We start from the raw sequence: 137,076 nt of genomic DNA, 5'->3' as shown, positions 1-137,076 counted from the left end.
ACATTTCAAAAGGTTGAAACAATTTTTTTTTTTTTTTTCGGTACGCGGGCCTCTCGCCGCCATGGCCTCTCCCGTTGCGGAACACAGGCTCCGGACGCGCAAGCCCAGCGGCCATGGCTCACGGGCCCAGCCGCTCCGCAGCACGTGGGATCCTCCCGGACCGGGGCACGAACCCGCGTCCCCTGCATTGGCAGGTGGACGCGCAACCACTGCGCCACCAGGGAAGCCCGGTTGAAACAATTTTTACTTCCACTAGCAAATCTGTGAAAGTATCTCTTTTCCTCACACCCTCATTAGGACTATTTGTTAACTATTTATTTATTTATTTATTTATTTAGGTACGCGGGCCTCTCACTGTTGTGGCCTCTCCTGTTGCGGAGCACAGGCTCCGGACGCGCAGGCTCAGCGGCCATGGCTCACGGGCCCAGCCGCTCTGCGGCATGTGGGATCCTCCCGGACCGGGGCACGAACCCGCGTCCCCTGCATCGGCAGGCGGACTCTCAACCACTGCGCCACCAGGGAAGCCCTATTTATTTATTTAAAATATTTATTTATTTATTTGGTTGCACCAGGTCTTAGTTGCAGCAGGTGGGCTCCTTAGTTGTGGCATGCGAACTCTTAGCTGCTGCATGCATGTGGGATCTAGCTCCCTGACCAGGGATTGAACCCAGGCTCCCGGCACTGGGAGCACAGAGTCCTATCCACTGCATCACCAGGGAAGTCCCTGGTAACTGTTTAGTTTTTAAGAATTTGATATGTGTTTAAATAGTATCTGTATCAGGACAGACTATGCTATGTGCAGAAACAACTGGAAAGCTTAAAACAGAAACACATATTACCTGCTCACACCACATAATCATCTCTAGAAAGTTGACAGTGGAGCTCTGCTCATGATAGCTACTCAGAAACCCAGGCTGATGAGCTGCCCTGCCAAAAGGAGAGAACACTAGAGGGTCTCACGTTGGCAATTACAGTGACTCAGGACACTTTAATTTTCAACTCATTGGCTTGAATGAGTCATAAGGCCCTACCCAAACACAAGGGGGCCAGGAAGAACAGTCACGTCTCATCTCTGGAAGGAGGGAGAAGCAGATGTATTTGATGAATCAGCACTATTGACTACCACAGACTCTCATTATTGCTTTAATTTGTTCAGCTATATTTACACTAACTGCATCTAACTTCATTTAAAAAGTGTAAACCAGAACGTCCTTCCTTTTTTTTTTTTGGCTGTGCCGCATGCATGTGGGATCTTAGTTCCCCAGCTAGGGATGGAACCCGTGTCCCCAGCATTGGAAGCCTGGAGTGTTAACCACTGGACCACCAGTGAAGTCCCCAGAACCTGCTCTGTAAGACTGGAAAAAGGGCCTGAGCATCCAGGATCATCAGAGTTTTTAAAATCCTCTCCTGGTAACCACACTTTCGCCTATGCTCAAATCACCTGCCCACCAGTTTCCTGGGACCAGGCTAAGTGCCTATTTCTAATTGTTAAGACACCAGGAATTGAGGTACAGAGAAGTAAATGTCTCCTCTAGATATTTGAAATTCAGAATATTCCAGACTCACCTCATGATCGTATTATTTTCTAACCTGAGCTAGAAATTTTAGACATATTACTCCTTATAAAACACACACACACACACACACACACGATATCTATTGAGTGTTTACTTCATACCAGGCACTGTTCTAAGCACTTTACGGTCATTAATTTAATCCTCACAATAATCCTATGAGGTAGGAACTATTATTATTGTCTCCTTTTTTAAATTAAAATTTTAAAACTGAGGTATAATTGACTTACAACATTATGTTAGTTCCAGGTGTATCAAATAATTTTTTTGATATTTGTGTATATTGCAAAATGATCACCACAATAATTCTAGTTAACATGCTACCATACATAATTTTTTCTTGTGGTGAGGAATTTTACGTTTTTTTTTCTTAGCAACTTTCAAATATGCAATACAGTATTATTAACTATAGTAGCCATGCTGTATATTACATCACCATGACTATTTTATAACTAGAAGTTTGTACCTTTCAACTCCCTTCACCCATTTCACCTAACCAACCCCCCACCCCCCGCCATCTCTGGAAACCATCAATTTGTTCTCTGTATAAATTGGTTTTTGGTGGTCTTTTTTTTTTTTTTTTAAGATTCCACATATAAATGAGACTATACAGTATTTGTCTTTCTCTGTCTGAATTACTTCACTTAGCATTATGCCCTCAGGTCCATTCATACTGTCTCAAATGGCAAGATTTCATCCATTTTTATGGGAGAATAACATTCCATTGTATATATTATTGTCTCTTTTTTTATGGATGAGAAAACTGAGGCACAGAATTAAATAAATTTCCCAAAGCCACAAAGTTAAAAAGTGTCAGAGCATGGCAGTTTGGCCTTACAGCTTGTGGTTTTAAACCTTTATACAATACAGCTTGTTTATCCTAGCTTATGAATGCTTTTTATATCTTTTCCCTCCTTTCTTTTCCTATTCTACTGCCTTTATTTTGTTCTTCTTTCTTTCTATTTTTTTTGGGCCACACCATGTAGCATGTGGGATCTTAGTTCCCCAACCAGGGATTGAACCCACTCCCCTGCATTGGAAGCCTAGAGTTTTAACCACTGGACCACCAGGGAAGTCCCCTAGATCTTATTTCTTGCCAGGACAAAATAGTCTCCTAATTGATAGGCCTTATTGTAGATCAGTTCTATCAGTAGCTCTGATCATGTCACTCCCCTGCTTTAAAACTGTGTTCTTTATGTTTAAACTTTACAGTATAAAATTTGAGGCTTCATAATTTGGCCCCAATTTACCTCTCTGGCCGTGTTTCCCATTTCTCCTTTCACACTCCTGATTATATGCTATTTACCCAACAAGTTTATGCATTTCACTTTTTTTTTGTTTGTTTTTTGGGTTTTTTTTTTTTGCGGTACGCGGGCCTCTCACCGCTGTGGCCTCTCCCGTTGCGGAGCACAGGCTCCGGACGTGCAGGCCCAGTGGCCATGGCTCACGGGCCCAGCCTCTCTGCGGCATGTGGGATCCTCCCTGACCAGGGCACGAACCCGTGTCCCCTGCATCGGCAGGTGGACTCTCAACCACTGCGCCACCAGGGAAGCCCCTGCATTTAACTTTTATATCTTCATACTTCTGTTTACCGTGATCTATCTCCTGGAATGACCCTTCCCTTTCTGTTGGTGAAATATTAATTCTCTAAGGCCCAACTCAAATGTCTTCTCTGTGAAGTTTTCATAGACCAGCAGTTGTCAAACTTTAGTATGTATCAGAATCACCTGGAGGGCTTGTTAAACCACAGATTGCTGTCCCCACACCACACTTGGAATAGGTCTGGGTGGAGCCTGAGAATTTGCATGTCTAAAATTTTCCCACTTGATGCCCATGCCATTGGTACTGGGACCAGAGTTTAAGAATCATTGTTCTAGGCACTTCCCTGGTGGCACAGTGGTTAAGAATCTGCCTGCCAATGCAGGAGACACGGGTTCAATCCATGGTCCGGGAAGATCCCACATGCCGCAGAGCAACTAAGCCCGTGCTCCACAACTACTGAGCCTGCGCTCTAGAGCCCGCATGCCACAACTACTGAGCCTGCGAGCCACAACTACTGAAGCCTGCACGCCTGGAGTCTGTACTCCGCAACAAAAGAAGCCACCACAATGAGAAGCGTGCGCACCACAAGGAAGAGTAGGCCCTGATCACTGCAATTAGAGAAAGCCTATGCGCAGCAACAAGGCCCCAACACAGCCAAAAAAAAAAGAATCATTGTTCTAGACCATCGTTTACCCACTGCAGAATTAACTCTTGCCTCTGTTCTTCTGTTACCTTAGTTCCTTTCCACTTGTCTGTTATCTGTGTATGTGTGTTTCCTCTGCTGGTTTGAGGTCATCTCAAGGCTGAGTTCCTATCTTAATCATCTTTGTTTCCCCTAGCAACTGACATATTGCCCCGTACATGCGGTGCTCTGTAATGTGTGATGATTAAAGGGAAATCTTTGCTCTGCCCTGATTATGTTTCTATTAGTTAGATTGGTTCAGCTTTCTGATGTGTGTGTGGGTGGGCTGGGGGTGGAAATGAGGAATGGGGATGTTGAAGAGAAACAGGAGCTATTTGGAGCATCACATTCCAGTCTGATTTCTTCATTGCCCTGAGGAGGTGAAGTGATCAGTTCAGTAGATCAGCAGTGGGACTCAGGGAAGTGTCTTCTAAGGACTTGTTGCTAAACATGCAATCAGGGAGCCTGCTAGAGAACCTAAATCTCTGGCCCCACTCCGGATGCACTGAATCAGAATCTGAATTTTAATGAGACCTCCAAGTAATTTGTTTGCTCACTAAAATTTGAGAAGCACTATAGGAAAGGCAGGTTTGAGCTGTATAATCCTTTCCAGGGCAGTATTTAGGGAGCCAAGCTCTGGCTTCGTTTTTTTTAAGTATTGAAGACTAACTCTTGTCAGAGATGATGAGGCCCTGATATAAATGACTCACATTATTAAAATTTACAAATTATTGAAGTAGACAGCTTATTGTCAGCTTAATAATATGAAGTAATAAATAACTGATACATCAATTGGAATGCTCATGTTGGTGTGCTCAGCATATTCACTCCTGTAATCTATTGTGATACGTTGAAAAATCACAACCATATGCTACTTAGTACTTGATCATGAGAAATCATAGTATGGGGTCCAGAACCTTGGAATGCCAAATGATCCTTTCCCTGGAGACAGACTTGGGGGAAATTAGATCATAATCTGAAGGTTACTGGTGATCTCAGAATCAAAACAAAAGAACATAGGGATTAAAAACTCAGAGGGTTTCAGGCATCAGGAAAGTATTGTAAAGGAGCAAAATGGGGTGAGTGAGGACTGTGGTCACCTGGGAAATACGTGTCTCACCTACAGGGAGCAGTTGATGATATTTAGGTCTAGCTAATTTTTGTCCTGTGTGACACACACAATGCTGCCAGATCTCCAATTTTTCAAGGGAACTTAAAAACCCATATTTTTTTATGAAAGCTTCTGAGTTTTGAATATTGACAACTAATTCAAAAAATTTGTAAATTCTGCAATACTCTGAATCAGCAATTCAAATTCTAGGAATTAAAACACATACCTTTGAAATGACATACAGTGCTAAATTATCTTCTACAACATTGTTTGAAATAACAAAATATTTAAAAGCAAAATAAATTTTCATCAGCAAGGGTTGGTTAAACAAACTATGGCACACCGACAGGGGCATACTTTTCAGCTGTGTTTTTTAAAAAAGGCTAAGGAATCTCTTTGTGTATTAATATGAAGTGATCTTCAAGATACTTTATTAAATGAGAAAAACAAGTGCAGAACATGGTATACACCATGCCATTAGTTGTTAAATAATAGTAAAAATATACATTTTTATACATATACATAAAATATCACTGGACGGATACCTAAGAAATGAACACTGGTTGTCTCTGAAGAGGGCAAATGGAAGGGTGGGGGACAAGAGTGAGAGTAAGAGTTTTTACAGTACACCATTTTATACCTTTTGAATTTTGAAACATGAAAATAGTTTATTCAAAAATATTACTTTAAAAATAAAAGGAAAAGAAGAATGTCTGGAAAGATACACATATATGCAAAAACAAACTACCTTAATTGCAGTTACCTCTAGAAAGAAGGATTGGGAAACAAAGCAATGTCTAGGAACTTTCTGCATTTTTATCCTTAGGTAATGATTGAAAAAAAAATTTTTTTATCATGTGCATTTGTTACTTTTACAATAATAATTTTAAAATGTCAACTCAAAAAGCAAATATAAAACCCAACACACAACCACACACGCTTTGTAGATTACACTGGAGGGGGTCTGGCCCAATAAAACTTCTTTGCAGACCCACTGGATTTCTAAGCCGCCAGTCTAAGGTAAGTGAAAGGAATGTTTAAGGACACCAGATTAACAGAGATAATGTGGGCAATAAAACCAGACAGACCCAAGGTCTGTGGGCTGCAGCTCCCTGAATCTCCACACCAAGGACTATCTGGCTACTAAGCCTAGAAATAATCAGCTGTCCAGTGGCTAATTGCCTTTTTTCCTGAACAGCATTCACACTGGTCCTGTGTGACTTTGCCTTGGGTTGCTCCTCTTTCTCTGCTTCCACATATGATCCATTTCTTCTGACTGATGCACTTTTTTTTTCCTTGGATAGGTTACTGGAGAAAGTAGGATAACAGTCAAACCTGTCACTCTCTAGTGACTATATATGGATGCTCCCATTAACCATGTGTTTGTCTTGCATTTTATTTTAGAAGGTGGAGAAAAGGTTAATTTCTGAGCTTCTGGAGGGGAACACATGTAACCCTCAAGTACTACTTCAATCTTAATCTGCTTTCATTTTACCCTGACCTGCACCTTGCCCTGAATTTCTTTTCATCCAATAAGGGTACAATCATCTCTTTCTCTCTTTCTCCAGTTTAACCAATACAGCACCATCTGTTCTGGTGAAGGCAAAGTCTAGTATCTCCAGTGGAAGATTCCAGTTTCCCTGCCTCCATTTTCAAATAATCCTGAGCATTTACTCAGGCCAAGCAGGGGGGCAGTCCTGCTTGCAGGAATCAGGAACACAGACAATTATCAAGTCTCTGCTAACAGTGCATAACTAGAATTATGTCTCCATACCATTTCGTATTGCTGCTAAAGCCTGGTCCAGCATGGTCCCAAGGATACAAGTCTCCTCTGAAGTGACTGCATGCTGGTACAAGTCCCTACACAAGCCCAAGTGATGCCCCACACTTAGATTCCAAGGTTACGACTCTCTTAGTTCACATTCCCGTGCGAGGTCACTGTTGCCTAGAACATTTGGCCAGCCTGTCTGGACTTGAGAGCTTTAGTCTCTATTATTTACTGTGCTAGAACCAATTCTCTTCAGCCAAACCTGTGTTGAGCCTTAGTCAGTGGCCTAGATGCCTCCTTTCCTTCTAATGAATTCTCTTACAGACTTTCCTGCCGGTTAGCCCTAGTTCACTCTACCAAATTTCCGTTAACTTCAGACTTTGGAGAGTAGGCATTATGATTTCCTTCTCTTTTCTCTTAAAAGGTCCCTGGGATGCTGATTGTGACACTCATCATCATCATCATCATGTATTATATATTAACTTCCTGTGACTGCCATAACAAATTATCACAAACTAGGTGGCTTAAAACAATAGAATTTTGTCTCAGAGTTCTGGAGCCTAGAAGTCCAAAATCAAGGTGTTGGCAGGGCTGCACTCCCTGCAAAGGCTCTGGGGAGAATACTTCCTTGCCTCTTCCAGCTTCTGATGGCTCCCAGCAAGGATTCTTTAGCTGTGATTGCAGAACTCCAACCTCTGCTCTCATATTCAGATGACCTTTTCATCTCTCTCTCTCTGTGTCTTCTCCTCTGTCTTTTATAAAGACACTACTTGTCATTGGATTTGGGGCTCACCCCACTAATCCAGGTTGAGTTCATCTTGAGGTCCTTAACTTTCCATTTTCAAAGACCCTTTATCCAAATAAGGTCACATTCATAGATTTCAGGGGTAGGGACATGGACATATCATTTTGAGGACCTCTTTTCAACCCACTAGACGTTATTTTATAAATGAGTAAATGAGGAAACGTAGGCTGAGGGAGATTAAGGGGCTAACCCAAGGCAAATTTGTTCCCCTCTACCACAGAGCTCTGCCTGCTTGAGAAGGGCATCAGCTTTTTTTTTTCTTTTTTTGGCTGCGTTGGGTCTTCGTTGCTGCGCACGGTCTTTCTCTAGTTGTGGCGAGCGGAGGCTACTCTCCATTGTGGTGCGCGGGCTTCTCATTGTGGTGGCTTCTCTTGTTGAGGAGCTTGGGCTCTAGGCGCATGGGCTTCAGTAGTTGTGGCATGCGGGTTCAGTAGTTGTGGCTTGCGGGCTCTAGAGTGCAAGCTCAGTAGTTGTGGCGCATGGCTTAGTTGCTCCCCGGCATGTGGGATCTTACCGGACCAGGGCTTGAACCCGCGTCCTCTGCACTGGCAGGCAGATTCTCAACCACTGTGCCACCAGGGAAGCCCCGGGGCATCACCTTTTATAAAACCTCACACACTAAAAAGGTCCTGTAAGACTCTTATCTTATAAGGTTCCTGCTGCCCTTATATTTGCATAACTGAAGGTACTTCCTAGGGCCACCTCTAGGAGGGCTTCCAGTTTTAGATGCACCTTACCAAGCATCATGATATTATATTACATTACCCCATAAAATTATGGCCAACTTTCTTATCTTAAGAATATTAGATACTGGAGGATTGAAACCCATGGCCTTATTTTTTTTTATTTTTATTTTTTTTTCTTTTTGCGGTATGCGGGCCTCTCACTGTTGTGGCCTCTCCAGTTGCGGAGCACAGGCTCCGGACGCGCAGGCCCAGCGGCCATGGCTCACGGGCCCAGCCGCTCCGCGGCATATGGGATCCTCCCAGATCGGGGCACGAACCCGTATCCCCTGCATCGGCAGGCGGACTCTCAACCACTGCGCCACCAGGGAGGCCCCCGGAGGCCCCCCATGGCCTTATTTTAATCAATAAGTTCAACCTGTCTCTGTCCCACTTTGGTAACTATTTCCCTGAATAGGAACAACACAGACTGGCTTGTGTTTCATCCTTGTTATTATTCTCAACTTAACCTCATGTGCCTATTGTGGAATGCAAGAGTGAGAAGGCTGAGAAATAGGGAGGTGAAATAATAAAAAGTCTGTTTCATAAATGTCTGTATAAAAGATTTCAAATCTCCTGTGAAGGGAGGTCTACCAGGCTTTTTCATAGTTCAGCTCAGAGATGGTTCTGTGGTTGTGGAGCTGGCCTCATAGGGATTCTTCACCAACTTGGCACACCGAAAAATCATCACCATTAGGAACAAAAAAAGAAGAAGAACAAAGGCAATGGCAAAGCCTTTGTCTACATCAACACTGCTGGACAGGCTTGAATCATCCATGAGAACACACACCTCTTTACCCTTGTCCAGCTGTAGCTACTTCCTCAGGAATGTCTTCAGATTTGTCATATTCCTAGACAAAAAAGGATAAAACAAGTTTACTGGTTTGTATATGTATATATGTATTTTCTAAATAATGTTATGTTGAAACCAGAGGGTTTTCAAAAAAGAAATTAGCAAGATTTATTTGAGGCACTTGTGAAACTGATAACATTAGCATAGGTGACCTTCAAGAAATACACATATGCAAAAGTGGAAAAAATACTCCAAGGCAAAACATGAGCAATTATGTGTATCTCAGAAATCAACTGGGGCTTCCTTGCTCTGTTAAATCCAGGTAAAATTGTCTTGAACACCCCAATTCTATGTTAAGTCCAAATCGTTCTCTAATATTTATTCAAATTCTGAGTACTTACTCTAAGTAATTTCTTGTAGAGTCTTAACTTAGTAGGTATGAACATAAAATTGTTTTATTTTTTCTAATCACTATGTGCTGTCATTCCCATGTCTTAATTAAAAATCAGGTATGTTGCAGAAGTGATCAGTTTCAGTTATTAAAACTTAATCGGACTTCCCTGGTGGTCCAGTGGTTAAGAACCTGAGCTTCCAATGCACGTGGTGCGGGTTCGATCCCTGGTCAGGGAACTAAGATCCTACGTGCCGTGTGGTGCAGCAAAAAAACCCCAAAAAACAAAAAACAAAAGACAGCTTAATCCACAAAACAATACTGAAAAGAACAAAGTCAGAGGACTCCCTCTTCTCAATTTCAAAACTCACCATAAAGCTACAGTTATTGAGATAGTGTCGTATTGGCATAAGGATAGACATATAGATCAATGGAATAGAATTGAGAGTACAGAAATAAACTCATATATGTATTGTCAACTGATTTTTGAGAAGGGAACCAATACCATTCAACGAGGAAAGAAAACAAACGGTGCTTGGATAACTGAATAGCCATATGCAAAAGAATGAAGTTGGACCCTTTTTTCACACCATGTATAAATATTAACTCAAAATAGATCAAAGACCCAAATATAAGAACTAAAACTATAAAACTCAGAAGAAAACAAAGGGGTAAATTTTCATAACTTTGGATTTGGCAAAGGATTTTTAGATATGACATCAAAATCACAGGCAACAAAAGAAAAAAAATAGATAAATTGGACTTCTTCAAAATTTAAAACTTTTGAGCTTCAAAAGACACTATCAAGAAAGTGAAAAAATCCACACAATGGAAGAAAATGTTAGCAAATCTTATATCTGATAAGGGATTTGTATCTAGAATATCTAAAGTATTCTTACAACTAAATAATAAGACAACCCAATTAAAAAGTGGGCGAAGGATGTGAATAAATATTTCTCTAAGGAAGATATACAAATGGCCAATAAGTACATGAAAAAATGCTCAACATCATTAGTCATGGGAAATTACACTAATCAACAGGCATAAAGTTTCAGTGAAGCAAGATGGATAAGCTCTAGAGATCTGCTGTATGACATTGTACATGTAGTTAACGATAATGTATCATACACTTAAAAATTTGTTAAGAAGGTATACCTCATGTTAAGTGTTCTTACCATAGTAAAACAAAATTTGAAAAAAGAAAGAAAGAAAAGAGGTTGGCTGAAGCAGCCTGTGGCAGTAGAGAAGAAGGCAGTGTTGAGATTGAATTGATCAAGGGGGATTTTTTTTTTTCTTGAGGACCAGATATGGACCACAGATAGAGACCAGCCTGGGGGTCACATAAAAGAGGATCTAGCCCAACAGAGCTTCTTGCTAAGATGACGGTTACCTTAATAGAAAATGGCTGGAGGTGAACTCGGATTCAGCATTGTAAAGACCAGTCAGAGGAGAAACATTGACCTGGAGGGATCTGCAGTTAGATAACCCTAGTAAGGGAATTTCTGGGGAGCTCACGAAAAGCACATCATGAGCGAAAGAGTCCTGAACATCATCTAAGCCTAGAGAGAAAAAATGCCAATAGATTTGTTGTGAAAAATGGTTTAATGGGTCTTTTGGTGACACATAGAGAAAGCTAAAATATTGTTTTATAAAAGATTAATTGGGATGGTGAGGAGATAAATTGCTCTGTGAAACAATATCAAGAATTGCATTCATAATGGGCAGAGTTGTACCTTGGCAGAGAATTGTAAGGAAGTGTTCCTAAACTGAAGATGAGAGAAAAACTAGTCTGGTAGCTGGAAAATGGGGGAAGATTGGTAGATATTTGTACTGTCTTTAATATATGTATCTCATTTATGTATGTATTACATTCTTTATGTGGCTTATCCTTTCTACAGTGCAGAGTCATGTGTATTTTTGCGTTCCACATTTCAGTGGCTTATCACTCTCTACCTCTGTTAATATCCTTTTGGGCCTACTTCCCAAATATGTCTCAGATCAATTCCCTTTTCTTTATCCCTATGGCCACCCCTGTGCTCTAGGCCATCAAATGCCAGACACCGGCAAATACTCTCTGATCTCCTGAAAACACTCTTTTTTTTTTTTTTTTTTTTTTTTTTTTTTTGCGGTATGTGGGCCTCTCGCTGTTGTGTCCTCTCCCGCTGCGGAGCACAGGCTCCAGACGCGCAGGCTCAGCGGTCACGGGCCCAGCCGCTCCGCGGCATGTGGCATCTTCCCGGACTGGGGCACGAACCCGGCTCCCCTGCATCGGCAGGCGGACTCTCAACCACTGTGCCACCAGGGAAGCCCTGAAAACACTCTTATTCTCCTCCAAACCACAAAGCAGTCTTTAACAAATGTAAATCAATCAGTCTGATGATTAAAATCCTTCAGCAGCTTCCCACTGTCTTCAAACTTCTTGATGGGGTTTCAAGGCTGTCTATGATTTGGTCTCATCTTGTTTCCTGCCACTCTCTTCTTTGTACTTTTTTACCCAGCAATGCTGGGCTTCTTACAGTTCCATGAGTTTTGCATGATCCTCCTTTGCCTCCATCCCTTTTCTATTAACATTATCTTTGCATTACTCCCATCCTTCTATATTCAACTTTTAGGCCTTAGCTTAAATGTTAACTTCCTAGGGAGATATTCTAGTAACGTTCACTATAGTTTATTATAGTTAGTTTCTGTCTTCTCTGATAAAATAGTAATCCTACATGAGATTAAGGACCCTATATAATTTGTTTTTTTATCTAAAAGTCTGGCATACATTAGATGTTCAGTAAGTATCTGTTCAGTGAATAACAGTAGCGCTACACTTTGCAAAAGTGAGCATGTAAAGATGCTCATTGAATGAATGAATGACTTTGAGAATGTGGCACTGAATTAAGAAAGGAGAAGACTGTTGCTGATGTAAAAGGATAGTGTTAGCAGAGTGGTAAAGAAGGAATCCAGACTTTAGTGGATTAAGCAGGAAAGGGCAGTCAGGAAATGAAGACACCAAGATTTTAAATCGTTTATGAGGAGTTCAACTAGGAAAGAAAGAATAGCAGCTAAAAGTCTATTGCAGAATCAAATGAGGGATTCCTTTTCAAAGGCAGAATGGAAAGGTATCAGGTAGGATGTGTTTGGTTGCAAGAGACAGAAAAGTACACTTGAGTGAGATTAAATAATACTTGAAATTTATTTACTTATAAGACTGAAGTCCAGAGTAAGGATAACTTTAGGTATGGTTGGATCCAGAGATTCAAGGCGTTATCAGGGTTCTGCCTTTATATGTCTACCTTTCTTCTATGTTGATTTTATACCCAGCTGGCTTCCCTGTTATAACAAAAATGGCTCCAGAAAATCCAGACCTCACATATTCCCCTTTCATATTATCTCCTCTTCATCAATTCCAGAGGAAGAAAGAACACTTTTATATCAGTCAGGATTCTTGTTTGCAAGCGATAGAAACAGGGTTTCCTTTACTTGAGCAAAAAAGGGTATTTAATATAAAGAGATCAGGTGGCTTCCAGAATCAAGCAGAAGGAGAACTGGTCCTATAAAACAAGCAGAAACCAAGAGAGGCCAGGCATTGGGAACCACAGCCAAGGTCAGCACAGGAAAAGTCTGGTTAGGGCACTGTCGGCACTGGACACTACCACAATTGGACACGGCTGTTGCTGAGCACTGCTGCTACCGTCATTGGATACTGCTGCCTCTGCCATGCCTGAATTATAAATTGTGTCATCTTTGTGTCATTCAATATTCCAGACTGTGGCTGGAGCATCCAACTGGTCAAGGCTGAGTCATGCCCCAGCACTTAGCCACCACAGGGTGGAAGAGGGAATATTTGGTATCTCTAGGCACTGTAGTGAAAATGATGTTCTGCCTCTCACAGACTCACATAAAGGAAGATTTCCCTCAAGTAAGAAGAGGTTTGGGATGTTGAGCAGACAAAAAATGACAAACATCTATTTTTCGGTCTTGGCCCCAATCCAACTATATGCTGTTTATAAGAGACTCACCTAAAATTTAAAGGCATAAAAACATTGAAAGTAAAATGTATGCTAAGTAAATACTCTCCAAAAGAAAACTGAGGTGCTATATTAATGTCAGACAAAATAGACCTTAAGGCCAGAAGCATTATTAGGGATACAGAGGAATAACATTATGATGAAGGGCAAAATTCAGTAGGAAGATGTAACAGTTCTCAACTGTATGCACCTAATAAAATAGTCTCAAGAGAAATAAGAAAGCAATAGGACTATAGGGAGAAATTGATAAAAATTGTAGTGGATAATAAACACATTCTTCTCAATCATTGATAGGTCAACTAGACAGAAATCAGTGAAGATATAGAATATCTAATTAATACAATTAACAAGCTTGATTTATAGAACCATGCATTCAACACTGAGCAAACTCATACTTTTCCATATATTGTTTAATCACATTTGAGTTGGCTTTGGGGGGTTTTTTGGTAATGTGAAACTAAAAACATCCTAATTCCATGTATTAAATCCCTTTCTGCTTAGAATAGCTAGAATGGTTTCTGTTCTCTGCAAGTAAGCCTTGATGGATATAGATACCAAGCTGAGTTTATCCCAGAAGTAGAAGTGTAGCATGTATATATATATATAAACCATATGAATACCTCAGTTGTTGCAGAAGAAGCATTTGATACATTTCAATACTAATATAGAACACCCATATTAATATTCTTAGCAAAATAGGGGTAGAAGGGAACACCTTTAACCCAATAAAGGTACCAACAACAACAAAAAATGTATAGCAAACATCCTACTTAATAGTCAAAAGTTGAAAGATTTTCCTTTTAAAATCAGAAACAAGACAAAGATGTTCACTAGCTTCACTTTATTCAACATCATTCTGGAGGTTCTAGCCAGTGCAGTAAAATAAGATAAAGAAAGGGGCTTTCCTGGTGGCGCAGTGGTTGAGAGTCTGCCTGCCGATGCAGGGGACACGGGTTTGTGCCCCGGTCCGGGAAGATCCCACATGCCAAGCAGTGGCTGGGCCGGTGAGCCATGGCCGCTGAGCCTGCGCGTCCGGAGCCTGTGCTCCGCAACTGGAGGGGCCGCAGCTGTGAGAGGCCCGCGTAGCGCAAAAAAAGGGAAAAAAAGATAAAGAAAGAAAAAACAAAGATTTAAAAGGAAAAAACAAAAATGTTCATTATTCACAGATGTCATTTCCTTCAGAATAGTCTACAGAAAATATGAGAAATAGGCAATTTAGCAAGGTGTCTGGATGAGATACATAAGTCAATTGCGTTTCTAAATGCCAGTAACAAACAATAAGCACAAGGAAGAAGAGGGAGGAGGAGGAGGCAGGTGGCGGTGCCATGGCGGAGGAGGGGGAGGGGAATGGAGAGGAGAAGGCTCCTGGGTGGTGTGGCGCTCCTGCTCCCCCAGGCACTGCCCAGCCCCCTGTCAGCCAGGGCTGAAGCCCCGCAGATCTTAGCTCTCCTCTCATTTTCGGCCTCACGAATATTAGTTTGTTCTCACACACGCTCAGCCTGCAGAAACCGTTAGATGTTCTCAGGTCGCCACGAGGAAAGCTGACGGTCCTGGACCTTACCAGAGCTGTGTCTGGAGGAGAGCCCTCTCTTCCAGGTCCAGGATGCCCCTCATCTGTGGGTGCTGGGCACAAGCTGGCTACTCTGTGGGTGCTGTGGTTGTTGGACTGACGTTTGAGGGACCATCAGGACCAGGTGGAGCAATGACCAGTTTGCTAGATTCTTAGAAGTGGAACTGGGGACTGTGGGATTATAGGCTCTCCAGGGCCTAGGCTGGGTGTCCCCATCCAGTGTCTGGCTGACCATGCCCACCTTCAAGATTCCTTGATTGTGAAATGAGAAACTCGGGGGCCTTCAACCCTAGTCTCCTTTAGCCTCCACTGGCCAGATGACAGGCACTTCACCAGGATAAGGAAACCTGCGTGGGTACCAACAATCAAAGCTCCATCTGTGACATAGGACACTGCTATGGACAGTCTCAGGGCTGCAGCTACTACTATGAACTCTGGTGGTTCTGGCTCGTGTGGACCATCATCATCATCCTGAGCTGCTGCTGCGTGTGCCACCACCGCCGAGCCAAGCACCGCCTTCAGGCCCAACAGCGGCAACATGAAATCAACCTGATCGCCTCCCGGGAAGCCCACAATTACTCAGCGCTGCCATTTTATTTCAGGTTTTTGCCGAACTCTTTACTACCTCCTTATGAGGAAGTGGAACCGACCTCCGACTCCTCCCCCACCATACAGTGCCTTCCAGCTCCAGCAGCAGCTGCCTGCACAGTGTGGCCCTACTGGCGGCAGCCCCCTGGGCGCCGACCCCACCAGGGGCTCCCAGGGGGCTCAGAGCAGCCCCCCGTCCGGGCCCAGCAGAAGCAGCACGCGACCCCCGAGCATCGCTGACCCTGAGCCCTCCGACGTGCCAGCAGACCCAGCAGCCACCAAAGCCCCCGAGATGGAGCCCAGTGGCTCTGTGGCCAGGTGGAGGTGGACCCTGGAGCCTTCCTGGACAAGGATTCCGAATGTAAGGAGGAGCTGCTGAAAGAGTACAGCTCCGAGCAGGGCGGCGCCCTCCCTGACAGCAAAGACAAGACGCCCGGCAGACGTCGCTGCTTCACAGGTGACTCGGGCATCAAGGTGTGTGTGTGTGCAACCGGGGCCACCATGATGACGACCTCAAAGAGTTCAACGCGCTCATCGACGGTGCTCTGGACGGGGCCCCTGGACTTCTGCGACAGCTGCCACGTGCCGCCCCCTGGCGACGAGGAGGAAGGGCTCTGCCAGCCCTCCGAGGAGCAGGCCCGGGAGCCCGGGCACCCTCACCTGCCGCGCCTGCCTGCCTCCTGCTGAACACCATCAACGAGCAGGACTCCCCAAACTCCCAGAGCAGCAGCTCCCCCAGCTAGACAGGCCCTGCCTGTGCCCGAGAACTTGGCGACGCAACCAGGGCAGGGGAGAACCGTGAGAGAAGCATTAAGTGACTGTTCCTTTTTTTTTTTTTTCTTTCCCCTCTGCTCCTGGGTTTTCCTGCATCTCCAGGTACAGTTTGGGGTGTGGGTGCCTCGCCCCCCATAGATACAGTGTCACGGAGGGCCGAGAAGTTGTCCTGTGACTCATTCCTCATACCCCACCCCGTCCCCCTTACCTCTTTTCAAGTCACGTGTCACTACCTGCTTGGGTCAGAGAGATGGGCGTTTCAGAAGCCCCCAAGGAGGGGATGAGACTGTGCCCTGAGGTGACTGTTGGTGATGGAGTGGATTCATGTTCTGGTGTGAGTTGATGAGAACCTCGCCGCGTCTCAGTCTGAGAGGTGGCAGGTCTCAGCCCTGGGTGAAGCCTCAGTGGTCCGGGGATTGTCGCCCCTCGCTGCCAGTGTCTCTGGAGCCGGAATTGGGCTCCTCCTGTGGGAGGATGAGAGCTGACTGGCGATTGCGTGGCGGGTTGGTAAAGGGCTTGTGCTCTCAAATTCCAGGTGACGAGATCGAGGTGGCACGATGCATCCTGGAGGGGCCCCTTCCCAGCAGGTCCTGGCTGGCCGCAGACTGGTTCAAGTGTAGAAGATTACACCTGCCTTCTCTTTGGTTTTTTTCTTTTAAAAAAAACCAACAACAGAAGGGAGCTGAAAATAAGAACTTCACCAGTGGGCAGGCAAGAATTCTGTTTTGGAAAAGGAAAATTTGTGGCTTTTTCCCAACTTGACCTTCAAAGAGTCCTGGCTACAGTTGAGCCAGAAGGAGATGTTTTGTGTGCAGGCTTGGCTGGGGGCTATCTCTGGAACTTCTGCGGGTGAGCAGGAGGCCCTGCGCTGTGGCAGTGGATGGAGGTGCAGCTTTCCGCATCTCTCTCCTTTTCATCTGTGCCCACAGGTGATCACTACCCTCCCCCATCCCAAACACACGTCTGCCGGCCTTCACGTCTCACTGTTCTCTATGAACAAATGAGGAGTCTGTGGGACCTGAGAAAGGGCGGTCCCGCAGCCTGACTCTCACACAGTATTTTCTCTTGATTCTGATTAAGTTGTTTTGTTTATTTGTTTGTTTTTTCAAACTGACCATTTGGAAAAAATGCCTTGGTTATCTGTGGTTTTCATGCCCTTTCCCTGCTCCGCCCTGCCTTGAGTGGGGTAACTAATTTTTGTAGGCTGTGTCGAGTGTCTAAGTGGCCCAGGTAGGAGGGTGAAGGCAGCCATCCTGAAGGACCACAGGATCCTTATTACTGTAGTTTGGCTTCAAAAACCAGTTGAGCTCTGACAGGAATAATCTGAATGGAGAAAGCAAACTGCTGAAACTAACATTCCCTGTCCAGCCCTGTTCATATGAAGAGTTTGGTTCTTCCCCCACTGTTGAACGATGACGTTCAGACTAGGCATTGATGTTATGGTAAGAAAGGAAGGTATATATGAATACACATGTATATATGTGTATGTGTGTATATATGTATACACACACACACACACACACACACAAAATAGACAAATCCAAGGCTGTGAGGTGAACGAGTGTCTGAGATTGGAGTCCACAAAACCAAAATCCATGTTGAACAAAGTGCAGTCCGTATACAGTGACTTTTTGGATAAACTGTATGTGTCTGTCCGTTGTGTGTAAGCCCCCAGCCCTGTTTTCCTGTGACTACACTTTGAACGGCAGCCACTCTGCTCACGTTACCCACACGTTTGGAGCAGGCGGAGCCCTCTCAAGGTAATTTATTTTACGCATTTACTGTTTACTGAGCAAATGTCTGTGCACTTGGATGTACTCAGCAGAGCTGTCGGCAGCAGTCCCCACGTTTGCCAGATATACTGTGCTCCAAGTAGAGGTTTTACTCTACCCATCACTGCAATTTGCACATTGCTCCGTGGACACTCAGAGGCCTGTGTTCTGCTCCCTGTAAACGGAAACGTGCTCTGAGCCTGTCTGCCTCCCTCGGCTGCTCCTGGCCCTCGGCCTCAGCCCCCGGGGGTGTCCACAACCGCTCGGGACAGAAGCCCAGGGTGGAACCTCAGACAGAAGCTGGACTGGATCTTCACTGTCAAGCTCGGACTGGCTGTGGCCCAGACGTCAGCCCTGCCCAGAATTGCCAGAAGGGTTTGGCAGCCACCACAGTGCCATAGGGCTTACCTCCGTCTGCTGAGGTCCAGCGCGTGGCCGATGTGTGGCGAAAGTGGGCAGAAGTGTGCCACAGCCCTCAGATGCCTTTCCTGCCACCTTTTGTTTTTTGTTTTTGTCTCAACTCACTGAAGTGTCACAAAGGAGATCAAGTTTTACCAAAATGAACCCTGCTTGAGTTAACTGGTCGAAGGGATGGATTCTGGCCCTCTCAGGATTCCTTTTCCAGTCAGAGTGGGGAACTGGTCCACGTGTTTACTGCTGGGTTCACTGCAGCATCCAACCCAAAAGGCACGAGAAGAAGAAAACGCAACGGGTGGAGCTGGGCTTGAGTACAGCGTCACAGTCTGGCCCCTGCTACACGAAGCTGCCCTGCATGACGAAAGGCGGAAGTAGGGAGCTGAAGGACTCGTGAGGGGGCTGGGGAGATTTGAGGGAGTCTGGTGTTCCAGGTGAACAAGAAGAAAGGGGTTGGTCGAGGGTTTGGTGCTACAGTCGGAAGATTTGCAAATGCTAACACATTCCCCTGTGAGGCACATCACCTTTTGTCAGTTATTGTGAATATGTGTATTTTAAGCAATAATATTCAGCTGGTCAGACTTTTCTGGACAGTCTCGGTGACGCATTTCCTGTGCTATGATTGTTCTGAGGACGGAGTGGCTCTAACCACTGTGAGAAGCCCAAATAAAATTGATCCCCGAAAAAAAACCCAAAAAAACAATAAGCAAATGTAATTTTAAAAAGACACCACTGGGAATTCCCTGGCGGTCCAGTGGTTAGGACTTAGCGCTTTCCCTGCCGTGGCCCAGGTTCAATTCCTGGTTGGGGAACTAAGATCTTGAAAGCCATGTGGCGTGGTCAAAAAAAAAAAAAAAAAACAACCCCACATTATTTACAATAGCATAAGAATATATAAGGTATTTAAAAATAAATCTAAGAAAAGTTGAGCAGGACCTGTTTGGAAGAAATTATCAAACTTTACTGAAAGTCATTAAAAACACCTAAGTAAATAGAGAGATATGCCATATTTATGGATTCAACATGGTAGAGCTTTAATTCCAACTCTCCCCAAATTAACCTTTAGAGGCAGTGTAACTCCACCAAAATCCCATCAGGGTTTTTTGAGAAAACTGACAAACTGATTTTCTTAATTGTACATGGGAGCTCACAGGCCCAAGAATTAAAAAGACATTCTAAAGAAAAAGAATAGGGTGGGGAGATTTCCCATATCGGTTATTAAGGTTTATTACAGAGCTATAGTATTTTTGACATGGGGTATATGTGCATGTGTAGATAACAGACCATTTGAGCAGACTAGAAAGCCCAGAAGCAAATTGCACATTTAGGGAAACTTGAGTTATAACAGAATGGGCATTTTTTTTTTTTTTTTTTTTTTTTTTTTTTGCGGTATGCGGGCCTCTCACTGTTGTGGCCTCCCCCGTTGTGGAGCACAGGCTCCGGACGCGCAGGCTCAGCGGCCATGGCTCACGGGCCCAGCCGCTCCGCGGCATATGGGATCCTCCCAGACCGGGGCACGAACCCGTATCCCCTGCATCGGCAGGCGGACTCTCAACCACTTGCGCCACCAGGGAGGCCCAGAATGGGCATTTTTGACTGCAGAAAAAGAATGGACTATTTAATAAGTGATACTGGAAAACAGGATATCCATTTAAAAAAACACATCTATGGTCAAGAGCAAACTTTAAAACGTTTAGAAGAAAATACAGAATGTTTTTATGACCTCAGGATAGGAAAAGATCTCTTAAACCAGACACAAATGGTACAACATATATTTTAAAAGATGGATAAGTTTAACTTCAGAGTTAAGAACTCCTGATCACCACAGACACGATAAAGTAAGTAAAAACACAAATCAAAAATTCGGAGAAACATATTTCTAACAAAGGATTAGTATCCAAAGTTAGAAAAATAACTCCTCCAACTGAATAAGTAAAGGACAAATAATAGGAAAATTAGCAAAAGACATGAACTGGCATTAAAAAAAAAGAAACATGAAAGGTACAAAAATATATGAAAAGGTGTTCAAGTTCACTAGTAATCATTGAAATACAGATATTAATTTTTTATCCACTAGATTGGTAGACATTAAGAAGTCTGATAATACAAAGTGTTGGCAAGGATGCAACTCATCCAAAGTTCTTATACACTGCCGATCAGTGGTATCGAAGTACAAACTGATAAAAATCTCCTGTAGAAAACCATTTAGCATTACCTCGTAAAGTTGAATATACATATTCTCCACAAACCAACAATTCCACTCCCGTGTATATACCAGGAGAAATATAAAAGAATGCTATTGTGGCATTGTACATACAAGCAAAAACCAAACAACTCAAATGACCACAGCCTGGAGAATTATCACAAAAATTATGGCATAGTCACAATCGAATATTATAAAGCAGTGCAAAGAATGAGTGAACGAACTAGAGTTGCATCCAATAATATGGGTGACTCTTAGAAACATATTAGTGAGTGAAAGAAGCAAATTACAGAAGATTGCATACATTATTATATTATTTTTATAAATCTCAAAATAAAACACTATTTACAATAACAATACACTATTTAGGGATGCATACTTATGTGATAAATCTATTTTTGAAAAAGCAAAGGAGGGAATTCTCTGGCAGTCCAGTGGTTGAGACTTGGTGCTTTCACTGCTGTGGCCTGGGTGTGCAACCAAAAAAAAAAAAGAAAAAGCAAAGGAGTGATATAGAAAATTCAGGATAATTATCACTTCTGGGAGGGAGGCAGGAAGATGATTTAAAGGAAAGAACACACAGGTAGATACACTGAAATGGTAATGTTAAATGTTTTAAACCGGGTAATGGGTTCATAACAGTTCATGTATTACTATGTTTCATAACTAATATGTTACATATCTTCTTTTGAACGTATCAAGGACTCCCTGGTGGTCCAGTGGGTAAAACTCCCCGCTCCCAAAATCAAATCATGGGTTTGATTCCTGGTCGGGGAACTAGATCCTGCATGCTGCAACTAAGAAGTCCACATGCCACAACTAAGGATCCTGCATGCCACAACGAAGATCCTGTGTGCAGCAACTAAGACCTGGCGCAGCCAAAATAAATAAATAAATATTTTAAAAAGTATTAGGCTTGATGAAGGCAGGGAAAAGAACAATTTTCCTGCACTGCAAGTATATTATCAGAAATCCAAAGTTCTTTGGCATACAGAACTCATTGGCTCCAGAGATCACTATGTGTTTGTGGGGGTGTCCTCTGAAGAGCCAAAGAAGGAACAGCTTAGAGAGAGCTCATTGGAAACTCTTGCTTGTCCGTGCAATTCTTGGTTTTGGAGGGGCAAAGGGCTTTCCTTCCAGATAAGTCAACCTCCAATGATAACAATTCAATGGCAGTCATGAAATATAACATGGTAGTGGAGAACATGAATTCTGTAGTCAGTCCCTCTGGATTTGGATCCTGGTTTTAATAAAGCTTGGTGATCCTGAGCAAGTTGCTTAACTTTTTAGAGGCTTGGTTTCCTCATCTGTAAAATGGGGATAATAATACAATAATCCTATGACGCATATGTTGAAATTAAATAAATAAGTGTATGTAGAACACAGCATAGTGCCTGGCACTTAACAACTGCTATATAAGTGTTTGCTATTATTATCCTCCCTGGGTTTACTATGTTCCTCATTTCTTGCACCTTTTCTCTTGCTATGGAGTGTCTGGAAGTCAATGCTGTTTTACTTTTTCATTCAAGTGGAGTTCTAGAGCAAACTCTTCCCATATCACAGTTATGCAGTATTGATAGTGTGTAACAGCAGCAGAGAGGGGAGGCTAAGAAGTTCCACAGTTCAAAGTGCTGACAACTACTCTGGGTTACATACAGTTCATTTGGTGCTAGACATGTAATAGATATTCAATATATGATATGACTTGAAGAAAGGATTCCAGTTTAAGCTTAGCCTGTGTGTGTCCCAGAATTTAAGGGTCAAAACAAGTCTTGGGACTTCCCCGGTGGTGCAGCGGATAAGAATCTGCCTGCCAATGCGAGGAACGCGGCTTTGAGCCCTGTTCTGGGAAGATCCCACATTGCCGCGGAGCAACTAAGCCTGTGCACCACAACTACTGAGCCTGCGCTCTACTGCCCGCGAGCCACAACTACTGAGCCCACGTGCCACAGCTACTGAAGCCCGTGCACCTAGAGCCCATGCTCCGTAACAAGGGAAGCCACCACAAGGAGAAGCCCACGCATGGCAATGAAGAGTAGCCCCTGCTCGCCACAAACTAGAGAAAGCCCGGCGTAGCAACGAAGACCCAACATAGCCAAAAATAAATAAAATTAAATCTTTAAAACAAACAAAAAAAACAAGTCTTTATGATGGTTGGGAATTGGTCTTCCAGATATCTGGTTTATTTCTAACTAGAAATTTCCCTGGTGAAAAATTCATCCTAAGGGAAGAGATAGTCTAGGTTGTGGGTTTAGCTAGAGTCAGAGCAGAGGTAATATTCTGACAATACAGTCTCTATGAGGCAAAGTGTTTTTTGACTCACTTCCCCTGAGTTCACTCAAACCTCAGTCCTAGGGTATGGGAGAGTCAAGAAATTCTCCTTTATCGTTGCTCTTGTCACTTTATTTTACCTACAGACTTGCGTGGTTTGGGAACTAGAGATTGCAAACAGATCTGTCTCTATTACTATATGAACTCTATCAACTTTCAATTTACTTTCAATGCACCATTTACCATTTAATAAGTAAAGCACAAAAACTAGGTTCTGTGGGCATAAATAGATATATAACAAGGCCTGATTTCTGTCTTTAGGAAACTTACAGTCTGGTATGGGAGGTGACATATCCATACAACTATGACACTGGTATTAAAATGATAAATGCCAGAACAGAAGTTAGTGGGCCTCTATGAAATGGTGTCGCCCACACTTCCCCTCCTGTCCATCCATAAGGCTATTGTGAGAGCTGCCGTGTTCTGACATGGCTCCACCATGCTGGCTGCCACAGTTCAACAGTCTGGGGTAGACATCCAAGCTGGGCCAAAGCTCTTCTCTTGAATTTTTGTAACTGGAATGGGAAATGCATCCTGGCACTTACTAGGTATTCAATATGTACTTGCTGATAATTGAGTTGTAGTGAGAAAAGCATTTTCATTGCAGTTTTAATACCATGCCTGTGTCTTTATCCATTTGTATATACCTCAGATGTTACTTTCTAGATATATTTCTTTAATATCTCATTACATTTTCAGGCATGTACCTTCTCTTTATTCATCATTACAGTCCCTCAAAAAGGCCATATTATTTTACCCTGGTACTTACATATCTCACTAGACCCTTTACAGTCTGGATAGTTCATTAATTTTCCAAGTTCTCTCCATTATTGCATTTCAAGAGACTTGTGTTTCTATCATTTATTCTCCTTACTACAGGTTTCTAGCTGTGATTTTATATACTATGTAAACCATCTCCATTTTATAAAGTTAAAGAGAAAAATAAACAAAAATATATCCCTCCTGAATGAAAATAAATAATTCCAAAGCAATCACTGATAAAAGTGTGAAAGGAACCCAAAGGGAAGAATCAGGAAGGTTTCACTGAAGAGGCAAATACCTGAATTGAATTGAGCCCTGAGAATGAGTAGGAGCTTACCAAGCTGATAAAAGTGGGAAAGGGGAGAAGCAGGAGAGAAGATATTTCAAGTACAAACATGAAAGTTTAAGGGAGGACAGCATAGTATGTTTGAGAAACAGTAAGTGTTCAGTAAGTATTTGAGATGTATTCTCCCACCGAATGGGCAGAAGCAGTATCCTAGGGGCCTTATATGTCACTTTAAAGACTCTGGACTCAACTTTGTAATCAGTGGGGAGCCATTAAAAGCTTTCAAGAATGGAAATTATACCATTAGATGGTGGTTTTAGAAATATTAGACTGGCAGGAATGTGGAGGGTGCATGAGACAACAACCTGAAATTCTTCCATTAATATGAGATTCTAGAGGGCAAAAATCTCAGAGTTTTGGGTTTTATTTTTTTTATGACTTCTCGCAACATAGATTAACACAGTGCCCACACCTAGTAGGAAATGTTTGTTGATGTAGAGACTCCAGTGTCAGAAGGAACACTGCTTCTCTTGGGTGATGAGAATGGACAGGATGACCCTTGTCTGATTAACAAACTCAGCTGGGGTAGGATTAGTCATAGAAGTCTTTCTACAGGTGATGGTCAAGCTCAATCTGGAGTAAGGAAAATACACTCCAAATGAAGGAACAGTGATAGAGACAAGGAAGCATGGGAACTTTTGGGGAAATACTGCTTAATTCAGTATGTTGGAGCTGACAATACATGAAAATGAAAGGTATAAAATCATAGAATCTCAGAGTTGGAAGGAACCTTTAAAAGTAATCTTGTCGGGGCCTCCCTGGTGGCGCAGTGGTTGAGAGTCCGCCTGCCGATGCAGGGGATACGGGTTCGTGCCCCGGTCTGGGAGGATCCCATATGCCGCGGAGCGGCTGGGCCCGTGAGCCATGGCCGCTGAGCCTGCGCAGCCGGAGCCTGTGCTCCGCAACGGGAGAGGCCACAACAGTGAGAGGCCCGCGTACCACAAAAAAAAAAAAAAAAAAAAAAGTAATCTTGTCGCATCAGCCTTCTAGTCATTCTTGCAAAGCCCCTGGGGGTAGGGTGAATTTAAAGGTACTGGTGTGGCATATGCTCAGGCGGCAAAAACATGGGACTGAAGTTTAGGCGTAAAGAAGAGCGAGATCTTTAGAGCTGATAGTCACCCAAGGACAGGATAGTTGAATCACAGGAGTAGATGAGATGGTCAAAGGAGAATTAGAAACAAGGGAATGTCTGAACTTATGGTGGAGGAAAGAGGTTAAGGAACCACATGGAATAGTTACAAGTAGGAAAACTAGAAGAGATGAGAGAATTTCATGGAGGGGGCGGTTTGCAAACAGCCTTGTATGCTACAGAGGGACGGACAACCTTCAATGTCTGGAAATTTGAAAACATCAAGTTATCTTTGATTCTTCTTCTCCTCTAATTGAATCTGAATTCCTGAACTTTGAATCAAAGGTCTCTAGTTTACTTATTCAAACTTCTCACTCATAGCTGCCAAATTTCAACAAACTAATTTTGCCCCTGTTAGGCTATCTTTCCTCTCTCTCCCTTAAAAAGTAAAACACATTCTTATTGAGAAGAGAAAAGAAAAAGGATGATGTTGTTTTGGTTTCAAGTATGACATGTATGTTCTTGGCTCTTATTTTCAAATGTAAGGATCTGATCCAGATTTTATAGGGTCTGAAGTTTATACAAGTTGGAGGTCTCTCTTTAAGAAAAAAACAAGATTTTTAATACAAAATTAGGTTTAAAGTTTTTAGAATGGGAAAAGATCACAATAAATTATTGGAGACTTGGATATTCAGTTTCCATTCTTCTGAAAACTCTTAGATAAAATAGCTTTTCTTGACAGATACAAATGACAGATAAAGTGGTAAATTCAAGATCTGTTTTCCAAAGAGAAGAACTGCCCTAGAATTTTTTAAAGTAGCACTTAAGTTCCTGTTTTGTTTGGGTTGAATAGCAGCACTGCTCGGGACTAGCATAGGGAAAAAGAGGTAGGGCCTGAATCTATTGGTTTATGTAAAATTTGGTCTTGCTAAAGTAAGAAACAGAATAACCATACTTACTTACAAATCTATAGCAATGTCAGTCCCTCTTTCACTTAACACTTTCCAGAAAGATCAATCACCTTCTCCTTTCCTTGTGTTTTCTTTCCAAGTCACTTAATTTTTCCCGTCTGTAGTGCCCTATATTTCTTTTTTTTTTTTAACATTTTTATTGGAGTATAATTGCTTTACAATGGTGTGTTAGTTTCTGCTTTATAACAAAGTGAATCAGTTACACATATACATATGTTCCCATATCTCTTCCCTCTTGCTATATTTCTTTAAAAAAAAACCCAAAACCCAAAAAACCCAAAACTTAAAAAGACCTAGATTCTTTCATGGCCATAAGTTTAGTCTGAAGGGAGAGGTGACGGTGAAGAAATACAATAATGAAGCTTTCTTAACGATAATCCCTAAAATCAAAGACTTCCTCTAGCTAATAGGACTAACAGAAGTTCCCCCTAATTTGCCTCAAACACGACTGTGCCCAAGACATCCCCTCTCAAATGAAAATTTCGCTTTTCAAAAAATCTCTAAGGAAAAAATCTCTTTACTTCCCTCAGTCATTTCCCTAGTATTCCCCAAGCTTGTAGAAAGGTGTTATTAAATTCAGAAGAATTGTTGGAATTATTCCCATAAAAACGTTACCAGGAAGGCAATACAGGTAGTTACTTACCTTTTGAGAGACTGATATCCAAGGCTGGCTGTTGGTAGGGCAGTCTCCTCCTACTCAAGCACATCTCTTGGCAGCCTCTCCTCTTTTCATCAACCCCTTCTTACAAAGGGAGAGTGGTTGGTGACTCTCTCTCTTCCCCACTCCCACACTGAACTCAGAAGCATCATGAATAGTTCAACTAAAACAGGATCAAGTTTCAGACACTCCCATAGTGAGTGAGAAAATGATCCCACTAGATTAAATTGGAGCCTAGATCAGTAGAAGTATATTTCCACAACTCTGCTAGGGCTGGGGCAGCCAAGGTTAATGGCTCAAGTAATACCTTTTAAGTAGGATCACATGGGTGGTAGAAGTTGGGTCAGTAGCCAGCTTTTTTGGTCTCTGCGATGATTCTCTGCACTAGTAGCATCACCTGAGAAATTGTTAGAAATGTGAATTCTTGAACCCCCATTCCAGCTTTAATGAATCAGGAACTTTGGAGGTGTCGACACCTGTGTTTTAACCAGCCCTTCTGGTTACCTGCAATGTATGCTCAAGTTTGAGAATTACTTGCCAACAAGATCAGTGAAGCTCTAAAATCTCCCCTTTTCCTCAAAAAGAATTTACTTAGGACATTTGGATCAGAAAAGTCAAAACTATTTCACTTAGCATTAGTTATTATACATGTACATATACTTCAAATGCAAAATTTACTACTATTTCCTCTTAGGTTTTATTTGGTTCATTAAAAAAACTTCCATAGGATGTGTGTGCATGTGTGTGTGTGTGTGTGTGTGTTGGTGTATGTGTATGCTTATAAGTATACAGAATCTTTCTGGAGAGACGCACTCCAGTGTTTCAAGGTGAGAATTGGGTGGCTTATATTGTACCATGGGCATATTATCTAGTCAAAATTAATTTGTTTCAATTAGACAAAATTTTAAACTATCATCATACCTTAAAAAAGTAACTCTCCTGAAAGATGTGCTATATTTAGTAAATATTTACTGAATGCCTACTGTGTGTCAATCACTGTGCTGGATCCTGAGGACAGAATGGAGAATGAAGTGTAGTCCCAGCCCTCAAACTTTTATTTTCCCAGGTAACACTAATTATAGCAATTTAAAAATATTTTCAGTTTCCAAATTTCTCTTGCCCTTGCCCGTACCATTTCAAATTGTTTGAAGGAACTGAGGGAAGGTAAGGGTATTATCTCTTTCTTTCCAGGAAAAACTAAAGCCTGAAACAAAACCACTCACTATAATAGGTACCATCTATTTAGTGATGGACCTTAAAACAAAATTGTTATATCTTTCTGTTTTGCATGATTATAAATGTAATGTAAAGTCATAGTACATTCAAACATTACAGACATACACACCAAAAGATAGAAATCTCCTATTAATCCCACTCTCTAGAGATATACTGTTAACAGTTTGGTGGATTTCTCCAGCTTCAATTTCTATATTTACCATAATTTATTATTATTTACAAAATAATACTTATTTTATGCTTTTTCATTTAACAGTATATCTTGGACATCTTTCCATTTTAATACATATAAATCCATTTCATTCTTTTTAATGGCTGCTGAGCATGCAGGTACTCCATTACATAGATATCCCATGGTCCATTTTCTCTATAAATAGGCATTTGGGCTGTCTCAAAATTTTTTTTTAATTAATTTATTTATTTGTTTTTGGCTGCATTGGGTCTTCGTTGCTGCGCACAGACTTTCTCTAGTTGTGGTGACCGGGGCTACTCTTTGTTGCTGTGTGTGGGCTTCTCATTGCGGTGGCTTCTCTTGTTGCGGAGCACGGGCTCTAGGCGCGTGGGCTTTAGTACTTGTGGAATGCAGGCTTCAGTACTTGTGGCTCACAGGCTCTAGAGCGCAGGCTCAGTAATTGTGATGCGCAGGCTTAGTTGCTCCGTGGCATCTTGCTCTGAGGGATCTTCCCGGACCAGGGCTTGAACCCGTGTCCCCTGCATTGGCAGGTGGATTCTTAACTGCTGCGCCACCAGGGAAGTCCCTCGAATTTCTTATTATTATTCCAACATTGCAATGGATATCCTGTACATATATCTCTGGGTACTTGTGGAAATATTTTGTGGCATACATTCCTCAATATATTAGAAATATAAATGCTGGGTTACAGGATATGAACATCCAGAATTTTAATAGGTATTGCCAAATTACACACTAAAAATGTTATAGCAATTTATGCTTCATTCTTGTTTTTTTAACAGTGTCACCAATATAGATTACTTTCAATCTCTGAAATACTTGTCCATCTAACAGGCAAAAATAATACCTTAGTTTCTTAGAAACTTGCATTTCCCTAAAGACTATGGTATTTGAAGTTCTATTGTTTGAACATCTTTTGTAGATTTCCTGTTACCTATCCTTTCCCTTCTTTTAACTGGGCTATTCACCTTTCACTTACTGATTTGAAGAATATATGTATTCTTATATATTCTTTTTTTTTTTTTTTTTTTTTTGTGGTATGCGGGCCTCTCACTGTTGTGGCCTCCCCCGTTGCGGAGCACAGGCTCCGGATGCGCAGGCTCCGGATGCGCAGGCCCAGCGGCCATGGCTCACGGGCCCAGCCGCTCCGCGGCATATGGGATCCTCCCAGACCGGGGCACGAACCCGTATCCCCTGCATCGGCAGGCGGACTCTCAACCACTGCGCCACCAGGGAGGCCCTATATTCTTATATATATGCATACACATATAATTAAAATATATTTTTACTTATAACTTTTTTTGATTTGTGCTTTTCCTAGTTCCTATCCTCTACCACTCCCAATCCCTCATATTTTTTTGTTATAAATTTATTTATTTATTTGTTTTTGGGTCTTCATTGCTGCGCGCGGGCTTTCTCTAGTTGCGATGAGCGCTTCGTTGCAGTGCTCGGGCTTCTCATTGCAGTGGCTTCTCGTTGTGGAGCACAGCTCTAGGTGCACGGGCTTCAGTAGTTGTGGCTTGTGGGCTCAGTAGTTATGGCACACGGGCTTAGCTGCTCCGCGGCATGTGGGATCCTCCCGGACCAGGGCTCAAACCCATGTCCCCTGCATTAGCAGGTGTATTCTTAACCACTGCGCCACCAGGGAATCCCAATTTCTCATTTTTGAATCTGCTCTTTATCAATATCAGCTTCCAGAATTCAACCTCTTTTCTCAGCCCAATAACCTCTTTCTGGCTTCTCTTGTTTCCCTGAGCAGTCTCACTCCCTTCCACACACTTGTAAACTGTACTTCTTCTGCAGCTCTAGAATCTTCCATTCCCAAGATACTGATCTAATTTGTCAGTCATTTCTCCAATTCTGGGTAAATTGCTCTGTTTCCTTTCTTTCCTCAGGCTTCTGAGTATTGGCAGAGAAAGTAATAACAATGCTCCATAGTTTCACGAAAATATATGCCTTCTCACTTTGGGCCCTCAGAGCATTTGACAATCTTTGTATTCATACTTTTTTATCCATACACTTCCTAACCAATTGCCTACAGCTGTACAGCTACAACCAACACCAATTCTACCTCTTATTCTCAGTGGAAGTTTCAGCTATTATTTCTCTTTGAGAATTGAAGCCATTGCATATGAGTTGTCAATTTCTCTTTCTTCTAGTTCAAAATGTTTATATATTTTCAGTAAAAGGGTGCCTTGGTTTTTCTGCACGCAGCCCAACCTATCTCCTGGTCCCTACTAAGATCAGTCTTACTTGTTTTCTTGAGCACATATATTTTATTGCATTTTTTAATTGTATTTTTCATTTGCCCCTTTCCACAAGCTTAGTCTATAGACATAGTTTTATATCTCTACCCCTACCCTATGCCTCACCCCAAACTGTTTGAGTATATTCTCTTAATTGCCATATTTCTTGAGAAATTGGTGTATGTTAACAACCTGCCTGTATTTACTCACTTTCTAATCACGTCTCACTCATCTGAAATATGGGTTTCACTCCTTCTACTTCCCTTAGGTTTGTTCATCCTCATCTCTGAACATATGATGCTGTTGCTCAAACTCTTTTATCTTGAAATTCCTTTGGCTTCCATTGCCCTGTTCTTTCCAGGTTGCCTCTTCCTTCTTCCATAACCTGAAACAGGCATTTCTTTTTTTTTTAAATTGAAGTACAGTTGATTTACAATGTTGTATTAGTTTCTGATGTACAGCAAAGTGATTCTGCTATACATACATATATATATATTCTTTCTCATATTCTTTTCCAATATGGTTTATTACAGGATATTGAATAGAGTTCCCTGTGCTATACAGTGGGACCTTGTTGTTTATCTATTTTATATATAATAGTTTGTATCTGCTACTCTCAAACTCCTAATTTATCTCTCCTCCCTTTCCCCTTTGGTAATCATAAGTTTGTTTTCTATGTCTGTGAGTCTGTTTTGTAAATAAGTTCACTTGTATCACATCTTAGATTCCACGTATATGTGTTATCATATGATATTTGTCTTTCTCTTTCTGAATTACCTCAGTATGATAACCACTAGGTTCATTCGTGTTGCTGCAAATGGTATTATTTCATTCTTTTTTTATGACCGAGTAGTATTCCATTGTATATATGTACCACATGTTCTTTGTTCATTCATCTGTTGATGGACATTTAGGTTGCTTCCATGTCTTGGCTATTGTAAATAGTGCTGCTATGAACATTGGGATGCATGTATCTTCTCGAATTATAGCTTTGTCTGGTTATATGCCCAGGAGTGGGATTACTGGATCATATGGTAACTCTATTTTTAGCTTTTTAAGGAACCCCCGTACTGTTTTCCATATGGCTGTACCAATTTACATTCCCAACAACAATGTAGGAGGGTTTCCTTTTCTCCACACCCTCTCCAGCATTTATTATTTGTAGACTTTTTAATGATGGCCATTCTGACTGGTGTGATGTGATACCTCATTGTAGGTTTGATTTGCATTTCTCTAATAATTACCGAAGTTGAGGATATTTTCATGTGTCTGTTGGCCATCTGCATGTCTTCTTTGGAGAAATGTGAATTTAGGTCTTCTGCCCATTTTTTTTTAATTTTTTTGCGGTATGCAGGCCTCTCACTGTTGTGGCCTCTCCCGTTGCGGAGCACAGGCTCCGGACGCGCAGGCTCAGCGGCCATGGCTCACGGGCCCAGCTGCTCTGCGGCATGTGGGATCTTCCCGGACCAGGGCACGAACCTGCGTCCCCTGCTTCGGCAGGCAGACTCTCAACACTGCGCCACCAGGGAAGCCCTTCTGCCCATTTTTGGTTGGGTTCTTTTTTGTTATTGAGTTGTATGAGCTGTTCGTATATTTTGGAAATTAAGCCCTTGTTGGTCTCATTGTTTGCAAATATTTGCTACCATTCCATAGGTTGTTGTTTCATTTTGTTTATGGTTTCCTTTTCTGTGCAAAAGCTTATAAGTTTGATTAGGTCCCATTTGTTTATTTTTGCTTGTATTTCTATTGCCTTGGGAGACTGACATAAGAAAATGTTGCTACAATTTACATCAGAGAATGTTTTGCCTATGTTCTCTTCTAGGAGTTTTATGGTGTCATGTCTTATTAAATATATTTAAGTCTTTAAGCCATTTTAAGTTTATTTTTGTGTAGGGTGTGAAGGAGTGTTCTAACGTCATTGATTTATTTTTGACTGTAACAGGCATTTCTTGAGGTGTTCTTTGTGTCCTTTTTCTTACCTGTTTTAGTTTTTGTGCTGTCATTCCTGCAACCACAAGTCTCTTGTTGCTGATGCACAAATTTAGGTCTAGGTCCTATCCTCTCTTTTGCACAGATGTTGTGTAATTCCATATGCTTAATAAGCATTTTTACCTGGTTTTCCCACCAAGCAATCCAACAATTGAACTTCAACTGAACAAATCTGAACTTCCAGTTAGCATCTGTCTCTGTCATTGATATCACCCAAAAGACTTCTTTGACATCACAGCTTCCATTCATTCCATCTACAATTACATGGTAGGCCTTGTTGATTATTCGGTCACAACAGTATTTGTGGCAATCATTTTCTTTTCAGTTCCATTGACCTATGTCAAGTCCTTGTAATTTCTCCCCTGGATTTCTGCAAAAGTAGAATCCATCTAAGTGTATTTCCTGCTTCTAGTCTCTCCCCTCCCCAAAATAACCTGGATCAGTGTTCTTTAAAATTTTAACTTTGAGAAGTAGTATTTCCAGATAAAAGATGAATATTTTTAATTATAAATATGTCACATGCAATATTTAGAACACACTGATACTAAAAAATTATTTGTTGTTTATCTGAAATTCAAACTGACTGGCCAGCTTATATTTTTATTAGCTAAATCTAGCAACTCTATTTGGAAAGACTAAGTAAAACTGATGTATCTGCAGACCACCATTTTAAGTAATTAAAAAAACTGGCTTACCATGAACTTACCAAAAAACTTGTGATAGTTAAAAATTTAATAGTAGTAATGGTAACTGTTTAATATTGGCAAGCTGAATACACGTGCAATAGGGCAGGTTTCACAATAGACTTCTTAATTTTTATTTCTACTAAAATTAGAAAATCTAAATGCACAATGAGCTTGTCAGATATTGCAATGAGTGTTTGGTGGCTACTAGATAATTCTGAACAGTTGAATCTAGCATGGATCTAGCGTCATGGGGAGTTTCTAATTGAAGACACTTTTTAGTAGTGTTAGATCCTAAGTAGAAGAGCATATGGCAACCTAAAAAATTAAAGATTTCAAGTTGGGAAAGAGTAGGAGTTGTATTCAATTGCATGGATTGCATTCAGCTCTGAAAAGCATTTTTTCCGTACAGTTGCAACATTTGGATGTGGTTGAAAATATGTTGAATAATGTGTCATCCATTTTTTTCTCTTAATAAGAAAGAAAATTATCATGTATTGGGAAATAATAAACTCCTGGCAGTAAAGGCATTTGCATAAAAGTCTGGTTTTCTTACAAAATCCTGATACTTTGTTCTTTTTTAAAAAAAATTAATTAATTTATTTTTGGCTGCGTCAGGTCTCTGTTGCTGCGCACAGGCTTTCTCCAGTTGCAGAGAGGGTGTGGTACTCTTCCTTGCAGTGCATGGGCTTCTCATTGCGGTGGCTTCTCTTGTTGCAGAGCACAGGCTCTAGGCGTGTGGGTTTCAGTAGTTGTGGCTCGGGGCTCTAGAGCGCAGGCTCAGTAGTTGTGGCACACAGGCTTAGTTGCTCCACAGCATGTGGGATCTTCCTGCACTAGAGCTTGAACCCATGTCCCCTGCATTGGCAGGCGGATTCTTAACCACTGCACCACCAGGAAAGTCCCGAAAAATCTTGATACTTTGTTCTTAACATTAAAAATCATGGCATTTAGAATTTGAAGTAATAATTCAGGTTAATAAAAATAATGAAAATGTTGCTCAGATAAGCCATTTGAACAAGCCTACTTGGAAAAATTAAAATAGTTTTTGTTAGCATTATCTGTATAGTAAAGAAGGGATTTTTACTCCAGCCCTTATTTAGAAACTTGTGAGAGCACCTTCCCCATTACTGGCCTCCATACTTTATTGTGGAAAAACCAGTGTTCTAACATTTGCCTGTTTCTTCTCAATGATTATGCTTACTGGCTGCTATTACTATATACATAGAAATACGTTTACAGTTTACACTACTTTGTTATATGTTAAATAAGAATCAGGAGAAATATTGTTTGACTACCAATGTTCTCTGAATAAAACACGAAGTGGACTGACATTTCACTTATTGTAGGAATAATATCCTTTGTACACCCAAAGCTACAACCCCATCAGTTTTGTTTTTGTTTTTTTTTTGGCGGGGGGTAAGCGGGCCTCTCACCGCTGCGGCCTCTCCCGTTGCGGAGCACAGGCTCCGGACGCGCAGGCTCCGGACGCGCAGGCTCCGGACGCGCTGGCTCAGCGGCCATGGCTCACGGGCCCAGCCGCTCCGCGGCATGTGGGATCTTCCCAGACCGGGGCACGAACCCGTGTCCCCTGCATCGGCAGGCGGACTCTCAACCACTGCGCCACCAGGGAAGCCCAACCCCATCAGTTTTGATCATAAGCTACCTTTTTCAGGTTTTCTCATACCTCACAAAATAATTTTTTAAGTGAAAATTTTTCTAAATGAAAATGTCTTCTTCTATAACCTGAATTTTTAATGATAAACCAAACAGGAAATTTCTGGGCATCTTTCCTTGTGTACCACATATACACTGTGAAATGATTCATATTGTGTGCATCAGTGCATCCACTCATAAGATAAACGTCTGTTTAGCAAGTACAGGGTGATACTGCCCTTTCATGTTGTATACCATGATTTTGTATGATATTGATATTTGATTAGGGATTTTTGCCAATAGCTTGTTATACTTTCTCCAAGCAAAATATTTATTATTAACTGTGTAGCTAGTTGCACAAGTTATCTCTGAAACAAAGTGACCTTTACCATTTTCTTTAAAAATGAGGGATGTAACTTGATCTTTTTTTATCCACAAGTTCATCTATTTCATTCTGGAAAACATTGCTTTTATTCCAGAAAAATACATTTCTTGGCGATGAGGTTATTGTATTTGGGTCAAAACTGACTTGAAGGCTTTGATGGCTTTCCAAGTCATTGACAATATTTCCTAACAGTCGAGGTGTAGTGGGCAAGGGACAAATGGATGTTAGCCCAATAAAATCCAATTTTTAGATCTTCATAGTTGTACTTCCTATTTACTGTTTACTTGTTTATTTTTTCTTGCTTGGATCAACTTACCACATTTAAAGCCACATAATAATTCATATTCTATATCTGCACTGCAGTCTTGTTTAATAGCTAGCTACCTTTAATACATAATTTGAATTGAAGTACTTGTTACCTTTTTTCACCACTACTTCTAATGCTTCAATGTACTTCATTTGAGTGAATGATTTTTCTCTTTTTGGTGAACTGGAAATATAACACAACAAAATGGTAACAAAGAAAATTTTAATTTTAACAAATGTAAACAATAATATATGAATTATATTAAAATACCTTGGCTGAGATAAACTATACTGATAACTAAATGAGAGAAATGGATCTGTGTAATCTTTGTAGTACATATACAACCTACAAGAATTCAAAGATGCTCAATAGCATAATGGGATTTCTGTTAAAATTAGAATAAATTTATGTTAGACAATTTGTGAAAGATGTGTGAAAAGGTAGTACACTGTAGTGCTAAAACAGGAGGATGGGTGGAATATATTCCCAGAGTCAGCCTTCTTCAGTTTGCCTCCTGCAACACTACTTACCAGCTGGGTGTCCCTTGCTTAACCTCTTTGCTTCTGTTTCCTTATCTGCAAAATGTAAATAATAGAATCTACCTCACAGTGTTGTTATGAGGATTAAATAAGTACTTATAAAGCAGTGTGGACAGTGCCTGGCTCGAAGTGTTCAATGCTTCCTATTATTAGAAAATAAATCTGTGCAATCATCTTGCCACTTCTCTACTAAAAACCTGTCACTATGACCCTATCGTTGATCAAAGGAAGTCATCCCACTCTTAATCAAAATACATTGCCTCCTGTTTTGGCTGTCGGTATCTCCCCTACCAGACATAAGCGCCCAGATCCTCTTACACTACCAGTTCTATAGCAGGCATTCAAAACTTGCTGAACTTTTTCCCACCAGGGACAAAGGTCCTTAAAAGAGGAAAAAACTAGAAAGGATTACAAATCACTAAGTGAAGTTTAAGCAGTAGGTCACCTAAAGAAGATTTACAAAACAAATCATCTGCAGAGTCGCCAACCAGGCGAATCCACCACCCAGCGAAGCTTTTTAGTAAAATTATTTTTCACTGACGTCACTCGATCGCTGACCTCTAAGGTAGAAGAGGCGGAATTAGAGAGACAGCTGGACTTCTTCCTCGCCCTCCCTCCTCCACTGGACTGGCTGGGGGCTCCGTGGCCAGCCCCGCTTCTGGTCGCTTTGCGATTCTATTGGTCAGTTTTCCCGAGGAGGCTGGCCTTGGTGATGACCCCGCCCCCTCTAGGGGCGGGTCTCTCCGTCGTAGGGGCTGGGGACGGTGGGGCGGGGGGCGGTTGCTGCAGCCGCCATCTTGGATTCCGCGGTAGCATTGGCGGCAGTACGGCGCCGCGTCTGGGGAGTGGCTCTCCCCTCCCCCTCCCCCCGGTTCCTTGGCGGTGGCTCCTCCCACTGGGGGGGGGTGCGGCGGCGGTGGCATCTACAGCTATGGCGGCGACTACTGCTAACCCCGGTGAGGAGACGGAGGACTGGGGTGCCTCTCAAGGAGGAGGGGCTGAAGGGTTTGGCAACAGGGTAGACCCATCGCTGAGGGGCCGTAGTTGGGGCTGAGGGCGCTGGGAAGCGCGGGGGTGGCTGCGGGGCGGTGGGGGAGGGAGTAACCTGGGGGAGGGGCCCGCCCCTGGGGAACAGGGGAGACCCGAGGTGGAGGGAGGGAGCAGGCGGGTGGGAGTTGGGGATTCCTTGCCCCGAGTTCTGTTCGAGCAGCTGTCCGTGCGGGGCTGGCCCGCCTCCACTCTTGTGGCGGCTTTCTGGTGTGCGATGTGGTCCTCTTTCAGCCTTCTGCCCACTGTGGACCTGCTTGATGCCAAATAACTGTGGGCAGTGTGGCTCGTTTTACTTTAAAGGTAGTTGGGACTCATAGGACCACGTTGCTGTTTAGCTGAGGTGTTACTTCCAAACGTTTAGATTTTAAATTAAAAAAATTTAATTCATACTCAGTTTCTTAAAAAAAAGAAGCTGTACCTCCTCCCCCCCATCCGAGGGCTATCCTTTGAAACTTGCGTTTATGTATTAAGAGGTGCCTCTAGTGTCATTAGCTGCCGAAGGCAGAGGTTTGTGTAATGTTTGAGTTACAGGATAGATCTTGCCAACAGCAAGCATCCAGGACCCAGATTTAAATCTTGTTAGGTGGGACAAGGCAGTTCCCATTCTTTAAGAAAAGTTCAGTTCATGCTATTTCTCAATGAACATCTCTTCTAACGTGGGAGATTGAACGTTAAAAATCTAGTCAGTCATGTCTAAAAGATGGAATGGGGTGTAGTGCAGCAGCAGGTCTAGACAGATCAGGTCTTCAAATTCCTAGTCCCAGTCCTTTTTCCAGTACATTACAGTTATTTCTCCCTAGGAAGTATTTCATTGAAGGGATCCTAGTTTACTTTGCTGACCTTGGCTATTTCCCAGAAATCCTTATCTTTGATAGCCTTAAAAAAGAAGCGAGAGGTGGGGGTGAATAACTTGAAAATATGGTAGTGGGAAGGATTCACTGCTGTTCCCTTGTTAAAACTTAAATTGGATTTTTTTCGTGTCTCTGAAAGGCAGTAGTATTTTACAGTACTCAGGTTTTGCTATTACAATTGAATCACTGAAATTTACTGTCTTTCCTACCGTGTTTCGGGGAACAGACCTATTTAAAGAAGTTAGTTTGTCACATGTCAATATCATATTTTAAATCTTTTAAATTTTTTAAGAGGAAAAGGAGATAAAGTTAATAGCTAAAATTGCATTGCAGGAAGTGCTGAGTGATGGAATAAAATCGGAAAGATGCTATTATTATGGCAGACCTGACCTTGAAGTAAAATAACCTGTTAACTACGGAGTAAATAAACAAGATTTTAAACTGATAACACGTTGCAAAATACTTATATAACCCTAGTCAAGTTGCAAAGCATTTCTCTTATTAAGAGGTGGCCTGGGTAAACAAGTTTAGTGCATATGTCAGAAGCTTTTTTCCCAGCAGTGTGGGTGGGGTTGCTTTATTTTGTTTTGTTTTTTAAACAACAGTAACCAGAATGACAATCTCTTGACCCATTTTCATTAGCTGATCAATATCAACTTAAAACTGTAAGCAGAAAATAACATTCGTTTGTGCAGAATCCTTGCTTATGATGAAACAGTTACTTTGTTTATTGCCCTTTGGCAACCTGCTTCTGCAGTTTTTAGGGTTCTTTTTTTTTTTTTTTTTTTTTCGGTACGCGGGCCTCTCACTGTTGTAGCCTCTCCCGGTTGTAGCCTCTCCCGTTGCGGAGCTCCGGACGCACAGACTCAGCAGCCATGGCTCACGGGCCTAGCCGCTCCGTGGCATGTGGGATCTTCCCGGACCGGGACACGAACCCGTGTCCCCTGCATCGGCAGGCGGACTCTCAACCACTGCGCCACCAGGGAAGCCCTAGGGTTCTTTTTTGATGTTGGATAATTCTCCCATCTCTCCCAAGTTATTGATCCCAAGTTTAACACATGATAATTAAATTAGAAAGTGCATTTTCTTCCTTCAGTTCTCTTTTTGCCCCTTTGTATCAAAAGGCAGAGATCATAGCTGCATTGTGGAGTTTTTGATAGCCTGTTCCATTTTGGGAAATGAGGACCATAAATATAGGGACACAGGGTGGAAATGAACTGTGCTCAGCGAAAATAAAGTAAATGGTTTTCAGGTCAGAATTCTTTGTTGCACGGTCAAACCTTTTCTCCTTAGAGTCATTTTAGGGACTAGGGACATCAGACTGATTTCTTTGAGTTTTTTCTGCTTTGTCATTTTGCTAGTTAAGTTTCCCTATGGTTCTTGTTTGTTCTGTCCTCACATATGTCTGCAAAGAATTTTGGTAATAATTATTTAACTCTTCTAAGCTTCATTTAAGTTAATCCTTAGTGTTAATAACAATACTTGATGATCATTTTAGTTGTATTTAGAGTTTGATTTAGAGACTGTTGGTGTCCCTTCAGGGTCTTGCAGGGGACCTGGTTCCTTTTTCTCTATGTCTTAACATGGTGCTGGATCAAAAGAAGAGTAAGATATAGTTTATACTCCACAATCTAAGAGTTATGTTGAAGTAATAATTCTAATGTGGTGGTGGCTTTTTTCTGCATAATTGATAATTCTTCACATTCTATTATTTTTTCACTAATTCTACTTACCAGTGGCAAGTAGAAGCGAGTGGGTAGGTGGTCCTTGAAGTCTTAGGCTATATCTTTCTTGTCTACGGAATACTTTTTGAGAAACATTTAAAAAATTGCATGTGTGATTTGTAATGTAAATGTAATGTAATGTAAATGTAAAATAGCATCGGCTAAGGCACTGTTTGGGAACAGATTAGCTATTTGATTTATAATTCAGTATTCAAACCAGAGATGTGAATGAATTTTTAGGAGTGCAGTTTTCTCCTCCCTTAATTCTGGTGTTCTCTTTCCCAGGGACCTCTTTGTGTGGTATTAGATACCATTTATTGTGGGTAGAGAATGGGTAGAAGGCAAAGGAAGGAACACTTGTTTGGGTTTGTAAGGCTGACACTTAGGAAAACTTTTTTTTTTCACATAATTTTTACCTCCATAAATTATAGTTTTTAAAGCATCAATTAGCAGAATTCTTACCCATTACCTTTACTTAACCTTTTTCAGATACGGGAAAATAGGAATTTATGCAGTATAAAATTACGATGCCAAGATACTTTAAAAATTATATTCTATTGCAAAAACCTCTTTCAAAATTGTTTAAACATAGTTTACTAATTCAGCAATTGAAATACAATTAACATTTTTGAAAAAGAACCTTAATCCATATACTTTTTATGCTGTTCGAATTGTGCCACCAAACTGAATCTTTTCTGTTTTTTTAGAAATTAAGAAGTAGATACTTCTGCATTCTTGGAACTCTAGTTTTCTTGTTGTTTTGAAATAGTGGTCTCTCACTTTAGTTTTCTGCATTCCAGCCCTACTCCTCTACTCAAACAATCCACTAACAGATGAGAATATGTTGTTTCATGGATGTTTTGTGAAAGTCTTTTGTGGTTGTCTGCTATGGATGACTTTCTTCTAAGGCAGTAACAATAGGGATTTCCACAGTACCAAGTGGTGGTTGATCTTCAAAAAACTAAATTGCAACACTCAAGGAAACTAAACACTTTTTCCTTGATTTTACTTAGGTTATGACATTTTGGGCATATTTAATTTCAAAACTAGTAAAATTTGAATCCTTAATTGTAGAAACTGTCTTTGGAACCATCTTTTTTTTTTTTCCCTTCAGGCTATTTACAATATTCATTTTAAATGTTAATTCCCTGGTGGTATAGTCCTGTATAGAGGTGCAAGGGTGACATTTCTGTCAGTGCTATCCAGTGTCTCTGTGGTTGTATAGCTGATCTTATTTAGATGTAACAGTAAAGGAATACATTTAAAGCTCTTGTGAAATGCGAGGCCTGAGCTCAGTGGAGTCTATTTGGGCCCATGATCCACACCCAATGATAGGCCCTGCCTGTACAGCCATCTGTTTTTAAGAATGCTGCCTAATATGCCGTGATGATTTCAATAAGTAGACATCAACGAATATTGGAGTTGGATTCAAGATAACTCCTATCATTTTACATGTAAGAAAACAAACCTAGAGAGAGGAACTGGTACATTTATTAAACATCTATTAAGTTCTTACTATATGCCAGGCTACACTTTCCTGTTTTGTTGGCTATTCTGTATGTTAGAAACCATCTCTTAGTTTCCAAATAAATTCTCTAAATTTGCATCTCTTTTCATCATTTCTTCGTTTTGTATTCTTCCCTTCACATTTTCTCTAGTTGAGTAGACAAACGAAGTTTATGACTTTAACAACTTAATTAGAATTTAAGTTCCATGAGAGTAGGACCTTTAACTCCCTTGTTCACCACAGCACCCTACTGCTCTCAGGGGTGCCTAGTATGTAGGACTACAGTTCAGTAAATGTTTGTTGAATAAATGAATGTTGTAAAACGTGGCATTGGAGGTTCATATCTTTATGCACTGTTAATATGAAAATACCTTTGAAAGGATAACACTAATTAAGCTATTAACATCATGAATTAATTTATAATAGCTAACAATAATTATATGCCAGATATTGTTCTAAATATATTACCTCACTTAATATTCATATATTTATCTCATTTAATCTTTTCCTTTAAAAAATTATTTATTTATTTAATTTTAGCTGCATCTGGTCTTAGTTGTGGTGCACAGACTCCAGAGCACACGGGCTCAATAGTTGTGGCATGTAGACTCTCTAGTTGTGGTATGGAGGCTCAGTAGTTGTGGTGTGCGGACTTAGTTGCCCTAAGGCATGTGGGATCTTAGTTGCCTGACCAGGGGTCGAACCTGGGTCCCCTGCATTGGAAGGCGGATTCTTAATCGTTGGACCACCAGGGAAGTCTCTTTTAATCTTTACAAGACTCCTATGTGGTATATATTAATATTCTTGTTTTCAGATGAGGAAACTAAGGCACAGAGTGAATAATTAGTTTGTCTGAAATCACATAGCTAGTAGGGGGTAGAGACAGTTTTTTTGGGGGGGTGTGTAGAGACATTTTGATTGCTGGCAGTCCATCTACACAGTCAAAATTTTTTTATAGGAGTTTTTTTTTCTTTTTTTAAATTAAAATATAGTTGATGTACAATATTATATGTTTCAGGTGTACAACATAGTGACTCACAATTTTAAAGGTTATATTCCATTTATAGTTATTATTAAATATTGGCTGTATGCCCTTTGTTGTATTATAGATCCTTGTAGCTTATTTATTTTATATATAGTAGTTTGTAGCTCTTAATCCCCTACACTTATCTTGTCCCTCCCCTCTTCCTTCTCCCTACTAGTAACCACTAGTTTGTTTTCTATATCTGTGAGTCTGTTTCTTGTTTCTTACATTCAGGAGTATGTTTTATTTTTTAGATTCCACATGTAAGTGATATACCCTGTTTGTCTTTCTCTGTTTGACTTATTTCACTTAACATAATACCCTCCAAGTCCATCCATGTTTTTGCAAATGGCAAAATTTCATTCTTTTTTATGGCTGAGTAGTATTCCTTTGTTTATATGTACTACATCTTCTTTATCCATTTGTCTGTTGATGGACACGTAGGTTGCTTCCATATCTTGGCAATTGTAAATAATGCTGCCGTGAACATTGGAGTACAAGTATCTTTTCAAATTAGTGTTTTCTTTTTTTTTTTTGGATAAATTTCCCCGAGTGGGATTGCTGGGTCATATGGTACTTTAATTTTTAGTCTTTTTTGGGAAACCTCCATACAGTTTTGCATAGTGGCTACGCCATTTTACATTTCCACTAACAGTGTCTGAGGGTTCCTATTTTTCCACATCCTCACCAGCATTTATTATTTGTGGTTTTCAGACAGTCAGTATTCTTAATTACTAAGTTATAAGACTTTCTCCATTGTGACTTAAAGTCACTTCCTACAGAGATGTGGCACAATGGATACTTTTTGAGGAGGAGGAGGATGGGGTATTGTCTTTTTTAGTAGATGAAGAAGGTGAAATACTGCATTCGACAGTCAGGATGGCACAGTTGCTTGGATGGAGAAGTGAGTGCAAGGTGCTGAAAAAGTTGCTGGAAGAGTGTTGCAGTTCCTAAGATCTTTTCTATAACTTCTTGTATTCTTTCTTCATAGTTGTTTTTCACCTCTTTAAATAACTTTTACTGGAATCCTTAACTCTTACTGGAATCCTTCTCCTAGTTCTTCATACCCCATAATTGTCCCTTTTTGATGAACTTATTGAATTTGGCTTCAGAGTCACTGCATTGCTTGTTCTTTCTCACTGACTCTTCCTTCTTTGTTCCTTAGGCCTGCTCATTTTCTTTTTATGCTCATTATGCTTCTCCTTTTCTAGTCTCACTCCTGGGACTGGAACTCTTAATTGATTAATTAATTAGTAAGCCAGTCAACTTCCTTCATTTCTATTTGCCCACCTACCTGCCTCAATTAAACATTTATTTGGTAACTACTGTATCTCCTTCCCTCATTTATCTTTTATATATTGAAGACTCTCTAAAATTTTTATTCCTGTCTTCTCACATAAGCTTCTTTTCCTGTATTTTCATCTATTTAAAAAAAAATCTATTTGAATAACTGTAACATGTTTTATTTATATATATATATATATATATATATATATATATATATATATATGGTCACCAGTATTTCCTTCAGATCTGCTGACCTTCCTAACTTTTCTGTATCTTTTGTGACTATTGCAGTTTTTCCAGTTCCCCAGGTTAAGCAATTAGATGTGTTTGGATTCTTTTATGTATTTATCTGATTTGTTATCACGTCTTGTTTTTTTTTGCATTAAAAAAAAGCATTTTTGGGCTTCCCTGGTGGCACAGTGGTTGAGAGTCCACCTGCCGGTGCAGAGGACACGGGTTTGTGCCCCTGTTCGGGAAGATCCCACGTGCCGCGGAGCAGCTGGGCCCGTGAGCCATGGCTGCTGAGCCTGCGCATCCGGAGCCTGTGCTCTGCAGTGGGAGAGGCCACAGCAGTGAGAGGCCCGCATACCACACACACACACAAAAAGCATTTTTAAACATACAAGGATATTAAAACATATGAAACATTTTAACCATATAAAATATATACCCAAAATAGATGTATTTATTAATTTTTTAAAATTGATTTTTATTGGATTATAGTTGATTTACAATGTTGTGTTAGTTTCTGCTGTACAGCAAAGTGTATCAGTTATACATATATGTATATCTACTCATTTTTAGATTCTTTTCCCATATAAGTCATTACAGAGTATTGAGTATAGTTCCCTGTGCTATACAGTAGGTTCTTAATTAGTTATCTGTTTTATATATAGTAGTGTGTATATGTCAATCCCAATCTCCCAAATTATCCCTCTCCCCCTTTCCCCCTTGGTAACCATAAGTTTGTTTTCTATATCTGTGACTCTTAAAACAGATTTATTTAAACATATATATGTAAAAAATTATTTTAATAAAAATTACCCATGCATATATTTAATGACTTAGTGTTGCATGATTTGTTATAAAAACAGCAGTCCTCTACCCCCTTCTCTCAGCTCCTTCTCCCCAACGACATCCATTTTTATTTCTTTTAACCAAACTTTTAACTTTCGATTAAATAAAATGTCCCAGAAGTAAAAGGCAAGAGTTTTCGAATTGAAGGAGCCAGAACAATGAATGAAAAACTCACCCACTCAAGGCACATTATTATGAAATTTCAGCATCAGATACAGAGTACCCTATAAGCTCCAGAGAGAAGAAAATTGGTCAGTTAAAAATAAGAAGGAATCAGATTAGTTTTGCTTCTCAGTAGTGACGCTGGAAGATAGATGACAATGGAGCAATGCCTTCAAAATTCTGAGCGAAAGTAATCTCCAACTTAGAATTCCATACCTAGGCAAACTATCAATTAGTGAAGTGGAAGAAAGATATTTTCACATACCCAAGGTCTCCCTTACACTCTTTCTCAGAAACTTACTAGGGGATGAACTTTACCAATAGGTGAGAGTAAACCAAGAAAGAGGAAACATGGAATACAGGAAAGAAGCAGTACAAAAGGACATGTCCATTTTGCATACATTGCTGTTAGTTTCCCTGTTTTCAGTATTGTAACCTCACTTTCAAATTTGCCTGGTGTTCCCCAGTCCAGAGGACCTCTGGTTTACACTCTCCAGAGAATAAATCAGTTTTTTGACTGGGTGGTGGAGGGGCATTTTCCCTGCTGGAAGGGACAGGGAGAGGATCTGGGAATCCACCTGCTGCTTAAACAGATATCAAACTAATCCTTTTTATTTTAGCTTTCATTTGCCCTGCCTTCTACACCCCCACCTCATTTTTGATTAGTCTAGTTTCCTTGCTTCTATTCAAATTTTAAATCTGTCAAATTAATCTTTTAATTTATATTTTCTTCTTGTCACTCTCACTTAACAATATATTTTGTCTTTCAGTTGCTTATTGAATCAGATTTAAGATTTCATCTTGGCATTCAAGGCCTTCTTACAGCTGGCTAGAATTTGACATCTTATATTTTCTCCTGAATACAGACTCTATGCTCTTTTTAGGCCTGTTTCCCTACACCTCCTCACAGCTATGTTCATACCTCCCTTTATGATTTGCTCATGTTCTTTTGTCTATGTGTGCCTTTTCCCTCTTCTTTAGTTTTTCTGAGGTCCAGCTTGACCTACTTTTCTGAAACTTCCTGGCTGGCTGGCTGGCTGGCTGGTAGCTTTATTTCCTTTAGTTTTTCCTTCCTGTTGAGTACCTTCTCTGTGCTAGGGAGTGTGTCAGACCTTAATTTAAACCATCTCAATTATCTTTTTTTCTCTAAATTTCTCTAACCTTTAGATCCCATAAAAACCTATTATTGAAAGTATGGAATTTATTTTTTATGGGAAAATTTTGTTTTTTCTTAGGAAAGTTACATATATTAGCTATTTAAAATTTAACTAGAAAAAGTTAATAGTAATAACATATAAGGTAAACTCAGTTTTACTAATGATAGAGAAATCCACATCAAACCAACAATGATAATCATTTTATACCTGGAAAATTAGTAAAAATTTGAAGATTGCTAAGGTCCAGTGCTGTTGGAGGTATGGATAATTTGATTCCATTGGTGAGGTTCTTAACTGGTATGACCTTCTTGGAGGGTAATGGGCAGTTTTAAATATGCTCCTTTAGATCCAGCGAGTCATTTTTAGAAATTTTTTAGTTGTAGGTAATACTGGCATCTTTGCTTAAAGATATACAGGATATTCATTGAAACATTATTTATGATAGTGATAGTTTGAATGTCATAAATGTGTACATTTGTACGATGAAATACTGTATAACTTAAAAAGAATGAGCTAACAGTATTTATGGACATGATATACCTTCCAAGATACATTGTTAATTGGAAAAAAATAAAAGTTTCAGAATAAATATAATATGGTCCCTCTCCTTTGTTATATAAAAATTGCTAAAACCCTGTAATATATGGTGTATAGAAAAAGGTCTAGAAGGATTCATATCAAAATGTTAACAGCATTTTCCCATGGGGGAAGTTGGGGTATATGTGTGGAGGATTTTACTTTTGACTGTTTGCTTCTGTATTGTTTGAGTATTTTTAGAGACATCTATATCTGATTTTCTGTATATCCATATTTTAATATATTACTTTTGTAATGTAAAAACTAGTAATGGCAAAACCAGTTAAAAAATTGGTGTTTGATATATTTTTACAAAGCTACTGTTTAAGGCGTACTTTACAATGTGTCAGGCACTATTCACATGCATTATCTAATTTAATCTTCCCCAAAGGTAGGTACTGTTATTAGCTACATTTTACAGATAAACCCTGAGAGATTAAATAATTTGCCCAAGGTCATACGTAGTAAGTGGTAACCCTAGGATTGGAATCTAGATTTATCTCACTTTAGAGTTTGAGCTGTGTTCTCTCAGATTTTCAACGCATGCCACACACATAGACACATGCACATAAATTTTCTTTTTAAAAAATTGGGATCACGCATTTTCTGATTGTAAAAGTAATATATGTTTAATGTAAAAGAGAAAATGAAATGGATATGTAGAAAATCAAATATAGGAGTCTCTAAATGCCATCCCATAGATAACCACTGTTAATAGTTTATTGTGTAACATTTGCTCACTCCATTCTAGCCATGATGTCATCCACACCATTTCTAGAACTTAGGCATGCTCTCACCTCTGGGTCTTTGCACTCTGCCTGGAATGCATTTCTCCCAGATACCTGCATGGTTTGTTCCTTTACCTCCTTCTGACCTTTCCTTAAATGTTAACCTTTTCAGCGAGGTCTTCCCTCAGTATCTAAAATTGCTGGAACCTTTATGTATTTCTGCGTTGACTCCCCTAGTTTATTTTTCTCCACATTTATCACTATATAACATATTGTTAGGTCAAATCAAATGAAATGACTATCCATTTTTACCTATAAAATGTCAGTTTCATATTATCAACCCATTTTATATTTTAATCATTTCTCAATTTATCTTTCTCTTCTACTAACATGTAAAAAAAAGTTAGGATTTTTGTCTCTTTTATTTATTGTTCTATCTCTAGGGCCTGCAACAATGCCTGGCATATAATAGGCATGCACTAAATAGAAATGAATTCTTCCAGGCTTTTGTTATGCATATTAACTTTATAAAGGATTATATTATATATAATTTTCTGTAGCTTATTTTTCCATAATCATATATGGTGAATAACTTTCCATTTCAATGATACAGATCCACCTCAAAAATTTTTTTATATATTGAAATTTTTTTATTGTGGCAAAATACACATAAAATTTGCCTTTTTAACTTTTTAAAAATTTATTTATTTATTAACAATTTAAAAACAATTTTTATTTTCTTTCTTTCTTTTTGGCTGTGTTGGGTCTTCATTGCTGCACACGGGCTTTCTCTAGTTGCAGCAAGCGGGGGCCACTCTTTGTTGTGGTGCGCGGGCCATCCATCACGGTGACCTCTCCTGTTGTGGAGCCCGGGCTCTAGGCACACGGGCTCAGTAGTTGCGGCTCATGGGCTCTCAAGCGCAGGCTCAGTAGTTGTGGCGCACGGGCTTAGTTGCTCTGCGGCGTGTGGGATCCTCCTGGACCAGGGAACAAACCCTTGTCTCCTGCATTGTCAGGCAGACTCCTATCCACTGCGCCACCAGGGAAGCCCCTAAAATTTATTTTTAATTGAAGTATAGCTGAATTACAATGTTGTGTTAATTACTGATGTATAGCAAAATGACTCAGTTATACCTATATATGTACATTCTTTTTCATATTCTTTTTAAGTGTACAGGTCAGTGGCATTAGTATAGTCACATTGTTATGCAGCCGTCACCACCATCCACTTCCAGAACTTTTTCATCTTGCAAAATTAAAACTCTGTACCTATTAAACAATTACTTCCTGTTCCCCAGTCCCTCCAGCCCACGCCGCCATTCTACACTCTATGAATCTGACTATTCTAGGTACCTTATATAAGTGGAATCCTGTAGTATTTGTCTTTTTGTGACTGGATTATTTCACTTAGCATAATATTTTCAAGGTTCATCCATGTTGTAGCATATTGCAGAATTTCCTTCTTTTTAAAGGCTGAATAGTATTCCATTGTATGTATATGCTACGTATTTAAAAATCCATTCATCTTGATCAACACTGGGTTGCTTCTTCCTCTTGGCTATTGTGACTAATGCTGCTTTGAACATGGGTGTTGTACAAGTGTCTCTTCAAGACCCTGCTTTCAAATTTCAATTCTTTTTTTTTTTTTTTTTTGCGGTACGCGGGCCTCTCACTGTTGTGGCCTCTCCCGTTGCGGAGCACAGGCTCCAGACGCGCAGGCTCAGCGGCCATGGCTCACGGGCCCAACCGCTCCGCGGCATGTGGGATCTTCCCGGTCCGGGGCATGAACCCATGTCCCCTGCATCGGCAGGCGGACTCTCAACCACTGCGCCACCAGGGAAGCCCCTCAATTCTTTTTAGTATATGCCCAGAAGTGGAATTGCTGGATTATATATTCATTCTAGTTTTAATTTTTTGAGGAATTTTCATACTATTCTCAATAGTGACTGCAGCTTTTACATTCCTACCAAAAGTGTACAAGAGTTTCAATTTCCTCACATCCTTGTTAACACATATTATTATTATTTTTCTTTTTCATGGTGTCCATCCTAATGGGTGTGAGGTGATATCTCAGTGTAGTTTTGATTTGCGTTTCTCTAATGATTAGTGATGTTAGGCATCTTTCCATGTGCTTTTTGGCTATTTTTATATTTTCTTTGGAGAAACATATGTTCAAGTCATTTGTCCATTTTTTAATTAGGTTGTCTTTTTTTGTTGTTGTTGAGTCATAGGAGTTCTTTATGTATTCTGGATTTTAATCTCATCACATATATGGATCACAACTGTTTTCTCCCATTCTGTGGGTTGCCTTTTTACTCTGTTGATACAGTGTTCTTTGATGCACAAAGTTTCTAATTTCGATGAAGTCCAATTTATCTATTTTTTACTTTTGTTGCTTGTGCTTTTGATATATCCAAGAAATTGCCACATCCAGTGCCATGAAGCTTTTTCCCTGTTTTCTTCTATGAGTTGCATAGTTTTCGCTCTCACATTTAGATCTTTGATCCACTTTGAGTTAATTTTTGTATATGAGGTAATGTAAGGAAGGATACAACTTCATTTTTTTTAACATGCAGGTATCCAGTTTTCCCAGCACGATTTGTTGAAAAGATTATCCTTTCCCCATTGAACGGTTGTGACACTTTTGTTGAAAATCATTTGACCGTATATGTGAGGGTTTATTTCTGGGCTCTGTATTCTATTCTGTTGGTCTATGTGTCTGTCTTTATGCCAGTGTCACACTATTTTGATTACTGTAGCTTTGTGATGCATCAACATTTTAATGGTGAGTATTTGAGTACTCTCTTTATCCAGTATTAAAGGCAGTTATAATGCTTGGGCATGTAACAAAAGACATGCATAAAAGAGGTTTTGTATTTTGAGTTTAGATGCAGTTTATTATAAATATAATTTGGAGGTAGGTTTTAGGAATAATAAGTAAAATACTAAAAAACACAGCCAGGGGCTTCCCTGGTGGCGCGGTGGTTGAGAGTCTGCCTGCCGATGTAGGGGACACGGGTTCGTGCCCCGGTCCGGGAAGATCCCACATGCCGTGGAGTGGCTGGGCCCGTGAGCCATGGCCGCTGAGCCTGCGCATCCGGAGCCTGTGCTCCACAACGGGAGAGGCCACAACGGTGAGAGGCCCGCATACCGCAAAAAAAAACCCACAAAAAAACACATCCAGGACTTCCCTGGTGGCACAGTGATTGGGAGTCTGCCTGCCGGTGCAGGGTACATGGGTTCGATCCCTGGGCCGGGAGGATCCCACATGCTGCGGAGCAGCTGGGCCTGTGTGCCACGACTGCTGAGCCTGCGCTCTAGAGCCTGAGAGCCACAACTACTGAGCCCCTGCACCTAGAGCCGGTGCTCTGCAGCGGGATAGGCCACAGCAATGAGAGGCCCGTGCACCACAGCGAAGAGTGGTCTCTGCTCCCCACAACTGGAGAGGGCCCGCGTGTAGCAGCAAAGACACAACGCAGCCAGAAATAAAAATGAGTAAATAAATAGGTTTATGAAAAAAAGAAAACACATCCAAAGTGGTTTATATTTTATACAAGGTAGGAATATGATGAATTATTGTTACCAACATTTCTTTTTGAACATTTCATTATCTATTCAACTTCTAATGCTTCCTTTATCATTTCTGTTTTCCTCATTCGTGTTTTATATGACTTAGTTTTATATTATTTCTCCTATTTCAGGAAAGGAAGTCACATTCAGAAGTAGCTTTTTTAAATTTTATTTATTTATTTATTTGGCTGTGCTGCGTCTTAGTTGCAGCACGCGGGATCTTCGTTGCCGTGTGCAGGATCTTTTTTGCAGCATGCAGGATCTTTAGGTGCGGCATGCGGGATCTAGTTCCCTGACCAGGGATCAAACCTGGGCCCCCTGCCTTAGGAGTGCGGAGTCTTAACCACTGGACCATGAGGGAAGTCCCGAGAAGTAGCTTTTCTATAAATTTGGGAGACTGTGCTGACTGACTAAAATATTTACTATTTTTCTGTAATTTCTGTCAAGTTATGATTTTAATAGAAGGTGCTTGAGTTCAGTACACTAAGAATACTCCTTAACTGTGCTACACTTAACATCACACTAAGTTCCTCTTCCATTTAAAAGGAGCTAATCTTAGTAAGTTAAATCCAGAGTATGTTAAAAGAATCATACATCATTATTATATTAGGTCCTCAGGCCTGTAGTGACAAATTACTGCAAACTAGAGGGCTTAAAACAACAGAAATTTATTCTCTTGCAGCTCTGGAGACTCAGTGTCCGAAATGAAGACATTGGCTGGTTAGGTTCCCTCTTTTCTAGCTTGTAGACACATCACTCCATTCTCTGTATCCAAATGTCTGTCTCATTACTTTTATAAAAACAGCGGTCATTGGATTTAGAGCCCATCCTAATTCAATATGATCTCCGTCTTCACTAATTATATCTTCAGAGACCCTATTTCCAAGTAAGATCACATTCTGAGTTTCTGTGGACATGCATTTTTACAATCTTCAGCCCACTACAATTTATTGAGCAAGATTTATTCCAGGAACTCAAGGATCGGTCACCCTGAGAAAACCTATATACTTGTGTCATTAACAAACTAAAGGGGGAAAAATGACTGTATCAATAAATGCTTTATAAAAACATTCGTTTCTAATTTTTAAAAATCCATTCCTGATTTTAAAAAAAAAGACTATTAAATCAGAATATGGGAATTCCTGGGTGCTCCAGTGGTTAAGACTTGGTGCTTTGCTGTCACTGCCGTGGGCCTGGGTTCAGTCCCTGGTCAGGGAACTAAGATCCCACAAGCTGCATGGCGTGGCCAAAAAAAAAAAAGTGAATAAATAAAGAGATTCTTAACCTTTTGTATCACGTGGACCCCTATGACTGGTGACATCTGTTGAACCCTTCTTCAACCTCATTGGGTCATTGTGGGAATAAATGAGAGGCACACAAATTGCCCAGCACAGTGCCTGGCACACAGTGAGGGCTTAGAAAAAAATTAGTTATTATTATCACTGATTATCCATGCACTCACTGTAAAGCCAAGGAGTAACACTTTTGCTTCAAGGCTTCAAAAGTTCTTATCACACTTTTTGTGTTGCATCCACTCCTAAATAAAAACCTCCTCTTGTCTGGGCCAAGTTGGAGACCCTGGTGAGGGGCAGAAAGACTTGCACATGGGAGGAAACTCTGGTGAGCTGGTGGGGCAGGTCCCTAGGCCCCCAGATCACCCTGGCGTGCAGCTTGCTCTCCCTGTTGAACCCACAGAATGTTGTTCAGAGTGTAAATAACACTACATAGTATTTTGAAAAATCAATTCTATTAAAAATATAGTTATCAAAATATAAAAAATTACAAATTTATAATACAAAAATTAATGTTTCTTCTTTATTAACAATAAATAAGATGTAGTGACACGTCTAATAATTGCCATATTCTCAAAGTAGTATTGAATGTAACAGTAATTCTAGATATCCGTAATAACTGTCATGTGATACCTGATTTTATTGATGACAAAATCACAGATACTGCTAAAACTACGGTGTTTTACTGTACTTTAATGATTGAAGGAAATGCTAAATTTCAGCTAGAGATTAATGAAAGTAAAGGAAGAAAATTGTTCTTCATCCAAGTTTACCAGTGGATTTTATCCACTGACCCACAGATTAAGAACCCTTGCAATAATGCAGTAAAGGAAGGAAACTAAATACTAGTGTAAATATTGAGTAAAGAAAGGTAAAATAATCATTCCTTGCAGATAATGTGATTGTATATTAAGAAAGTCCAATAGGGACTTCCCTGGTGGCACAGTGGTGAAGAATCCACCTGCCAGTACAGGGGACACGGGTTCGAGCCCTGGTCTGGGAAGATCCCACATGCCGCGGAGCAACTAAGCCTGTGCACCACAACTACTGAGCCTGTGCTTGAGAGCCTGCGAGCCACAACTACTGAGCCCATGTGCTACAACTACTGAAGCCCGCACGCCTAGAGCCTGTGCTCTGCAACAAGAGAAGCCACCGCAATGAGAAGCCCACACACCGCAATGAAGAGTAGCTCCTGCTCGACACAACTAGAGAAAGCCCGTGTGCAACGAAGACCCAATGCAGCCAAAAAAAAAAATAATTAATTAATTAATTTAAAAGTCAAATAAACTAAATGCTTTTAGATAAGGTAATTTAGTGAAGTTATTTGAGTACAATATAAACACACTGAAGTCAATAGCTTTCTCTTATTCTAGCAATAACCAGTTAGAAGTTGAAATGGAAAAGATTTCATTTACAATCATATTAAGAGCTATAAAATACCTAAAAATAATATAACAAGAAAGATGTAAGACTTATGTGAAGAAAACTGTAAAATTTTATTAAAGAGCATTAGAAAATGTCTGAATAATATTCCTTGATGATGAAATGCAATATCATGCTACTGGTCCCTCAAAATTATTATATAAATTTAATGTAATTGAATTAACCTCAAGCGTTTTTTTGTTGTTAGAACTTTATATAGATTTTAAATTCAAAAGGAGGATGAAGTATATGACACTAAAAGGTTTTTAAAACTTTTAAATTAGGGCCTCCCTGGTGGCGCAAGTGGTTGAGAGTCCGCCTGCCGATGCAGGGGATACGGGTTCGTGCCCCGGTCTGGGAGGATCCCATATGCCGCGGAGCGGCTGGGCCCGTGAGCCATGGCCGCTGAGCCTGCGCGTCCGGAGCCTGTGCTCCGCAACGGGGGAGGCCACAACAGTGAGAGGCCCGCATACCGCAAAAAAAAAAAAAAACTTTTAAATTAAACTTTTTCTTTTGTGATGATTTTATATTCATATTCAGTTATGAGAAATAATACAGAGATCCCCTACCCTTAGCCCAGTTTCCCCCAGTGGTTGTACCTTGCAAAACTATAGTGTAATATCATGACCAGGATATTGACATTGGTACAGTCAAGATACAGAATATTTCTATCATCGCAAGGGTCCCTTGTGGTGCCCTTTTAAAGCAACACCCACTTTCCTCATACTTACACCCTCTCCTTAATCCCCAGCAGCTACTAACCTGTTGTCTATTTCTATAATTTTGTTATTTCAAGAATGTTCTATAAATGGAGTTGTACAGTGTGTAGCCTTTTGCAGTCAGCTTTTTTCATTCGCCGTTATACTCTGGAGATTCATCCAGGTTGTTGTGTGTATCAGTAGTTCACTTCTTTTTGTTGCTGAGTAGGGATATATATATCAGTTTAACCATTTACTTGAAGGACATCTGGATTTTTTCTCCAGTTTTTGGCTATTACAGATAAAAGCACTCTAAATATTTGTGTACCAGTTTTTGTGTAAATGTTAAGTCTTCATTTTTCTGGGATATATACCCACAAGTGCAGTGCTGGATTGTATGTTAATTGCATGTTTAGTTTTTAAAGAAACCCCCCGTACTGTTTCCCGAAGTGACTGCACTATATTATATTCTCACCAACAATGTGTAAGTGATCGTTTTCTGTATCCTTCCCAGCATTTGGTATTTATTATTATTATTTTTTAGCCATTATGATAGGTATGTAGTGCATCTTATTGTGGCTTTAATTTGCATTTCCCTCTTGGCTAATGCCGTTGAACATCTTTTCATATGCTTATTTACCATTTGTGTATCTTCTTTGGAAAAATGTCTGTTCAAGACTGTTTGCTTTTTTACTGTTGAGTTTTGAGAGTTCTTTTTATATTCTAGATACAAGTCCTTTGTCCTTTGTTGCAATGTTTTTCCCCACTCTGTAACTTGTCTTTTGATCCTCTCACAGTCTTTTACAGAGCAAAAGTTTTTCATTTCAGTGATGTCCAATTTACCAGTTTTTCCTTTCATGGATCATGCTTATGGTACCAAGTCTGAGAACTCTTTGACTAGCCCCTAGATCCTGCAGATTTTCTCCTATTTTTTAAAAAATTTATTTTTACTTATTTATTTTTGGCTGTGTTGGGTCTTCATTGCTGCGCGTGGGCTTTCTCTAGTTCCGGCAAGTGGGGGCTACTCTTCATTGCCGTGCGGGGGCTTCTTATTCGGTGGCTTCTCTTGTTGCAGAGCACAGGCTCTAGGTGCACAGGCTTCAGTAGTTGTGGCACGTGGACTCAGTAGTTGTGGCTCACGGGCTCTAGAGCGCAGGTTCAGTAGTTGTGGCACACGGGCTTAATTGCTCTGCAGCATGTGGGATCTTCCCAGACCAGGGCTCGAACCCGTGTCCCCTGCACTGGCAGGTGGATTCTTAACCACTGCGCCACCAGGGAAGTCCATCTCCTGTGTTTTTTTCCTAAAAGTTACATAGTTTTACACTTTACATATAAGTCCATGATCCATTTTGATTAATTTTTGTATAAGGGGTCAAGGTTCATTTTTTTGCCTATGGATGTCTAGTTGCTCTAGCACCACTTGTTGAAAAGGCTATCTTTCTTCCATTGAATTGCTTTTGCACTTTTGTCAAAATCATTTGGGCTTATTTCTGGGTTCCATCGATCTAAGTGTCTGTCCCTTTGCCAGGGCCACACAGTCTTAATTGCTGTAGCTATATTAGAAGTCTTTCAGGTAGACACTTTTCTCCCACTTTTTCTTTGTTTTAGCTATTATAGTTTCCTTACCTTCCTGTATAAATTTTAGAATGCTCATGTTTAATTTTTTAAAAAAAAATTTTTAGTTAAAAACATTTTTTTAATACAGTTAGTTTTTATTTATTTTTATTTTTGTCTGCGTTGGGTCTTCGTTGCTGTGTGCGGGCTTTCTCTAGTTGCGGCGAACAGGGGCTACTCTTCATTGCAGTGCGCAGGCTTCTCATTGCGGTGGTTTCTCTTGTTGTGGAGCACGGGTTCTAGGCATGCGGGCTTCAGTAGTTGAGGCACGTGGGCTCAGTAGTTGTGGCTTGCAGGCTTAGTTGCTCTGCACCATGTGGGATCTTCCCAGTCCAGGGATCGAACCTGTGTCCCCTGCATTGGCAGGCAGACTCTTAACCACTGTGTCACCAGGGAAGTCTCTAGAATTGTCATGTTTATATCTTCAAAAACATCTGGGTAGAATTTTGATAGGAATTGCATTAAACCTGTTTATCAGTTTGAAGAGAATTGACATCTTTTGTTGAGTCTTCCAATCCATGAACATGGTATGTCTCTCCATTTATTTAGGTCTTTGATTCTTTCAGCATACAAATCTTGTGCCTGTTTGATAGATTTACACTTAAATATTTTTTCTTTTTTGAAGTGGTTATGACTGGTTTTATATTTTAAATTTTGATGCCCTTGTGTTAATTGCTAGTATATAGAAACACAATTGATTTTTGTATATTTATTTTGTATACTGCAACTTTGTTGAATTCACTTATTTGTTCTAGGATGGTTTTTTTGTTGTTTTGGTAGATTCCTTAGGATTTTCTGCAAAGACAATCATGTAATCTGCAAATGGGGACAGTTTTATTTTTTCCTTTCTGATCTGTATGCCTTCTATTTCCTTTTCCTGCACTTTTGCACAGGCTAGAACTTCCCACACTATGTTTAAATAAGTGATGAGAGTGAACATTTTTTCCTAGTTCCCAAATCTTAGGGAGAAAACATTGTCTTTCACCATTAAGTATAATATTAGCAGTAGTTTTTTTTTCTTTCTTTTTGTAGATACTTTTATCAAGGTAAGGACGTTTCACTTTATTTTATTTTTTCTATGTTTTTATCAGAATGGGTATTGAATTTTAGCAAACACTTTTTATGCATAGGCTGATATGATCATGTTATTTTTCTTCTTAGCCAATTAATACGTTGATTGATTTTAAGTATTGAACCAGTTTACTTCCCTTGAATAAAACACATATGGTCACGTTGTATAGTTCTTTTGCTATTGCTAAATTCTGTTTGCTAAAATTGCTAAATTTTATTTACTAATATTTTGTTAAGGGTTTTTGCATCTATATTCATGAGGAACATTGATCTCTAGTTTTTGTTTTGTTTTTCTACTGTCTTTGTCTGGTTTTTGTATCAGGGTAATACTAGCTTCAAAAGATGAATTGGTAAGTGTCCCCTTCCTCAAATAGTTTCTGGAGGAGATTGTGTAGCATTGCTGTTAGTTCTTTAAATGTTTGGTAGCATTCTCCAGTGAAATCAGCTAGACCTAGAATTTTTTTTGTTGTTGAGAGTGCTTAAATTATGAATTCAGTTTTCTAATAGGTATGAGGCCATTCATATCAACTATTTTGTGTTTGGACAGTTGTTTTAGTTTGTATTTTTTAAGGAATTGATCCTTTTGGTCTAAGTTGTCAAATTTATGTGTGTAAGTTTTAGTATTCCTAATTATCTCTTAGATTTCTTCAGGGTCTCTAGTGATATCCCTGTTTTTTTTTTTTCCTGGTTTTGGTAGTTTGTGTGTTGTTTGTCTTGCTAGAGGTTTGTCAATTTTATTGATCTATTTAAAGAATTCTTTGTTTTATTTTTAAATTGTTTTTCTGTTTTAAAATTTTATTATTTTGTGTTTTCCATTATTTCCTTCCTTTTGCTTGCTTTGGGTTTGTTTGTTTGTTTATTTATTTATTTATTTATCCTAGGTTCTTGAGGTGGACGTTTAGATGATTTATTTGACTTTTCCTCTTTTCTAATATAGCATTTTAATGACTGTAGCTTTTGGGGTGTCCCACAAATTTTACCATCTTGTAATTTCATTAAAAATTTTTTTTAAATAAATTTATTTATTTATTTATTTTTGGCTGTGTTGGGTCTTCATTGCTGTGCATGGGCTTTCTCTAGTTGCAGCGAGTGGGGGCTGCTCTTCGTTGTAGTGCATGAGCTTTTCATTGCAGTGGCTTCTCGTGTTGTGGAGCATGGGCTCTAGGCACACGGGCTTCACTAGTTGTGGCACGTGGGTGGGCTCAGTAGTTGTGGCTTGCGGGCTGTAGAGCGCAGGCTCAGTAGTTGTGGTGCACAGGCTTAGTTGCTCCGCAACATGTGGGATCTTCCCGGACCAGGGCTTGAACCTGTGTCCCCTGCATTGGCAGGCGGATTCTTAACCACTGCGCCACCAGGGAAGTCCCTCATTTTAATTTTAGTTCACTGTACTTTTTTTTTTTTTTTTTTGCTGTACGCGGGCCTCTCACTGCTGTGGCCTCTCCCGTTGCGGAGCACAGGCTCCGGACACACAGGCTCCGCGGCCATGGCTCGCGGGCCCAGCCGCTCCGCGGCATGTGGGATCTTCCGGGATCGGGGCACGAACCCGTGTCCCCTGCATCGGCAGGCGGACTCTCAACCACTGCGCCACCAGGGAAGCCCTTCACTGTACTTTTTATTCCCTTTGAGACTTCCTCTTTGACTGATTATTTAGAAATGTGTTATTTAATGTCCGAGTGAATGGAGATTTTCCTGTTATCTTTCTGTTACTGATTTCTAAATAGTTTGATTCCACTGTGGTTGGAGAATCCAATCTATGATTATTTTATTTATTTATTTGTTTTTTAAATTTTTGGCTGCACTGGGTCTTCCTTGCAGTGTGTGGGCTCTTCATTGTGGGCTTCTCTCTAGTTGCGGGCTCAAGAGCATGCGGGCTCAGTAGTTGTGGCACGCAGGCTTCTCTCCAGTTGTGGCTCGCAGTTTTGGTTGCCCCGTGGCATGTGGGATCTTAGTTCCCCAACCAGGGATCGAACCCGCATTCCCCTGCATTGGAAGGCGGATTTTTAACCACTGGACCACCAGGGAATTCCAGCAGTTCTTTTATATGTGTTGAGGTTTGTTTAAAGGCCCAGGATATGGTCTATCTTGGTATATGTTCTGGGGACACTTGAAAAGAATGTATATCTGCTGTTGTTGGGTGTAGTGTTTTTATAAATGTTAATTGGACCCTGTTGATTGAGGTATCATTGAGAACTTCTATATCTTTGCTAATTTTCTTTTTTTTCTTTTAAGTTTTTTTTAATACTTATTTATTTTATTTTTGGCTGTGTTGAGTCTTAGTTGAGGTATGTGGGATCTTTGTTGGCGGCATGCAGGATCCTCCCCTGCGGTGCGGACTCCTCGTTGTGGTGTGCAAGCTTCTCTGTAGTTGTGGCACGTGTGTTGCAGAGCATGTGGGCTCTGTAGTTGTGGCGTGCGGGCTCCAGAGCGCGTGGGCTCTGTAGTTTGCAGCACACGGGCTCTCTAGTTGTGGCCTGCATGCTTAGAAGTTGCAGCGTGCAGGCTTAGTTGCCCCGCAGTGTGTGGGATCTTAGTTCCCTGACCAGGGATCGAACCCGTGTCCTCTGCATTGGAAGGTGGATTCTTTTTTTTTTTTTTTTGACAGTTTTGCTTTATTTATTTATTTATTTATGGCTGTGTTGGGTCTTCGTTTCTGTGCGAGGGCTTTCTCTAGTTGTGGTAAGCGGGGGCCACTCTTCATCGTGGTGTGCGGGCCTCTCACTGTTGCGGCCTGTCTTGTTGCGGAGCACAGGCTCCAGACGCACAGGCTCAGTAGCCGTGGCTCACGGGCCCAGTTGCTCTGCGGCATGTGGGATCTTCCCGGACCAGGACTCAAACCCGTGTCCCCTGCATTGGCAGGCAGACTCTCAACCACTGCGCCACCAGGGAAGCCCGGAAGGTGGATTCTTAACCCCTGGACCACCAGGGAAGTCCCTGTTTAGCTATTCTTTTAGGGTAGTTCTGCTCATGACAAATCCTCCTTAGTTTTCCATCATCAGAGAATGTGTTGATTTCCCACTCATCTCTTAAACTTTTTTTTAATTAAAAAATTTTTTTTTAATTTTATTTATTTATTTTTGGCTGAAGCAGAAGTAGTATATGACATTTAATAAGAATATTTTGTAAAGTAAATTAATGGAGAATGGAGGACTTTCCTATTAGATAATTCAAATGTACTATAAAGCTGTCGTTATCAAACGTGTTCAGTATTGACACAGGAGCTGGAAAATATATTAATACAGAATAAAAGTATAGAAAGAGATCAATTATTTGTAGACAACTAAAAGTAAAGTAAAGTAGTAAAGTAAAAGTAAAGTAGTAAAGGAGTCATTTCCAATAAGTGAGGAAAGGATGGATTATCCCATAAATGATATTAGAATAATTATCTAACCATGTTTAAGAAAATAATCAGAGTCCTGCCTTATGCCAGGTAAGCATAAGTAGTAAATTCCAGATGGATTAAAAATCTAAATGTGAAACACAAAAGTATTATAAGAAAATATAGAAATAATCTCGAGGGTGGGGAGCTTTCCTAAGTAAGACAGAAATCCCGGAATTATTTAGGAAAACACTGATAAATTTTACAGCATAAAATTGTGAAATGTTATATATTTAAAGGCTAAGGTAAGTGATGAAAAAATATTTGTAATACATAACAGGCATATATTAATATCCTTTAATATCCTTTATATACTGATAGATCTTACAAATTCATTAGAAAAAAATATTCAGTATAAAAGTATTAAAGATATGAAGAGTCAACTCATTGATTTCAGATGACGAATGTAAAAAGGTACAAGAATTAAAACAAATACTGTACCATTTTTACCTGTCAGGTTTGGTGAAATTAAAAAGTATAATATCCAGTCCTGGTGAGGGAAGTAGGTACTCTCATATCCTGTTAGTGGGAGCAAAAATTGTAGCAGGCTTTCTGGAACATAATTAGCCATGACCAAATGTGCCTGTTTTTGATCAGAGAGATAGGTGTATATAATCTGAGGGAAAAATAAGAAATAAAATGAGCTCAACTTAAAAAAAAACACATTTATATATTTATTTGGCTGCACTGGGTCTTCATTGCAGCACGTGGGATCTAGTTCCCTGACCAGGGATCGAACCCAGGCCCCCTGCACTGGGAGCGCAATCTTTACCACTGGACCACCAGGGAAGTCCCTTCTCTATATAATTTTTTTTGAGTATTAGAATTTAGGTGATTTTTATAATTTTGTTTTTTTTTTGTATTTTCCAAAAAAAATAAATCAGAGGAGCTAAGTTATATATATTTGTTGCATTAGTGAAGTATGTAAACCAATTTGTGTGTGTGTTTTAGATTAATATTATGTCACTATTACCAGCTTTTAAAAGATAAGGCTATAGAATATAGTGCTACCTTTTCCAAACTGTATGAAGTTAGGGGAATTGAAGTGTAGGGAAATCTTTTCCCAGGGTAAGAATTCAAGAAAAGCAGTCTGGACGTGAGCATTTGGGTTTTCTAGCAAACTCCTGAGATTTTATCCATAGCTTGAGCCTTTCTTCTAGCCAGTTTGATGATGATGATAAGCAAGAACAATCTTTTTAAAATCTGTATTTCTGTTTTTCTCTGACAGAAATGACATCAGATGTACCATCACTGGGTCCAGCCATTGCCTCTGGAAACCCTGGGCCTGGGATTCAAGGTGGAGGAGCCATTGTCCAGAGGGCTATTAAGCGGCGACCAGGGTGAGTTTGAGTGTAGTATGTTACAAACGTCTCTCCTTTAAACCAGCCTGATTTTGTTAGTCGCTGAACCATCTATTCCTAACCCTCTCACTTCTTCTGGCTACTTACTACACTCCGATCAGATAACTTTCTTTAGTCCCTGGATTTTTCTTTGTATGGAATTGATGTTTTTATCTTAGTTTCTTACAAGCAGTTTTGTTTTGTTTTTTTAAAACTAAAATCTCTAAGAGGTAAAGGACTCTGGCTAAGCCGAAAGATTTCACCTTTGCTGAGAAAATTTCACTGCTTTTATTAAGCTTTGTATCTGCATTCTCAAAATTTTTTTGGTAGGCCTTTTTTTTTCTTGGCTGCGTTGGGTCTTTGCTGCTGCACCTGGGCTTTCTCTACTTGTGGCAGGCAGGGGCTACTCTTCATAGCGGTGCATGGGCTTCTCATTGCGGTGGCTTCTTTTGTTGCGGAGCACGGGCTGTAGGTGCTTAAGCATCAGTAGTTGCAGCACACGGGCTTAATAGTTGCGGCGCAAGGGCTCTAGGGTACGCGGGCTTCAGTAGTTGTGGTGCTCAGGCTCCGTAGTGGTGGCTTGCGGGCCCTAGAGTGCAGGCTCAGTAGTTGTGGTGCACGGGCTTAGTTGCTCCACAGCATGTGGGATCTTCCCAGACCAGGGATCGAACCTATGTCCCCTGCATTGGCAGGTGGATTCTTAACTGCTGTGCCACCAGGGAAGTCCCTGGTAAGCTTTTTACTTTTCTGAATTTAGAGAATGCTGAACTGTAGAATATGTCTCCTTTAAGTTATTGACATGTTGCCTTGTTTGGAACCTAGAGTCCATTCAGTTCCAAAATTATTTATTAGATGCCTCATTAGCGTAAGTCATTGTGCCGATTGCTACTAGGATACAAAGGTAAATAAGGCACAGTCTTCGTCTTTTAGTTGCTTATGTTCTGAAAGGGATAATCATTACATGCATAAATATAATTCAAGATAGAATATGCCAGGTTTGCTAAGAAAGGAACAAATACACTGCTGTGTGTTTCAGTGTATGGAAATACCACCATTGGTTGGTAGAAATTGGGAAAGGCTTCAGGAAAGAGATTGCTTTAGAAAGGCCTGGAAGAATGGGTAGTATTTTACCAATTTTTTAAAGTATTAAAGTATTGAATTTTTTTTCTTTCTTTTGCTTTTAATAATTATGTAGCTAGTGTTATAACTAGTCTTTAAGTTTCCTCTTACCAGTAGTAATGAAAGAGTGATCCATGGGTTAAGGTGTTAACATGAGTAACATACTAAGACTTGCTATGTCTCCAAGAGCTTTATACATTTTAACTCATTTACTGAGGTATATGGTGAATAAGTAACTTACCCAAGGTTTTAAAGCTAGTAAGTGGAAGACCTGTGATGTGAACCTTGGGAGGTTAGCTTTATTGTCTACTTTTAAACACAGTGTTATGGTCATATATAACAGCAAACAATTAGAAGCAGTATTATCAAAATTAGGGGATTGATAAAGTTGCATTGAAAACGTACAGCTATTAGAAGTGACAAATATGTATTGGTACAGAAAAAAGTTTACAGTATATTGAGAAAAGAGGTTACAGGGGCTTCCCTGGTAGTGCAGTGGTTAAGAATCCGCCTGCCAATGCAGGGGACACGGGTTCAAGCCGTGGTCCGGAAGATCCCACATACCACGGAGCAACTAAGCCCGAGTGCCACAACTACTGAGCCTGCACTCTAGAGCCCACAAGCCACAACAACTGAAGCCCGTGTGCCACAACTACTGCAGCCTGTGCGCTAGAGCCTGTGCTCTGCAACAAGAGAAGCCACCACAATGAGAAGCCCTCGCACCACAACGAAGAGTAGGCCCCGCTCACCGCAACTAGAGAAAGGCACACAGCAACGGAAGACCCAACGCAGCAAATAAATAAATAAATAAATAAATAAATAAATAAATAAATAAAAATATTTTTAAAAAAGAATAAAATAAAAAAAAGGTTACAGTGTATGTAATATACCAACTCTATCAGAAAAAACTATATAAATAACGTGTGCATAGCAAAAAACTGAAAGGATACTCATCAGATGTATGGGTGATGGGATTATGGGTGATTTATTTTTTCTTTTGTTTTTAGTTATTTCTAGATTTTCTGAAGTGAGTATGTTTTATTGATAATCAGGAAAATATATTAAAAGAAATATACATTTTTTAAAAGAAAGATTGGAAAATATAGAAAGAAGACTAAAAGCAATAATCCTACTACCCAAAGTCATCTCACATCAGTTTTTTTAGTGTAATTACTTCATTCTTTATTCTATATGTAGATTTCTTTAAATAGTTATAATCATATAATTATGTAGGTTTATATAGCCTGATCTTTTCACCTAATTGTATCCAATAACCTTTTTTCCGTATTGTTACATATGCTATAGAAACATAATTTAAAATACTTACATAGAGGGGATGTACTTAATTGCTATTTTGGGACACTTAAACTGTTTTGAAGATTTGCTGTTATATATAATGCTTAATGAATATCTTTGTACATAAATTTTTTTCTCTGAGTTATTTCTTTAGGATAGATTCTTAGAAATGGAGTTATTGGGTAAATAGGTAGACTTTGATAGGTGATCTGGGGCTACAGAGAGGAAGAGGAATGGACACTTTCAGGGTTGATGCTGTGTACTTCATATATAACCCATTTAGAGGCCCATAACATCAGGTTATCACACTAGTAGAGATGCCAAGATCATTGGGTTAAGGTGGTAGCATGAGTAATGTTTTAGTTTAATCGAGTATAGAGATTAATAGGAGATTGGCCTATCTTGTTACTTATAATCTTGCCTAATCCCTTGAAATGAAAGTCACCTCTGCTTTTACTAAACATTTAAAGCTTATTGATTGTGCTCTCCATATGACGCTTTCTCATTCTCACTTGTATATTTTATTTGTCTAGGCAAAGAATCCCTTGAGGGCAAGTCTTTTGTTTTCACCTCATCTAGCACAGTATCCGGAATGTAGCATATATTACATGTTCATTAGGTGAATGAAGGAGAGAAACATTATTTAACAACCTTCGGGGAATTCCCTGTTGGTTCAGTGGTTAGAACTCTGCAGTTTCACTGCTGAGGGCACGGGTTCAATCCTGGGTTCAGTCCCTTGGGAACTAAGATCCCACAAGCTGTGCAGCGCAGCCAAAAAACAACCAACCAACCAACCAGCCAACCTCCAGAGGTCTTAAAATCAGTCCCTATGGAACATCACTGTTTTGAGAGATGTTTCAGAGAGCTTAACATAGCCTAAAGCAGACTATAGAAATGAAAAACGGACCTGAATTATTCATATTAATTATTTCTTGTGTTTTTGAGTTGATCCTGCTCCTTTTGTAGAGGTTGTACTGTGATGTAAAACTTTGGCAAAGGTGGATTGCTACCCTAGGAAAATGAAAGGTAGCAATAGGAATTCCTTTTTTATTTATTTTTGTGGTACGCGGGCCTCTCACTGTTGTGGCCTCTCCCGTTGTGGAGCACAGGCTCCGGACACACAGGCTCAGCGGCCATGGCTCACGGGCCCAGCTGCTCTGTGGCATGTGGGATCTTCCCGGGCCGGGGCACGAACCCGTGTCCCCTGCATTGGCAGGCGGACTCTCAACCACTGCGCCACCAGGGAAGGCCCAGTATTCCTTTTTGATTGGCCAATTTCTTTGCCCAGTTTGGTACAAAGGAAGAGGTATATACCTTTACTTATTCCACTTCCTCTTTTCCTTCTTCCATCTGAGTGGGTGTTCAGATAGCTTGTGGATTTAGAATTTTAATTTTTTTAATGTTCTGCATTTTCAATAGGCTTATAATATTTTTTGTTGGCTTTCCCCAGATTGGATTTTGATGATGATGGAGAAGGGAACAGTAAATTTTTGAGGTAAGATCTTAAAAAACTTTCTCTAGATTTCTGATATTAAAAATTATTTCATTATCTTTAAATTTCTGACTCATAATATTTTTGTCTTTAGGCCTAAGGAGAGTGCTTTATCCTAACACTAAACTTACCTATTACATTATACCCCATAAAATTTTCAAGCATTCTGGTAATAGCTTCAGAGGAAAGAGCTCAATGAGGGGAGAGCAGAGAATTTACAAGACCCTCTGTATCAGTTATCTGTTGTTGTGTGGCTTAAAAAGAACAATGATTTATTATTTCTCACAATTCTGTGGATTGGTTAGATGGTTATTCTGCTGATCTTGCCTAGACTCACTCATAAGACTGCATTCAGCTGCCTTGTCAGCTGGGAACTGGACTCAGCTGATAAGGCTGGGTATCTCTTTCTTTGTGGTCTTTTTTCCTTAAGGAGGGCAGACTGAGTGTCTTTACATGGTGATGGCTGCAATCCAAAGGGCAGGTCCCAGTCTAAATGCTTATCAAGCTATTGCTTTGGATTGACATTTGCTGTTGTCCCATTGGCTAAAGCAAGTCGTATGTCCGAGTCCTGATTCAGTACAGGATGGCGCTATACCAGGTAGTGAATACTGCAAGGTGTAATTAGTTTGGGGGTCATTAATGTACTAATCTTTCATGCCCTCTAATACTAATTGACTTCTCCTACAGAGCAGGAATTGGAATTTGTATCTTTGAGTAGTGAATCTTCTGGAGAACTGAAAATGGACTTTTCAGTATATTGATGAAGTTCTTTCAGAAAGGGGAAATTTTAATTTTTGCTTAAGACCAGTTACTTGGCTTTGTTTTTTTGTTTGTCTGTTTTTTGCGGTACGTGGGTCTCTCACTGTTGTGGCCTCTCCCGTTGCGGAGCACAGGCTCCGGACGCGCAGGCTCAGCGGCCATGGCTCACGGGCCCAGCCGCTCCGCGGCATGTGGGATCTTCCCGGACTGGGGCACAAACCCGTGTCCCCTGCATCGGCAGGTGGACTCTCAACCACTGCGCCACCAGGGAAGCCCTTGGCTTTGTTTTTAAGTAAGGAAAGCAGTAAGAGTCAAAGAATGGAAGATAACCTTGACTGCAACCTGCCTTTTTTCTTTTCAAATTTGAAAATATTACCTAGGTAGCATCTACATTGCAGAATAACAAATATTTGAGAAATAAATAAAGGAGCCCTTTTTTTTTTGCGGTACGCGGGCCTCTCACTGTTGTGGCCTCTCCCATTGCGGAGCACAGGCTCTGGACGTGCAGGCTCAGCGTCCATGGCTCACGGGCCCAGCCGCTCCGCGGCATGTGGGATCCTCCCGGACCGGGGCACGAACCGGTGTCCCCTGCATCGGCAGGCGGACTCTCAACCACTGCGCCACCAGGGAAGCCCAAGGAGCCCTATTGTTTAAACAATTTATTTTATTATGTGAGCTCCCAGGCTTCATTATTTGTTTGTTTTATTAACTAAGTTCTTAAAAGAAATATAAACATTATATTGCAAAATTTTTAAACGGTGCAAAGTCATATGTAATGAAAGTACATCTTCCTTCACTTCAGACCTTCAGAATCCTTCCCCTTAGACAATTATAGTTTCCAGTTTATTAAGTATCCTTCCAGAAATATTCAGTGCATATGTAAGTGTATTTAAATGCACATATGTGTGCACATACACACACTCATTGTCTCCTCAGTTTTTGTTTTTACACAGAGGATGCCCATATTGTAAATTGCTTGCCATTGTTTAGTTTTATAATGCTTAGTTTAGTCAGTTACATCTATCTGTGTATCTTTTTTTATTATTGTTGTCGTTTTTGCAATGTTTAAAGTGAAAGCTTGTGTTTCTAGCTACTGCCTAGTCGCAGAACACTGCCATATATTCTTGAAAACAACAACCATGACTTGGCCACCATAAAGGGATAGTTGCAAAATATTGGAGAAAGCAATTCTCCAAGAGAGCTCTTGAGACTTAATGAGTGTCAACAAATGTGAAGAGGGGTAGAGATTTCAATTTCTGTTCAAGAATAGACTTTTTCCATACAGTTCCATTGGGAATTCCTCCAATTAGGAATGCCTAATTATAATGATAAATACTGTTAGTGGAACTGTGTTGTGCATATGAATGAGATAGAGGTAACCACTAGTCTTATTTATATCTATCAGTTAGCTCTATCCCTGAGTCATTGCTTCCATTTCCATAAAATCTGGTAGTCACAAACTATATGCAAATTTAAAAAGGTTTATTTGTCTTTTCCCCAACCATAAAAAAAGGTTTTCATAATTCATCTTACCAAGTAGGTCATTATGCCCAAGTGAGGCATCACCAATTTTTTTTATTTGACCATCAGTACTTTTTTTTTTGGCCTTGCGGCTTGTGGGATCTTAGTTCCCCAACCAGGGATCGAACCCATGTCTCCTGCAGTGGAAGTGTGGAGTCCTAACCATTGGACCGCCAGGGAATTCCCAGTACATTTTTTTTTTTTAATTGGAATTCTCCACTTTGGTCAATGAGTGAAAGTCTTATTTGCGTTGTATCTGTAAATCAATATTAAATCTCCTTGGTGGATGAAAGCTGTAATTTATTACCTCTTTTCATCACTTTGTTCAAGTGTCATTTTTTTAAAAAATTTATTTTTTTAATTTATTTATTTTTGGCTGCATTGGGTCTTCATTGCTGTGAGTGGGCTTTCTCTAGTTGCAGCGAGCGAGGGCTACTCTTCATTGTGGTGTGCATGCTTCTCGTTGCAGAGCACAGACAACAGAGAGATATAGGCTATATATAACGCTATAGGCATGCAGGCTTCAGTAGTTGTGGCACACGGGCTCTACTAACTAACTAACTACTGATAGTTGTGGCTCGTGGGCTCTAGAGTGCAGGCTCGGTAGTTGTGGCACACAGGCTTAGTTGCTCTGCGGCATGTGAGATCTTCTGGGACCAGGGCTCGAACCTGTGTCCCCTGCGTTGGCAGGTGGATTCTTAACCACTGTGCAACCAGTGAAGTCCCAAGTGTCATTTTGTTATATTCTCCAGACAACATCTATAAAATAATTTTTAAGAATATAAAGTCTTGGGCTTCCCTAGTGGCGCAGTGGTTGAGAGTCCACCTGCCGATGCAGGGGACACGGGTTCGTGCCCCGGTCTGGGAAGATCCCACATGCCGCGGAGCGGCTGGGCCCGTGAGCCATGGCCACTGAGGCTGCGCGTCCGGAGCCTGTGCTCCGCAACGGGAGAGGCCACAACAGTGAGAGGCCCGCGTACCGCAAAAAAAAAAAAAAAAAAAAAAAAAAGAATATAAAGTCTTTGAAATTCTAGGTACAATATCAGAGTTGCTAGTATCTAAAATAATGCGTCTCAAATTCAAACAAATGCATGTACAAATCCACCAGGGGTTCTTGATAAGATAGAGATTATAATTCATTAGGTCTGTGGTAGTATCCAAGATTCTGCATTCTAATAGATTCCTAAGTGTTGCTGCTACTTCTGGTCCACTGACCACACTTTGAGTAGTAAATATCTGGATGATTCACTCTTGAGATTCAAAATTAATATGAAAGGACTTCCCTGGTAGTGCAGTGGTTAAGAATCCACCTGCCAATGCAGGGGACATGGGTTCGAGCCCTGGTCCGGGAAAATCCCACATGCCGCGGAGCAACTAAGCCTGTGCATTGCAGCTACTGAGCCCATGTGCCACAACTACTGAAGCCTGTGCGCTTAGAGCCCATGCTCCGCGACAAGAGAAGCCACCACAGTGAGAAGCCCACACACTGCAACGAAAAGTAGCCCCTGCTCGCCGCAACTAGAGAAGGCCTGTGCACAGCAACGAAGACCCAATGCAGCCAAAAGTAAATTAAAACAAACAAACAAACAAAATTAATATGTAAATTATAGGTCTCTTTTTTCAGCTTAGATCACTGTTTTCATTAAAAGTTTGTAGCATCTGATCTATAGTATATTTTATGTCTTAGAAACCATTTGTCCTTGAGCCCAAATTCCATGTTTGCCCATTGTTCTACTTCTGCTTTCCAGTTATTTTCAAAAAATTTGAAAATTCTTGGGATCAAATTAGTTGAGCATTTATAGCCTGTGAAGGAACAGTATAAATTCTGGCTGTAATTAATTAATTAATTTATTAATTTATTTATTTATGGCTGCTCGCGGGCTTTTCTCTAGTTGCGGCGAGCAGGGGCTACTCTTCGTTGGGCTTCTCATTGAGGTGGCTTCTCTTGTTTTGGAGCATGGGCTCTAGGCATGTGGGCTTCAGTAGTTGTGGCTCACGGGCTCTAGAGCGCAGGCTCAGTAGTTGTGGCGCACAGGCTTAGTTGCTCCGTGGCATGTGGGATCTTCCCGGACCACAGCTTGAACCCATGTTGCCTGCATTGGCAAGCGGATTCTCAACCACTGTGCCATCAGGGAAGCCCTGGCTGTAATTTAATAACTGGTTTAACTGCAAATTTTGTGAGTCTTACATATCTCCCAAAAGCTCTTTCTGCCCAAAGTTGATAGGTCTTTGCTATACCCTGTGACAGTGAGTGAGAAGAGGAAAATTTAGATCATCCAGAGAGTAGAGTAATGTTTTCAGAGTTAGGTTTTCCTCCTTCAACACATCCTCCTTTCGGTTTCTGTAGTAGCAAACAGGATTTATCAGCTTATTAAGTAGAAGTTGTTGAGATGAATGGATTGTGTTTCCTTAGTCAAAGAGATAAAGTTCTTTGTTTAAGTCATAATTTAAGACTCTTAGAAACTTTTGCACATCAAAGGAAACAGAGTGAAAAGGTAACCCATGGAATGGAAGAAAGTATTTGCCAGTCATATATCTGTTAAGGGGTTAATTTCCATGATACTTGAAGAACTCCTGCAACTCAATAACAAAAAAACAACCTGATTAAAAAATGGGCAAAGGACTTTTAATAGACATTTCTCCAAAGAAGATACACAAATGGCCAAAAAGCATATGGAAAGATGCTCATGATCACTAATCAGAGAAATGTAAATCAAAACCACAATGAGGGGCCTTCCCTGGTGGCGCGGTGGTTGAGAGTCCGCCTGCCGATGCAGGGGACGCGGGTTCGTGCCCCGGTCCGGGAGGATCCCACGTGCCGCGGAGCGGCTGGGCCCGTGAGCCGTGGCTGCTGAGCCTGCGTGTCCGGAGCCTGTGCTCCGCGACGGGAGAGGCCACAGCGGTGGGAGGCCTGCATACCGCAAAAAAAAAAAAAAAAAACACCACAATGAGTAGGCCATTAGGCTGGCCACCATGAAAAAACCCAGAAAATAACAAGTGTTGCTGAGGATATGGGGGAATTGGAACTCTTGTGTACTGTGGGTGGGAATGTAAAATGGTGTGGCCACTTTGGAAAACAGTATGGAGGTTCCTTGAAACATTAAAAACAGAATTATCATATGATCCAGCAGTGCCACTTCTGGTTATATATCCAAAAGAATTGAAAGCAGGATCTTGGAGAGATATTTGCACACTCATGTTCACTGCCCGATTTTTCACAGTAGCTGAGAGGTGGAAGCACCCCGAATATCCATTGACAAATGAATAGATAAAGAAGTGTGGTATATACAGCTAGTGGAATATTATTCAGCCTTAAAAAAGAAGGAAATTCTATCACATAGTACAATGTGGGTGAACCTTGAGGACATTATACTAAATGAAATGAGCCAGTCACAAAAAGATAAATACTGTACGATTTCACTTATATGAGGATCTAAAGTAGCCGAAATCAGAGAGACAGAAAGTAGAATGGTGGTTGCCAGGAGCTGGGCGTGGGATGGGGGCTGGGAGAGTGGGAGGATGGTGTTCAGTAGCTATAGAATTTCAGTTTTTCAAGATGAAAAAGTTCTAGAGATATTTTGTACAAGTGTGAATATATTGTAGTTAGCACCACTGAATTGTACACTTAAAAATGGTTAAGATGGTAAATTTTGTGTTATACGCTTTTTGCCATAATTAATGAAAAACAAAAACAAAACAACCCTAACCTCAGTGGTGTTGACAGGGTAGTCAGCTGTGCCCTCATGAGATCATCATCTTTTTTTGGAATGTCTGTTAAGTAAGAGTAAAGGACACATTAGAAACCTGACAAATAATAATCATGGGTTTTTAAGTTCTGTGGGAAGCTGTTATTAGCTCTATTGTTTTGTGATGCCTTTTCATTGGCTTTTTTTTGTTGTTGAATATTTTTTACCCCTTTCTAGTTTTCCTTTCAGAGTGAAATAGATATAACAAGTGTAATGCCTTGGACTAAGCCCCTTTTTTTCTCCTTCAGGTGTGATGATGATCAGATGTCTAATGATAAGGAGCGGTTTGCCAGGTAATGTAGTAGAGCATCTTGGTCCTTGTCGTGGGACCAGGCGATTCAAAAATACTGAGTTTTAATTTTATCTCAGTGAGAGTTAATTTCTCTATCCAGTCTGTTTCTTCTTTTGAAAGCTGGTGAAACTTAGTATTATACTTGTTGTTTACGTTCGGGTAACAGGGCTTCAGACTTACGGCTTCAAACTAATGGTATATTTTAGCCAGTGTTTTTATGTATGTGATAGATAGCTATATACAGTGTCCACAGAAACACAAACAATATGAATTTCTTTGTTGCATTTATTATTAAGTGGATCTTCAAAATCTGTATAGATAATGGTTTTATTCTTTTAAAAATAACAGCAAAGAAATGATTTATGTGAAGACTGGAGCTTTTATTGAAAAAAATATGTTTATCTGTCAAGAGGATGAAAAATACTTTGCTTTATTAAACACATCCTTCTCAAGTCAAATATTGGTTTATTTTTAGAAAGTTTATTCTATATATTATTAAGTGGTAAATTATTTGTTTTTTAAAAATCGAGTTTGCAGCCACCTCAGAAAAGTGAATAATCCCAAATCCAGTGCTTAACTAATAAGCATTTACTATTTATTCATTGCTGATATTGCTGGTCTGGGGCCCATACATTGAGAACAATTGATGTAGAGGGCTAAGAAATATCAGTCAGAGTAGTTTAAAACTACTCTGAAGCAGTGAGATGCCATCATAAGCTTTGAATGATATGCTAATATATAAAATGCATATGGGATTTTTCTCTAGTAGCAGTATATAGGACTGATTAAACAGAAGCACTGTAGTCAGGGAGGTAGATAGGAGGCTATTGAAATAATAAGACAGTGATAAAATCGTGAGGGCCTGGGCTAGAATGGTGGCAATGACAGTAGGAAAGGAGTGAATTTAAGAGGTTTTTGAAGAATTTGTTTATCGAAGTAGATACTTGTAAACATTTTAGGATGTGAACCATCTCTAAAATGAGAAGTTAATATTAGGGATTTGGGGAGTAGTTTTTCAAAAGCTGCATTGGAAAGTGAAGCCATCAAATAGTAGTGGTGGTACAGATTCACAGTCTCTTGACTGAAATTCCTAAAAGCTATGAAAACATGACCTGAACTGTTTTAGCCTTCATTTGTCTTGCTTAATGTGAATATACATACATTCATGTATTTCACTCGGAAATATTAGAGTGGGTAAGGGATTATGGATCTGTAGGGGTAGGAGTAGTAATAGGAATTTTAGATATTTCAAACAAAAGAACTCATTTCTTTTTCTTTTTTTTTTTTTTCTTTTTGGCCACACTGTGTAGCTTGTGGGATCTTAGTTCGCTGACCAGGGGTTGAACCTGTGCCCTCAGCAGTGAAAGTGCAGAGTCCTAACCACTGGACTTCAGGGAATTCCCAGAACTCATTTCTTTAAGATATGATTTGTTAAGCTAGTTCACCTCACATATCCTCCTTTGGAATTCAGTTAGAGGGCCTTCAGAAGCTTAAATGAATTTTCCCAACTTTTTGAAAAAAAGACTTGTAGTTTGTTAAGGAATTATAACAACCCAATGAACATGAAACTTCACTTAATATCACTGTTTTCTTTCTCTTCTGGTCAGTATGCATAAGTTTTCACATGGTTCTTATCATTACTATGTTATTTTTTGTCTCTTTTTTTTTTCCTGCTGGCCATTTTTTAGAAACTTTCCCATATATTGATAAAGTCATTATACTTGTCATTTTTAGTAGCTAGTCTTTCAGCCTGTTATGTCATACTTAGACTTTTTTTCTTACTCCATTTGTTGTTAATCTCTTTATATTTATATATATATTTAAGATGGAATTGATTACTGATAAACTGGCCCACCAACACCTTGTTTCTTCAGTTGTCACCAACCCTTATAGTATTTTAGTTATCCAGAGAAATTCAGTGATAATCTTTGTAGCCCCCTCCAGGGAAGGGGGAGTTGGTATTAGGATCTAGCAATGTTATGGCTTTATTGCAGAGAAATGGGAAAGTGACTGAATAGAAATTTACTACTTTAGGATCAAATCATTGATAGGGGATATATCAGAAACTTAGCTCTTAGTTTTATTTATGTAATTTCTCCAGTGAAGCTGTTTGGTTCTTTTGTCTGTGAGTGCATGTGTGCTGTATGTGTGTTATAGAAAGATTGTGATCACTTGTTTGACATTCTTATCATGATATACTGTTTGATTTTTTTTCATTATAGAATAGCATATGTGGATATCATTTTTTTTTCAGATTGGGAGCAGTGTGTAAGAATGGTATTCCCATGTTTGTTTCTTGTTCAAACTGTATATCTTTGGTTTCTACAGAGAATGATTGGCTTACTGTGCTCAGATTATGTTAATTTATAATGAATATTGGCCTTGCTTTTATGTTAACCTTTGTCCTGTAAGTTACTTTTTCTTAATCCTAACAGATGGCTTTCTAGAGTTACAGGCAAGGTTCTTGTCCATATTTCCATTTTCCCCTCTCTTCTCTGCATCTGTTTTGTTCTATTTCTTTTCTTTCCTTCCCTTCCCTTCCCTTTTTTCTCTGTCCCTTCCCTCTCTCCTTCCCTTCCTCCCTCCCTTCCTTTCTTCCTCTTTCTTTCTTTCTTCCCTTCCTCCCTCCCTCCCTTCTTTCTTTTTATTTTACTTTTAGCTTAGTTCGTTAATTCTGTTTTTAGGTCGGATGATGAGCAGAGCTCTGCGGATAAGGAGAGACTCGCCAGGTAGGAGAACAGTGTCTTTTGGCATGATGAAGCAGATCATGCTGCTTTTTCTATCCTTTTTCTTATTCTGCTCTTTTCTTCCCCTTTCTCTTCGTGTTTTTCCTTGTCTGTGGCAAGAGAGGACGGGATTTTTAGAAGTTTGTGTGTAACAGGAACTTTGGCTTCCCCCATCAGAAAGTGGGTGGTTGAAGGAACTTTACTTAGGAATTAAAGAAATTGCTATTAGTTTTTATAGATTTCTCTTTTTATCTTAGCACTAAGTTTCACAGAATAAAAAGCTTTCAGAAACAGTGCAGCTGTGCCATTTGGTGCTTTAGCAGGGAAATATTCCTTTATCAGAAAACCAATAAATATATCTGTGTTTGCAATTAGTTCCCAGTCTTTAGGCCTCAGTATTTACTCCACACCTCTCTAGAAGACTCACCCTTATTTTCCTATGTAGGCTCACAGCCTAGATTACTTTGTCACGGCAGTACTGGTGTTGCTTTGGTGATTGAACCTTTTGTGTTTCCCAGAAAAGCTTAGCAGCCTAGATGTGGCTATTTAAAAGATCAGCCTTATGGAATTCAGTGTCAGAAATCTGTCAGATACTAGGAAAATGGGTGCTTTATGTTTGAGCTTAGAATTTTATGTTTCTCAGGCAAAGTAACTAAATGTGAATCTATGTTGTGAGACCTTTTCAGTAAAGGAGACTCTATGGAGTTCTCTTTGGAGACTGTTGTTGATAATGTAGAAATACTGTGGAAGAAATGTTGTGCCCAAATTTTCCTGTTTTTTGGTCTCTGTGATTTGGGATGATTCAGTAGGAGGTAGATCACTAATACCAGTACCAGTTTTTATTACTTCCCCCCTCTTACCTACCATTTCCTCTTTCAGCTGAGCCGCAAGCTCATTTTGCTGCCATTTCAACTTAGGCCTCCTACGAACTCTTTCACTCTTCATAAACCTGATTGGTGTGGTATGGTGGGAAGAACATTGCATTCATTGGGAATGAGGGCAGCCCTTAGAAGAGTCGATTAACTGCTTGACCTTAGTTTGCTCTTATCATAAAGAAGATTTATGTTAGATTTGTTGTGTTCTTTTTGTTTTGGCAGAGAACTTTTGTTCCAATAGAATCCTTAAGTGGTAATAGAAGTCAATAAAAAAGACAAAAGCAAAGCTGCTCAAGTAAAAACAGAAATGTAGCATGTTGTTTGGGTCTCTCCTTGAAGCAGTCCCATAGAAGACACTGAGGAACTATTAGGCTTTTCAGAAATCCAGTTTGAAAACTACTGGATTATTATTTTTAACAATGATACTCTGATTCTGAGGAAGTCAGTATTGGAGATATGTTCCACTTACCCTGGTGAGATCCAGATTGTATGTTTTCAGGCCTTTAAACATCTTCCTGTCCACTTCACTCCTGTTCTCCAGTTCACTTTGTCCCAAATTGGGCACCCATAAGGGACCTCTAGTAGATGATATCTTACAAATCTCATGAGCTCAGTGTACTGGCACCAAACCCAGATAGAGAAGGTAGGGCTTTGTGCATTAGTGGGACAAGTAAAACTTCCAATTCTGCTCTCTAGTGTTGAGAATAAGAGATTCTTAGAACAAACAGCATTTTATAGACCAAGGGAATCTATACTATCAATTCTTGTATCAGCTGTTGAGCAACATACTTGTGTTGGAAAAAATTGGGTCATTTTATGTTTTCAGCCTTTAAAAAGTTGAATTGGTACACATGAAATCAGCCAAGCTGCTTTCAACATTTTTTAAGACTGTCATTTCTTCTTTTTCTAACATCTTTATTGGAGTATAATTGCTTTACAATGGTGTGTTAGTTTCTGCTTTATAACAAAGTGATTCAGCTATACATATACATATATCCCCGTATCTCTTCCCTCTTGTGTCTCCATCCCTCCCACCCTCCCTATCCCACCCCTCTAGGTGGTCACAAAGCACTGAGGTGATCTCCCTGTGCTATGTGGCTGCTTCCCAAGACTGTCATTTCTTAAAACACATTTTGTTCTGAGGGAGTGGTAATTTACATAGGAAGTGAAGTTTCCAGGAGTTAGAATTACTGGTATCTGCTTGTACCCTGTCTGCCATATTAGTTTCTATTCCATACTTGCTCTGCATGAGAAGTTTGGCAAACCTTACTTTAACTTCTGAGACTCAAGCATCACTAAATCTAAATACCGTATTTCTTCAGCAGCTCACTTGGTATTCATATCTCTCTCCCGGCTCCCAAATGGCCAGATGTGACCACCTGGATGGGGCTTCTCCTCTCTCTCTCTCCATGCAGGGAAAACCATAGTGAAATTGAACGGCGCCGACGGAACAAGATGACAGCCTACATAACAGAACTGTCAGACATGGTACCCACCTGTAGTGCCCTGGCTCGAAAACCAGACAAGCTAACCATCTTACGCATGGCGGTTTCTCACATGAAGTCCTTGCGAGGAACTGGCAACACATCCACTGATGGCACCTACAAGCCGTCTTTCCTCACTGATCAGGTCTCTGGGAAGCACAGCTAAGAGAGTCTAGAATCTTTTGAAGGTTTTGATCCTTTTGGGGTAGATGACCATAATCCTGAATAGCGCATTATATTGGGAGTCAGAGCAGAGCTGAGTCTGTAGTTTCTTATTTATTTATTTATTTATTTTATTTTTCGACTGCTTTGGGTCTTTGTTGCTGCGTGCAGGCTTTTTCTAGTTGCGGTGAGCGGGGACTACTCTTAGTTGTGGTGCGCAGGCTTCTTCTCATTGCGGTGGCTTCTCTTGTTGTGGAGCACGGGCTCTAGGCGCGCGAGCTTTGGTAGTTGTGGCTTGCGGGCTCACTAGTTGTGGTTTGTGGGCTCTAGAGAACAGGCTCAGTAGTTGTGGCACATGGGCTTAGTTGCTCCGCAGCATATGGGATCTTCCCGGACCAGGGCTCAAACCCGTGTCCCCTGCATTGGCAGGCAGATTCTTAACCACTGTGCCACTAAGGAAGTCCCTGTAGATTCTTTTTTTTTTTTTTGTGGTACGCGGGCCTCTCACTGTTGTGGCCTCTCCCGATGCGGAGCACAGGCTCCAGACGCGCAGGCTCAGCGGCTGTGGCTCACGGGCCTAGTCGCTCTGCGGCATGTGGGATTCTCCCGGACCGGGGCACGAACCTGTGTCCCCTGCATCGGCAGGTGGACTCTCAACCACTGCGCCACCAGGGAAGCCCCCTGTAGATTCTTTAAAGCACAAGAATTCCGCTCTGAAGGAAATATTCAGACCATGGGAAAGTGAGTTTTGATCCCTGACTATACCATTTATTAGCTTTGGAGCAGTGAGAAGTAGAGAAGAATTGTGAAAGCTATTTAGCAAAACTTATAGGTACTTTAGAACTGTACTCATAAAGAACAGTGGAATCACAGGGAGAAGAAATGACTGTGTCCATGAACCAGTCCTTTTCCTTGGCTTTAGGGTTATAGAGGATGGAAGGAAACTATTTTTTATTCTTCAAGCAGCTTCCAGTTTTAGTGATACAAGGAGTCTAATAGAAAGTTGTTGTTGCTTAGAGATGTGCTCTGTTACATTTGATGAACTATGAGAAAAATAGAGAAGGCAAAAACATTTCCAGCCTTTCAGGAACTCAGTCTGAATATGAATATGTGAGTGGTAGGATACACACATAAGTGAAAAATGATAGGAAAATGGGTACGGAGAAGAAATGCCTTAAAAAACTTATTAATAATTTATATAGGATTAATGTGTGTGTGTGTGTGTGTATGTGTATGTGTGTGTGTGTGTATATATATATATATATATATATATATACATATACATACATACTAGAGGGATAGCTAAAGTGAATAGAATGGCCAGGCCTGAGTGAGAACAGTCAGCAAAAACTTCAAAGAGTAAGGAAGCCATGTTGTGTTTTATTAAAAGTAACACCTGGTTATTGCAGAAAAATTTGTAAAATATAGCAAATATAGGGAAGAAAAAATTGACCTGTGATGCCATGCTTTTATTCAGAGGATTAGAAGGAAAGAAAGAATATAATTTGGAAGAAAGCAATAAGAATTTTCCAAATAGGATGGTCTATATGAAAGTACATATAGCACAGATTTTATATATATGTACAATGAAATAGCTAATTTGTTCTAACAGAACACATACAGATATTGATTCAACAAACTCCAGTAATGCACATTTTGTAAGCTAACCAGGTGCTTTGTGCTATTAGAAATGTAAAGCATGGTAAGAGATAGTCACTGGTAGAAACAGACATGTAAGTAAATCAATCATAATATAAACACAGAATCAGTTCTGTATCAGAAGGAGGTGCAGTAATAAGTCCTGTAGAAGTGCAAGTATGGAAAGCAAAGAATAGGGGAATAATGTTGTAAATATTGGAAATAACTTGATCAAAAGCATAGTGAGAATAATCAGGTTATTTAAGGAAAATCAGGTAGTTTAGCATGCCTTGGGAGATGGTAATAGGAAAGTAGACTGGGACCTGATGATGGAATATTTAGGTGTTATGTTAAATAATATAGATTTTAATTTTTAGGCAATGGGGAGCTATAAAAAATGTGGTAGCATTTTAAGGATGGATTGGAGCCAGTGAAAGCAGGAAGACCATTTGTCTTGGCATGAGATGACTAGGACAGTGACGTTGTATTTGAAAATAAAATTGATAAAACTGAGTTATCCCTGGAGTGTGAGAAAAAGGAGTTAGAGTTTTGAGGCCTGTATCCTGAGAGGAAGGGGTTACTGTTAATCAAGAAAGGGAATGCTAGAAGAGCACAGAGGATTATTTTTGAAGGGGGAAATGACAGGTTTTGAGATGTTGAAATTGAATTGCTGGTAAAATGTCTATTTGGAGATGCTTGATAGACTTTAGGCAAGTCTAGGCATATAGATTTGGGTATCATTTCTTAGTGGAGGAGTGGATATGATTTCTCAGGAAGAGAGTATGGAATAGAGAAGAGAACTTAAGATAGAACCTTGGAAATGCCTACACTTGAGACTTGAACAAAGGAAAGGGAACGTGAAGCAGAGAAGGCACATTTGGAAAGGAAGTATAAGTTGGAGTGCAGTGCCATAGAAGCTAGGGAGAAATAATATTTAAAGGATAAAATGAACAACACTATCAGATATGCAGTGAGATTGAGTAAAATGATATGGACTCAGGAAAGGGGACTTGAGTTGGCAGTTAGGAATACATTAGTAACCTGAAAAAACATGAATGTAGTGGTTTAGAGTGAAGATTGCAGTGGGTTTGAGAAATAAGTGAAAAGTAAGAGAGTAGAGCCAGTGAGTGTAACCCTACTCTTAATTTAAGCTTGGCGCTGAAAGATGAATTGGGCAAAGTTGAGGGAAGTTTTGTATAGAATTGAGAAAACTTGATCATGTTTAAGATCTGAGGGGAGGGACTTCCCTCATGGCGCAGTGGTTAAGAATCCACCTGCCAGTGCAGGGGACACAGGTTTGAGCCCTCGTCCAGGAAGATCCCACATACGGCGGAGCAACTAAGCCCATGCGCCACAACTACTGAGCCTGCACTCTAGAGCCCGTGACCCACAACGACTGAAGCCTGTGCGCCAAGAGCCTGTGCTCCGCAACAAGAGAAGCCAGCGCAATGAGAAGCCCACGCACTGCAACAAAGGGTGGCCCCCGCTCGCCACAACTAGAGAAAGCCTGCGCACAGCAACAAGGACGCAACACAGCCAAAAATAAATACATAAATAAATTAATTAATTTTTTAAAAAAAGATCTGAGGGGAAAGAGAGAAAAACGCCAGTATTTATAGAGCAAGATCCTAAAAAGAGACCAGAGAGAGTGAGATCAAGAACTCAATTATTTATTTAAAAAATAATTTTTTAAAATTTATTTATTTATTTTATTTATTTTTGGCTGTGTTGGGTCTTCATTGCTGTGCACGGGCTTTCTCTAGTTGTGGCGAGTGGGGGCCACTCTTAGTTGCGGTGCGCAGGCTTCTCATTGTGGTGGCTTTTCTTGTGGCGGATCATGGGCTCTAGGCATGGGGGCTTCAGTAGTTGTGGCGAGCGGGCTCTAGAGTGCAGGGTCAGTAGTTGTGGCGCATGGGCTTCGTGGCTCCACGGCATGTGGGAACTGCCCAGGCCAGGGCTTGAACCCATGTCCCCTGCATTGGCAGGCGGATTCTTAACCACTGTGCCACCAGGGAAGCCCAAGAACTCAAGTATTGTTAATGGTAAGCCTTTTTATTCCCTGTCTTGAGTTCTGAGGTAAAGAGGAGGAGGTGGATAGTGACATAGACACATTGAGGAAATACCTATTGGAAAAAACTCTTCTGTCCGTGAGGGTAGTTACATTTAGGTTGCAAAGCTGTGCCTGTGGATTAGACAGAAGCCAGCAATTACTTATGGAGAGATACATATGGCCTGAAGTGTCTTACTTCTTTCCATGAATAATATTTGGTTTTTTAGAAGAGTTCAGTATTAACTTATATTTCTCTTCCTTGGGCAGGAACTGAAACATTTGATCTTGGAGGCAGCAGATGGCTTTCTGTTTATTGTCTCATGTGAGACAGGCCGGGTGGTATATGTCTCTGACTCAGTGACCCCTGTTTTGAACCAGCCGCAGTCTGAATGGTTTGGTAGCACACTCTATGATCAGGTGCACCCAGATGATGTGGACAAACTTCGTGAGCAGCTTTCCACTTCGGAAAATGCCCTGACAGGTATGAGTTAATGTGGATGGAAAATGAATGCCAAATTCTTTCTTCTTTTTTTTTCTGAGATAGAAGAGGTGTTTTAACTCTTAAATTTTTTGATTGAATCTGGCAAAACTTTTAGAATTTTCTCCTTTAATGAATATAATCTGTTCTTTTTATCCACATGCAGGTAATATATTTTGTAGCTCATCTTTAGAAAATGTTTCATTAGTTACAGTGCTCATAAAAAGTTTACTTTGATCTTAATATTAGTGTAAATACACAGTAAAGGCCAAGCCTACAATAACCCCCACCCCCACCCCTCCAGCCATTCCAGAAGAATGAAATTATCCATTTTCTGTCTCATTTGTATGGGTAAATACCTGGTATTTTTTCTATCCAGTTGTGCTTGGCTTTGGCTTGTTATTAGGTTCTATGATAGTAGATTTTTATTTTAGAGGGGGATGATTATCAGTGTATAAGGTGTTTTTCTTTTGTATTTATACTATCTTTCTGTCTTGTTTTTGCCCCCACCTCCACCCCCCCCCCCATTTAATGTTATTCAGTCCTTTTGCCCTAGTTTGGCTGAAGGAAACAAGTCACATCTGCTCCTAAGCGATCTAGAAAAAATTTTAATGTGGAAGCAGATTAAAACTGGTAATTAAAATAAAATCCATTATGGTCATATTAATGTTGGTATTTAGCTTTCATTTATGTTTTTATGGGTTTCATTTTCCTAGTTCTTCCTTTTCCCAAAAGTTCCCACTGGCTTCTGTATAATAAAGGGAGGAACAGTTTTAGCATGAGACAGATTTCTGTAGCATATAAAATTATTTGTTATTAAACCAGTGACATTCACTCCGTGTGTGTGTGTGCGTGCATATGCACATGCATGCGTGTTTATAAAAATAATCAGACTTAAGGATATAGCCTTGCTCTTGCTTGCCAACTTTACCTACTTCTACTCCTGTCTTGCCTTGCACAAAGTTATTTCCAGTGCTTTGAACGGAAGAGTAAGATTCACTGATGGGAACTGAGGTGTTTTAGTCTTGAAAAAAATCTGTCTCCTACTTGGCTTATTCTCTTATAAGCAAGGAGATTGGAGAGCATGAATAGGCTACTTACTTATCTTTGCCTCCAGTATCTCTCTCTCCCTCTTCCCCATACACAAGAATGTACTCCAGACTGTTCTTCACATCCTTCTTCAGGCCGTATCCTTGATCTGAAGACTGGAACAGTGAAAAAGGAAGGTCAGCAGTCTTCCATGAGGATGTGTATGGGCTCAAGGAGATCTTTTATTTGCCGTATGAGGTGAGTGTCAGGATGAGGATTGTGATTTGCCATAGGAAGAATTAAGAGCTGAGGGTTTGATTTCTGGTCAGAGGAGTTAAACTTCTAAATCCAAGCTCCAATTAGATTAAATTTAGCTCTCAAGACCCACGTGAGTTGTAACACAGAATAAAGTGTTAAGGAAACTAACATTTACTGAACTCCTCCTATGCCAAACATTATGATAGGTGCTTTATGTCTGTCATCTCATTTCCCACAACTGCCCAATAGGGTAGAATTCATGGTTACTATTTTGCTGATTAAAAAAAAAAAAGACTCAAAGAAATTGACTTCCCAGGATTACATAGATAATGTTTGATACAGGGTTTTATTTTAATCCATACTAGTCGGACGCCAATACCTATGTTTTTTCCCAGTATATCACGAGGCAACATCCATGTACTCAGACCATTTCTGCACCCCTCCTTTTTTTGTAGAAATTTAAGACTTTATTATGTCTTTCACTTAATATTTAGCATTAATAAATTATATACTATACATTTTAGGATTCTGAAGAAAGGATGGTGATACTTTTCTTCACAGCTAGAGAAAACACCTCTTAAAGTCACAAAATAAATTCAGATTGTATAATGGAAATTGACTACATTGTACGAGAGGATACTTCTTAGAAATGATGAATAGGATATTAAGAAAGGTTTCCTGGGGGAGTTTAAAAATTGAGGCTTCCCTGGTGGCGCAGTGGTTCAGAGTCCGCCCCTCGATGCAGGGGACACGGGTTCGTGCCCCAAGGCCACAACAGTGAGAGACCCACGCACCGCAAAAAAAATAAATAAATAGCCCATCATTAGGGGCTTCCTTGGTGGCACAGTGGTTGAGAGTCCGCCTGCCGATGCAGGGGACACGGGTTTGTGCCCCAGTCCGGGAAGATCCCACATGCCGTGGAGCGGCTGGGCCCGTGAGCCACGGCCGCTGAGCCTGCGCATCCGGAGCCTGTGCTCCGCAACGGGAGAGGCCACAACAGTGAGAGGCCCGCATACCGCAAAATAAATAAATAAATAAATTTTTTAAAGAATTGAATATTATGTGGCTTAGTGGTTTAGAGTAGTTTCTGGACCCAGACTACTGGATTTATCACTTATCTTCTGAGACCCTGAGCAGATTAAATGACTGCTTTGTGTTTGCTTTTTTAAAAAAATTATTTATTTATTTATTTATTTTTGGCTGCGTCGGGTCTTAGTTGCAGCGCATGGGCTCTTCGTTGCAGCACGTGGGCTTCTCTCTAGTTGCGGTGTGCAGGCTCCAGAGCACATGGGCTCAGTAGTTGTGACGTGTGGGCTCTCTGGTTGTGGTGCGTGGGCTCCAGAGCGGGTGGTCTCAGTAGTTGTGGCTCACAGGCTTAGTTGCTCCACAGCATCTGGGATATTAGTTCCCTGACAAGGGATCGAACCTGCGTCTCCTGCATTGGAAGGCAGATTCTTAACCACTGGACCACCAGGGAGGGTCCCCCTGCTTTGTGTTTTTATTTCTTCATCTAATATTGGGAGTTATATCAACCTCATAAAGTTGTTATAAGGATTAGATGAATAAATATATGTAAAGATGCTTAAAATAGTGCATGACACATGTAAAATTCTGTGTAAATTTTATTTATTATTATTAAAGAAGTGAAAGAAAGAGAGGATGGGAGAGTGTTGCAACATGTGGACATGGCTAATGCAGAGACATAGGCAGGAGCAAGATAAATAATAACGAAATATAACAAATAGATTGTGTTGCAGCATAGTGCTGGAGTCAACAAACCACACTCTTTGTTTGTAAATAAATCTTTATTAGAACATAGCCATGCCCATTTATTCGCATACTGTCTGTAGCTGCTTTTGTGCTATAATAGCAGAACTGACTAGTTGCAACAGATTGTATGGCCCACAAAGCTGAAAATATTTACTGTCTGGTCATTTACAGAAAAAGTATACTAACCCCTGATGTAGAGAATCTCTGCATTTGCAGAGCATGTAGAACATTTTGACTTAAAACTCTGAGACAGTTACAAGTTTTAGAAATACCAAACCTGACTTCTTTATCCTTCCTTGTTAGGAGCATTGTTACCAATTTTCTGTGTCAAGTTGTATTCAGAGCCTGTCATCTGGCTGTTAACTGATGGAAGCTTGTTTGATAGTGTAGTGCAACTTTTTTTTTAAATTAATTTTTTTATTGAAGTATAGTTGAATTACAGTGTTGTGTTAATTACTGCTGTGCAGCATAGTGACACAGTTATACATATATATATATATATTTTCATATTCTTTTCCATTATAGTTTATCACAGGATATTGAAAATAGTTCCCTGTGCTATACAGTAGGGCCTTGTTGTTTATCCATTCTACATATACCAGTTTGCATCTGCTAATCCCAGACTCCCAATCCAGTCCTCTCCTACCTCCCTCCCCCTTGGCAACCTCCAGTCTGTTCTCTATGTCCCTGATTCTGTTTCTGTTTCATAGATAGGTTCATTTGTGTCATATTTTAGATTCCACGTATAGGTGATACCATATGGTATTTGTCTTTCTCTTTCTGTTTTACTTCACTTAATATAATGATCTCTAGTTGCATCCATGTTGCTGCAAATGGCATCTTGTTCTTTTTTGTGGCTGGGTAGTATTCCATTGTATATATGTACCACATCTTCTTTATCCATTCTTTCAGTGGACATTTAGGTTGTTTCCATGTCTTGGCTATTGTGAAAAGTGCTGCTGTGAACATAGGGGTGCATGTATAATACCTTTTTTTTGTTTTGTTTTGTTTTGGTGGTATGCGGGCCTCTCACTGCTGTGGCCTCTCCCGTTGCGGAGCACAGGCTCCGGACGCGCAGGCTCAGCGGCCATGGCTCACAGGCCCAGCCGCTCCGCGGTACGTGGGATCTTCCCAGACCGGGGCACGAACCCGTGTCCCCTGCATCGGCAGGTGGACTCTCAACCACTGCGCCACCAGGGAGGCCCTATAATACCTTTTTGAATTATAGTTTTGTCTGGGTATATTCCCAGGAGTGGGATTGCTAGATCATATGGTAATTCTATTTTTAGTTTTCTGAGGAACCTCCATACTGTTTCCCACAGTGGCTGCACCAACATACGTTCCCACCAACAGTGTAGGAGGGTTCCCTTTTCTCCATACCCTCTCCGCCATTTGTTATTTGTAGACATTTTAATGATGGCCACTCTGACCGGCATGAAGTGGTACTTCATTGTAGTTTTGATTTGCATTTCTCTAATAATTAGCGATGTTGAGCATCTTTTCATGCGCCTATTGGCCATCTGTATTTCTTCTTTGGAGAAATGTCTCTTTAAGTCTTCCGCCCATTTTTCCATTGGGTTGTTTGTTTTTTTGTTGAGTTGTATGAATGATAGTGCAACTTAATTGCTTTTAATCTCTCTGTTCATTGAAACAGGTGTGGCAATAGCTCTGTGGACCCAGTCTCCATGAATAGACTGAGCTTTGTAAGAAACAGATGCAGGTGAGATCCTAAGCTGTAAAAAAAAAACCCAAAGGGATGGCCAAGTACCTTTAGAGATCGTCACATTTTCAACTATTTTACTATGTACTTCCTTCAGCAGCCCTCACCCTCATCCCTCACTTCCCAGTTACTTTTTTTATGGCAATATTTTCCTGAACTTCTAAAGCTTTTGCTCATCCTGTTTAAGAAAGTTAGGCTACCACTTTACCTATTGATACTTTCTTCCTGCTGCAGTACCTTTCAGTTGCTTTACTTTGGCAAAGGTAAAAAATATGCTGGTCACTTTTGGGTGGGAAAGGTCCAAGTACAGTCGTCCTGTTTTATAAACACCCAAGAGCCTATAAAGTTAAAGGTACTAAGCCAGCATGGCCTTTTAAATGTTACTGGGTAGGGTTTTCTCCTCACACCTGTAATTTTTCTAGGAATGGACTTGGCTCTGTGAAGGATGGGGAACCTCATTTCGTGGTGGTCCACTGCACAGGCTATATCAAGGCCTGGCCCCCAGCAGGTAGGAAAGTTGAACAGTGACTTCTTCCTGGGTGCAGCAAGTTCCTCACAGAGTCCAAGAAAGTTAGCTAATATTTATCATGTACCTGTAGTATATGAAATGTACTTTGGTTTAAACTGTAATAGGAAAGAAAAAGTGGACTCCTTCCCTTCCTTTATGGATCTTATATTCCAGTTAGGGAGATGGATTACTCAGACTTGAAAATGACTTGGTGATGGCTGTGTCACAGAATGTAGTTTTTAAATGTCCAAATAGTAATGTATACTGAATACCTGTATCTAAGTATTCGTGTGCAAAGAAGCAGTTGACATTGAATGCAGTTGATTTGGGAAAGTTTTCTAAAGTAGGAGCAAGACTTGGATGGAGAAGGGGGAAATGGCTTGATTGTAGTAACTTGTAAAGGGGATATTCTCTGCAAAGACTTTAAATCAGGATGTGAGCAGATTAATTTTACTAGAACTTGAAGTCAAAAAGGGAATGTGAGAAAAGTGGTTGGGGTACAAGGATCAACCTTTTAACCTGGCTTGTCAGAATTTCCAAATCGTAGCAATTTTATTACCTCCCTGCTAGCTAGGTGTGCCTGCGAAGTGGGGGTTGTAGGGAGATAGAAACTAAGAGAGGCAAGGTGGTGTATTTTGGTAAAGGTTAAACTTTGAATTTGGAAAAACCTGGGTTTGATTCTGGCATTATTATTTATTAGTGGTATAACTTAGGGTAAGTTGCTTGACTTGTATGGGAAAAAAACCCCCTCAATTTTCTCATCTATAATTTAGAGATAATATAACCCATATAGAGTTATTGTGAGGATTAGATTTAATGTAAGGAAAGCGCCCAGCCTAGTGCCTGGCATATGGTAGGCACCCAATAAATGGTAGTTAAATGTAATTAAGAAAAATTAATTTTAAGTCATAATGAAGTTTGAACTTTTTAGTTTATATACTGTATAAACCATGCATTTGAGATATACATGGTCTTTTATACTCCTGTGTAGCTCTCAAAGAAATACTATTTTTCTTGGTAAAAAGAAGAAAAATATGCAAAGAGTAGAGGGAAAATGCATCCTTCTTCCTTTTCCACATAAACATTGAAACACTAGCTTGTCTCTTTTCCAAAGGACATAAATAACTATTGGTGTTTGGTTTAATTTCATTTTTGGTTGTTTGCTTACTTTGAAAGTCACAGGTTAGGCAAGACATCCGTTCTCTGCCTGTGATATGGTCACAGAGTAAATGGCTGACTTCATATGTATTTGGTTTGGCCAGCATAGTCTTTTAGAATACTTTGAGTGGGACCTGTAGTCTGCAGTTTATTATAATTAATGTGAGTATAATATATGAATTAATATATATAAAAGTACTTAAAATAGTACCTGATATATATGATAAGTTCTTTGGGTTGTTTACCTTTATTCTTATCTTTCAGCAGTCTGTATTGTTTCATACCTAGTCTCTTCATATCTACATGTGTTTTAAATCTTTACATATCTGACTTTTGAAGGCAATTGAGTTTGAGATACCTGTTAAACCTTTTAACTTCACCTTCCTGAAGGTGTCTCCCTCCCAGATGATGACCCAGAGGCTGGCCAGGGGAGCAAGTTTTGCCTAGTGGCTATTGGCAGACTACAGGCAAGTATGAATTTTCCACATCTATATCACCCATTTTCAGTGGGAGAAAATCTCCTTCAGGATGTGTTCATGTTATTTTTTCTTTTACTCTCTGAATACAAATGAAGAATTCTGAAAAACTCCGAATATTTTGAGGAATATGGTCTTCATAGTTAACATTGCTTCTCTTGGATTTAGCAGAAGCTGAAGAGAGTGAGAGAGAGAGATCTTTTCCTCTTTCATACGTTTAGCTTTGCAATGCTGGATTTTCTATTTCCAACTAATTTCTTTTGCTCCTATACAATAGAAGAGAGATCTTTTCATTTTTCATTACATGACTAACAGTAGAGAATTGGAATTATTTTGATTCTCCTTATAAAAACAGATGTTTCTTGGTTACTTGGGAGTATAATTTTCCAATCTGAATAGTGAATACCACCTAGCTAAATGAAAGTAAGTGGGTTTTAGGTTGAATGAATTATTACCTTTCTTTACAAAGTTCGTGAAGAGTACTTGTGTAGGAGTGGAGCTAGGCCTCATGCCCTATCTGTAATGATCACTTTTTCCTTTTTGGATGGGTTGTGAAAGTTTAGAAATTCCTAAAATTGGAAACCTGATGGGAAATACATCTGTAAAGAATGGTGTCATTTTATCTCATTTTTATCTCTTTCCTTCAGGTAACTAGTTCTCCCAACTGTACAGACATGAGTAATGTTTGTCAGCCAACAGAGTTCATCTCTCGACACAATATTGAGGGAATCTTCACTTTTGTGGATCATCGCTGTGTGGCTACTGTTGGCTACCAACCACAGGTGAGGAGCTGGAGCTATTATACCACTGATATTTAGGCTTCTGTTTTCCCTTTGCTGTGCTGAGATTATTCAATCATATAATTCCAGAGATAGCCAAAACATGTCAGCCCCAACTCAGAAAAAGAGGTGTTCCTAGTCTGTTGATAGCTAAATATAATTCAGCTTCCTACCAAGGTTATCATCTGATCTAGAAAAATATGGCTTGTGAAACCAGGCTGGAGCAGCAGGTACAGATATGTATTTCTTTTTTGTTAGTGATATTAATACAGATAATGATGCAAGAGTGCTCATTTTAACTAGTTATAGTGATTTGGCCACCTTTAGATAATTCATATAATCATCTAGTTGCATAGTAACCCATAAAGTATGCAAATTTAGCACCAGTTATTATGATTTATTTAGATATCTCATTCAGCAGACCAGGTAACTATGTCTGAATTGAGAAACAAGTCATTACATAAACTTTCAAAATTATAGCTGCCAGGAGGGACTTCTGTAAAGAGGTTGGTGAAAAAGAGATCTTGAAAAAGGAGAACAAAGTCAGCATTTACACTACCTGATGCAACACCTGTTGTAAAGCTGTTGTTACCAACACAGTGTGGTGTTGGTGTAGGAATAGTTACATAGATCAGTAGTTGAGAATCGAGTCTGTTCTCACATTTATGGTCAACTGATTTTCAACAAAGATGCCAAGACAATTCAAGGGGAAAAGAAGCTTTTCCGATAGATGGTGACGGAACAGTTGTATACTCATAGGCAAAACAAAACAAAAAGAACTTAGACTCTTACCTCACACTGTACACAGAAATCAACTCTAAGATATAAAGGTGTAAGTGCCAAAGTTATAAAACTTCTAGAAGAAAATAGGATAAAATCTTTGTGATCTTGAGTTAGGCAAAGATTTTTTTTTTTGGCCATGTTGTGCAGCTTGCAGGATCTTAATTCCCCCACCAGGGATTGAACCCAGGCCACAGCAGTGAAAGTGCCGAGTCCTAATGACTGGACTGCCAGGGAATTCCCTAGGCAAAGATTTTTTATATGACACTAAAAGCATGATTCACAAAAGAAAAAATTTGGTAAGTTGGGTTTCATAAAAGTTAAAATTTGCCCTTTTAAAAGGGCATCATTAAGAAAGTGAAAAGACCAGCCACAAATTGGGAGAAAATATTTGTAAATCATATAACTGAAAAAGGATTTGTATCCAGACTAAGGAACTCTCAGAACTCATTAAGACAACCGGCCAGTAAAAAAGGGGCACAAGATTTGAATAGACATTTCACCAAAGAAGCAATATGAATGACATATAAATAGTTGCTTGTCATTAGGAAAGTACAGATTAAAGCCACAATGAGATACCACTATATGCCCATTAGAATGGCTATCATCAAAAAGTATTGGTAAGAACATGGAGAAACAGAACCTTCATACATTGTTAGTAGATAAGTAAAATGGTATAACTACTTCGGAAAACCATTTTGGCAGTTTCTTAAAAAGTTAAACATACACTTACCTAATTGCTACAAATTAGCAATTCCACTCCTAAGTATTTACCCAAGAGAAATGAAAACATATGTTCACACAAAGATTTATACACAGATGTTCATATCTGTATTATTCATAATAGCCAAAAAGTGGAATGTCCATTAACTAGTGAATGGATACGCACTGTGGTATATCCATGTTAGAATACTTATGAGCAATAAAAGGGATATACTGTTGATACATGGAACAACATAGATGAACTTCATAGATGAACACAAAAATGTTGTGTTAAATGAAAGAAGCCAGACACAAAAGAGTACCTACTGTATGATTCCATTTGTATAGAAAAGGCAAAACTGAAGAAGCAGAAGCAGATCAGTGGTTGGCCAAGGGATTAGGAGCAGGGATTGACTACAAACGGGCAGAAGGGAACTTTTGGGTGCAGTGGACATGTTCTAAAACTGAATTGTGGTAATGGTTGTATAACTGTGTAAATTTATTATAGGTCATCAAATTAGAATTATAAAGTTCATTTAGAATGAGTGAGTTTATCTAAATTATACCTCAAATCTGTAAAAAATTCAGTTAAAATAAATGTACAATATCCTGAAAAAGAAGAATGCTCTAGAGGTCAGTTGTTTAGCAGATTCCGTCTTTTTTTGATTGTCTTTCCCCACCCCCCGCCACTCTTATCCATAATCCTAGGGTAAAAGCAAGAGAAATGAAATCCAAGTCCCCTGCTAATGGCTCAGGAAAGTTAGATGATCATAAAAGTGTCAATTTTACTCTTCTTTTTCTCTTTTAGGAACTCTTAGGAAAGAATATTGTAGAATTCTGTCATCCTGAAGACCAGCAGCTTCTAAGAGACAGCTTCCAACAGGTAACTTTTTTTCCTGGTTTGGATTGGAATAGTATTTTAATCTAATATCTATTACTACATTCATTCCACAAATATTTATTGACTGCTGATTAATCGAGTACTGTGGCAGACCCTGCAGTTTTATGTTCTTTAGTACTTAACCTGTATTTTTAAGAAACAGAAAAGGACCAGTACTTTGAAACTATGGATAATGTTCAAGGTATTTTTGTTTGACTTTGGCTACTCAGTGTCTTATATCCAAGGGGCTGTCTTTAAAGTATTTAAAATATTCTACACTTCACTGAACAGTGGATAGTAGTTGAAAAATTCATTTCACGGTTCTTTTATAGATAAGTGAAAGTTGGCTCTTAATTGTAAGCAAACTCTTATTTTCAGGCCCTAGATCCTGAAAACATCTGGCGAATTTAATTTCAGGACAGACTTGGCTTTAGATAGTAGCTCTTACTTTGTATTAGACTGGTTAGTTTTCCTCTTTAAGCCTCAATAGTGTTTTTATTGATACAATGGGTATATAAGATAAAGCATTTAAAGCACAAAGGCCAACTTCTAGAGGAAATCAGACAATGGCAGTAAAAAGTCTCTCTGTCTCTCTAATTCCTCAGCATCACCTGTTCCATCCATGCACATTCCATGTATGGGTAGTCTTTTTTTTTTTTTTTTCTTGTACTGTAGTCTTAGGAAAGCTATTCTGACTTCTGTTGAAACCATTCAAAGCTGAGGACATGGACTTCTGGCAGTGCGAGAAGATGTTGTACAGTATACTTTAAATCCATGAAATTCATAATTCTGACGCTTTGGGCCACAGAGTATCACTTTATCGCTTCTAGAAAAATGTTTATTCCAAAGCAATGGGCCATATATACACTCTGTAATCTCATGGTTTTTATTCTGACATCAGTTGCTGCTATGATACTAGAGTACAGAAGCAAAGGTACTTTTTAATGTGCAGTCTAGTTGCTGCTTACTGGTTGCTGATTTCTAGATTTTGATGTTTCTTATGTCTACATGGATTTGTATTTCTTTTTGCTTTTCAGTACATAAATTTAGTTGCTAATGAAGGTTGTTTTTCTCTTTTTTTTTCCCATTTTGGTTCGTGTCATGCTTTGTTTCACATTTGATTTTTTTAAGTTTTATTTATGTATTTTAACTGTGCCATTTTATTATTGCTAAGTGAAGTATGTCCCGTTTTCTGTTACAATTATTTCTCAGTCAGATTGTAATGTCAGCAGTTACTGCCACTTAACTTAAACACAACTTAAACACAAATGTTATCACTTAACTTTTTCTTAAAAAGCAATTTAAAGTGTAGGTATTTTGAATTACTGGGCTTATACTTCATTGGCATGGATATGTACAGTAATAATCAGGTTTCAAATCCAGTACTTAGTTTGTATACAAATGTAATGATGTTCATTGTGCATATATTATACAGTGAGCACATGTATTAAAGACTACTTATTATTGTTTAAATGTAGATGTTCATATGTCATTTCTTGTTTATAATGTTAAATAAATGTTGTTCATAAAAAAAAGAAAAAAACACATAGCCTAGTCCTTGACATATAGTAAGTACCAAATAAATGTTAGCTGCTAATATTATTTTTTTTTACTGTTAAGGAGGGGGTTCAAAAGATTATTTTCTGTTCTTTGAGATTAGAAACTAAAATGATCTAAAATTGCTTTCTTTTAAAAAATAAAAGCAAAACAAAACTAAAGCCAACTTAGTTTTATTTATAGAAACCTTCATGGGTGCTATGAAAACAGAAATTCTCAGGCTTGGCAGAAAAAGCTAGGATTGAGGGGCAGCATATAAGCTATGTTCAGTGTCATTAAACTTATAAACTCCTAGTTAATTTGCTAGATCAGTGTATCTTTAAGGGACTTGGTTTTTATTTGTTTTTTGGTTTTTTTTTTTACAACTTTATTGGAGTATAATTGCTTCACAATGGTGTATTAGTTTCTGCTTTATAACAAAGTGAATCAGTTATACATATACATCTGTTCCCATATCCTTTAAGGGACTTTCCAGAGGAAGTGGGGAAAGGTAGTCTTTTCTCTCCTGGAATAATTGTTACTCCTGTTTGATATTGACAAGAGTGGTTAGATAGCTTGGGACTCTGAGAAGAAACATGATAAATATATCTCCTTATTGTTTAGTCACTTACTTTTACTCCCCAAAACAATAAAATGTTTTGTTAGTAACATTGCTAGAGACTGTTACTTCAAGGACAGTGACACAAGGATCTTAAGGTTGTAAATGTCTAAAGGAAATTTTTTGTGGGTTTCAACTGATAGCATGAAAACTTTTTCAGGTGGTGAAGTTAAAAGGCCAGGTGCTATCTGTCATGTTCCGGTTTCGGTCTAAGAACCGAGAATGGCTCTGGATGAGAACCAGCTCTTTTACTTTCCAGAACCCTTACTCAGATGAAATTGAGTACATCATCTGTACCAACACAAATGTGAAGTATGTACCATAAAGACCTTTTCCAATGTTGGGATTTCTCACGGGCCAAGTCTGCTTAGCCTTATCAGGTTACCTCCTCTTCTACTTTTCTAGTAGTAAACACCATTATTTCTTCATCTTCCAACTTCTTAGGATTTGGGGTAGTTCATCCAGGTAGAGTAAAAATTTTTTTTAATTTAATTTTTTACTAGAGTATAGTTGATTTATACAGGTAGAGTAAAATTTTAACAAACAGTAGCTTAGAGACTAGATTCTGAAATGTGAAGGGTTTGGTCAGTTGACCTTTGAACAACATGAGTTTGAACTGTGTGGGTCCACTTATATGCAGATTTTTTTCAGTAGTAAATGCTACAGTACTACGTGAGCTGCATATACGGAGGGTCGACTATAAGTTATACTCAGATTTTTGACTGCTCAGAGCATTGGTGCCCCTAACCCTTGTGTTGTTCAAGGGTCAACTGTATTTCAACTTTATGTTTCAACCTTTTTAGAAAGGATTTTGTTTTATACACCAGTTTATCACTCTAGTCTGACAGGAAATTTTTCTAGAGCAAGTATCTGCAAACTTTCTGTAAAAGACCAGATACTAAATATTTTAACATTGTGGGGCATACAGTCTCTATTGCAGCTTCTCAATTCTGCTGTTATAGCATGAAAACAGTTCTAGACAAATGAAATGAATAAAGATGGCTGTGTTCCAGTAAACTTTTATTTACAAAAACAGGCAATGGACTGGATTTGGCCCACAGACCATAGTTTGCTTTAGAGCATAGCTATATTCACTCTTTTGTTAGCTTCTGTTTCTCTGTTCCTTGATTCTTTTCCCTTTGAACTTTCTCAGCTTTGTAAGAAACAATTTTATTAAAATAGATTTCATATACCATACAGTTTACTCATTTAAAGTGTACAGTTTCTTAAGTATGTCACAGGGTTGTGCATGTATTACCACACACACAAAAAAACTATTACCTCCAGAGAAATCCTGTACTAATTAACGGTCATCCTCCCCAAGCCCTATGTAACAACTATTCTATTCTGTGTCTCGCCTGTTCTTATAAATGGAAACATATAATATATGGTTCTTTTCTGACTGGCCTCTTTCACTTAGTATAATATTTTAAGGATCATCCATGTTGTAGCATGTATCTATACTTCATTTCTTTTTTTTTTTTTTTTTTTTTTTTTTTGTGGTACGCGGGCCTCTCACTGCTGTGGCCTCTCCCGCTGCGGAGCACAGGCTCCGGACGCGCAGGCCCAACGGCCATGGCCCACGGGCCCAGCCGCTCCGCGGCACATGGGATCCTCCCAGACCGGGGCACGAACCCGTATCCCCTGCATCGGCAGGCGGACTCTCAACCACTGTGCCACCAGGGAGGCCCCTTCATTTCTTTTTATTGCCAAATAATATTGCTTTGTATTGGTATACCACATTTTGTTTATCCATTCAACAGTCGATGGATATTGAGTTGTTTACACTTTCTGGCTACTAAGACTGCTGCTATGAACATTTGTGTACTAGTTTTTGTGTGGATATGTTGGGTTTTTTTTTTGCGGTACGCGGGCCTCTCACTGTTGTGGCCTCTCCCATTGCGGAGCACAGGCTCCAGACGCGTTGACTCAGCAGCCATGGCTCACGGGCATAGCCGCTCTGCGGCATGTGGGATCTTCCCGGACCGGGGCACGAACCTGTGTCCCCTGCATCGGCAGGCGGACTCTCAACCACTGCGCCACCAGGGAAGCCCTGTGTGGATATGTTTTTATTCTCTTTGGTATATACCTAGGAGTAAAATTGCTGGGTCACATGGTGACTCTATGTTTAATCTTTTGAGGAACTCCCAAACTGTTTTCCAAAGCTGCTGTACCATTTTACATTCTCATCAGCAATGTATGAGAGTTCCAGCTTCTCCATATTCTTGCTGTCTTTTTTTATTGTACCCATCCTAGTGGGTGTCGGTTGTCAAGGTACTTCTTTTCCATTTAATCTATCTGTGTAGAATTGGCCTTAAACCCACGTGTGAAGATCTGATTATAAATAATTAGCAAGTGTGAATAATATCGGTGACAACATTGAGTCTCTGTCCTCCAATTCAACTTTTAGGGCTTGTAAAGTTTAGTTCTTTGCTAATTAATTTTAGTATAACAGAGTGGATTCAGTTAGAAATTTTCATTAACTTAAGACTCAGGTCATTGTAGTTTTTTGGGTTTTTGATTTTGTGTCTTTATATTACAGAACAACAACTGTTTTGTGTTTCTGTTTTGCTTAAATTTTGAAATGTTTAAGTCTTTTTAAGAAGTTGTTCCTGGAAATAATGGCTTTCCCCATTTTTGCATACTACAAGTTTTTCCCACTACAGTAAGTTTTAGTTGATTCTTAATATTTTATTTTGTAATAAATACTCTTTGTAGAAAGTTCGGAAAGTATTGAAAATAGTAAAGAGAAGGAAAAAAATTCTCACTATCCAGAAATAGTCTTTGTTAATGTTTCATTGTGTACTTTCAGTTTTTTACTTATGCTTTTTTTAAAACACAATATATGGATATACAACATATACATACACACATCCACAACGACTAGGTATTGAATACCTGGAAGGAGTTAGAGCCCAAACAGGATGAACTCTTGTTCCATAGGACATAGTTTCTATTTGTACCGTGTTTTCTGTAGTGTGAATTATTTGCTGAATCTGAAGTTACAGGTTATCGTAGGATTGGACTTGAAAGGGGAATTTATCAGTGATTACCCCATGTACAGGTGAATCTATAATGTCTTATGTACAAACAGAGTCAGATACTTTTTTTTTCTTTGTTCTCTCTACTCTTCATTTTCCTAGGAACTCTAGCCAGGAACCACGGCCTACACTGCCCAACACAATCCAGAGGCCACAGCTAGGTCCCACAGCTAATTTATCCCTGGAGATGGGCTCAGGGCAGCTGGCACCCAGGTGAGAAATGGTCAAAGAATCATTTATTGAGCAGTGACTAGCCTGGGGTGGTGGCCGTATACAGTCCCACTTTTTTGTTTATTTGTTTGTTTTAAGCCCTTTCCCCAGATTCTTTTTAAAAATCTCTTTTCCCGTTTCTCTCTTTACTTGCCTTTAACATATAGGCAGCAGCAACAGCAAACAGAATTGGATGTGGTACCAGGAAGAGATGGACTAGCCAGCTACAATCATTCCCAGGTTAGTGTGTCTTCTTTGAAGGATGGTGAGCATTTCCTTAAGAAGTATCCCTAAGAGCCAGTTAGAGTATATATGTATCTTTACATGAATTTTAGGGTTATTGAGTTGTCATGTTAAACCTTCTTATTTTTTCTTATTTTTTTTTCTTATCTTCTTCTTATTTTTATCATTGTATTTCCACAGGTTTCTGTTCAGCCTGTGACAACCACAGGGCCAGAACACAACAAGCCCCTCGAGAAGTCAGAGGGTCTATTTGCCCAAGATAGAGATCCAAGATTTTCAGAAATCTACTCCAACATCAATACGGGTATGTTTCTTCCTTATTCTCATTTTAAATTCTCATTATCATCACTTACTGATGGGCCTACAATTGCCCAATCAGTAGTGTCCCAGTATATTTCCATTTAATCCTAATACCTCATGAGTAAATAGGAACTTGCTGAACTAATATACTACAGCCCCTTGACTGGCCCTCCCCCAACTCCTTTTGGTCCACAGATCAGAGTAAAGGCATCTCCTCCAGCACTGTCCCTGCCACCCAACAGTTATTCTCCCAGGGCAACACATTCCCTCCTACCTCCCGGCCGGCAGAGAATTTCAGGTGAGCCCCATATGTGTGTGCTACTTTACCTGGCAACTGAGGGATTCAGTTACTGAATCCAAGTTTTATTCTTCCCTAACTTTCTCTGGTTATTTCAGACAAAGCAGTGGAACTTGTAGGCCTGGGATGAGACAAGCTTGCTTTTCTTCCTCCTTTTTCTTTGCACCTGTCCTGTTGCCATGTTCTAGGTTCCATCTCTGTGTGTCCTGATCAGTGTGTGACTGTCAGTCTTTCTCGTCTTTTCCAAATTCTGTTATCAAGTTTTCCTTAACCCCAGGGAGTCAAGGGAATCTAGGTATAGCACTAGATTGTCCTGTGATTCCTAGATTCTGTGATAAATGCACCTTTTTAATCCTTACCTCACTATTTGTTCACTCGTAGAAATAGTGGTCTGGCCCCTCCTGTAACCATTGTCCAGCCATCAGCTTCTGCAGGGCAGATGTTGGCCCAGATTTCTCGCCACTCCAATCCTACCCAGGGAGCAGCCCCAGCTTGGACCCCTAGCACCCGCCCAGGCTTCTCTGCCCAGGTAAACCTTCTCATCTGTCTGTCCCTTGTGTATTTTTTGTTTGTTTGGTTAGGCTTTTCTACATATGTAAAATTATTGCTGTCTGTCTTAGACATCTTCTTTCCACCCCCCCCATCCCCTTCCTTCCAATTTTTATCTTTATTGGGAGCAGCTAGATAATTAAAAACCATAGATAATACAAACATCTCAGAGTCCATGGTCTTCACATTCACCTTAAATCAAAATTGCTCATAAACATCTTGAACAGGTTTCAGTTTCAGATTTGTTTTGGAGTAAATTCTGAGACGTTTCCACTTTGGTTAGGGCTACAAAATACAGGAACAAAGGAGAAAATTAATCACTAATTTATACACAGTGATATCTGTTTACCAAAAAATATATATATTGTGTTGAAAAATCCTCATATAGTATATATGTGTATATATTAAAATATATGTTAAGGCTAAAGCTAATGTCCTGTCATATGTTGATATATACTTATATTGCATAAGTAATATCTTGAATAAAAAAGCCAAAACCAGAAGTAAGCTCCAGAATTGTTATATGCAGTATGACGTCATTGTATAACAAATGCATAGGAAAATAAAAACTGGAAGAAGTTATCCAAAAATGTTAACCATGGGTCTTTGGTGGTAGAATTATGGATGATTATTTCCTTTTTATTTTCCTTCCTTTTGAAAATATCCCACAGTGCATATGCATTACTATTGTAGTGAGAAAAATGTTTAGTTACCAAAAAAAAAACCATCATTAGGAACAAACAAATGTGGTCCAGACTAAATAAAATGATACAAAGTGTTTTTTCTCTATATATAATGCTATACTATTATTAATACCTCTAGTTTTTATATATAACTTTACAGTTTATAAAATGCTTTCATTTAAGTCATTTTCGTTTAATTTTCACAACTCTAAACGTGTACTGTTACTAATCCCATGGTTCTTTGTTTTTTGCAATTTATCACAAGTGTCTAAAAATAGCGCCAAGGGACATGGGGATTTAATTGGAAGAAATATACAATGGCATATAAGTAATGAGCTTGGCTCAAAAGAATCCAGTGAGGGCTTCCCTGGTGGCGCAGTGGTTGAGAGTCCACCTGCCGATGCAGGGGACACGGGTTCGTGCCCCGGTCCGGGAGGATCCCACATGCCGCGGAGCGGTTGGACCCGTGAGCCATGACCGCTGGGCCTGCACATCTGGAGCCTGTGTTCCACAATGGGAGAGGCCACAACAGTGAGAGGCCCGCATACTGCAAAAAAAAGAACAAAACAAAAAGCCACAAAAAGAATCCAGTGATTGACAGAGGTAACGTTAACTCTCACAGGAATGGCCTGTGCAATAATGTTAATGTTCCATTTGCTCTCTACCCCTTTCTTTCTTTTAGCAGGTGGCTACCCAGGCTACAGCCAAGACTCGTTCTTCCCAATTTGGTGTAGGCAACTTTCAGACTCCATCCTCCTTCAACCCCATGTCCCTCCCTGGAGCTTCCACTGCATCACCTGGTGCCGCTGCCTACCCAAGTCTCACCAATCGTGGATCCAACTTTGGTGAGTTCAGACTAGAAGGAGAAAAATCACACCACTAAAGAGGAAGGATTTTGGGCTTCCCTGGTGGCGCAGTGGTTAAGAGTCCCCCTGCCAATGCAGGGGACACGGGTTTGAGCCCTGGTCCAGGAAGATCCCACATGCCGCGGAGCAACTAATCCTGTGCGCCACAACTACTGAGCCTGCGCTCTAGAGCCCGCAAGCCACAACTACTTAGCCCACGTGCTCAGAGCCCGTGCTCCACAGCAAAGAGAAGCCACTGCAATGAGAAGCCCGTGCACCACAACGAAGAGTAGCCCCCGCTCGTCACAACTGGAGAAAGCCCGCGCGCAGCAATGAAGACCCAACGCAGCCAAAAATAAATAAATAAAATAAATAAATTCATTTTAAAAAAAAGAGAAAGAATTTCGTAGTTAAAATGGCTTGCTTTTGTCACAGCTGTACTGACTTAATTATAGGAAGATGCAAGGTGACAGTCCATTTGGAATATAAAACATACCCACATGAAAAAGACTTTAGCACATATAACAAAAAGCATGTAAAGTATTATAAATTTAATAATATGCAAGTATAGTCTGAATGAGCAAAGGACTCTTTGGAAAGGGTACCTAGAGAAGAAAAGTGAATCTGAGACCAGGGTTTGAAATAGAAGAGGCATTGACTTGCAGAAAGAAGGGCAGAAAGTATCTAGGTAAAATCAATGATTTGCATGTGATAATATACTAGTTTCTCCTCTCTAGTGGAGCTAGCAGATTGAAGTTGTTTATTCTTCCTTGCTGTATTTTTAGCTCCTGAGACTGGACAGACTGCAGGACAATTCCAGACACGGACAGCAGAGGGTGTGGGTGTCTGGCCACAGTGGCAGGGCCAGCAGCCTCATCATCGTTCAAGTTCTAATGAGCAACATGTTCAACAGCCATCAGCACAGCAACCTGGCCAGCCAGAGGTCTTCCAGGTGAGAGGGTGAACAGACTTCAGAAAACCAGAAACTGGGAGAGAGTCAGGGAGGAGAGACAGAAGAAAGCATGCATGGATTCAGGTGTTTGACTGAGGTTAGTAAGAAGAGAAGAAAAGACATATAGGAATAGATGTCATTAATTGAAAAGATTGTGAACTTAGTGTGCTGCACAGCCTTTAACCAGACCATCGTTAGTGATGTGAAGCGCCATGTGAAGACATCAAAAAAAGTAATTTTGGCCCATTCACGGAGAACCATGTGCCCACTTGATAGTACTTTAGGTATAAAAATACTGAATACAGCTCTAAAGGTCTATTTACATACATCCTGAGGGGACTGCAAGAGTCAGTGGAGTAATCTCAGGTGGGACAAAGGAGGAGCTTAGTTTAAAACACAGGTCGAAAGAAGGCAAAACAAGGTTTTGGTGGAAAACATAATAGGATAAGAGAGACTCCATATGTATCCAGAGGGGGGTTTTATGAAATGTGACAAGCAGATTTTTCTCCTTTTGAAAATACTGAGGTCTAGAAAAGAGGGAAAATGTGGAACTGTAGGAGAAAGACAGAGAAGGAACTAGGAAAAAAGGTCATCTAAAGGAGTCAGTGTTGCTGGGAGTAAGGAAGGCTAAGAGAACTCAGCACAGCAGAAACTCTCTGGGGCCAGAGATGACAGTTCAGGGGAATGTTGGGAGGCAGCTTGATAAATGTAAAGGATCAAGGTGTGTGACCCAAACTTATTCTTTTTCACTTATTAGGAGATGCTGTCCATGCTGGGAGACCAGAGCAACAGTTACAACAATGAAGAATTTCCTGATCTGACTATGTTTCCCTCCTTTTCAGAATAGAACTATTGGGGTGAGGATAAGGGGTGGGGGAGAAAAAAAAAGATCACCATTTGTTTTTAAAATCCAAATCTTACTATAAACAGAATAAAAGTTCCTCTCCCTTCCCTTCCCTCACCCCTGATGTATACCCCCTTTTCCTTCTGACCTTTCCCTTGTCTTCCTTGTTTCTCTCTGAGATAACATTTATAGAAGAAATGGAGTGAATCCTCAAGGCTTTGGGGACCCTTTGAAAAATTGAGACTGGATAAGGTTAAGAATGCCTTTCCTTATGTCTCCTGACCAGAAATTTTGTGCAGAGATGATTTATGCTGGGTCAAGGGGCAGGTTAGAGAACCTGGCATCCACTCTTTGCCTTGGATACTATGGCTTATTTCTGGAAAGAAATTCTCAATAAGGTGGAGGAGGGGAGAAATGTCCTCATGTTTGAGGACCATGAAGCATGGTAGGTATACATGGGGCTTTAGGAAGTGAACATAGGCTCTTTCTGCTGCCTGTGAGCAATTCCTCTGGAAAGAAACGTGTAAGGAAGTGTGAGAGAAGGAAAGAGTGTGTGTGTGTGCGTGCATGCGTGCATGCATGTGCACATGTGTGTGCATGAGCACGTGCACATTTATTTCTGTGTTTCTTTCTCCCTGTTGGGGAGTTATGCAAAATTTGTCCCAGATTTTGTCTTTGTGTTTTTTAAAGAGTCCTAAGGAGTTAACTCTTCCAGGTATTTTCCACTTAGTATTGCAGCCAAAGAATATTTAAATAAATATCTTTGCTGCACTTATATCTATGCCCAGCCAATAGGCAACTATAAGCAAATATATAAAGTCTTCTATTGAAATCGTTGGTCTGTCGTCGAACACATACAGTGATAAAGCTGGGTCATTCCTGCTTTTGGTGCTCTCACCTTATATGGAAGATCTGCAAACATTACAGAAGTAGGCTGGCAAGATAAACACTTTTAGAAACCCCCTACTTGGCCATAAGGATAATGCTGCATTTTTCTGTCAGAATCACATATGATGTGTGTTCTGTAGAGGTTATATATGCATGGAAACTCAGCTTCTTGGATTAGCAGTCCCAGTGAAAATCCTCACTGGTGGAGTTTAAACCAAATACCAAGCCTTTTTGCAAAGTAACCTCTTTCATACCATTCTCAAAGTATCCAGTCTGCAAGAAACGGAGATTTAGGTCTCTTCTGGGCCTATAGTTCTTTCCTCTTTGCTCCCTTTCCAATCTTGAGATTGGATTTTGCTTTATAGTACAAGTGTAATAAATCCATGTAATAGATGGGACCTGGACTCCCATCCCGACAGGGTCACTTAGCAATTAATTATAGCCATATAAACGCGGATACAGGTTACTACTCTCACTCTTTCCCTTCCTCAGGTAACAGCCATGTGTATCGGCCTTTTTTTTGTTTGTTTGGCTCAGGCCAGTATCTTAAGTGCAAGATTGAATAAGGAGAAGACATACTAAATGTAGCCATAGGGGACTGAGGAACATAGGTGGCCTTGGAGAGGCTGAAGAATGTCATTAGGTTTCCCTCCCTTTTGTCTCCAATCTGGTGCCAGGTAGTGGAGTGGAAAAGGAGACAGTTTATTTTTTTATTCTATGTGCACACATACAATATACGTATATATTTATATCACAGTTTAAGAAACCAAAAAGTTGAGTTTCCAATGAAATCCTTGTTTTTTAATAATCAGCTGTTTTTAAATGTGATCAGGACTATAATATTGTACAGTTATTATAGGGCTTCTGGGGAAGGGGAGGGGCGGGAGAAGATGCTCTGGGGGTTTTGTTTCTGCTTTTCCTTCAGGGTTTTATTTTTGATTGTCTTTTTTTTTCCTTGTTGGCCATTTCTGTACTGCTGGCATCTGTGCTGAGCCTTACAGTGGCAAAAATAATGACATGTAGCAAAGATTTTAAAACAAAATATTTTTTCCTTTTGTAAACTTTCCTGTGTTGTGTGATCTTGATTGCGGCTTTATTATTCCTTCCCAGCTCATAAACAACAAACACCCACAACTAGTTGAATCCATAGCTTGTGCTTCAAATATACAAACATAAAAGCACAGTATGTCTATAATTTCAGGAATCAGAAATCATAGGGCTCTGATCACTCAGCATTCCTTGGTTGTCCTCCTGATCTTGACTCATTCTGAGTAAAATCATCAGAGACATCTGACCATGGGGTGGGGGGTGGGGGATTGCCCAAGTCCTTGGGAGAGGGGGAAAGTTGGGACTTGAGACCAATAGGGCACTTCTGGATTTAAAGGAATCAGGGATGCGGAAATTTAAACTATTCAGGTCTAGACCTAGTTTCCCTCTAGGACAATGTGTTTCATTAGGAAATTTTAAAAACCCATAAGCATAAGCCTGTGTTCTTGAGGGTCTGTGTGTGTAATCAGCTAGAAACTGACTCTAGGTCCCATGTGTTATCCTTTTTGTTCCCAGGACCCCTTTTCCTCTTCGCACACATCTGTTTATGGAAGAAAATGTTTGGGGTTGTGGTTTAGGGACTAGATTCTTATGATCTGTCACATGCCTGGATGTTGAGGGAAGCATTTGGTGAAGCTCATATGACTGGACCTGGATCGGGGATTTTAATAATTGAGACAGATAATGTTCATCAGGCATCCCACCATCTGAGAGTTTTAGCAACAAAGAAGTCACATGTGAATTTGTCAGTGCTTATGGCATTGATTCAAGTGCTGTCATAAATAACCAGGGATACTGTTTATGGTTACTTTTAGAACTGGTTTCATCTGGACTTTTCTGGACGTATCCTTCCTCAGCAAAACCATGTTAGTCTGGGAAAGATATTCCCCTGCCTGGAAGCAATGACAACTTTTAGTCAACAAGTTTATAAAATACAAATGATTTTGGAGCCTGTGACTTCCCTTACATACTTTTTTCTAGCCTTTTGTGTTCATTTCCTCATCCCTCATGTGAGGGTCAGACATATTGGAAAACAGGTTTCAAAGTTGGAGAGATGAATAATAACAGGAAAGGGGCTGGGAAAGTTGTAATCCCCCAGTATAATAAATAATATTTTGTCCACGAGAGAGAAGGTAAGCTGCAACTTGGATAATATGTATTGAGGTCTTTTTTTTTTGTCTGCTCTCAAAGGCAGGCAGCCACGTGAAACTAAATACCTAACAACTCTCTGCCCTGGCACACATGCTCCATATGCGCACGCAGAAACGATACAAACCTGCTGCCTCCTTCCCTCCTCCCTAATCCCCCTCTCTTAGCATTTCTATCTCCACTGCCCTCCCCATCCAAATTTTCCAGCCAACAGCTAGAGTTGACTTCCGCAATCCTGGTGGAATAAATCCAGCACCCCTAGCCATCCGCCCACATTATCCACACTTCTCTGCCGAGACAGCCCAGAGAACAGATCCCCATCAGCAGGTAACATTTTCAACTTCCTAGATCTTGTAGCTTCTCATTCCTTTCAGTTCTCCATTTTTAGGAATATTAGGAATGTAGTGACTTGGGGATCAAAATGAACTTTATAGGCTTTGCAGATGAAAACAGTGATGCCCTTCTTAGGTTATTTCCTGGCTAAGTAAAATCTGCCTGGAAATCTTTAGGACTCCTTTTATGGTTTGTGTATATATATACATGGTTATTAGTGAAAGCAAAGAATATAGGGCATCCTTTCCCCATCCCTCAAGGAGTGACCTCTCAGGGTTGATATTTTTTTGGGGGGGGGTGCGGGGGGGTGGGCAGGTACCAAAAGGGTTAACTCACTAGCAGGGAGGAGTGGTGCAGGGAGGTGGTAGCTCAGTAAGGTCTTCCTACTGTTTGAGACATCCCAAAGCCCTTAACACTCCAGATATTAAACGTCCTCCTGGACATTTTGCCAGTTTGCAAAGATTACACAAAAATGGACTATAAATTCAAAATTTATGCAAGCTGTGTGACTTGATGCAGACTAACTTGCTCTTAAAATGGAGGACATGAAATTAGCAAGACACTGCGAGAAGTGAATGAAGCTAGAGTAAACTTCTGAAAAGCTGTGTATCTAATAATCACAGAACATTGCTTTTCTGTCTTACTTTCTTCTAACAAACTTTGGTTCTGAGGCTTTTTGTCCTGTGAGGCAGTCACAGAGGTTTTGTGGGGTTTTGGGTCAGAAAAAGAAAGAAAAACATTCCTGCCCACAGCAGCTGGTTGAGATTAGGACAGTTTCCTGCCTGAGGAAGGAGCAGGAAGAGAAAGGAGGAAGAAATGCATAAGAAGACTGAGGAGACAGTAAACAACTCATAGTTCGAGAATAGGAAATGCTGTCAGCTTTTCCCTTGTCCTCTCCTGGCAAGATCAGGAGAAGTATCAGAATTTAGGCAAGAAACAAAAGAATGCCTTGAAGAAATGATCAGGAAACAAAACTTAGCTGAAAATCACTCCTTTGTGTATTCTCCGGCCCCACTCATCCCACCCTGCACTTACCTTGTCTATCTCCTCCAAGTCTGCTGGGGACACTGGAGCAGACAGGTGTTGTCCCATCCTGATTGTCCATTTTCTACCCCATTGCTGGTTATCTGTTCAAGTGTATCTGTGTGTATGTGTATATGTGTGTGTGTGTGTGGGATCTCCCTAGGTCAAAATACTTGTAACCAGATGTATCAGCATCCCACCCAAACCCAGAACCCTCCTGACTATCACTGTTTTTATCATATGGAAGTCATCCTCAATCCCTGTCTACCTTCCTTGTAAAGCCTAGTTTTCCTCTGCCTCGTGGTCCAGAGGAAGGCGTTCTTAACTTTGGGTTCATGAACTCCCCAGAATTATTGTGTGTGCTTCATTTTTCTGGTAAGAGGGCCTAAAGTGGGTTGAAAATTTTTATTAGCTTGTCATGGGAGTCTATGAGTACCAAAGGTTAAGAACCACCTGTCTGAGAATATGGTTCCAGCTATTTCCTCATCCCAAGCCGGGTTAGGAACCTCTGGGCAAATAGAAGAGTGTCCCCTAATTATCCCCTTCTCCAGGATGTGGGGGCTCAAGGTTCTACTACTGCTGCCTGTGGTGAGCCTTGCTCTGTACCCCGAGGAGATGCTGAACACCCAGTGGGAGCTATGGAAGAAGACCTACAGAAAGCAGTATAACGGCAAGGTGCCTGGGAACCTGGAGGGGAACATGGTGGGAGGGTTGGAACCTGAGACATCTAATCCTAGCTTCCAGACTCCCTTCTTCAACCCCAATACTTTAACCACTACAACCAAAGCAAACCTGCCCCTGGTCCCTAACTGTTAACATATACTTTCCATTACTACTCCTCAATTCACCCTCCATCAAGTCCTTCCTTTTCTTCATAACTGTCTTATATTTCTCTTTTGGGAAGCCGCCTCAGATTAATGCTATTAATCCATAAGCAATTTTTTCCCTATATGTCTCTCCAGAGCTTTGCATTCTATTATTTGTTTTATATATTTCTTTTGCATGCTCTTAATAATCCCATGGTCAGTTCCCCAACTGGATTGTAAACCCTCTATGATTGTAAATTTAATCTCTTCTAGAAACCTCCACAGTATTATGTAGATAACTTTGTACACAGGACACAGTCTATGCCAATACTGACTATTCTCTGTTTAGGTGGATGAAATCTCTCGGCGTTTAATTTGGGAAAAAAACCTGAAGCATATTTCCATCCATAATCTTGAGGCCTCTCTTGGTGTCCATACATATGAACTGGCCATGAACCATTTGGGGGATATGGTGAGTTGATCCCTTGCTCCTGGTCTGCCTGCCCTGTTTGTCTTGGTTCCCTGCTTATGCCTGGCCTCTTTCTTCTTCGTCCCAGACCAGTGAAGAAGTGGTTCAGAAGATGACTGGACTCAAAATACCCCCCTCTCATTCCCGCAGTAATGACACCCTCTATATCCCAGACTGGGAAGGCAGCCCAGACTCTGTTGATTATCGGAAGAAGGGATATGTTACTCCTGTCAAAAACCAGGTACCCTCCTTCCTCTTGGGTGTGGGTATGGAAACTGGCATGACCTCTCCCTTCTTCTGCTTCTTTGTTCTTAAGGTAGGAGGGCATCAGGAAAAGAGGGCAAAGAATTAAGTTACCTCTCCCCCTGCTAAGAGAGTAAAGTCTATTCTGTTATTTAACTCATCATCTGTTTTTGTACATTTAGGTTATTTCTGTTTTTTCTTTTCTACAAAGTGTTGCTGTAAGCACCTGTGTGCATATATTTTTGTGAATATATACAAATATTTATGCAAAACAAATCCCAAAATTGGAATCAGTAGGTCACAGAATCCTTTCCAAAAAAGTTTGTACGATCTTACATTCTTACCAGCATGAGAATGTAAGTTTTCCCACAACCTTAACAAGGCTGATCTTATCCACCAGATGAACACTTGATTTAACATTCATTCAAGAAACACATTTTTTTCAGAACCTACCAGATATAGTGCTAGGCAGTAGAGATTCAAGATGACTAAGATATAACCTGTGTCCTCAAGAAATCCCCAGTCTTAAAAAATAGAACAGGAAAGAAAGAAAAATGTATAATCTAGCTGAACAAACACTAATAATAATAGCTAGCACTTTTTGAGAGATTATTATTATTACACATAATAATTCATCCTTTACATGAATTAACTTTTTAAATTCTCATAATTCCATTAAGTATATTGTTATTATCCACAATTTTCACATAAAGAAAGTGAGGTACAGAGAGGTTTAGTAATTTACCCAAGGTTACAAATCTAGTGCGTTACAAAACCAGTATAGATGGTCCCCAACTTCTGATGGTTCACCTTATGATTTTTTGACTTCATGATGATGTGAAAGTGATAGGCATTCCATAGAAACTGTACTTCAAATTTTGAATTTTGATCTTTTCCCAGGCTAGGATATGTGGTACGAAACCTTTTCTTGATGTTGGCCTGTGGTAGAGAGCCACTGCTCCCAGTCAGCCACATGATCACGAGGGTAAACAACCAATACACTTACAACCAGTCTGTTTTTCACTTTCAGTACAGTATTCAATAAATTACATGAGATATGCAACACTTTATTATAAAATAGGCTTTGTGTTAGATGGTTTTACCCAACTGAAGGCTAACGTAAGTGTACTGAGCACATTTAAGGTAGGCTAGGCTAAGTTTTGATGTTCAGTAGGTTAGGGGTATTAAGTGCATTTTTGACTTACTATGTTTTCAATTTATGATGGATTCATTGGAGGAAGAGCTGTACTCTGCTTTACTACAGCTAATGGTAACAATAGTAACCACAGTTATCAATAGCAACAATAGCAATAGAACACTGCAACAAAGGTTAAATGAAGGGAAATAGGAAGACTTCACAGCAAAGGGGACAGGTGCTGGAATTTATAAAACATATGGAATTTCACCAGGCAGGTAGAAGGAAGAAACAAAAAGTGTGAACAGCAATGACTGATAGTTTCTCTGTTATGCCTCTCAGGGTCAGTGTGGTTCCTGTTGGGCTTTTAGCTCTGTGGGTGCCCTGGAGGGCCAACTCAAGAAGAAAACTGGCAAACTCTTAAATCTGAGTCCACAGAACCTGGTGGACTGTGTGTCTGAGAATGATGGCTGTGGAGGGGGCTACATGACCAATGCCTTCCAGTATGTGCAGAAGAACCGGGGCATTGACTCTGAAGATGCCTACCCATATGTTGGACAGGTGAGACTGTCCCATGCAGTCATACAGCTCTGTAATGGCTCCTCCTTCCCCAGCATGACATTTTGTACCGGAAAGAAGTCTAGAAATCTTGTTTTCTGTTACCCTATCCAGCCTTCTTGATGGGATAATTTCCCACAGAAGGCCAAGAAGATTCCCACAGTCTGGGAGAATTTGGGGAGCTTAGGCTACCATGGTTCCTATCTGCCTCTCTGCCCTGAAGAAAAAACAGAGGACAGGTTACCCCATAGATCTCTGAGTCAGTCTCTGTAACTCTCTGCTCAACTCCTCCACTCCTATCACAAATCTCCAGGCCCACCATGCTAATTTCATGAATCACTTGGCCTTAATTTGTATGATCTCAGTGTGGGTTTGGGGAACATTTAAGCAAATTATGTAAGTTAACATGCTAACGTATAAAATGAGAGAAAAAGCAAGTTGCTTCATATTTATTGCAGTTTTAGAGATCAACTCACTTCCTCCTATAAGGTCCTTTAGTAATAGGAAGATCTTTCTTATCTAAAAGGAAGAAGATCTGAGGGCTTTTTATATACATGGGGTTGATAGATAATATAATATGGGGCCTTTGCAATAAGAGCCTTTGAAGCAGGGATAACAAGTCTGAGTAATACAAATGATGGCTACCATGTGCTAAGCCATGTACTTAGTGCATGTTCTCATTTAATTCTCATAAAAGCCCTGTAAAGTACCCTTATCCTCACTTTATAGGTGAGGACATTGACACTTAAAGAGATAAAATAGCATATTCAAACTCACACCTTTAGTTATGTAGCAGAGCCAAGATCTATCTATTGGATCTGTTTATCTGCTGCAAACATTCCCAGGCATGTCTTCTATGCACTTGTACAAGAATTTCTTTACTAGAATATAATATCTAGGAATAGAATTGTCTGAGTCTTGGGGTATGTGCATCTTCCTCTTTACTAGATAATGTCAAATTGTTTACCAAAGTGTTTGGAAAAATTTGTATTTCCCACCTGCACAGTATAAGAAATCCTATTGATTCATCTCTTCATTCGTATGCTTATCTGGCCATTTGCATTTCTTCTTCAGTGAATTGACTGTTTATATCTTTTCCCATCTTTAGGTTGTGCTCTCTTTTTTACTGATTTTTAGGAATTTAAAAAAGATATTTGGATACTAATACTATGTGTGTTGTGAGTCTGTTTTTCTTTTCATTCTCTTTATGACGTCTTTCAATCCAGAAATGTTCTTAATTTTAGTGTAGAAAAATTATTAGTTTTTTTCTTTTGCAATTTGTGCCTTTAAAAAATCCAGTAACAACGAGTTTTATTTATTCGTGTTTAGTCATCTGAAATGGTACCTCCTGCAACAAAATGCTCATTAATGTAAATGACTGAACAGATCCATTTTACTGGATATTCAGCAACCTACATAGTAATGTCACTTCAGCACATCATTGTGACATTGGCCACATCAAAACTACTGCATTTCATAAATGTCATGCCATTAGTATTCCATGTTATGGTTTTTTAGCTGTCAGGTAAATAAGTCAGAGAAGTTGGAGGTTGTGTGTGGAAAGCTTTTTCTTTACTCTGTGTACAGTTCTCAGAACTGCTGGGTCCCCAGTCCATATCTGACCCTGGGGCTGCTGCCGTAATGCACAGCACACTGAAGCTGTCCTAAAAGGTTAGCTTTTGAATTCTGAGTACATCAGGCCAGTCAGTGAGATAACCTGGGCATGGTAAAATATTCTTTTGTAAACTGTCAAATATTCTTCTGACAACTTTTTGTTGTCACTTGACATCAAAAAAATTAAATAAATCCTGGGCTTCCCTGGTGGCGCAGTGGTTGAGAGTCCGCCTGCCGCTGCAGGGGACAAGGGTTTGTGCCCCGGTCCAGGAAGATCCCACATGCCGCTTATAACTTTTTTCATATTGATTAATCCAGGCAACCAATTTAAAGGGTTGTCTAACTATATTAAAAACATAACTTAAATATTATTAGAGCTAGTAGTTGATCACTTATCCATTGACAGCTTGCATCATTTATTCAGTACTATATTAACCAGTCTGTTGAGAGACAGTTTAACTAATAACTCAGAAACTCTGAATAATTTAAAGGAAAATTACATAACATTTGAAACCCTATTTTGGAATAGAAGGAGCAATTGACTTATAATCTCTGTTCTCCTACCCCCTCAAATGATCTCGTCAGCATTTTAGAGAAATGTGCAATGATTTTGGTCTCATAATAATTAAAATGAAGAATTAGCCATATAAAACATGTGTTCCATTTTTAACATTCTGAATCTTGGACAACTGTTCTCTTTTCTACTTTACAGTTTTTAAAAGCAGTTATTGTCCAAAACTGAAAGAACTTCTTATATGAACGTGTAAATGAATGGAAGGAGGTAAAGAAAAACAAAATTAAAAAAAAGAAGAGATCTGATAGGGCAGCAGCCAGATAATACAGTAATTTAAGTTCATTCCAGCCATAATGCAGGTTATTTTTACTTTAAAGTATCATCACGTGGTATCCTTCCAAATCCATTCCTTAGATATTTTATTTTACTTGTAGATCTATGCAATTTTTGGCACTAGGAGGCATCAAGAGTTTGGATCATATGGCAGATAACAAAGGAATCTTGAGAAATTATTAAGACAGGAGACTACTGTAATCTTAGAATATCATGTCAACTGCTGCCATTATTGTTAATATTTAGACAATGTATTCTTGTAGATGCAACTTCAGGGTTTTGAAGGGGTAGTCTGTAGGAAAATGAACTGCCAAAAAGAATACACCGCCTTGATATGGGTTCCCATTAGATTCCATAATTGTGGCTTGACAATGAAACATATCATCGTTAACTAGACCTGCAAAACATAACACTGGAAATTCACAGGCTGAATTGCTAAGTTCTTTATTAATTTGTTTTAGTGTCATGTTATGTGCTTTTATCTCATGAGAGCGCAAGGGTCCAGCCAGAACCCTTTGCCTGTTATATGTGCATGGGGCCAATGTCCTCCCTCTAGCTGGGGCTTGGCATTGGCCTCCTCCCCACACAGCAGCTGCTGCCTCCCTGCCTCCTGAGGATCACACATACTACATTGCCAGAAGATGATTTGTGCTTTTAAAAAAATCTTATTTCAGAAATCTTTCTCTACCCTGAGGTAGAAATTAAAAAATATTCTCTTTTTTAAGTTTTACAGTGTTTCCTTTCACATTTATGTTTTAAAACCACCTGGAGCTGATTTTTGTGTATGGTACAAGGTATCCACTTTTCATATTCTTTTTTTTTATAGTTTCTAAAATGGTGAGCAGAGAACAGACCCTTTCTAGAGACTCTAGTCTGCTGCCCCTGTTAGTGCACTGACATCACCCAAAACATTGGCAGAACTCCTCACTCACTGATTCACTGCCTGTTGCTTAGTCCTAGTCCTATTTCAACCTGTTTTTTCCAGGATGAAAGTTGTATGTACAACCCAACAGGCAAGGCAGCTAAGTGCAGAGGGTACAGAGAGATCCCTGAGGGAAATGAAAAAGCTCTGAAGAGGGCAGTGGCCCGAGTGGGACCCGTCTCTGTGGCCATTGATGCAAGCCTGACCTCCTTCCAGTTTTACAGAAAAGGTAAGGCACTGTTCCTATGGAGCACAATCAACCGTCTCTTATGACGTGGGCTGGGCAGCTTCTCAAAGGGTACTGAGCATTTTCAGTACTTGTTTCCATAAAGACTGAGTCTGCCAGGGAGAAACAGCTGCCACAGCACAGAGCATCTCTGTCGTAAGCCCTCCTGACTGGGATGGGATTCTACAGAGGGTCTCCTAGAGTGGGAGACCTCACAGGGCGACCCTTGGATTGCAGAAAGCTTCACCTTGATAGTTTGTTTCCTAGGTGTGTATTACGATGAAAACTGCAATAGCGATAATCTGAACCATGCAGTTTTGGCAGTGGGATACGGGATCCAGAAGGGAAACAAGCACTGGATAATTAAAAACAGGTAATGATGGGAACGCTACATGTCATCCTCTTAACACTCACCCTCAACTCCAACTTCCCAATATTCCTTTCTTTCTCTTAAATCAAGAGGAAGTTTTCTCAGATGTTTCAATTCTACCTTCCCAATCAGAGGCTATTAATTCTAACATTTAATGACCAGACAAGAATACTAAAGGTATGTGTTGGGCAGCTGCCATATGTCCAAGGTGCTTAGTCACAAACACATGAGCAGGTGTCTGTTTTCAGTGATCTCATAGCCCCCTAAGAAAGACAGACCTAGCTAAATGAGAACATAAAGTAACACCAAGAACCAGCAGGAACTTTGGAATTATAGTTTTTTCTTTCTTTTCTCTCTAATGTGATTGATTTTTTACAGAGGTTTCCATCATCAGTCTGTCTATAAGCAGTAGGGTACAGTATAAACAAAGTAAAAGTTTAGTATCCTCTTGTGCAGCTTTTTGCCCTTCCAGATACACTTAGGATAGACATATATAAGAACTGGCCAAAGATTTTGAAGTCTGTGAAGAGAAATTCTTTTCAGAAAGTAGATATGAGCAACAACAACAAAAATTAGTGTTTCCCTCTCTATTATTGGGAACAAATAAAACTACACATTATTAGTAGTTGGCTCCCCATTTCTCTTTAGCCCTTTGTGACTTTGTAGGGGGGCAGATTTAGGGTAGTTATTCTATTTCTTTCCTCATTGGTCAACACCAGCCTAGCAGTAGCACTGATTAAATTTTCTGTCCTTGGTGCCCTCCAAAGAGCAGGGGTCCTAGACTCTGGGGAGTGCACAGGCCAATGCAGTAGTATAACCAAGTTGTGTTTGCTCCCTGGAGGGCTGGCAGGATAGAATGTAAGGCTGCGAGTTGCTTCAAGCCTGAAGCAATTTTTTATATCACAGTTCCAATTAAGAGTGAACCTGAGCACCTTTCTAAGAGGATGTTCCTTCTCCCACAGCTTCTGTCTTGTGTTCTCCCTTTCTCGACTCCCAGCCCAAGCACTTACCCTGTCCTTTCTTGATCAAGTGCCAAGAGAGCTGGGAAGAATAAAGGACACACCTAGGCAGGATCAGGATCATTGGGGACCCCTGGAGAAGGGAACGGTGGTAGGGTAAAAGTCTTAAGTAAAATGTACCGGGTAACTGGTGAATTTTCTGGTTGGGGAGAAAGGACAAAAAACTCATGAAAACAATTTAGGAAGATGTATAGACCAATCTTCCCTCTCTCTGTCTGTCTCTGTCTCTGTCTTTTTCTACCTGTATCTAATCTTCCAGTCTCTCCACTCGTCTCCTTAGCAATCTCATCAATTCTCATAGCTTCATTCATTTCTTCTATGAAACCAAGATCACCAGCTTCAGCCTCTCTTGCCTCTTTCTTATGCTCTAGACTCACATTTTCAAGATTACTCTTCATAAAACACAAGTTGAATGATTTTACTCTCCCAATCAGAAAACTGCAGTGTCTCCTCTACTATCATGGGCCAGAGAGTCAAACTCTTTAGCCTGGCAGTAAAGATCACTCAACCTGATCTCCCACTACACCCTGTCAAGCACCCTGTATTTCAGCTACATGATCCTAACACATGTCCCATGCTTTCCTGCCTCTGTTACTCATTTCACACTCCCCTGCTGGCTTCCATTTCCACAGGTCCAAATTCTATCCGCCTTTGGGCTCAGCTCAAATGCCACCTTTTTTGTTAAGCCCTTTTTGATCCCCTTGGTCAGAAGATATTTCTCCTATAGCACTATGCCTCCATTTCTTGACTTTAAACTGTTTAAAGGTAAAAACTGTCTTATTCATTTTTGTAACACATCGGTACCTATACTCAGGTACAATACTCAGTAAATGTTTTATTGAATAAACTGAGGGTACTAAGTATTTTCCTTGCTTGGTCCTACAGCTGGGGAGAAAACTGGGGAAACAAAGGCTATATCCTCATGGCCCGGAACAAGAACAACGCTTGTGGCATTGCCAACCTGGCCAGCTTCCCCAAGATGTGACTTCGGCCAGCCAACCCCATCCTGCTCTTCCATTCCTTCCACAATGGTGCAACATACTGATATACCTTGGAAGGGAATTGGTGTGCCTTTCTTGAAGAAGATGTAATGATACAGAGATTGTCTGTTCAGTTTCCATGTTTGTTTGTGCTTCAAGTGACACTCCTACTACTTTTCTTCTCTCCACCCAAGGTCTTTATTTTTTCATTAGAAATAGGAAATTTCCCTAACAGGTATGCATTCTTAGGCTAAGAGATGTGACCACAGCCTGCCCTGACTGTGTTGTCCTGGGGCCAATGTTGTGTAAATAGAGGCTAGAGATCTTCAGCTAGACTAGATTCTCATTCACAGGGACTAGTTAGCTTTAACCACTCTAGAGGACTAAGGTGACCTGACTTCTCAGTCTCCACATTTACTTCTATATCTTCAAGGTAGAAATTCCACCCCATTAATAAATCTATTCATAAATCTTTGGTACAAGGTTACATGATACAACAAATGTGTTTTGTTTTTCCTTCTTTGCATTTATAAAGTAAACTGTACTTATCACTTATCTCTAATTTAATAAATAGCTATTTAGTAAACATTCATTTTGTGTCAGATACCATGCTAGGTGCTGGAGACAAAAAGATGAACAAAACATATTCCTTATATGTGATGTGCTCACAGTTTGTCTGGAGATTCTGTTGCATAAACAGTTTGTCCTAATTCATTTATTTGTTCATCCCTTCAACCAACATTTTAATTATTTTTTAATAGATCTTTATTGGAGTATAATTGCTTCACAATACTGTGTTAGTTTCTGTTGTACAACAAAGTGAATCAGCCATATGCATACATATATCCCCATATCCCCTCCCTTTTGAGCCTCCCTCCCACCCTCCCTATCCCACCCCTCTAGGCAGTCACAAAGCACCAAGCTGATCTCCCTGTGCTATGCTGCTGCTTCCCACTAGCTAACTATTTTACGTTTGGTAGTGTATATATGTAGATGCTACTCTCACTTCACCCCAGCTTCCCCTTCTCCCGCTGTGTCCTCAAGTCCATTCTCTATGTCTACGTTTTTATTCCTGCCCTGCAGGTTCATCAGTGGGATGAACATTTTTTTTTCTTAGATTCCATATATATGTGTTAGCATATGGTATTTGTTTTTCTCTTTCTGACTTCACTCTGTCTGACACACTCTAGGTCCATCCACCTCACTACAAATAACTCAATTTCATTTCTTTCTATGGCTGAGTAATATTCCATTGTATATATGTGCCACTTCTTCTTTATCCATTCATCTGTTGATGGACATTTACAACAAACATTTTTTTCTTTTTACATCTTTATTGGAGTATAATTGCTTTACAATGTGTGTGTGTTAGTTTCTGCTTTATAACAAAGTGAATCAGTTATACATATACATATGTTCCCATATCTCTTCCCTCTTGCATCTCCCTCCCTCCCACCCTCCCTATCCCACCCCTCTAGGTGGTCACAAAGCACCGAGCTGATCTCCCTGTGCTATGCGGCTGCTTCCCACTAGCTATCTATTTTACGTTTGGTAGTGTACATATGTCCATGCCACTCTCTCGCTTTGTCCCAGCTTACCCTTCCCCCTCCTCATATCCTCAAGTCCATTCTCTAGTAGGTCTGTGTCTTTATTCCTGTCTTACCCCTAGGTTCCTCATGACATTTTTTTTTCTTAAATTCCATATATATGTATTAGCATATGGTATTTGTCTTTCTCTTTCTGACTTACTTCACTCTGTATGACAGACTCTAGGTCCATCCACCTCATTACAAATAGCTCAATTTCGTTTCTTTTTATGGCTGAGTAATATTCCATTGTATATATGTGCCACATCTTCTTTATCCATTCATCCGATGATGGACACTTAGGTTGTTTCCATCTCTGGGCTATTGTGAATAGAGCTGCAATGAACATTTTGGTACATGACTCTTTTTGAATTATGGTTTTCTCAGGGTATCTGCCCAGTAGTGGGATTGCTGGGTCATATGGTAGTTCTATTTGTAGTTCTTTAAGGAACCTCCATACTGTTCTCCATAGTGGCTGTACCAATTCACATTCCCACCAGCAGTGCAAGAGTGTTCCCTTTTTTCCACACCCTCTCCAGCATTTATTGTTTCTAGATTTTTTGATGATGGCCATTCTGACTGGTGTGAGATGATATCTCATTGTAGTTTAGATTTGCATTTCTCTAATGATTAATGATGTTGAGCCTTCTTTCATGTGTTTGTTGGCAGTCTGTATATCTTCTTTGGAGAAATGTCTATTTAGGTCTTCTGCCCATTTTTGGATTGGGTGGTTTGTTTTTTTGTTATTGAGCTGCATGAGCTGCTTATAAATTTTAGAGATTAATCCTTTGTCAGTTGCTTCATTTGCAAATATTTTCTCCCTTTCTGAGGGTTGTCTTTTGGTCTTGTTTATGGTTTCCTTTGCTGTGCAAAAGCTTTGAAGTTTCATTAGGTCCCATTTGTTTATTTTTGTTTTTATTTCCATTTCTCTAGGAGGTGGGTCCAAAAGGATCTTGCTGTGATTTATGTCATAGAGTGTTCTGCCTATGTTTTCCTCTAAGAGTTTGATAGTGTCTGGCCTTACATTTAGGTCTTTAATCCATTTTGAGCTTATTTTTGTGTATGGTATTAGGGAGTGATCTAATCTCATACTTTTACATTACAACCAACATTTTTAAAATGCTTACTCAGTATAAAGAATTGTACTAAGAGACTGGTTCAAGATTGCGGAGTAGAAGGACGTGCGCTCACTCCCTCTTGCGAGAGCACCAGAATCACAACTAACTGCTGAACAGTCATCGACAGGAAGACAGTGGAACTCACCAAAAAAGATACCCCACATCCAAAGGCAAAGGAGAAGCCACAATAAGACGGTATCAAGAGCTGCACTGGGGTCTAAAGATTCTTCCCAACCACTCCTGTTCCTTTTCCCATTACCCTTCAGAAGCATTGACCCCCAGTAACTGTCTTGTACTTCTAATTCCCTCTTGGTGTCTGCTTCTTGGAGGACCTGAGCAGACATAGCCTATAAATAACAGAAGACTAATATCTAGAATGTATATGTAAAAACAAACAAACTACAGATTGATGAGATAAAAACAAATCATAGAAAATTAGGTGAAAGATACAAACAGGCAATCCACAGGAGAAATCTAAAAAGCTAATGAATACAGGAAAAGATGCCTGATCTCATAGAGAAAGCCAGGGCGTTGCAATGAAAACCCAAAGCAGCCAAAAAAACAAACAAACAAATAAATAAATATATATATTTTTAAAAACAAAATGAGGAAGTACTTACCCATCTTTAGAGACTTTCCCACATGTGCATAAGGAGACACACAGAAGAATACATTGCAGAATCATTTGAAAGAGGAAAAGAACCTAGAACAATCTAAATGTCCAGCAAGAGAAAAATGGATGAATATATTGTGAAACAGATATGCTATGGAATATCATACAGCTGTGAAAACAAATAAGCCACAGCAAAAATTTCCACGTGGAATGGAAGTGAAAAATTGACTTTTGGCTGTGAAAAGTCCTAATAATATATACTTTATTTATCTTGAAAAGTTAAAAAAAAAGAGAAGTTAAAAAAAAAAGAGAGAGAGACTTGTTTATCCTCTAGTCTACAGGAAGTAAGTTGACAAGTACTTTTGATGTGATTTGTCTTGGCCACACTAGCTGCTGAAGGAGACTAATTATGATTTTGTAAATCTTTCATGTATTAAAAACAGAAAAGTGTAAAAAAAAGAATTATACTAAGTTTCAGGGATTAAATGGATATAAAAATATTTCAATACTTAATTCTATCTGTATGGGGACCAGATTAAGTGACACATGAACCTAAGACTTGAAAAATATCTTAAGGCCCTTTCTGAGGTTCTGGAACCTAAAATTTTGCTGTCACCAAAAGAGGAAATTGAAACTTTATAATGATTCCCAAGCAGTATCAATTCTAAAAGAACTTAGCTGGCTAATAATAAATCAGCACAGCTGGTTTTGCCATTTTTCACAGAATGTTTATTGAGCATCTGTTATTACCACTAGAAAGAGTTCACATTTACTGAATGCTTACCATGTGTCAGGCCCTACTTTATTTCTTGCTGTGCAAAAATTATTTATTTTTGTGTGTCAGTATTTATTACCATGTGGTAAGCAGTGTATTTAAAGCTACCAGGATAAAACAAATTAGTAAGACATGGCCCTGACTTCTATAAATGTTATAGACTAGTGACAGACATATAAACAACTGATATCAATATTATTAATAATATCAACCATAATAAAATAAACATGAATTATGGAAGCTCAGGAATGAGTCATTCTTAATCGATTTTAGATGTGGTTTCATTGAAAATAGCTTTGAAAAATCTCAGTGAGCAGAGAAGACTAGGGATTGGGGTGGATGAGGGATTGGAGAGATTTGGGTTGGGGGTGAGGAGTAGGGTTAGGGGAGGGAGGGTGGCATATCAGGCTGAAGGTTCTGGGTGAACAAAGGCACCAAGAGAGCTGTGTGTGTGAATGGTAAGGGCTGCAGTGGCTCTAAATATAGGGTGCAAACACATATACATGGTAGAGCTGAGGACAGAAAGTAGGTTGGAGGTGAGTCCTGGAAGACCTTGAAAGCCTCTCATGTCCCTAGAAGTTCATATTTTATTTTATAGACACTCAGGCATTTAGTGGGCAGCAAATATTTTTTTAGTAGAAGAAAGACACTATCAGATCTATATTTTAGCGATATTCCTCTGGTAGTGGTGTAAAGAACAAATAACAGATGAAGAACAAAATGGAGATGCAAGAAATTGGAAAATCAACATTTAGGAGACACCGCACATACTCTATTTCTTCTCAAAGAAAGAATACATAAAGACAGAATGACTCTTGAACTTTTTTGAAGCTTGGGTATGGGTTTGGCAGATTGGGAGATGTAAAATGGCATTCAGACACAAAGAACAGTATACTGAAATGTGTAGGCATGAGAGACCACATTCGATAATCTGCAAGTAGTTTTTGTTGAGCTTTGTAAGGACCAAAGACAAGCTTGAGAGATGTCTGACTTCCAACTAGGCAAATTTACACATTTCTATTATTTTGATTTTTTTTTTGTCTTTCTGCCTAAAGAACATCCCTTAGAACTTCCTTTTGTATGGATATGTGGGCAACAAATTTATTTCATTCCTGTATGTATTTGGGTTTATTTCTAGATTTTCTATTCTGGTACATCAATATGTATATCTATCCTTGGCCAGTATCACACGTTTATAATGTTTTAATATCTAGTCAGGTTAGTCTTCCCCTTATTACTCTCTTTTTTCAGATTTTTTCCTGAAGATTCTTGCTTTTTATTTTTTTCCATGTGATCTATTGAATTAGCTTGTCAAGTTGTCTAAAATTCTGCTGGTATTTTTATTTGGATGACATTAAATTTATATCTTTAATTAGGGAAAATTGACCTCTTTATACTATTGAACCTTCCTATCTAAGAATAAGAGGTGCCTTTATATTTTGTCAAGTATTCTTTTGTGCCCTTCTTATAGATATTGCCCATTTCTTGCTAACCTCTTTTCTAAGGAGTTTATCTTTTATTATTTTTGCAGTTTAAATGGGGTCTTTTCCAATATAATTTCTAATTGGATGTATATTTGAAAGCTATTGGTTTCTATTATATTAGTTTTTGTACTCAGCTACCTTACCTTGAATTCTCTTTTGGTTTATACATTTCTCAGTTGATTCTTTTGATTTTTTTTTTTTTTTGAGTATGTAAGCATATCATCCACAGAGGTAAATTTTACCTTTTTCTTTCTCATTTTTACCTCTAATTTCTTTCTTTTCTGTTTGCATTATGTAATATCTCCAAAATGATGCTAAGTGATAGAATTGATAGGTCTTGACTTAGAAATATGATTATTTTTTATAGATGCATGAAATTCCCTTATAAAAATGTATATAATTTATTTAAACTCCAATAAATGAACATCTATATTGTTTCCAGTGTTCTCAGTTACAAATTATACTGTAATTAATGATTGATATTTTGACACAAAGAAGTTGTAAAATTACCATAAATCAAATCTGTTATTACATATTTTTTATTTCTTTCATAATAACAACATTAGCTAACATTTATTGAGCTTAACTATGCAGCCCATACTGTGTTAAATGCTTTACGTATCCTTATTATTGCCATTTTACAGATATCAAATAGCTTCCCCAAGGTAACCTAGCTAGTAACAGGCTGAGCCAGGAAGCAGAACAGGTCTTTTTTGTTTTTCTCTCTCTTTTTATATATTTTATTATTTATTTTTATTTTTAACTTGGTTATAGAATATTTTAAACATATATATGAAAGGTGAGAGAGAGTAGTAGAGTGAAGTGCCACATACCCATCATCCAGTGTTAACAGTTATCAACATTTTCCAGTCTTGTTTCATCTATCCCTCCTCATTTTTTTTCAGTATTTTAAAGCAAATGCCAGATATTACTTTACTCATATAATGAGGGATCATGTGTAATCCCTCATTATACATCTCTGAGTGAGAAATTTTTTAATATAAGCACCATGCCATTAGCACATCCAACAAAATTAATAATTATTTCTCAATATCATTTAATATTTAGTCCATTTAAAAGCCTCTCCAATTGTTTAAGGTGTCTTTTTACTGTTCGTTTACTCAAATTAGTATCCAAACAGTTTTACATATCGCATTTAGTTGTTAAGTCTACTGTATTCTTTGACAGTCACCTCCTCACCCTACACTCCCCCCAGACACACATACTTTTTTTTCCCTTGTAATTGATTTTATAGAGAAGCCAGGTCCTTTGTCCAGTAGACTCTCTTATGCTCTGGATTTGGCCGATTGCTTGCTCTTTCTGAATCCAAGGTCCTAGTGCTCTTAGCTACCACAATATACTCTATTTCTCATTATCCTTCATAGATGTTGTGAGGAGTAAATGAAAACTTACAAGTGACAGCCCAGTAACTTTTTTAAATTTAATTTTCTTTATTTAGTTTTGGCTGCTTTGGGTCTTCCTTGCTGCACGTGGGCTTTCTCTAGTGGTCTGTGGGCTTCTCATTGCTGTGGCTTCTCTTGTTGCAGAGCATGGGCTCTAGGCACACGGACTTCAGTAGTTGTGGCACACGGGCTCAGTAGTTGTGGCTTTTAGGCTCTAGAGCGCAGGCTCAGTAGTTGTGGTGTACGGGCTTTGTTGCTCTGCAGCACGTGGGATCTTCCCGGACCAGGGGTTGAACCCGTGTCCCCTGCACTGCAGCCGGATTCTTAAGCACTGCACCACCAGGAAAGTCCAGCCCATTAACTTTTAGTGGCATAGGTATTATAATACTCCTGGGCAATTTTATTTTTTTACAGTACATATCCTTTTTGCTGAACCTTCAGGCTCTAATGCCCTTGAAAAGCCTTTATGAGTCAATGACAGCCTTCATAATACTTACAAACTAAGTTTGTCCACGGACTTCAGGAATCTAATTCTTCACCTCTGGACATTTATAGCCTAAGGTCTGCTTTCCTGTGTCGACATAAAGAAAAACACACAAGGTAAAAGTTGTGAGTTAAGTTTTATTCAGGGAACTTACTGAGGACTATAGCCTGGGAAATAGCCTCTCAGTAGCTCTGAGGGGACTGCTCCAAAGAGCTAGGGGGAGGAGCCAATATGTATATGATTTTTTTTTTGGCTGGAAAATACATGTAGTCAAGCATACATCTTGGTAAAAGATTACTGCAAATCACAAAGAACAGATTTCTCAAGTTAATTATTTTAGTGCTTTTCTATACATGGAAGATGCAAGAATCTGGGGACATTGAAGTTCTTCCTTAGGTATGCATCTTAACTCTCTGTTAAGCACAGAATGTTTCATCCTATTTTTCCCATCCTGAATTCCCCTCAGGGAGCACTGTTGGTGGGAAAGCCACTGCACTGGGTTACCATTTAACCCTTTGTGTAATGGGATAATGAGCGACACTCTTTGTTCTTTTTGTTTACACCTGAGACTCTACATGTGGATTTAACAGAGCAAAGATGCTGTGCTTTTGTAGATAACAGAAAATTCTAAGGAATTAACTGAAAAATTATTAGAACTAATAAATGAGCTCAGCAAAGTTGCAGGGTACAAGATCACTATACAAAAATCAATTTGATCTCTATACAGTAGCAGAACAAACTGAAAATGAAATTAAGGCAATTCCATTTACTATAGCATCAAAAGGAATAAAATACTTAGGAACAAATTTGAAGAAGTGCAACAAACTTCAGTTATAAAATAAATAAGTCATGGGTGATCTCAGAGAGGCAGCAGTGAGTGGTGGCGCAAAGTGAGAACTTAATTCCCTGCCCAGGAATTGAACCTGGGTAGCCTGGATGAAAACGGGGAATCCTAGCCACCAGACCAGCAAGGGCTAGAGGCTAGAAGCTATTTTTCTCTGGCTCTTGCCCCCAGTGAAAAATGCATTTCTCACGGAGGTAAAAAAACTGTAAAAATAGGTACAAAGTTTATTATTAGAGACATAGCACAACAACAAGTGGGAGAGAACACAGAGAAACAGTTTGTTTAGTTAAGATAGAAGCAAGGCAGAGATACACACCCGGAGAGAAAGGGTGTGGGCATCCTCCCTAATGAGGAGGAGCGCAGTAAAGAGGCTATTATGTCATTTATATAGGGCAGTTCTTCGGGGTCTTTGTCTTCCTTCTGGCCAATCATCTTGTTTTTGTCTCCCCTGGCTTATTTGTTTCAGGACCCTCCCCCTAGGTGCACACATACCTCTCAGCCTAGATGGATCTCGATGAAAAGGCATCTGGGAGAAGCAAGACTCATTATGGCCTGGCGTTGTCCCCGGACTTTTGACCCCCCAAGGAGCCTTTCTGCACATGTATAGTGTCTCCCTTGCCCCAACGAGATGGGGGAAGCTGAGACTTTTGATCCTTTACTCAAGCGAGGTTTTGCCCCTCTTTGTTAGTGCCATGACTGTTATCTTAAGGTGTCCACAAGAGACAAAGCCTGGCTATTTACCCTGTTTCTGTTGTTACTTCCATTTTGGAGGGCAAACAGGAGGCTGATTGTAAATGCCTAACCTGGAGCCCACCTACCTCCTGTCTCAGGAAATGCAAACAGGAGGCTAGTTGTGAGTGTCCAACCTGAAGCTCGTCTTTTTCTCGCCCCAAGAAATGTAAATAGGCGGCCAGTTGTAAATGTCTAATCTGGAGCCCATCTATCTCCTGCCTCATGGGGATGTAATGTACAGGATGACAACTATAGTTAATAATACTGTATTGCATATTTGGAAGTTGCTAAGGAAGTAGATCTTAAAAGTTTTCATCACTAGAAAAAAAATTCTGAAACTGTGTGTGGTGATAGATGTTAACTAGATTTATTGTGGTAATAATTTTGCAATCCATACAGATGTTGAATCATTACTTTGTACACCTGAAACTAACGTAATGTTGTATGTCAATTATACCTCAATAAAAAAAAAGAAAAAAAGAAGCGCAAAACTTATACTCTGAAAACTACAAAACACTGTTGGAAAGAAATTCATAAGACCTAAAAAAATGGAAAGACATTGCATGTTCATGGACTACAAGATAATATTAAGATGTCAATACTCTGCCAAATTGATCTATAGGTTCAAAACAATCCCTATCAAAATCCTAGCTGGCTTCGCTCTCGTGGTTCCTCTGGGGAAATAAGGATGAAGCAGGGAGCGGGGCGATTGCGCAGGGGGCGGATCCAGCCGTGGCTTCTGCCACCGCTGCCACCACCATCTCTGTGCTTGTGGCGTGGGAAAGGAGGTGTGAATCCCGGGCGCGAGGCGGCGGCTGCGCTGCTGCTGCAGGGTCAGCGGTGGGAAGGCGATGGCGGATACAGATATACTCAACATCGACAGCATCATCCAAAGGCTGCTGAAAGTGAGAGGGTCCAAGCCTGGTAAGAATATGTAGCTACAGGAGAATGAAGTGTGAATGAACTGTGCTTAAAGTCTGGAGACGTCTTTCTCAGTCAGCCTATCCTACTAGAACTTGAAGCACCACTCAGAATATGTGGTGATATCCATGGGCAATACTATGAGTTGCTTCACCTTTTTGAGTATGGTGGTTTCCCGCCAGAAAGCAATTACCTGTTTCCTGGGGACTATGTGGACAGGGGAAAGTCTCATTGGAGACTCTCTGCCTCTTACTGGCTTACAAAATCAAATATTCCGAGAATTTTTTCTTCTTAGAGGAAACCATGAATGTGCCAGCATCAATAGAATTTATGGATTTTATGATGAATGTAAAAGAAGATATAATATTAAACTATGGAAAACTTTCACAGACTGCTTTAACTGTTTATGGATAGCAGCCTTGGTGCATGAGAAAATATTCTGCTGTCATGGAGGTTTATTACCAGATCTTCAATCTATGGAGCAGATTCAGAGAATTATTTGACCAACTGATGTACAAGATCAAGGTCTTCCTTGTGATCTTTTGTGGTCTGATGCCAATAAAGGTGTCTTAGGCTGGGGTGAAAATGACAGAGGAGTGTTCTTCACATTTGGTGCAGAAGTGGTTGCAAAATTTCTCCATAAGCATGATTTAGATCTTACATGTAGAGCCCATTTGGTGGTTGAAGGTGGATATGAATTTTTTGCAAAGAGGCAGTTGGTCACTCTGTTTTCTGCACCCAATTATTGTGGAGAGTTTGACGATGCGGGTGCCATGATGAGTGTGGTTGAAACACTAATGTGTTCTTTTCAGGTTTTAAAGCCTGCAGAGAAAAAGAAGCCGGATGCCACAAGACCCGTAACACCTCCAAGAGGTATGATCACAAAGCAAGCAAAGAAATAGATGTCATTTTGACACTCTTTGTTGGGACTTATAACATATAGTATATAACCTTCTTTTTTTTTTTTTTTTTTTTTTTTTTGCGGTACACGGGCCTCTCACTGTTGTGGTCTCTCCCGTTGTGGAGCACAGGCTCCAGACGCGCAGGCCCAGCGGCCATGGCTCATGGGCCCAGCCGCTCCGTGGCATGTGGGATCCTCCCAAACCGGGGCACGAACCCGTGTCCCCTGCATCGGCAGGCGGACCGCCAACCACTGCGCCACCAGGGAAGCCCTAACCTTCATTTTTAAAACTGTAATGTGTGTTGGTCAGCTTGCTCAAATAGTGTTTGTGGTCCCGCCCCCTTCCATTTTTGACTTAATAAATGGTATTTGCTGGTTATAATAGCAAATGACTCTCCACTCCCAAGGAAAAATGTTTTGTTTTGTTTAGTTCTCTGTTCCTTTTGCAAACAACTTTAATGAAGGTGTTAAAGCTGTACACCCCAGGACAGTTTATCCTGTCTAAGGGGTGAGTGTACAACTGATCTTTTTTAAATTCAGTACAGCCCATGAATAATGTAAATGCTCATTTTCTTTAGGATATAAAGAGAGCCCTAGGGTGCCCAGTCTGTACCTGTTATTGTCATAAAATGCATACTATTGGATAAAAAAAAATCCTGGCTGGCTTCTTTGTAGAAATTGACATGCTGACCCTAAAATTCATATGAACATTAAAGGGATCCACAATAGCCAAAACAATCTTGAAAAAGAATAGAGTTGAAAGAATAAAGTTCTTGAAAAAGAATATACTTCCCAATTTCAAAACTTACTACAAACCAACAGTAGTAACCAAGACCGTGTATTACTGCCATAAGGATAGGTTTATAGATCAATGGAATAGAATTAAGAATACAGAAATAAACTCTTTTATTTATGTTCAGTTGAGTTTCAACAAGGGTGCCAAGATAATTTGACAGGGAAAAGAATAGTCTTTTCAACAAATGGTGCTGGGACAGCTGGATGACAACATGTAAAAGAATGAAGTTGGAATGGTACCTCACACCATATATAAAAATTAATTCAAAATGGTTTAAAAAAACTAAATATAAGAGTTAAAACTATAAAACTCTTAGGAAAAAACATAGATCTTGTCTTAGACATGACACCACAAGTACAAGCAACAACAAAATAAATTGGACTTCATCAAAATTTAGAACTTTTGTGCATTAAAGTGTCTCAAGTGAGACACTTAAAGTGACTCAAGAGAGTCAAAAGACAGCCCACAAAATAAGAGAAAATGTCTGCAAATCATATATCTGATTTTAAAAGTAATATCCAGAATATATAAAGAGCTACAACTCAAAAAACCCAATGCAAAAATGGGCAAAGGATTTGAACAGACTTTTCTCCAAAGATGGACAAATAGTCAATAAGCACGTGAAACTATGCTCATCACTATCCTTTAGAGAAATGCAAATCAAAACCACGATGAGATATCACTTCACACTCATTATGGTGGCTATTACAAAAAAAGCAAACAATAGCAAGTGTGGGAAGGATGTGGAAAAATTGGAACTCTGGTACATTGCTGGTGGGAACATAAAGTGGTGCAACTGTTGTGGTTTTGAAGGTTCCCCAAAAAGTTAAACATAGAATTACCTTTTTTTTTTTTTTTTGCCATGCTGCTGGGCTTGTGGGATCCAATTCTCCAACCAGGGATTGAACCCTGGCCTTTGGCAGGAGAGCATGGTGTCCTAATCAATGGACCACCCGGGAATTCCCTATAAAATTACAATATTGATCTAGCAATTTCACTCCTAGATATACATCAAAAAGTATTGAAAACATGGACTCAGACAGATACTTGTACACCAATGTTCTTAGCAGCATAATTCACAATAGCCAAAAGGTAGAAACAATCAAAGTGTTCATCACCAGATGAATGGATTAACAAAATGTGCTATATACACACAATGGAATATTATTCAGCCTTAAAAAGGAATGAAGTGTTGATACATACTACAACATGGAAGAACAGTGCAAACATAAGTGAAATAAGCCAAACACAAAAGGACAAATGATTCCGCTTACATGAGGCATTTAAAATAGACTAACTCACAGAGACAGAAAGTAGAATAGACTAGAGGTATTACCAGGAGCTGGGGGCGGTGGGCAAAATGGGGAGTTATTTTTTAAAGGGTGTAAATTTTCTGTTTGGAATAATGAACAATTTCTAAATGAGGGAGGTTATGAGTATGTGGGGTCGAAGAGTATATTGGAACTCTTTGTACTTTCAGCTCAATTTTGCTGTGAACCTAGAACTATTCTAAAAAATAAAGTCTATTTAAAAAAAAAAGAAGTTCTGGAAATAGACTGTGGCAATAATTATACAATATTATGAATGTACTTAATGCCACTTAATTGTATACATAAAAATAGCTAAAAAGGGGGCTTCCCTAGTGGCGCAGTGGTTGAGAGTCTGCCTGCCGATGCAGGGGACACGGGTTCGTGCCCCGGTCTGGGAAGATCCCACATGCCGCGGAGCGGCTAGGCCCATGAGCCATGGCCGCTGAGCCTGTGGGTCTGGAGCCTGTGCTCCACAACGGGAGAGACCACAACAGTGAGAGGCCCGTGTACCGCAAAAAAAAAAAAAAAAAAAAATGTTCATACCTACATTAAAAAGTGCTTACCAAAGTCCCCTCCCCAGTGAGACAGCCCAGGGCCTTATCTGGTTACTGTGTTCAGCCGATATATATAGTCTTCCTCGTAAAGTTTGGATATGGCCCCTTGAGGTCTGGCAACCTAAAACTTAAGTTATCTATATCTAAGCTATGTTAAAAATGATGGAGAAGAAGAAATAGTATAACTACAGTGAAAGTCTAATTCTGGAAAGAGGAGAATGGATGAAAAAATAGTACACAGTTATCACTGATCCATAGCATACATTATACCAACTAGGCAGGAATACAGAAGCCTCCCTCCCTGGGGTTGGAGTGAGTTTCTTGGCCAGCCAACTGGGAACCTCCAAATTTGTTCTCTGTGGGAATCTTCCTTATTGCCACCATGGCCCCTGTTTTTTCCTGCTAGATAGATGGTCTTGCTTGTCCTTATTCTCCATGGCTATGCCAGAGGTTGGCATGGGGTAAATGCCTTTTCTGGAGAAGGACTACTCAACTTTAGCTGTGGTACAAGTTGGGAGCCTAGAAAGGCAATAGACTGTTAGGCTTAGGGATTCTTTGGCACTACAGTTTCTATGACAGCTCAGTAGCCTTTGGTTCAGTTCCTTCTTCTAGTTCCCACAGCCAAAGATTTTTTTCCTAGTCATTGTAGCCAGAAGAATACAAAGCTCTGATGGACTAGCCTTGGGACGTACACGTACCACTGGAACTAGGGGAGAATGTTGCTTCTCTCTTAATCCCATGAGTGTGTGTGGGGGGGAGTTCCCCATTTTAAAATCAGGATGCTATTGCCACAAGAAGGGGAAATGGAGGCTAGGTGGCAAATAATATACACTTAAAGACATGCTTTAGCTCAAGTGTTCTCCACCTCTATAGAGAAGACTGATGTTCACATTTGTGACACATTTCCATGGGTATACTCACAAAATAATGTCAGTCTCTAGTAGCTATCTATAAACCCCCCTATCCTCTCCCAGAAAGCATACTGGAATGTACTTATATCAAAGTGATGTTATTACAGAGATAACCTTAATCTACTCTAATTTTTAAATGTGTCACTTGCAAATTTTGGCACTTTATTATTACTAACAAATTTCTTGTGACTTACCTTGTGTCACCTTGTTTTGACACAAGTGTGTCACAATTGTTATACATTTGTTGGGGGAAGGGTCTTATCTGTGACACCCCAGTACTCCTGAGTTATGTCTTGTTTTGACCTCTTAGTAAAATTAACCTTCCTTCTTTGAGCACACATTGCCACGTGACAGAGAGAGGCACCCAGGATAATGGGGGATGTCTACTGGGATCAGGTATTTCCAGAATAATGCACCAAGCAGATAATCTATACAGAAAGTATTAGAAATATTGTATGTTTTCAATTAAAACATTCCTATCTTTCCCAATGATTCAAGAATCCTATTTTCTTTCTTCAGAAAATGTAAACTAGATAATTAATTAATTTTCTAGTCTCCTATACTCTATTAAGGGTGTTCTTCATCTCACCTTTATGTACCTCTTGGGCAAAAGGGTCAGTAACAAGTGAGCTATCTTAACTATAGAAATAATGTACGTTATTAAATTCCCAGCATAAAGTTAGTTACTTGGGTAAATTAACAGAGAGTAAAACTAGCATCAGTATCATCCTAAAATTCAGAGTCCTTTTCTTTAAGACCAAGTAAGATAGTTCCTCAAAGAAACTTGAAGCAGCTAACTTTCAGGGTGCATAAGCCTGAGAGATGGTGACTTTAAAACCTGGAGAAGGGGGATTTCCCTGGTGGTGCAGTGGTTAAGAATCTGCCTGCCAGTGCAAGGGACACGGGTTCAAGCCCTGGCCCAGGAAGATCCTACATGCCGCGTAGTAACTAAGCCTGTGAGCCACAACTACTGAGCCCACAGGCCACAAGTACTGAAGCCTGCACGCCTAGAGCCCATGCTCCCAACAAAAGAAGCCACCGCAATGAGAAGCCCGCACACCACAAGGAAGAGTAGCCCCCCGCTCGCCATAACCAAAGAAAGCCTGAGCACAGCAACGGAGACCCAATGCAGCCAAAAATAAAAATAAATAATAAAAATTTAAAAAAACAGCCTGGAGAAGGCACTAGGCTTCCTTATTTGGCTTTCACTTTCCTTTTCAACATCATTCAGGAAATGTTTCCTCATCTGTGATGGAAGGGAGACAGCATTCTAGAGAAGATTAAGTACTGTACTACTGCAGATTTCCTCTCTTTAAAAAACAGATATCTCTAGTTAAATTTGCAACAGCAGGTTTGCCCCATTTCAAAGGAAACTAATTGTGCAAAAATTCAATTTACAGGTTTAGAATGTTGCAGAATGAGTTTTAATTTTATGAAATGCACTAAGTGTACCTGAGGATAGACTATATAATGATGTGTTCCCCTAATGTTTTTAAATACTGTAGTATGACTATTTACAGACTTTTATATACGAAGAGGAGAGCAAAAGAAGCAGAGAAACCTAAGGCTAAAAGCCTTAGAAGCCATGGCCAAACGGGTGATGAATCAGAAGTGAAGATAAAACATGTAGAAGATTATAATTAGAAAATTAATCCAATAAATATTTATTTGTTTTTGCCTAAACATGTATTAAACAGAACAATACAAAGATAAGTAAGACAGGATCCTGTATTCTCAAGTCAGCTGGTGAGATGAAACCATCTTATATGATACAAATAGAGAATAAGTTCAAAACTGCATGGTGCAATTTGTTTCTTAAAAGTATATAGAATATATGTGTATGTATAACTGAATCACTTTGCTGTACACCTGAAACTAACACAACACTGTAAATCAAATATACTCTAATATAAAATAAAAATTAAATTAAAAAAGTATATAGAAATGGAAGATGGTGAGGCAGTCAGAGAAGACTGGGAAAGGCGATACTTGAAGTAAAACTTGCAAGGTAGAGAGGCCAAGGAATAGAGAGAGTCATTTCAGAAAGACACGAATGACCGTGCAATGTGGGGGCCCATGAGACCAGCTTGACTACAACAGAGGGTGAAAGTTTAAAAAAATCTACTCTAAATTGAATAAAGTGCCTAAGGATGGGCCAGATTATGGGGAAAGGCATCAGGCAACAGAGAGCGTTTGTAGAAAATAGCCCGATAAAAAGTGGTGTTTTGGGCTTCCCTGGTGGCGCAGTGGTTGAGAGTCCGCCTGCCGATGAAGGGGACACAGCTTCGCGCCCCGGTCCGGGAGGATCCCACATGCCGCGGAGCGGCTGGGCCCGTGAGCCATGGCCGCTGAGCCTGCGCGTCCGGAGCCTGTGCTCCGCAACGGGAGAGGCCACAACAGTGAGAGGCAAATGTGCTGTTTTTTATTTATTTATTTATTTATTTTTTGGCTGCGTTGGGTCTTCGTTGCTGCGCAGGCTTTCACTAGTTGCCGCAGGTGGGGTCTACTCTTTGTTGCGGTGTGCGGGCTTCTCATTGAGTGGCTTCTCTTTGTTGCAGAGCATGGGCTCTAGGTGCGTGGGCTTCAGTAGTTGTGGCACATGGGCTCAGTAGTTGTGGCTTGCAGGCTCTAGAGCGCAGGCTCAGTAGTTGTGGTGCACAGACTTAGTTGCTCTGAAGCATGTGGGATCTTCCTGGACCAGGGCTTGAACCTGTGTCCTCTGAATCAGCAGGTGGATTCTTAACCACTGTGCCACCAGAGAAGTCCCTAAAAATGTGTTTTAAGAGAACAATTTGGCAGTGATGTACAGGATGAGATTGCAAGGTAGATTGGATTGAAGGCTGTTGAAATAATTTAAATCTTGTCAGTAAATATTTACTGAGTGCCTACTAACTATATCATTGCATTCTATACTGTGGAGGATACAAAGAAGAGTAAGATATGCATAACTCCTGTACTTAAGGGGCCAACAGGTAGATTTGTATGACAAAGACATAAATTAGGTAGAGAATTAAGAGGATGATTTTTCTGGTCTCAGAGTCTTTGAGTTTTTCATAAGAGAGCCTCAAAGTACTGTAGAGGCTCAAAAAGAGACATTACGTTGGGGATAAAGAAAGGTTTTTTTGAAAGAGGTATCTTTTGAGATGGGCCATGAAGGAGGAGCAGTATTTCAAGAGGCAGTGATGAGGGAAGGAAATTCCAGACAGTGGGAAGCAAAATGATTCTGTTGGGAAAGTACTACTTTAAAACTGGGTTCAATCCCAAGTCAGCAACCAGTCCTGTCCTCTTGAACAAACTATACAGCCTCTCAGAACTTTAATTTCTGTAAAATGAGGATAATAATTGTCCTACCTCACAGTGTTGTAAAGGTTAAATAATAATATATGAAGAGTATAGCATGCTCACTGGCATATAATTGGTGCATCCAACAAATGTTAGCTAGGACTGTTATAATAATAAAGTGAGTAAAGAGTGCAGAGGATAATAAGCATAAATGTCCTGGAAACATGAAGAAAACTACCTGCTCTGAGTGTAAGATTTATGTGAGAATAGTTGTCTTGGTCTGTTTGGGCTGCTATAACAAAACACCATAAACTGGGTGGCTTATAAATGACAGAAATTTATTTCTTACAGTTGTGGAGGCTGGGAAGTCTAAGATCAAGACACTGGCAGAGGGCCTCCCTGGTGGCGCAGTGGTTGAGAGTCCGCCTGCCAATGCAGGGGATACGGGTTCGTGCCCTAGTCTGGGAGGATCCCATGTGCCGCGGAGCGGCTGGGCCCGTGAGCCATGGCCGCTGGGCCTGCGCATCCGGAGCCTGTGCTCCGCAACGGGAGAGGCCACAACAGTGAGAGGCCCGCATACCACAAAAAGAAAAAAAAAAAAAAAAAAAAAGACACTGGCAGATTCAGTGTCTGGTGAGGCCCTCTTCCTGGTTCACAGATGGTTGTCTTTTCTCTGTGTCCTCACATGATGGAAAGGCAAAGGGAGCTCTCTAGGCCGGAACTGTTCAACATAAGCCTGCAATGGGTTGTCATATTAGAAAGAAAAGAATCTATTAAAGAGCATTAATTTCATGCCAAACACAGAGACTCAGGACTCAGACACCACTTTGAATGTTTTCACTGACCAAAGATGGGACAATATGAATATCAACAAGGATAAAACTGCATTGAATTGAAGCACATAAGATTTGGTTAAATCCATGAATTCATAATGATACAAGAAAAACTCAGTGGTTTTGCAATGTATGGACCTTATTTGGATCTCAGTTCAAACAAACCATTTTTTTAAATGTATAAGATAGGGAAATGTAAATACTGACATGTTTGAGGACATTAAGAAATTATTGTTAATTTATTTTAGATGTAATCATGGTATTGGGGTTTTATTTATTTCAGAGTCTTTATCTTTTACAGATACACACTGGAATATTTACATGTGAAAGAATCTGATATCTAGTATTTGGTTCAAAATAATCTGGGTAGTGGGAGGGTAAATAAAGCAAGACTGGCCACGTATTGATAATTGATGAAACAGGATAATGGTCTCACGGGTGTTCATTTTGCTATTACTGCTCCCATTTACCATTGCAACAAAAAGAATAAAATACCTAGGAATAAACCTACCTAAGAAGACAAAAGACCTGTATGCAGAAAACTATAAGACACTGATGAAAGAAATTAAAGATGATACCAACAGGTGGAGAGATATAGCATGTTCTTGGATTGGAAGAATCAACATTGTGAAAATGACTATACTACCAAAGCAATCTACAGATTCAAGGCAATCCCTGTCAAACTACCAATGGCACTTTTCACAGGTCTAGAACAAAAAATTTTACAATTTGTATGGAAACACAAAAGACCCCGAATAGCCAAAGCAATCTTGAGAAAGAAAAATGGAGCTGGAGGAATCAGGCTCCCTGACTTCAGACTATACTACAAAGCCACAGTAATCAAGACAATATGGTACTGGCACAAAAACAGAAATATAGATCAATGGAACAGGATAGAAAACCCAGAGATAAACCCACACACATATGGTCAACTTATCTTTGATAAAGGAAGCAAGAATATACAATGGAGAAAAGACAGCCTCTTCAATAAGTGGTGCTGGGAAAACTGGACAGCTACATGTAAAAGAATGAAATTAGAACACTTCCTAACACCATACACAAAAATAAACTCAAAATGGATAAAAGGCCTAAATGTAAGGTCAGACACTATAAAACTCTTAGAGGAAAACATAGGCAGAACACTCTATGACATAAATCACAGCAAGATCCTTTTGGACCCACCTCCTAGAGAAATGGAAATAAAAACAAAAATAAACAAGTGGGACCTAATGAAACTTCAAAGCTTTTGCACAGCAAAGGAAACCATAAACAAGATGAAAAGACAACCCTCAGGATGGGAGAAAATATTTGCCAATGAAGCAACTGACAAAGGATTAATCTCTAAAATATACAAGCAGCTCATGGAGCTCAATATCAAAAAAAACAAACAACCCAATCAAAAAATTGGTGGAAGACCTAAATAGACATTTCTCCAAAGAAATATACAGATTGCCAAGAAACATGAAAAGATGCTCAACATCACGAATCATTAGAGAAATGCAAATCAAAACCACAATGAGGTATCACCTCACACCAGTCAGAATGGCCATCATCAAAAAATCCACAAACAATAAATGCTGGAGAGGGTATGGAGAAAAGGGAACCTTCTTGCGCTGTTGGTGGGAATGTAAATTGATACAGCCACTATGGAGAACAGTATGGAGGTTCCTTAAAGAACTAAAAATAGAACTACCATATGACCCAGCAATCCCACTACTGGGCATATACCCAGAGAAAACCATAATTCAAAAAGAGACATGTACCCCAATGTTCATTGCAGCACTATTTATAATAGCCAGGACATGGTACCAGCCTAAATGTCCATCGACAGATGAATGGATAAAGAAGATGTGGCACATATATACAAAGGAATATTACTCAGCCATAAAAAGAAATGAAATTGAGTTATTTGTAGTGAGGTGGGTGGACCTAGAGTCTGTCATACAGAGTGAAGTAAGTCAGAAAGAGAAAAACAAATACCGTATGCTAACACATATATATGGAATCTAAAAAAAAATGGTTCTGATAAACCTAGGGGCAGGACAGGAATAAAGACGCAGATGTAGAGAATGGACTTGAGGACACAGGGAGGGGGAAGGGTAAGCTGGGATGAAGTGAGAGCGTGGCATGGACATATATACACTACCAAATGTAAAATAGATAGCTAGTTGGAAGCAGCCGCAGAGCACCGGGAGATCAGCTTGGTGCTTTGTGACCACCTAGAGGGGTGGGAGGGAGATGCAAGAGGGAGGGGATATGGGGATATATGTATACATATAGCTGATTCACTTTGTTATACAGCATAAGCTAACACAACATTGTAAAGCAATTATACTCCAATAAAGATGTTAAAATTTTTTTTTTCCATAATAAAAATCTTAAAAAAAAAAAAAAACTAGATGGGGGACTTCCCTGGTGATCCAGTGGGGAAGACTCCATGCTCCCAATGCAGGGGACCTGGGTTCAATCCTTGGTCAGGGAACTAGATCCCACATGCATGCCACAACTTAGTTTGCATGTTGCAACTAAGAGTCTGCATGCCTCAACTAAGAGTCCACATGCCGCAATGAAGATCCTGCACGCCGCAACTAAGACCCAGTGCAGGCAAAATAAATAAATAAATAAATAAATAAAAAATCTTTTAAAAAATAAATAAATAAATAAAAATTTTAAAAGCTAGATGGCTACAAACATGAAAATGTCTGCTACAGGTAAGAATATTCAACATTGTAATGATACTGAGTCTCCACAAATTTATCTATGTGTGTGTGTGTTAAACTTTATTTATAATACATATAGTAATTTAATATAAATATATCAATTTAGATAAAAACTCTGACAGAATTTTTCAGGAAGCTTGATAAGCTGATTTTTAAAACTCATATGGAAAAGTTAACAGGCACAAAATGTTAAGACAACTTTGAAAAAGAAGAACAAACATAGGAGTGGCAGGGGTGACTTACCCTATTAGACATCGAGACATATTCAAAGCTATTTTAATTAAAACTGTGTGGTATTGAAGGGGCAATAGATTAAAAACACAGATCGGTGGGCTCAGAAACTGACCCATGTATAAATGGGAATTCTCATCTGGGTGAGAATTAGACAACAGTAGATCATGGATGAGTTGTGTTAAAAAGAATAAGGTGGGGCTTCCCTGGTGGCGCAGTGGTTGAGAGTCCGCCTGCCGATGCAGGAGATGCGGGTTCGTGCCCCAGTCCGGGAAGATCCCACGTGCCGCGGAGCGGCTGGGCCCGTGAGCCATGGCCGCTGAGCCTGCGCGTCCGGAGCCTGTGCTCCGCAACGGGAGAGGCCACAACAGTGAGAGGGCCACATACGGCACCAAAAAAAAAAAAAAAAAAAGAATAAGGTGGATTTTCCTAGGAAATCATGGAGGAAGCCTGGATTTCAGGAACTTAATCCTAATCTCTTCATAGCTAAAGTTTTCCTTCTGAAAATT

The 137,076-nt window shown here is 39.8% G+C and overlaps 3 protein-coding genes and 2 pseudogenes across 6 annotated transcripts; 4 read left to right on the top strand and 1 right to left on the bottom strand.

Annotated features, from left to right (window-relative positions):
• Positions 1-8,814: 8,814 nt before the first annotated feature.
• Positions 8,815-8,982, bottom strand: CTXND2 (cortexin domain containing 2). Its single transcript, XM_060087279.1, has one exon. It carries the CDS (start codon positions 8,980-8,982, stop codon positions 8,815-8,817), a length of 168 nt encoding a protein of 55 aa, XP_059943262.1.
• Positions 8,983-14,751: 5,769 nt separating this feature from the next.
• On the top strand, positions 14,752-16,305 carry LOC132482168 (WW domain binding protein 1-like; annotated as a pseudogene).
• Positions 16,306-36,905: 20,600 nt separating this feature from the next.
• On the top strand, positions 36,906-103,370 carry ARNT (aryl hydrocarbon receptor nuclear translocator). 4 transcript variants are annotated; one of them, XM_060090489.1, is made up of 22 exons: positions 36,906-37,052; positions 61,511-61,622; positions 65,488-65,532; positions 71,804-71,848; positions 74,532-74,576; positions 76,864-77,077; positions 81,050-81,263; positions 82,445-82,547; positions 85,972-86,037; positions 86,460-86,545; positions 88,094-88,170; positions 88,827-88,961; positions 91,249-91,323; positions 93,636-93,787; positions 96,619-96,729; positions 96,894-96,966; positions 97,150-97,273; positions 97,465-97,567; positions 97,949-98,096; positions 99,485-99,644; positions 100,430-100,596; positions 101,354-103,370. In XM_060090489.1, exons 1-22 carry the CDS (start codon positions 37,028-37,030, stop codon positions 101,441-101,443), a joined length of 2,370 nt encoding a protein of 789 aa, XP_059946472.1. In that variant the 5' UTR covers positions 36,906-37,027; the 3' UTR covers positions 101,444-103,370. The 4 variants fall into 4 exon arrangements, with proteins under 4 accessions (XP_059946472.1, XP_059946471.1, XP_059946474.1 ...); XM_060090488.1 differs by having other exon boundaries at positions 99,482-99,644; XM_060090491.1 differs by lacking the exon at positions 74,532-74,576.
• A 1,366-nt stretch (positions 103,371-104,736) lies between these two features.
• Positions 104,737-115,661, top strand: CTSK (cathepsin K). The gene is made up of 8 exons (XM_060090487.1): positions 104,737-104,851; positions 106,432-106,555; positions 107,036-107,158; positions 107,244-107,396; positions 108,876-109,094; positions 112,538-112,703; positions 112,968-113,073; positions 114,975-115,661. The coding sequence occupies exons 2-8, from the start codon at positions 106,433-106,435 to the stop codon at positions 115,072-115,074; spliced, it is 990 nt and encodes a 329-aa protein (XP_059946470.1). The 5' UTR covers positions 104,737-104,851; position 106,432; the 3' UTR covers positions 115,075-115,661.
• A 9,298-nt stretch (positions 115,662-124,959) lies between these two features.
• Positions 124,960-125,931, top strand: LOC132482162 (serine/threonine-protein phosphatase PP1-gamma catalytic subunit-like; annotated as a pseudogene).
• The last annotated feature ends 11,145 nt before the right edge of the window (positions 125,932-137,076 follow it).

The sequence above is a fragment of the Mesoplodon densirostris genome, chromosome 2 (assembly GCF_025265405.1).
Source record: "Mesoplodon densirostris isolate mMesDen1 chromosome 2, mMesDen1 primary haplotype, whole genome shotgun sequence".
Lineage (NCBI taxonomy): Eukaryota > Metazoa > Chordata > Mammalia > Artiodactyla > Ziphiidae > Mesoplodon > Mesoplodon densirostris.
Note: the sequence above shows the minus strand (reverse complement) of the source record. Positions and strands in the feature narration are given on the sequence as shown.

Excerpts from the sequence above, each read along its gene's own strand:
- CTSK (XM_060090487.1), top strand. The coding sequence starts at position 106,433 with ATGTGGGGGCTCAAGGTTCTACTACTGCTGCCTGTGGTGAGCCTTGCT. Across the intron at positions 106,556-107,035 it reads GAAAGCAGTATAACGGCAAG|GTGGATGAAATCTCTCGGCG; the intron begins GTGCCTGGGAAC and ends TTCTCTGTTTAG. Across the intron at positions 109,095-112,537 it reads CCTACCCATATGTTGGACAG|GATGAAAGTTGTATGTACAA; the intron begins GTGAGACTGTCC and ends TGTTTTTTCCAG.
- ARNT (XM_060090488.1), top strand. The coding sequence starts at position 37,028 with ATGGCGGCGACTACTGCTAACCCCG. Across the intron at positions 37,053-61,510 it reads GGCGACTACTGCTAACCCCG|AAATGACATCAGATGTACCA; the intron begins GTGAGGAGACGG and ends TTTCTCTGACAG. Across the intron at positions 96,730-96,893 it reads TCAGGGCAGCTGGCACCCAG|GCAGCAGCAACAGCAAACAG; the intron begins GTGAGAAATGGT and ends TTTAACATATAG.
- CTXND2 (XM_060087279.1), bottom strand. The coding sequence starts at position 8,982 with ATGGATGATTCAAGCCTGTCCAGCAGTGTTGATGTAGACAAAGGCTTT.